We start from the raw sequence: 144,179 nt of genomic DNA, 5'->3' as shown, positions 1-144,179 counted from the left end.
GGGATTTCACCGTAAGGCCAATGGTGACATTAAAACAGTTACAGAATTTAATGGTTGTGATAGGAGAAAACTGAGGATGGGTCAACAACATTGTAGTTACTCCAGAATACTAACATAAATTACAGAGTGAAAAGAAGAAAGCAGGTACAGAATACAAATATTCCAAAACATGCATCATGTTTGCACAAGGCATTAAAGTACAACTGCAAAAAATGTGGCAAGCAATTCACTTTGTCCTGAATGCAACATTTTATATTTGGGGCAAATCCAACACAACACATCACTGAGTAAAACTCTTCATATTTTCAAGCATGGTGGTGGCTGCATTATGTTATGGGTATGCTTGTCATCAGCAAGGACTAGGGAGTTAAGCAGAGAGGATAGGGTGCTTGTTTCTGGTCCATTATGTAATATAACTGTTTCTCATGCTGACAAAGCATTGTGGCTATGGCCCATGGGGATGCATTGTGTAGCCAGACATGCTCCACGTGTGCGGTTCGAGCTTGTTTCCTGAAAGATTAAACAAATGAAGAAACTATTCATAGTTTACAGGAACATAATGATTTTTCACAACACTTTCTCACTTTATAATTAAGTATAATATCCTTCTTAGTTTCAGGCCATACAATGCATTACACACAAGCTCTCTGGAAATTGTATTTTTGATATGCTCAAATACATACAATATAGTTTTAAAAATGTATTGGAGAGGTCAGGGTAGTACATATTTCACTATGGCCAGGAACAATTTACATAATCCTTTGACACAAGACAATAAGTGTCACGATCGTGTGGCAGATTGACGGACCAAAACGCAGCATTTGGAAAATAAGCCATCTTCTTTTATTTTAAAGATGACGAAAAAACACGAAACACTTAATACAAACGATCGTGAAGCTAATAAACGTCGTGCACACACACAGGCTACAAACGTTCTGACAGACAACTACTCACCACCAATGAAAGCCTATGGCTACCCTAAATAAGGCTCCCAATCAGAGACAACCGAAATCAGCTGTCTCTAATTGGGAACTCATTCAGGTAACCATAGACTCCCCTAGACAACTAAACATACATAGACAACACTAGACACATGTACTCAACACAAACCCATATACTATACCCAACAACCCCTTTACCATAAAAACACCCAAAACCAACAAAACACAAACATTCCCCATGTCACACCCTGACCTAACTAAAATAATAAAGAAAACAAAGAATACTAAGGCCAGGGCGTGACATAACCCCCCCCTTAAGGTGCGAACTCCGGGCGCACCATTACACAGTCTAGGGGAGGGTCTGGGTGGGCTTCCATCCACGGTGGCGGCTCCGGCTCTGGTTGTGGTCCCCACGTCACCACAGTCCCTAACCACCTCCTAGGCTTCCTCCAAATGACCCCCCTCCACATTAACCCCATTGCATTAAGGGGCAGTTCCGGACTAAGGGGCAGCTCCGGACTAAGGGGCAGTACCAGGGTCAGGGGCAGTACCAGGGTAAGGGGCAGTACCAGGGTAAGGGGCAGTACCAGGGTAAGGGGCAGCACCAGGGTAAGGGGCAGCACCAGGGTAAGGGGCAGCTCCGGACTGAGGGACTGCAGCTCCGGACTGAGGGACTGCAGCTCCGGACTGAGGGACTGCAGCTCCGGACTGAGGGACTGCAGCTCCGGACTGAGGGACTGCAGCTCCGGACTGAGGGACTGCAGCTCCGGACTGAGGGACTGCAGCTCCGGACTGAGGGACTGCAGCTCCGGACTGAGGGATGGCCCATGGCTGGCTGACGGATCTGGCTGCTCATGGCTAGCTGACGGATCTGGCTGCTCATGGCTAGCTGACGGATCTGGCTGCTCATGGCTGGCTGACGGATCTGGCTGCTCATGGCTGGCTGACGGATCTGGCTGCTCATGGCTAGCTGACGGATCTGGCTGCTCATGGCTAGCTGACGGATCTGGCTGCTCATGGCTGGCTGACGGATCTGGCTGCTCATGGCTGGCTGACGGATCTGGCTGCTCATGGCTGGCTGACGGATCTGGCTGCTCATGGCTGGCTGACGGATCTGGCTGCTCATGGCTGGCTGACGGATCTGGCTGCTCATGGCTGGCTGACGGATCTGGCTGCTCATGGCTGGCTGACGGATCTGGCTGCTCATGGCTGGCTGACGGATCTGGCTGCTCATGGCTGGCTGACGGCTCTGGCTGCTCATGGCTGGCTGACGGCTCTGGCAGATCCTGTCTGGCTGGCGGCTCTGGCAGATCCTGTCTGGTTGGCGGCTCTGGCAGATCCTGTCTGGTTGGCGGCTCTGGCAGATCCTGTCTGGTTGGCGGCTCTGGCAGATCCTGTCTGGTTGGCGGCTCTGGCAGATCCTGTCTGGTTGGCGGCTCTGGCAGATCCTGTCTGGTTGGCGGCTTTGGCAGATCCTGTCTGGTTGGCGGCTCTGGCAGATCCTGTCTGGTTGGCGGCTCTGGCAGATCCTGTCTGACGGACGGCTCTGGCAGATCCTGTCTGACGGACGGCTCTAGCGGCTCCTGTCTGACGGACGGCTCTAGCGGCTCCTGTCTGACGGACGGCTCTAGCGGCTCCTGTCTGACGGACGGCTCTAGCGGCTCCTGTCTGACGGACGGCTCTAGCGGCTCCTGTCTGACGGACGGCTCTAGCGGCTCCTGTCTGACGGACGGCTCTAGCGGCTCCTGTCTGGCTGGCAGCTCAGTGGGCTCATGGCAGACGGGCGGCTTTGCAGGCTCATTGCAGACGGATGGCTCAGATGGCGCTGGGGAGACGGATGGCTCAGATGGCGCTGGGGAGACGGATGGCTCAGATGGCGCTAGGGAGACGGATGGCTCAGATGGCGCTAGGGAGACGGATGGCTCAGATGGCGCTAGGGAGACGGATGGCTCAGATGGCGCTAGGGAGACGGGCAGTTCAGTCATCGCTGTGCAGACGGCAGACTCCTGCCGGCTGAGGCGCACTGTAGGCCTGGTGCGTGGTGCCGGGACTGGTGGCACCGGGCTGGGGACACGCATCTCAGGGCTAGTGCGGGGAGCAGCAACAGGACGCACAGGACTCTGGGGACACACAGGAGGCTTGGTGCGTGGTTTAGACACTGGTGGTAAAGGGCTGGAGACACGCACCATATAGCTAGTGCGTGGAGGAGGCACTGGTGGTACTGGGTTGGGGCGGGGAGGTGGCGCCGGAAATACCGGACCGTGCAGGCGTACTGGCTCCCTTGAGCGCCGAGCCTGCCCAACCTTACCTGGTTGTATGCTCCCCGTCGCCTGACCAGTGCGGGGAGGTGGAATAACCCGCACCGGCCTATGTAGGCGAACCGGGGACACCATGCGTAAGGCTGGTGCCATGTACGCCGGCCCGAGGAGACGCACTGGTGACCAGATGCGTTGGGCCGGCTTCATGACATACGGCTCAACGCTCAGTCTAGCCCGGCCGATACGTGGAGCTGAAATGTACCGAACCGGGCTATGCACGCGTACAGGAGACACCGTGCGCTCTACTGCGTAACACGGTGTCTGCCCGTACTCTCGCTCTCCACGGTAAGTACAGGGAGTAGGCGCAGGTTTCCTACCTGACTTCGCCACACTCCCTTTAAGGCCCCCCCCAAGAAATTTTTGGGTTGTACTCACGGGCTTCCAGCCTTGTCTCCGTGCTGCCTCCTCATATCGCCTCCTCTCGGCTTTAGCTGCCTCCAGCTCTTCACGAGGAAGGCGATATTCTCCCGGTTGTGCCCACGGCCCCTTACCATCCAGTATCTCCTCCCATGTCCACGAATCCTGTGTAGGTGGGTCCTGTTGCCGCTTTCCATGCCGCTTGGTCCTGTAATGGTGAGTAGTTCTGTCACGATCGTGTGGCGGATTGACGGACCAAAACGCAGCATTTGGAAAATAAGCCATCTTCTTTTATTTTAAAGATGACGAAAAATAAACACGAAACACTTAATACAAACTAACAAAACAACAAACGATCGTGAAGCTAATAAACGTCGTGCGCACACACACAGGCTACAAACGTTCTGACATAGACAACTACTCACCACCAATGAAAGCCTATGGCTACCCTAAATAAGGCTCCCAATCAGAGACAACCGAAATCAGCTGTCTCTAATTGGGAACTCATTCAGGTAACCATAGACTCTCCTAGACAACTAAACATACATAGACAACACTAGACACATGTACTCAACACAAACCCATATACTATACCCAACAACCCCTTTACCATAAAAACACCCAAAACCAACAAAACACAAACATTCCCCATGTCACACCCTGACCTAACTAAAATAATAAAGAAAACAAAGAATACTAAGGCCAGGGCGTGACAATAAGGGGTTAACAAGTCTTGCATCATTAGTGGGCAGTCCTGTATTATTCTCGAGATTCAATCTCTTTTCCTTAATAACATGAAAACACATTACAACATGATCCAGCACCCAATCTAAACTACATACCTTTAATGGGATACTTCCGATTAACATTGTTTTTATTGTTGGGCAGGCCCCTATAGTTCCAGATCTAGAGCTCCGTGCCCTGGACTAACGGAATCATGATGGTGCCCATAGGCAATACGCTGAGACTAACAACTCTCAGTGGAATGGAAATGAATGAGTAAAAACAACCTGAAGGGAAATAGCGGCTGTATTTCTCTATTTTGAAAGTTATATATCTTGACATCTTGATGGTTGACATGCAAAACATTTTGGGACTATACCAACAATGGACTAATGAAACAAATACCAAAAGATAGTTTTGGAGTAAAAATAACCCGAAGGGAAATTGCATCCACGCATTGGCACACTAACAATGACTTTCATAAGTCGATTTCTACGTTCAGCAGTGCTCGGCTTGAACTCAAATATGTGCCGGTACTCACGTATTATATTTAGGAGCTCCACAATACTTTTGAGCTGATATTCTATTAGATGAACAGGAGCTCAAGCAGTAGAACATTTGAGGTGTCGGTACTCAGCTCCGGAAAGCTCCTACCCAAGTCAAGCACTGACGTTCAGTTATGGATATGTTTCGGCTTTGAAGTGTAGCCAGGTAAAATTGTTGGTTAAAGAATCGATTGACGTCAATATAATTAACATAATACAAAAATCCCCACCATAATCCCCAGTATTCATTTCCTGTTTTCAATGCTTCCTCTTCCTCCTCTAACTTCATTCTTGGGAACCGTCCTAGAGCTTCAATGTCCCAAAAAGTTTGTAAAGCTTTCTATACCCAACTTTAAACTCTATTATTGGGCATGTCAGCTGAGGTCACTGAGTATGGACTGCATCACAGTCCACCACATCCGCCTACGTCGGCCTTCCACATCTGCTGTGGGCTGTGGAAGACCTACAGTGCTGTTTGTCAGACCAGGAGACATCCTGAAAATCAGTCTTCTCACGAAAACATCTGTAGCGTCCTAACTGTTTGGGCTACAAACTAATATGACCCCACTATGGAAAGAGGAGACTCTCACAAAACAATTAATGTCTGAAGGTAACCCTCGTCTGGTAACCCTCGTCTGAAGGTAACCCTCGTCTGGTTAAAACAATTAATGGAAGGAATTATGGAAGTAGTTTTGTGCCGACAAAAAAAGGGGTTAAATCCTGAACTTTCTTCTAAACCTTATTCCTTATGATTTATTTTTTGACTGTTTCAACGTTTTTCTGTCAGCTATAGCATTAAAGGCCAAATGAAATATAGGGCTTATTAAGTGAGAATATAAATGTACTTTATATTCTATAATGCACAACTGATAATCCTGATGGATTCATAACTTCTTAAATGTATGACATCCATATGAATGAAACAGATGAACATTGAATTAAAATAAACAAGGTGGATGTCGTTTCCAAAAATAGTGATCCAAGATACCTTTAATTCTCCAAACATCACAAATAGTGATCCAAGATACCTTTAATTCTCCAAACATCACAAATAGTGATCCAAGATACCTTTAATTCTCCAAACATCACAAATAGTGATCCAATATACCTTTAATTCTCCAAACATCACAAATAGTGATCCAAGATACCTTTAATTCTCCAAACATCACAAATAGTGATCCAAGATACCTTTAATTCTCCAAACATCACAAATAGTGATCCAAGATACCTTTAATTCTCCAAACATCACAAATAGTGCAAATGTACATTAAAACAAACAAAACCTTCCCCAAAAGCTATTTCAGAAAACTGAAAGTAAAATCTCTCAAACTTACACAGTGGTAGCAACATTAACACAGTAACTAACAACAGTGGGGCAGAGGGGGAACAAGCTAGAACACAAATTCAAACACTTCTAAACGAATTTCACTCTCCAGTGTCACCCAAAATAACTCCAGACAGAATCATGTTTTTACTCTGTTAAGTAGTTCCTCCCACTGAAATAGAAACGCCTGCGCTCATGATAACGTAACATTACACAAAGTGTAGAGGAGCAGATGTCAAGCAAATATAAACCTCCGGTGCACTCCTGCCTGGCCAATAATATACATGTAGGATCTTAATTTGATCACTCTTTTGTTGCAGAGAATTTTCCTGCACAGCGGGAAACGCAAACTTGTAGTGTATTTGAGTTTTAAAAATGCATCTAAAGTTTGTAATTTCCACTTTGAAATTTCAGACTTGATTTGCCCTAATTATAAATGTATCAACCCCATACAAAAATGTCCATTAATTATAATCCACATAATAATTCACATTTCCTGTTGCTGCAAGATTATTTTCCTGCTGTAGCAACTGGCTCAAATTCAGATCCTACATCTGCAGTAATACTGCTGTAACGAAGTGCTGGAGTTTTAATACTAGAATATATTTTAGCTAAAGTAAAGTGTATTTTTTTATCATGTATGAGGGTTATTTGTTTAACGCATACACTTTTGCATATTACAGATTCGCTAATAAGCATGTGCATAAGACTATAGCAGTTGATAGTTGTAAGGTTAAGATGGAAACACTCAGAAACATGCATTTGCCTGCTGTTTTCCGTTTGAATATTCCTGTTCTCTAGCATTTTAGAGCATCTTGAAATTGATCATGTTCAGACTCCACCGCTTCCTTATTTAACTTTCAAAACAACAAAAAACAATCAATGGAAAACAAGGCATTACGAGACTAATGTCACAAACAGGAACTGAACTCACTGCATAAACATTTGTGAACTAGGAACACAAAGTTGAGTCCTACTTCTGGACATTTGTTTTTACTATGGATCTGGTTAAAGGCACATTTGACAGGCAGGATATGTAGGATTATCTGTCCAATACCTATTCAATAAATAAAAGCATCAAATATTTCCAACACGTTTAAACTGTTTTGTTGTTTCAGACACCAAATTGCAGTATACTGTACCTACAGTATAGACTTCTGTCCTTTTCCCCTTTCATCCACGATCTCCCACTCTGCTTGAGTGTTGGTGCACCCAAAGTAAACATTTAACATCTTCAATCACAAGACCTTGTCAACAATGTCCGTTCTGTTCTTTTCGTCGACATCCACATACATTCACCTCAATAAAGAATCAGACAACAGATGCTTGCTGTGTGCTGTCTGCACAGTCCAAGCCAACGTACTGCAATAAATGAGGAAGCTCGTTTTGGCATTCTTTGTTTGCACAAATTGACCACTTCACTTCCATCTTGCCATTGTAATTGTCAATAATCAGAATGCTTATTTAACAATAGGTGAAAAGGGGTGAATCAATCCACCTGCTGCATGGGTCTAATGTAGGTATTTGATGTAGCTAAGTACTGGAGCCCTGCCACTTCCCTAATATCCCATTCAGTAGAAAATACCTTTTTGAAGTAACCCATTGTATAATACACTACTGTAACAGATTATACAGTATCTTAGAAAGAAAGGTGCTATTTAGAACCTAAAACGGTTAATCGCCTATCCCCATAGGAGAACTCTTTGAATAACTATTTTTGGTTCCAGGTAGAACCCTTTTGATTCCATGTAGAACCCTTTTGTTTTCCATGTAAAACCCTTTCCAGAGAGGGTTCTACCTGGAACCAAAAAAGGTTCTACCTGGAACCAAAAATCCTATGGGGACAGTTGAAGAACCATTTTGGAAAGCTTTTTAAAAAAGCTGTAAGGCACTTATCTGGTGATTAGTTAGTTAGGGGTATGCCTTTGTGACCTGAAGTTAAAACACTAAATAACGGCATATAGTCATAGATTGTGTAACAAAGTGTAGTGACCTCTTTGGCACTCTCAATCACACACGCTAACAAACACACATCAAGGCACACACTCACACACACACACACACACACACACACACACACACACACACACACACACACACACACACACACACACACACACACACACACACACACACACACACAAACGACCCTTTGGAAAGAATTCAACTTGGTTAAGCTTCTCTAGTGTCCATGAGTTATTTACTCAAAATTAAAACCTAACAGTACACACACACTATGCACAAAAAAACACAACTTAAATCCAATCAAAACACAATCTGAAGAGCAGGGTGACTGTTGACAACCAGTCATAGGTTGCAATGAGGCTCTGTCATATCATAGAGAGGGGGTGAGTGAACATTGTTTTATGTCCTCCTAGTGCAGTCCCATAACACAGTTCTCAGTCTCTTCCATGCAGTGTTGATGTCATGATCCACACACATACAACTTTAGTCCCAATGTGCATCCAGGTGACCTTCCACTGGGCTGCCTGGTTCAGGTGTGACCTTCCACTGGGCTGCCTGGTTCAGGTGTGACCTTCCACTGGGCTGCCTGGTTCGGGTGTGACTTTCCACTGGGCTGCCTGGTTCGGGTGTGACTTTCCACTGGGCAGCCTGGTTCAGATGTGACCTTCGACTGGACTGCCTGGTTCAGGTGTGACTTTCCACTGGACTGCCTGGTTCGGGTGTGACTTTCCACTGGGCTGCCTAGTTCAGGTGTGATCTTCAATTGGACTGCCTGGTTCGGATGTGACCTTCGACTGGACTGCCTGGTTCAGGTGTGACTTTCCACTGGGCTGCCTGGTTCAGGTGTGAACTTCAATTGGGCTGCCTGGTTCAGGTGTGATCTTCAATTGGACTGCCTGGTTCAGGTGTGACCTTCGACTGGACTGCCTGGTTCGGGTGTGACCTTCTACTAGGCTGCCTGGTTCAGGTGTGACCTTCTACTAGGCTGCCTGGTTCAGGTGTGTCCAACGCCAGGCCTCACTGCAGTGCACACTTCTCCTGCTTGCTCTTCTTGCTGTACTTCCTGCGTCTCTGCTCCAGGCCTCTCTCCAGCCTCTCGTCCTCCTCCAGAGCCCTAGGCGCAGAGAACAGGTAGAGACCTGCTAGAACAGTAGTCCCATAGCAAACAGTCACTCTCTCAGACTTACGTTCAACTGTGTGGCAGAGGAAGACAAATGAAAACAACAAACAAAGACAGCGGACATCTCATTCACCCCATAGCATACCGTCCTCCCAGACGGTGTTTGTGTTTGCTGTGTTTGCTGTGTGTATTCAGCATGTGCGACTCAGCTGGGCCAATTCCCTATATCGTGCACTACTTTTTTTACCAGGGGCCAATTAGGCTTTAGTCAAAAGTAGTGCACTATATAGGGAATAGGGTACCATTTGGGATGCAGCCCTGGCTGTCTCACCCTTTCTCCTTGGCGTCCATGTTGTGGACCAGCTCGTCCCTCAGGTTGACCAGAGACACCAGCTCCTGCAGTAGCAGCTGCTCCCTGTGTTTATGGGCCACTGTCTCCTGCCACTCTGGAGGACAGGAAAAGGGAGAGGGAGAGAGTGAAAGAGGGAGACAGTGAGCGGAGGAGAGGGAGAGAGGGAGACAGTGAGCGGAGGAGAGGGAGAGCGTGAGAGGAGGAGAGGGAGAGAGTGAGAGAGGAAGAGAGGGAGAGCGTGAGAGAGGAAGAGAGGGAGAGCGTGAAAGAGGAAGAGAGGGAGACAGTGAGCGTAGGAGAGGAAGAGAGGGAGAGCGTGAGAGGAGGAGAGGAAGAGAGTGAAAGAGGAAGAGGGAGACAGTGAGCGTAGGAGAGGAAGAGAGGGAGACAGTGGTAAGAGATTGAGGGTGGTACAGAGTAGAGAAGACAGTTGTTGCTTTGTCAACGTTCAATTGAGTTCCATGACCAGCTTTTTATTGCAATATGTTTCTTCATTTTAAACTATACCCTCATGATTCAACTGGAAGTAAACAAAGGATTAAAATAAAGTGTGTGTCATTAAAGAAAGGATCACTTCCTCAAACCAGCAGGTGGACAGATACCACGGCATAGTTGGGAAGTCTGACTTTACGAAACAGACATATTAATTGTGAGTCAATCACGTCCAAAGTTTACTGCTGTTGGAGACTATCTGACGAGCCGTTTTTAATCTGTTTCTAATTCTAAATGAGCCTAGCGGTAGTAAACATGGGTTAGATGGAATGATCTATGAGCATTGTATTTGGGCAGAGGGAAAGAACTCTGAGTGCCAGAATGAGTCCATAAGGTTGAATAGGAGCCATGTGTCTGGGGTTGGAGCTGATAGATCATAAATTACAGTTCTTATATATCTTCACTGTTTTATACCATTATATACTCTTAGTATGAATATACAGTTTCTATATATTCTTAGAGATTGAAAGTAGTGTTAGGTTTAAACTCTTTGTGTACGAGAGGTGTAATTATCTAGTGGACGGCAGTAGACTGTGTGTCCTCCCAATAACTCAAAGCCTCTCCTGACTGATAAGAAGACCTGTGAAAGGCACCGAGGAGCACCAAGGTTCTGGACTCAGGCTGGGCTACGACAATAGCAATAGGTTGAACACTCAGAGACTGATTGTTTATCCTAGAAATACTCAGTCTAATCGGAAGGTAGAAATATACAGTAACAGTCAAAAGTTTGGACACACCTACTCATTCAAGGGTTTTTCTTTATTTTTAGTATTTTCTACATTGTATTATAATAGTGAAGACATCACAACTATGAAATAACACATATGGAATCATGTAGTAACCAAAAAAGTGTTAACCAAATCAAAATATATTTTATATTTGAGATTCTTGAAAGTAGCCACCCTTTGCCTTGATGACAGCTTTGCACACTCTTGGCATTCTCTCAACCAGCTTCATGAGGTAGTCACCTGGAATGCATTTCAATTAACAGGTGTGCCTTGTTCAAAGTTAATTTGTGGAATTTATTTCCTTCTTAATGCTTGTGAGTCAATCAGTTGTGTTGTGACAAGGTAGGGATGGTATACAGAAGATAGCCCTATTTGGTAAAAGACCAAGTCCATATTATGGCAAGAACAGCTCAAATAGGCAAAGAGAAACAACAGTCCATCATTACTTTAAGACATGAAGGTCAGTCAATCAGGAACATTTCAATAACATTTAAAGTATCTTCAAGTGCAGTCGCAAAAACCATCAGCCGCTACGATGAAACTGTCTCTCATGAGAACCGCCACAGGAAAGGAAGACCCAGAGTTACCTCTGCTGTTGAGGATAAGTTCATTAGAGTTAACTGCACCTCAGATTGCAGCCCCCAAAAATGCTTCACAGAGTTCAAGTAAGACACATCTCAACATCAACTGTTCAGAGGAGACTGTGTGAATCAGACCTTCATTGTCGAATTGCTGCAAAGAAACCACTACTAAAGGACACCAATAAGAATAAGACTTGCTTGGGCCAAGAAACACAAGCAATGTTCATTAAACCGGTGGAAATTTGTCCTTTGGTCTGACGAGTCCAAATTTGAGATATTTGGTTCCAACCGCTGTGTTTTTGTGAGACGCAGAGTAGGTGAACGGATGATCTCCGCATGTGTGGTTCCCACCGTGAATCACGGAGGAAAAGGTGTGATGGTGTGGGGGTGCTTTGCAGGGTACACTGTCAGTGTATGTTTGTGTGCTCTGCAGCTGCAACACACAGTGTGTTGCATAAATCTAGTTTGAGTGTTTTTCTGAGTCCGTCCATTGTACCAGAAATTAGAACCTAAGACTGCCATACGCAACACTATTCTCATTTCCTTTGCAGAGATATTTTTGTTATTTTATGGTTTGTAGTGTCACTTTGACCACAGTATTGAGCTGTATCACAGAATAGAGTGGCATCATGGATCTTGTAGTTCAGTATATTGGTACTGTAGTCTTACCTTCAATAGCCATCATGTCTCTCAGCTCTCGGTTCAGCATCTCAAACCTCATTTCCAGGTCCTGCTCTTCTTGCCTGTGGAGCAGAATGCCTTGTGGTTAGATCAATGTAATGTGTCTGTAATATGTCCGTGTTTAGGGCTCCCGAGCGGCGCTGTGGTCTAAGGCAATGCATCTCAGTGCTTGAGGCGTCACTACAAACACCCTGGTTCGATTCCAGGCTGTATCACAACCGGACATGATTGGGAGTCCCATAGGGCGGCACACAATTGGCCCAGCGTCGTCCGGGTTTGGCCGGTGTAGGCCGTCATTGTAAATAAGAATTTGTTCTTAACTGACTTGCCTAGTTAAATAAAGGTTGAATGTAAAAAAGAAAGTGTTGTTTAAAGCACTAGGTAACGGTGAACAACACAGTGGGGATGGTGGATCTTACAATAGCTGTAGTTGGTCTTGTCTCCTGATGAGGGCGTTCTTCTTGTTGACCAGAGTGAACCACTCCTGAATCAGCTTCTCCTCCTGCATCTTCTCACTACCTACATGTATGGAGACAGAGAGGGCATCATTATAAAGAGAATGAAAGCCTTTACTGAAAGCCTTTATTCAAGGGTATTTTTCTGTCTCCATCCCCCTCTCACCTGACTCCATCAGTTGCCGTAGTCTCCTTTCCACGATGTCTGCCCTGCTGTCAATGTGCTTCTGTTCAAACTCTAGGGCCTGCATCTCCCTCAGGACATACTGGCTGGTGTCCTGTATACACACACACACACACACACACACACACACACACACACACACACACACACACACACACACACACACACACACACACACACACACACACACACACACACACACACACACACACACACACACACACACACACAAAGAGAATGATACTTCTTTCTGATACAGAACATTGGTATTTCCAGTGTTTATGACAGTGGCAGACAGAGACTTGTGAAAGTGACAGACCTCCTCAGCTGATCGTCCTTCTTCACCAGCTGTCCTTCCTATATGAAACACACACACACACACAGCGTAACGAGATACACAGCAACATTATGCAGTAGCTCCAATTACTGGAAGAGCATCAAAGTGGCAAACTAGACTGTGATGACAAGGTAATTAACATAGTTTGATATGATTAGAGTCCTTAGCCTAACGACAGGAAGCCTTCAAAGTAATTAGAGTGAGTCAATGCTCAGGGGATGGATGAGCCAAGTACAACAGAGACAACTGTGATGACTTGTGTCTGTACTCCATCTCTCCTCTCCTCCATCTCTCCTCTCCTCCTCTCTCTCCTCGCCATCTCTCTCTCCTCGCCATCTCTCTCTCTCCTCCATCTCTCTCTCCTCTCCTCCTCATCTCTCCTCTCCTCTCCATCTCTCCTCTCCTCTCCTCTCCTCATGTCTCCTCTCCTCTCCTCATGTCTCCTCTCCATCTCTCCTCTCCACTGGTCCTCTGAGGGGTGGTTCACAATCATAAAGTACCTGAGAAACTGGGGACTCAGTAAGTGTGTGTGTGTGTGTGTGTGTGTGTGTGTGTGTGTGTGTGTGTGTGTGTGTGTGTGTGTGTGTGTGTGTGTGTGTGTGTGTGTGTGTGTGTGTGTGTGTGTGTGTGTGTGTGTGTGTTAGTGATTGTGTGAACTCAGAACACATCATACAAATCAATATACTGTATGTACCTGTTTCTGATTTTATTCTGTCAGCTCCACTCTCTTCCTGTGCTGTAGCAACCTGTAACTACAACAAAGCAATCACTCACAGAGAGATTAAGTGGCAGAAAGTGGAGAGAGAGATAGAGAGACAAAGAGGGGGGATGAGAGGGAGAGAAAGTGAAGAGAGAAACAGCGACAAAGAGGGGGATGAGAGGGAGAGAAAGTGAAGAGAGAGAGAGACAACGAGGGGGGATGAGAGGGAGAGAAAGTAAAGAGAGAAAGAGCGACAAAGAGGGGGATGAGAGGGAGAGAAAGTGAAGAGAGAAAGAGAGACAACGAGGGGGGATGAGAGGGAGAGAAAGTGAAGAGAGAGAGAGACAACGAGGGGGGATGAGAGGGAGAGAAAGTGAAGAGAGAGAGAGAGACAACGAGGGGGGATGATAGGGAGAGAAAGTGAAGAGAGAGAGAGATCGTAGGCCACTGACCTCGGTTGAGTCTGCCTCGACTATTGACCTGCGTTGTGACCGTCGTTTCTTAATCAGATCTGCATCCTTTAGGTGGGAGAACCCAGACTTGGCAGATAGAAAATGTGTCCTGGGGGGTACGACGGGGGCTTGGGCCCCTCCTGCTTCCCCTGCAGCCTGCAGGCGTTTGGTTCTAGGGGGTGGGACCACTTCCCTATTGGTGCCCTCCTTAGTGTCACTATCCGCCTTCTTCTCTGCAGCGCCCACATTGGTCTCCATTGTGAGGGCCTCATCTTGGATCCGTTGACAGTAGCGTGCGGCGGCCTCCGGGTCGGGGCCCACCCGGCTCTCCCCGACCATGCCGTAACTGGACTCACTGTTGTCCGCCTCGATGTGCAGCACACTCAGCTCCTGGCCCGTGAAGTAGGTGCGGATCTGGTTGAGGTAGGTCATGACGATGAGGCGGTCAGGCACGGCCAGGAGGACCATGTCTGAGGGCTCTATCAGCCGTGAGATGCCCAACTCTGCGAAACCGTCGAAGGCCTGGGGGAAAATGAGAGGAGATGGGTTGGGTGGGGGAAATATTCAGCAGTTAACCAGTTGCTGGTCCCATTTAAGGCCTGGCTGTTGATAGTGATTATGACATGATGAGATAAAGACAACAAATGACCTTGTTGTTGTTGCGCTTGATGTCATAAGGGTCCAGCATCTCAAAGTTTCTAAGCAGCGAAGAAATAGAGAATCAATACACACTACAAGAACAGGAAACAAGTTAACACAAAACTGATGATGTCATTTTTAAAGGTTAAACAAGCCATAACACAACGCCTGCTCATGTTTATGTCTAAACGCGTCACAGAGGGGGTACCTACATCCTGTCCGGGTGGAAGTGGTGTAGCAGGGCACAGAAGGCCAGGCCGTTCCTCCAGGATGTGCTGAAGTTGGTGATCTTGACCCCCTTATGTTCTTTGATGACTTCCTGACACCACTCCAGTAGGGACTGGCTGGAGGTAACAAGGCCAGGACTGGCCATGAGGTCCTAAGACAACAAATGACATCAGATATAATAGGTCAATTCAGAGTCAAATATAAGTGGCACTTCAGTTTATGGTGCAGAAATGACCAGGTATCACACAGTAATACCCTAAAAAAGTAGTTTTGGTCATTGACAAAATGGACAGTTATGAATCAGAACTTCCTTTCAAAGGTCACTGATGCAAAATGATGGTGGAGGATTGGTCAACTGATAGACTATAAATAACATACTTCTGGGGAAGCAGCACTGCCTAGACCCGTTTCCTGAGAGTTTACAGCTCCGCCTTTAGGCGTTGTTGGCTCCTCTGCTGCCCCCTGCTGCCTAAAAAGAGAAAGACAGGGATTTAATATGACCCGACTACACAGCATAATCTGGATGTAACAGTTTAGTAGCAACACATTTCAAATAATGGTAAAGGATTAAATATATGGCATTTTCTCAATCAGTTTCCTTTCAGAAAAGCATTCTAGTCACACAGAATTACTATATGTAAATGCACTCAGAAATGGCCACGCGTCAATCAACCACTGTATTGCACATGCGTGTCCAACTCAACATAACGTACCTCTCCTCATCTAAGCCACCAGTAGATATGTCTACTGACTCAAAGCCAAAGACCATCTCTTCAAGCCACATGTCTTTGCTCTCTACCTCCATCTGCTCTGTCTCTTTGGCTCCCTCAACATGTAACCAGTCGTCCTCAGCTGGCGTACCGGTGGTTGGAGAGGTCGTGTCAAGCGCTTCTGCCTCTGAACCTCTCTCAATATCCTTGATTACAGTGTCTTCAAAAAACTCAGTGACCATAGGGGTTTCTGTGAAGGCCTGAGTGACCACGGTAGTATCTGTAAAGGTCAAGCTTTCCATCCAGTCCCTTCTCAAAGACAGCCTCTGCCTCTGAACCCCTCTCAATGTCCTCTCTTACAGTGTCTATGAAGAACTCACTGACCATAGCAGTGTCTGTGAAGGCCTCAGTGACCATAGTGGTTTCTGTGAATGCCTCGGTGACCATAGTGGTTTCTGTGAAGGCCTCGGTGACCATAGTGGTTTCTGTGAAGATCCAGCTCTCCCCGCTCTCCTCCACTCCTCCAGTCCCTTCTCACAGAGTTGTACTTCTGGTGACATCTCCTCTGAGCGAGAAATTGTGACAAAGCTCCCTTCGGAGGCCATGTTTGAGGTTAATGATATTGAACCCTCTGTGGCTTCCTGACTGGTGTCTTGTTTGTCTTCCTGAGAGAGAGACAGCGAGCCCTCAAGGAAGTCTGTCTGGCTGGTGAATGAGGAGTCCATTGTAGAGTTCCTCTTTTTCTGTTGGAAATCAAGGCAATTTTAGAGCGGGAAACTGGAACAGGCATGCTCGATTGTTCTATGTTTAGTTTACTCCTCCTTTTACACAGAGGAGCAACCACCTCTTCCCCAGATGCTGCCAGCTGGCCACCAGGGGGTACGGAAGACTACTGCTCCTTTTGTTGCTTTGAGGTGGTTCCAGCCCAGAGGCTGCAGGTGACTGGGTGTTATCCCCAATAGAGGCATGCCAGGTCTTTGGTCCGGTAGCATCTGTTTGGACAGGTGGGGTTGGGTCTCGTTTCCCACGAGGCTTTGGGACTGGAAAGATCTCCTGCTTGCCTTCCATCTTTACTCCTGGTGCAATGTCCTCTGTTGAGGCCTTTTGAGCTGGCTCATCTTCAAGTGACTCAGTGGCTGTTTCTGTCACTTCTGGAGACTGCTTCTCTGCCTCAGACAACTTTGAAAAGGTTATCATAAGATCCTCTATCTGGGCTGGAGCTGTAGACCCCTGGTTGGCAGCATTCAGGGCCTCTAAAGCCACAGATTAATCTGCGCCATCCTCTGCTTTGCTTGATTCCACTGGGGGAGAATGAGTTTTCTTGCTGCGCCTGGGTGGGGCTATTTTTCTGATGATCGAGAGGGGGGCAGTCTCTCCCACACAAGTCGGGGTATGACTCTGTAGGTACATGATATGGAGTTAGGGGAACAATTGTGGCCTGACCAGTAACAGTCTGTAAATCCTCAGCTTTCTGTCGCAGTTCGGGAGAGAGAGACGCTTTCCTGGTGCGTTGAGGTGGAATCAGCTTAGCGACCGCCTGGGCAATCAGATTCTCTGGCTCATCAGCTTTATGAGATGGCTCTGGAGTGAAGCGGTCTTGTTTCTTCACAGGCCATGGTAGAATCAGTTCAGTGGCTACCTGGCCAGGTTTCTGTGAACGTTCTGCACTGGAAGCACTATAGGTTCCCCTTGTGCGTGGAGCTGGGATAACGCCGGTTGCCTGTGGTGTCTCTTTAGTGAGGCTTGTCTTAGTACGGCGAGGAGGGACCAGTTCAGTGGGCACCTGGACAGGGGCATCAGTTTTTTGTTGAGGCTCTGTTGATCTATTTTCCTAGCAGGATGTGATGGTACCATCTCAGCTGGTGCCTGGGCAGTGAAACCCTTCTGGCAATCATCTTTCTTTAGAGGTTCTGTTGAAAGACTACGGTCTCCTCTCACTTCAGTGGGCTTCTGTACAGATACATTCTCAGATTTCTGTTTGAGCTCTGAAGTGAGACAGTCTTTTCTCCGTGGAGGCCGTGAAGGGACTACCTTAAATACAATCCCTTGATCATCAGCTTCCTGTCGAGTTTCTGGAGGAAGACTACCGTCTCGTTTCTTTACATGATGAGGAGCGACCAGTTCAGTTGTTACCTGTGCAGGGACAGCCTGGCCGGCGACAACTGCGGCAACTTCTGATTGTGTTTCATCTGAGGTGAGTGTCTGATCATCAGAGGGTTTATCTGGGATGGGTACTATATGTTCTTGAGCCTTGTCCTCTAACAGCAACTTGTCTGTAGTAGATTGTGAGGTGGGGGCAGAGGCTTCCTCTGTGCTTGCATGTTGGGTGCTTAATAAGGTAAAAAAAAAAAAAAAAAAAAAGGGGAGAAAATATCATGGCTCAGATCTTGCTGTAGAATTCCATTCTATTAAATGACTATTGAAATGATAATATCAGTAAAGCAACCCCTCACATTCCACAAGCTGGCACACCTCACAGAAGAGATTACATATCCCATTCCACTGAGCAGACACTGGAGAAGCGTTCCAGAAGTAGAAAAACTCAACACATTGACTGATTATAACTAACAAAAAGCCACAGGTTTTTCTTTACAAGACAAACATGCATGACATAGGTAGCGGCATAAACAGTACACCGAGACACTGAAGACCTTAGTTTACATTAGAACACCTGGACCCACAAACAAGTGCCTTAAACATCAAGACGCAGCTTAAATTTGACACATACTGTAGACTTGTCCATCACAGTTCACTGAGTAGCAAGCATGGCTGAGTCAAACATTATGCGAACGAAAGACAATGTTATGACTTAATACCGCATTTGTATTTTCAAGCAGTGCAGCCAAATAGTTCAGACACCGGTTTGCTGCCAGGACACTCACCCCTTGTCCAGGTGTAATGAAGTTGATAATTCTGTCTCGATAGGTGACCCGGCTGAATAAATGTCAACATAACCTGTTATCTGTCCAGAGTCCTGTGCTTTTAATGTTGATTTCTCCCCTATTTGCGCCCACAAGTCAAGGTAAATCTCTTCTTCCCCAGTTACCACAAATTTTCCTCTGGAGATCTCAGTAAGGTCAGCCTCCGTCAATGACGGCCATTTTCTCATACTGCTTAGATCTTGGACTTTAACAAACCCATCCTCGGTGTCTTGTCTCATTGCCTCACTCATTGACTGTTTGTCTTCCAGATTCAACAAGCATGGCTCAGCGGTGGTTGGGAGTTCAATCGTTTTTTTGGTTTCACCCTCAAGGTGCGGTGCCTTTCCAGACACTGCTTCCTGGACGAGGGTAGATGTATCTGGGACAGGTTCAGAGGAGCGCTCTGATGGGACTGCACCTTCTGTTGGAGAGGAGCCAGACGGAGCCAGCATGGCTGCTACTGTTTCATAACTGTGAGAGAGGGATTACTTACTGTAATTGAGGGACTGAGCTTTAAAACAGGCACGGTAAACATTGGGAGCATTCGTAACCATATAAAAAGCCTCAACACATTTAAAAATCTGCGAGATGAAACACAGATCATTCAAACTTCAATACATTTATTTTATTAACTGTATGTGAGAGTTTGCTAAAAGTACTTGATTTGACCAAAATAGGATTTGTTTAATCAATGACGAAGATCAAAAATAGAAAATGCCATTATATGCAAACATTAATATAAATAAACTAGTGAACATGAGGGTGACACTGGTGAAAATTGGACTAAGAATCTACAGAACACACCACACACTTTGCCGTGCTACATAGGAGCCTACAATCTCCCACTTACCCTCTGGAGAAGACACCAACAATGGTTTGTACTAGGCCAGAGGCCTCCTGCTGCTTCTCTGCCACAGACCCCTCAGCCTCCAACACCTCCCATCCTAAGACTAGCTCTGGTTCTAACACTGCAGAGGACTTCTGGATCTCCTCAGATGGGATTTTCTCTATTTGTGGGCTGTCGAGGACACTAACACGAGAGGTGAACATTGAAAAGAACATCCCTACAGAATCCATACTACACACAGAAAAACACACAGAGTTATTGGCATGCACTAAAACAACTCATCCGTCACAAATTTAGTAAGAATATCACTCTATAATATATTATCTCCATGTAACAGGTTCACAGACCCAAAACACATCTCAGATGCAGAATATCACGCCATATAAAATTACCAAACACGCCATGTAGTCTTAAGAGGTTTGCCAGGGCTACAATATCTGGCTTTACAGTGGCCGTTGCAGACCAAACAAAAAACAGCAATGTTTCACTACCACTGCCACTGCAATCCATGCAGAGAGCCATGTGCTCAAACATTTACCCCTTATCTAGAGCATACTCTGCTGGTTCTCCAGTAACCTCTTTCTTCTCTGTCTGCATACTTGTCTCTTAGAAACCAAAAAACAAAGTATGTTGCTTTCCACTTGCAATGCGAGACACTGGAATAAAAGATATTGAATGCCTAACCACACACGTCTTACCATTTGCCTCTATAGACTCTAGACTGTGGGGAGGGGCAGACGGGAAACTAGGAAGCTTGCTGCCTCGGGGCAAGATGGTACCAGTGCAAGCATAGTTTTAGGTTTTCATCTCCAACTGCCTAGGTCAGGCTTGGAAAGCACCATATCCTCTGACCTATTATCCTTCAATGGTTTTTCCCACATTGGCTGCATAGAACTCACAGATTCGTCTCCCTGGGTTCGAGCTAATTCAGATGGCTGTCTAGAAGGTAATCCTGGTTCTCTAGATTCACTTGGACAAGCTCGCATTAGGGAAAACACGGTTTGTTCTTCTATTGCTTTTAGTTGTGTAAAGGATGGGAACCCAGAAGTGAGAGTCTCACACGGGCAAGATGGCGCCAGTGACACCCTATTTTCTCTGTCTTCTGGTGACCTATCTTTGATTATTACGGTCTTATCTTTCAGCTTCTTCTCAAACAAAGGCTTCTGTTCAACGTGCCAATCTCCTGTCTGGACTTGGGCCGTCGATGGGAAACCTGGGAGACTGGAGCTTTTGGGGCAAGATCGTGTGAGATCCACACTATTAAGTTCCCTCTTAGGTTGTGGTGCAGAGCGGAAGCTAGGAATCCTGGCTTCTTCTGGGCAACATGGCACCAAAGCAACCATTGCTTTTGTTTTGCTAATGCCTTTTGGGAGAATGTTTTCTTCCTCTTCCTTCTTCTTTTGCAAGTGCTCAAACATAGGTTTTGGGTCAACAAGCCACTCTAATGCTGTAGCCCCATCAGTGGATGCAAAACCAGGGAGACTGGACATTTTGGGGCAAGCGAGCACAAGACTCAACATACTTAGCTCTACCTCAGCTTTGGGATGTGGTGCAGAGGGGAAGCCAGGAATACTTGCTGCAGTAGGACATGATGGTACCAGAGCCACCATTCCTTTCATTCCTTGTTTGTCTTTTTCTGATATTTCCATCAATAACTTCTGCTTCTTTTTCAGTTGCTTCTCCCATAATGGCTGATGATCTCTGGGTGGATTTGTGTGCCAATATTTTCTGCCAGTTTGCTGACGGGATGGGAAACCTGCAATACTGGAGACTTTTTGGGCAAGATGGAAGAAGGTTGACTACAGTTTGCCCCAAGTAGACATCTTTGGGTTGTGGTACAGAGGGGAAGCGAGAGGGGAAGCCAGGAATGGTGGCTGCTTCTGGGCAACATGGCACCAAAGCAACTACTGGTTTCATTTGGTCAATGTCTTCTTTTGATTTGTCTTTTGGAAAAACATAATCTTCCTCCTTCTTCTTCAGCAAGTGCTCAAACACAGGCTTGGGGTCAACAAGCCACTCTAATGTTGTGGCCCCCTCACTGGAAGATTTAGAGCAAACAGGCAAAATAATCATCATATTGGGTTGTGTTACAGATGGGAAGCCAGGTATCCTTGCAGAGTGTGGACATGATAGACTCAAAGGAATATTGGTTTTCATTTCCTCTTGGTCTGCTTTAGAGCTGTCAATAATGACTTTCCTCTCCTTTAGTAGTCTCTTCAACAATGGCCTCTGGTCAACAACCCACCCTGCCCACCTATCCTTCTCAATGGATGGAAAACCAGGGAGACTAGAAACTTTAAGGCAGGAGGGAACAAGATTCACACTACTTGGCCCCACCTCAGCTTTTGGATGTGGTGCAGAGGGGAAGCCAGGAATCATGGATACGTCTGAGCCACATGACACCATAGCAACCATTGCTTTAATTTTCTCACTGTGTTCTTTCGATCTGTATTTTGGAAAGACTTTTTCTTCTTTATTCTCCTTATTTTTCTGCAAGTGCTCAAACATAGACTTTGGTTTAACAAGCCACTCTAATGTTGTAACCCCCTCAGTGGATGCAAAACCAGGGAGACTGGACACGTTAGGGCAAACTGGCACAAAACTCAACATACTTGGATCTACCTCAGCTTTGGGATGTGGTGCAGAGGGGAAGCCAGGAATACTTGTTGCAGTAGGGCATGATGGTACCAGAGCCACCATGTGTTTCATTAGCTCTTTGTCTTCGTTTAATCTGTCCAAATGTGGAGTGGACATAAAGGTCATCCTTACTTGATCAACACTACTAAACCAGCACCATGATGGTAGGTAAAGAGGTTGAGCGCTGTGGCCCTTATACACTTCCACCTGCCTAGCCAACAGTAACCTCTTCCTTCCCAGAATGCTCTATTCCGGAGCCTGACTCTATGACTTCCTCTTCCATTTCTTCCTTACATATCATCTCCAAGTCCTCTACAACTTGACACTTTGCCAGGGCCACAACCTCGCTAGTGGTCTGGCTGTGTGAAATTTATTTTGGCTCATTGTCAACAGTTGCTCCCATCCCATATCGCAATGTCTGCCCCCCTTGTTGGGAGACTGACACGGAGGGCTGAAAGAGAGTGACACGAAGAGAGATACTAAATAAAAGAGGGCGAGGAGTACCTCAAATAAATACACCGGGGCAAGCCCCGTAATCATCTGCACAATTCATGTGGCACGAAAGCCATAACAAAGTCTCAGGATTATAAGTTGGTGGTTGAAGTTATCCCTTCAGTGGTGCGGGGGCTGTGCTTTGGCAAAGTGGGTAGGGTTATATCCTTCCTATTTGGCCCTGTCCGGGGGTATCTTCGGATGGGGCCACAGTGTCTCCTGACCGCTCCTGTCTCAGCCTCCAGTATTTATGCTGCAGTAGTTTGTGTCGGGGGGCTAGGGTCAGTTGGTTATACCTGGAGTACTTCTCCTGTCTTATCCAGTGTCCTGTGTGAATTTAAGTATGCTTTCTCTAATTCTCTCTTTCTTTCTCTCTCTCTCTCTGAGAACCTGAGCCCTAGGACCATACGTCAGGACTACCGGGCATGACGACTCCCTGCTGCCCCCAGTCCGCCTGGCCTTGCTGCTATTCCAGTTTCAACTGTTCTGCCTGCGGTTACGGAACCCCTACCTGTCCCAGACCTGCTGTTTTCAACTCTTAATGATCGGCTATGAAAAGCCAACAGATTTATTCCTGATTATTATTTGACCATGCTTGTCATTTATGAACATTTTGAAAATCTTGGCTCTCTCTAATTTTCTCCTTCTCTCTTTCTTTCTCTCGGAGGACCTGAGCCCTGGGACCATACGTCGGGACTGCCGGGCGTGGTGGCTCCTTGCTGTCCCTAGTCCGCCTGGCCTTGCTGCTGTTCCGGTTTCAGCTGTTCTGCCTGCGGTTATGGAACCGCCACCTGTCCCAGACCTGTTGTTTTTCAACTCTTAATGATCGGCTATGAAAAGCCAACTGAAAATTATTCATGATTATTATTTGACCATGCTTGTCACTTATGAACATTTTTGAACATCTTGGCATAGTTCTGTTATAATCTCCACCCGGCACAGCCAGAAGAGGACTGGCCACCCCTCATAGCCTGGTTCCTCTCTAGGTTTCGTCCTAGGTTTTGGCCTTTCTAGGGAGTTTTTCCTAGCCACCGTGCTTCTACACCTGCATTCTAGCTGTTTGGGGTTTTAGGCTGGGTTTCTGTACAGCACTTCGAGATATTAGCTGATGTACGAAGGGCTATATAAAATAAACTTGATTGATTGATTGAACAACACAGCACAGGTACTCACACGCCCAAAGGACATTGTAACAATAATCGACAGCCCAATGGAAACCAATGGGCACATTTATACAATTAGAATCAGGGAAATGGGGACCAGGTGTGCGTAATGACACAGTTCCGGAGGGATCCGTGACAGCACACTTCAATGGGGCAGATGTTGGTGAGTTGTTGTGATTCTGGATGGCCAGATGGCAACAATAACAAGAAGCTGCCATGTGGGGAATCGTCAGAGGCTCGTTTCAGCTAGGTTCATCTTGTTCTTGATACCATGTCTTGTTTTGAGATGTTTCATTGCTAATATGGCTAAAATTCGCTAGCTAGCTAACCAACAACTGTAATTATGTATTTGAGAGACAACACGTGCTCATTGTGCAAATGTATTTATGTTTTCAATAAACATTGGAGATTAAATCTAGTTTACATGTTGTCAACATTCCAAGCCAACCCCGTCTGTTTTGCCCCATAGTTGCGCACAGGTCGGTTTTGTTGCTTAACAACCACAGGTTGATTTTGTTGCTAGACAACCACAGGTCGATTTTGTTACTAGACAACCACAGGTCGGTTTTGTTGCTAGACAACCACAGGTCGGTTTTGTTACTAGACAACCACAGGTTGGTTTTGTTGCTAAAGAACCACAGGTCGGTTTTGTTGCTAGACAACCACAGGTCGGTTTTGTTGCTAGACAACCACAGGTCGGTTTTGTTGCTAAAGAACCAACCAGTCTATATCTGTACAACCTTTGAATTTACTCACCCTGCCATTGCCTGGACAACCTCCACTCCAAACATTGAGAATGCCTCCTGCCTTCTCTCATGGACTCTTGTCCCAAAGGGCTTAGCCAATGGGTCAAGTGTGGATGTTGTTGGGTCTGGCCTCTGACTGGCAATACTGATTATTCCAGCAGTGTGGTCTAGAGGGGATAACAGTGGAGAACATCATGAAGCTGAAGTCAACCCTGATGATACACTAGCTATAGTTGAAGTCGGAAGTTTACATACACCTTAGCCAAATACATTTAAACTCAGTTTTTCACAATTCCTGACATTTAATCCTGGTAAGAATTCCCTGTCTTAGGTCAGTTAGGATCATCACTTTATTTTAAGAATGTGAAATGTCAGAATAATAGTAGAGAGAATGATTTTTCAGCTTTTATTTCTTTCATCACATTCCCAGTTTGTCAGTTTACATACACTCAATTAGTATTTGGTAGCATTGCCTTTAAATTGTTTAACTTGAAACAAACGTTTCGGGTAGCCTTCCACAAGCTTCCCACAATAAGCTGGGTGAATTTTGGCCCATTCCTCCTGACAGAGCTGGTGTAACGGAGTCAGATTTGTAGGCCTCCTTGCTCGCACACATGTTCTGCCCACAAATTTTCTATAGGGTTGAGGTCAGGGCTTTGTGATGGCCACTCCAATACTTTGACTTCATTGTCCTAAAGCCATTTTGCCACAACTTTGGTAGTATGCTTGGGGTCATTGTCCATTTGGACCAAGCTTTAACTTCCTGACTGATGTCTTGAGATGTTGCTTCAATATATCCACATAATTTTCCTGCCTCATGATGCCATCTATTTTGTGAAGTGCACCAATCCCTCTTGCAGCAAAGCACCCCCACAACATGATTCTGCCACCCACATGCTTCACGGTTGGGATAGTGTTTTTCGGCTTGCAAGCCTCCCCCATTTTCCTCCAAACATAACGATGGTCACTATGGCCAAACAGTTCTATTTTTGTTTCATCAGACCAGAGGACATTTCTCCAAAAAGTATGATATTTGTTCTCATGTGCAGTTGCAAAACGTAGTCTGGCTTTTTTATTGGCAGTTTTGGAGCAGTGGCTTCTTCCTTACTGAGCGGCCTTTCAGGTTATGTCGATATAGGACTCGTTTTACTGTGGATATAGATACTTTTGTACCCGTTTCCTCCAGCATATTCACAAGGTCCTTTGCTGTTGTTTTGGGATTGATTTTCACTTTTCGCACCAAAGTACGTTCATCTCCTGAGCGGTATGACGGCTGCGTGGTCCCATGGTCTTTATACTTGTGGACTATTGTTCGTAGAGATGAACGTGGTACCTTCAGGCGTTTGGAAATTGCTCCCAAGGATGAACCAGACTTGTGGAGGTCTACAATTTTTTTTCTGAGGTCTTGGCTGATTTCTTTTGATTTTCCCATGATGTCAAGTAGAGGCACTGAGTTTGAAGGTAGGCCTTGAAATACATCCACAGGTACACCTCCAATTGACTCAAATTATGTCAATTAGCCTATTAGAAGCTTCTCAAGCCATGAAACCATTTTCTGGAATTTTCCAAGCTGTTTAAAGGCACAGTCAACTTAGTGTATGTAAACTTCTGACCCACTGTAATTGTGAATTACGGTGAATTATAAGTGAAATAATTTGTCTGTAAACAATTGTTGGTAAAATTACTTGAGTCATGGACAAAGTAGATGTCCTAACTGACTTGCCAAAACTATAGTTTGTTAACAAGAAATTTGTGGAGTATTTGTAAAACGAGTTTTAATGACTCCAACATAAGTGTATGTAAACTTCCGACTTCAACTGTATGTTGCCATCAATGGTTGCTGCAACATTTTTCCATTGAAAATGAGCAACTTGTGGGCAACTTTTAGAAATCCTCCAATCAGAGCGCAGATATTGGTATAGAAGATGAGTAAATAAATGGGGAAATTAAGTTTTAAGTTGATCTACGTTTCATATGAAATCTATTATTCATGTCCATGTTGCTCATTGCTAACCATGTCCATGTTGCTCATTGCTAACCAGTGTCTCATACCCCTATCCGTTGCCAAGCAACATTGCCACAAAAAATTGCTAGTATATCATAGCCTTTTTAACACTGTGCCCTATAAATTTGAAGTTTTGAGGAAAGTTAAGTACACGGATCTCAAGTTAGGATTTGGCCCTGTTGGATAGATTTAGGGATGTTCCTAAAAGGCATTGTGTTTGCATTAGGTCTTACTCACTGGGAGTTGTGGCAGTGCTGTATTCCTCCTCTGTCAGAGTGCTCAACTGCCTCTGAAACTCTAGAAGGGAACAGACAGGACCTGGTTAGACATGATTATCTGAACGAGAGAGTTGGCTTGGCAACCGGCTTGACACCTGTGAAGTGACCAATGAATGAAGGAAACATATAATGCTAACATGCAATTCTCACATTCAACTAGAATTTGCAAGAGACTGTTACAACCAAAACAACTAGCCAGGTGCCAGGTGTTCTCATGTGAAGCTTGAGAAGGAAATTCAAAGGACAAGGGAGAAGGAAAGGAATGGACAAGGGAGAAAAGAGGGAGTAGATGTATAAATGTATCAACCGGTTGCGATCATAGTATAATTTTGTAGACTGGTTAGACAAGCATTTGTCCAATGTCAATGCTGGGGGCTGAGTCTATCTTTGAGATCTATACCTGAGTGGGGGACAGTGGCAGAAGCAGGATCTGCAGCACACGGAGAAGCACCAATACCATCAGGGGAGGGACCAGGAGCGGGGACACAACATGGGGTAACAGGTGAGGTGAGGTGAGATGAGAGGAGAGGGAGGTGAGGAGAGGGGAGAAGGAAGTGAGGGAAGGGGGGAGGGTGGTGAAGGGAGAGGGAGGAGAGGGGAGAAGGAAGTGAGGAGAGGTGAGATGAGAGGAGAGGGAGGTGAGGGAAGGGGATAGGGAAGTGAGGGGAGAGGAGAGGGAGGTGAGAAGAGAGGGAGAGGAGAGAGGAGACTGCGACATGGGAGAACGGGACACACCAAGGGAGAAGGACACGGAGGGACACAAAGCAGGATTACATGTTGCCATGCTCTCCTTTGTCTGCTCCAGGGGCACCAGCTCTACTGGCTCAGGGGGAGAGGGGTGCAGAAATCTGGCCCGGCTGGGCCAGAGGGGCCTGGGTTTTGGGCGGCCTCCATTCACTCTACCAAGGAACTGTGAGGGAGGGATGAGCAGGGGTAGAATGGAGGGAGGGATGAGAAGGGGAAGAATGGAGGGAGGGATGAGAAGGGGAAGAATTCGGGGAGGGACCGGTAACAAGGGATTAAAATAAGGCACAAGTTTGAGAAAAAGAGGGGCAGGAGAGAGGATGTGAGGGAGAAATAGAATGTGTGGGAGAAATAGAAGGATGTGAGGGAGAAATAGAAGGAGATGAGGGAGAAATAGAAGGATGTGATGGAGAAATAGAGGGATGTGAGGGAGAAATAGAAGGAGATGAGGGAGAAATAGAAGGATGTGAGGGAGAAATAGAGGGAGGTGAGGGAGAATAGAAGGATGTGAGGGAGAAATAGAAGGATGTGAGGGAGAAATAGAGGGAGAAGAGGGCGAAATAGAGGGATTGTATATGGGTGGTTAGAGAAGAAAAGGGTGTCAGGGTGTCACGTTTTCCTTGTTTTTGTATGTGTTTAGTTGGTCAGGGCGTAAGTTGGGGTGGGCATACTATGTTATCTGTTTCTATGTTGGGTTAAATGTGTTGCCTGATATGGTTCTCAATTAGAGGCAGGTGTTTGACGTTTCCTCTGATTGAGAACCATATTAAGGTAGGTTGTTCACACTGTTTGTTTGTGGGTGATTGTTCCTGTGTCTGTGTCTGTTGCACCACACGGGACTGTTTCGTTTGTTCGTTCGTTTGGCTAGTCTTTCCTGTTCGTGCGTTCTTTGTGTCTATATGTAAGTTCTCAAGTTCAGGTCTGTCTACGTCGTTTGTTGTTTTGTAGTTTGTGTAAGAGTTTTCGTGTTTCGTCTTTCTTTAATAAATTCCATTATGTCTGCATACAACGCTGCGTTTTGGTCCGACCCTTACTCCTCCTCCTCATCCGAGGAGGAGGCATTAGACAGCCGTTACACAGGGTCCAGAGTCGGGTCACTCTGGAAGCCAGGGGGCTTCCGGGCTACAGATATGGGCACTGAGAAAAAACGGTAGAGGAGAGAGTAAAATTGCAAGAGTTAATTCAACTTCTAGAGAGTCAAAGTGAACAATATTTTGGGGTTTATATGGTCCCACCCCTATTTTGTGTTAGAAGTACTCTGGTCATGGTGTTGATTTTTTTGGAGTTAAAACGACACTAAATGGAGTAAACATCCAACTCTCAGAGAGTTTCTTAAATTTAACTCCAATTGCCATGTTACTGTTTTCACTGTCGTTTTTAACCAACTCCCTTGCCATTTTACACTTTTCTGTGTTTTTCATTTAAAAAATCAACTACAGCAAAGTCCATTTCTGTTTCAGTTGACTTCCTTTGTGTTATAAGGGTGGTTTGCAATGTGATATCCAATCTCTGTTGGACAACCTCTGTTGGATATCCATCACTTTTCCATCACTCACAACTTGCATTTAAAATGCCGGAGAGTAGGTTAGAAAATATACTACATGAAGACTACCTCCACCAACAACTAACGGTTGCTATGAATCCAATAAAATCCATGAATCCATAAAAAACAATCAATGCTCATGCGAAAACACAGATATTGAAACAAACCTGCAACAGAGCATGCTGGGAAATATACCAATAAGGGCCCTCCCACATCTGTGGAGAACGTCATAGATTTAAGTCCCTGTCACTGGTTTTTCTTAATGGAGTTAAAAGTACTCCGACCAGTACAGAGAAAATACAGAAAATACTTTGTCATTAAGCTTGGCTAAATGTTCTCAAAAAAAGAACATGCTTTCTCTTCAAACTAGTCTAAATAAAGTAAAGTACTCAACAACTAAACGACTCCACATATAAATCCAGCAAAGAAGCATTCCTCTAGTGTGTCCAAAAATCTCCCTGAACAGCCCTATTAACTGCGACCTCACTTCCCTAGCAACAGTCATGACAGGAAGTAAATGGACCAATGCCAGAAACCATAAAATATGTCACCGCCTTGATGAACAAATTCACTGCGAGTTAGGACAGTTGCTATGGAAATGAGGCAATCGCCCCCGGCAACCTCAACAATAAACTTTCAACGGCTAGCATTTCGGTCAGTGGAGAAAATAAGTATTCCAGACCTGTGTATGTCTAAAGGTAATTCAGCACATTCAGGACATCATTCAGTTCATTCCTCCAGGAATCTGTCGACATGTTTTTCTCAATCTTGCTGTGGCTAAACTGTTTTAAACAGCAGGGGGGGCCTCAGACCATTACATTATATAACAAGTCTGAGGCCCCTTTAATGTCTTCCCATGAGTCAGAATTCCCAAACAACAAATGCCTCTCTCAATTTCTCAGAACTCTCTCTTCTCTTTAAAGCAATCAACCTCCAATCATTTATCAAATGTCAAACAAATATTCTACCTGATGTACTAGCTAACGCTATGCACAGAATGAATGTCAAACAAATATTCTACCTGATGTACTAGCTAACGCTATGCACAGAATGAATGTCAAACAAATATTCTACCTGATGTACTAGCTAACGCTATGCACAGAATGAAACCTGCGGGTATTCACTCCTTGAATAAAATCTGCAACTTGACTATTTACTTATTACAATAGGTGTGGTCTGTGATTCAAAACCACAGTGATAAGACCGTGAGTCAGTCAGTCTGTTTGCCAGTACCTGAGCCAGCGGCGGGCTGGAATGATTTCTGGCAGTGCAGGTGAGTGGGAGCAGACAAAGGCTGGCACTTGGTAGGGATAGGGGGAGGGTCGTGCCGGGTGAGTAGTGCCCTCGGGGTCGGTGTTGAGTCGGGAGTGGGCGGCAGGGGGGGGGAGGCGGGGCAGAGGGGGACGTGACAGGAGTGAGATGGTAGAGACAGTGCCAATAGAGCGACTCCAATCTATCTCACTGGCAGCTGGGTGAAAGAGATGAGGGCGGGGTGGGAGGAGAGATGATGGGCAGAAAGAGGAAGGTGGGGTGGGGTCAGAGATGAGGGCGGGGTGGGAGGAGAGATGATGGGCAGAAAGAGGAAGGCGAGGTGGGGTCAGAGATGAGGGCGGGGTGGGAGGAGAGATGATAGGCAGAAAGAGGGAGGCGGGGTGGGGTCAGAGATGAGGGCGGGGTGGGAGGAGAGATGATGGGCAGAAAGAGGGAGGCGGGGTGGGGTCAGCGATGAGGGCGGGGTGGGAGGAGAGATGATGGGCAGAAAGAGGGAGGCAGGGTGGGGTCAGAGATGAGGGCGGGGTGCGAGGAGAGATAATGGGCAGAAAGAGGGAGGCGGGGAGGTTGAGGTGATGGGCAGAAAAAAGAGGAAGAAAGAAAAGAGTTGGAGCAGCAGATAGAAAGGAGGACAGATGCAGGAGAGAACAGAAGAGAAAGTAGAGACAATAGAGATATACAGGTATCAAAAACATTAAAAGAGGTGAAATGCAGTTGAGGAAGAGGGTTCCAGAGAAAAGAGAGGAGGGAAAACGAGAACAGCAGGGAAGAGGAAGTGAGAAAAGGAAAGAGGGGAAGAATGAAAGTAGATAAGAAACGGATAGGGATAGTACTCAAATACTCATCCCAGACATTCAAACTGTACAGTTGCTCAAATAAATGTTTTCTCTCACTGTAACCCTTCATTATAAATGATTAAATCCTAGTCCCATCCCAACAAACCAGGGACCAGAATTCCTGGTCAGGCCCCAGTATTCAGTCCCACAGTTTAATTATAGTACTTTTTTTATAGATACTTGATAGGAATTTAAAAGGAAAAGGTGAGCTCTTATGGGTGTAGGATACCTTAGGAATCCATATTGTGTAACTATAAAGATTAACACGTAACAGATTCCATCACTTCAAACAGTTATTGAAACGACTACTAATTTGTTTACTTACACTATCGTTCAAAAGTTTGGGGTCATTTAGAAATGTCCTTGTTTTTGAAAGAAAATCATGTTTTTGTCTGTTAAAATAACATCAAATTGATAAGAAATACAGTGTAGACATTGTTCGTGTTGGAAATGACTATTGTAGCTGGAAACGGCTGATTTGTAGGTGTTTTTTAGATTTTACAAAGGTGTACAGAGGCCCATTATCAGCAACCATCACTCCTGTGTTCCAATGGCACGTTGTGTTAGCTAATCCAAGTTGATCATTTTAAAAGGCCAATTGATCATTAGAAAACCCTTTGGCCATTATGTTAGAACAGCTGACAACTGTTGTCCTGATTAAAGAAGCAATACAACTGGCCTTCTTTAGACTAGTTGAGTATCTGGAGCATCAGATTTGTTGGTTTGATTACAGGCTCAAAATGGCCAGAAACAAATAACTTTCTTCTTAAACTCGTCAGTCTATTCTTGTTCTGAGAAATGAAGGCTATTCCATGCGAGAAATTGCCAAGAAAATTAAGATCTCGTACAACGCTGTGTACTACTCCCTTCAAAGAACAGCGCAAACCATACAAATGATGTGAATAGTTTGATGATCAATATTTAGATAAACGCTTATAACACATAAATATTAACATTTGAAATGAGGGATGGGATGTTATATAGGAGGAGAGGGGATAGGACCAGAGCCAGGTAAAAGATCCAATCAGGATTCATAGGAGGCGGGAGCAGGGGCGGAAACAGGAAGTTACCTGGGGGCTTTGGGTCAATCACAGGCCTCCATGCCTGATCACGTATTCTTCTCGTGGGTGCTTTCAGAGTTGAAGGAAGGGAAGGAAGGAAGAGGAAAATATTAAAGAAAAGAAAACGAAGGAAAGGATATTGATTTATTACGGAAAGGGAAGCTTGGCGTGGAAAGAGATTTGGCGTGGAAAGAGATTTGCATCTCCTATGGCAGTGTTGTTTACCTGTGAGATGGAGTGGATAAGTGGGCTTGTGTTTTCCGGTGTGCATGCAAGGTTAGTACTGCACAAAGCTACTGTATTTATCAGTGTGGCAGAACTCAAGACCAGAGCATTTTGAGTGTCTCGGTCTCATACACATTCTTCTCTGTCTTGACTCGATCCTGGAAAGCGAGATCTGATGACTTGTCATATGTGTAGAGACCACTACCTGTGACAGGAGTGGCGGGGCCCATGCCGGCTCCGATGCTGACCCTCCTCTCGTCCTCCTCCTCGTCACTATCGTTGAAGTCGTCCAGGTTGCCGATGTCACTCTGCTTCAGGCTCATCAGACTGGCCAGACTCTGCATGTCCTCATCTCTGTTGGATTACAAAGGAAGAAGCCTTGTATCATAACTCATCCAGAAACAGTAATATTGTCTAATTGACTGTATATGACTAATCATTAAACACCATTAACTGACTATAATGTTACAGGTCAGTAATGTCCAACTCAAAAGGTTATACACCATCACAAAGCTTTGTTTTTTTAACGGTAAGCTTTGTTGAGAGACCGTGGACTCAAGGCTTTTTCTACTTCACATAATGTGGTAAACCATTTAGTATCTCAATCTCTGTCTACTTGACATATTACGGTAAACATTTTAGTAGCCAAGGGACTCGACATAATACGGTTAGCCTGTGATAAGCATGATTGATTAGATAAATGGCAACTCACGTGGCCTTTCCCTCTTTGAGGAAGACGCAGGTCAAGGTCAGTTTGAGTGTGGCTTCCACCACCTTCACAGACAGGGGCTTGAGCTTCAGTGTCAGGTCGTACTGGGCAGGCGTGGCGCTGGCAAACTTCTTCATGTTGACGTCCACCGACGCCAGCACCTTCCTGTGGCCCTTGTTAGTCTCCTGCGGGGAAAAGGTCAGGGGTTAACTCAGGCTTTCCTACTGATGCTGTTTAAATCCAATACTTTGGTATAGTCAAGAGGAAATGTTTTTCTTAAACTGTATTAAAAGGCTTAAACCCAGGAAATGTTTTTGTAGCATGCACTATGTCATTCGCAACAGCTCTGTCAAACTTTAAACACTCAATGTGTATGTATGTGTGTTTTGACTCAAAATTCTAATTAATAGAAACATCTATTAATGCCACCACATCAGACAAAAAGACTCACATTCTCAATGATGAATGTCCAGTCCTTGTCTTCAAATTCATCTGCAGTCGGGTCCTAAAAGAAGAGCGATTTTGAGAATAAGGAAACATGTTTTGTCCATCCAAACACAGATTCATCTCAATCATTTCCCAATCATTTGCACACATCTTTCCAGGGGTGAGATTCCATACCTTGAAGAGTGTGACGGTGATGTCCAGGTTTTCGGGCACCTGCCACACCACCGTGCCCCTGTAGGGGTTCTTGATGCCAGGCTGCCACCCATGCAGCTGAGGAAATGGGGTAAATATCAAGTCAGGGAAAGGATCTGATAATACGCTGACTGGGGGAACCCAGTCATACATATGAATTGTAGTGTATACTGAATAAGTCACGTGTGGCTTGTAGAGTGTTGAACGTGATAAATAATGAACACATTGTGACTATAAGCAACTAAGCTTAAAGCTGCACTATGTCACTTTTTGGGCGACCCGACCAAATTCACATAGAAATGGGAGTTATAGTTCTGTCATTCTCATTGAAAGCAAGTGTATGAAACTGTAGATCTATTCTATGTGCGATATTTCTATGCTTCCCGTTCTTAAGTTTGGTTTTTGCGTCTTTTACTTTTGTTTTTGTACACCAGCTTCAAACAGCTGGAAATAGAATATTTTTGGTTATGGAAAAGATATTTCACAGCGGTTAGATGGTACAATAATTCTCTACACTATACTTGCATATTTTGACACATAAACTTTTAGCAACCAGGAAATGGCGGAGTGATTTCTGCATAGTGCACCTTAAATGTGATGTGATTAATGAAGCAATTACTGTGATGAATAAAGCCAGAATGATTTATGTCTGAACTCAAAACATACCACACTTCTACGTATACATGGTTCCATTTCCTCAAACACCAGATAATCTGACCTTTCACCTTATAGGCTACACACAGTAGGGGCCTTATCACACTTTATCGTGATGACAAGTGCTAGACAAACAGGCCTACATATGTCACTAGTCTACTTGTTGAATGAAGTTCCTTCCCCATATTACCTTGGTGCAATTTCTCCGGTTTCTCCTGCTCCATACTACTCTCAGTTTGTCTGGCTGCCTGTAAGAAAAAAAATGAGGAAGTACACATAATAAGCATTGTGCATACATACACTGTATCAGCACACATACACACTGTATAAGCACACATACACACTGTATCAGCACACATACACACTGTATAAGCACACATTAACACTGTATAAGCACACATTAACACTGTATAAGCACACATAAGCATTGTATAAGCATACATTAAGAATGTTTAAGCAAGCCTCCCGGGTGGCGCAGTGGTCTAAGGCACTGCATCGCAGTGCTAGCTGTGCCACCAGAGATTCTGGGTTCGAGCTCTGTCTCAGCCGGCCGTGACCGGGAGGCCCACGGGGCGGCGCACAATTGGCCCAGCGTCGTCCGGGTTAGGGAGGGTTTGGCCAGCAGGGATATCCTTGTCTCATCGCGCACTAGCGACTCCTGTGGCGGGCCGGTCGCCAGGTGTACGGTGTTTCCTCCAACACATTGGTGCGGCTGGCTTCCGGGTTGGATGGGCATTGTGTCAAGAAGCAGTGCAGCTAGGTTGGATTGTGTTTATGGAGGACGCATGGCTCTTGACCTTGGCCTCTCCCGAGTCCATAGGGGAGTTGCAGCGATGAAACAAAACTGTAACTACTACCAATTGGATACCACGAAATTAGGGAGAAAAAAGGGGTAAAAAAAAACAATGTATAAGCATACATTAGCACTGTTAACGCTTAAGGCTGATTCCATGCCAGCATAGGCCGGAAATATTTTTGGTAACTCCGATTTTTCTGCCAATTCTCACTTAATTGTGAGAATTTCTCACCCCAATTTCGTATGTTTTTACATGAGCATCTTTCAGAAAATCATGAGGCCATTTTAGGCCCTTTTTAGACATATACTGTTGGCCTACAATACTCTACAAGTGCATCAAATGTCTAGAGTGGGCTCTCTGCTACATTTTATGACCACAACCAACACAGCTGAATGGGAAAATGGATTCAATGGGACCTCCCTCTGCTGGTGATTTGCTGAATGTGTAATCCTACAGGAGGGCTGTGATGTCAATTTCTAATGTAGAACTTCTTCAAAAAGTAGCAGAAAGCACACTCTGTATATTTGATGTGTTTGAAGAGTATTCCAAACAATATGTCTCAAATTAGCAACATCAAAAAAAAAGGGTACTTTTGAGATATTAATATTTGTAATGTTGAATAAATGAATGTGTATATTTATTTTCTCACAATATAGACATACTTCATATTTTAAAACCCACTATTATGAGTATAATGACAATGGTTTGTCTGTATCATGTACGGTTCACCGATCATTGGGTCTTACAGGAAGCAGGATTGTATAGGTCTGAAAAAGAGCCTAAGTTGGCCATGATTTTCCCAAAAATGGTTTGTGATACAAATGTAAAAACGATGTTAAACATCCTTCCTCCCAATTAAGTTCTTATGTGAGAATTACCAGAACAATCTGAGATACCCCCCAAAACAATTCTGGCCATGCTGGTGTGGGATCGCCCTAACATAAACTAGGATATCCCACTGGGCACACACACTGGTTGAATCAATGTTGTTTCAACCAGTGACGTTGAACCAATGTGGAATAAATGTTAATCTAACATCTGTGCCCTGAGGGATCAGTGTTTCCTTTGAAAATGCAGTATTTGATTATCTAACCCACTTCAGGTAATAATAGATATACATTTATTTTACCAAGCAAGTCAGTTAACAACAAATTCTTATTTTCAATGACGGCCTAGGAACAGTGGGTTAACTGCCTTGTTCAGGGGCAGAACAACAGATTTGTACCTTGTCAGCTCGGGGATTCAATCTTGCAACCTTTCAGTTACTAGTCCAACGCTCTGACCACAAGGCTACCTTGCATTCTTCATATATACCACAATACTGGGCTATTTGGAAAAAGCCACAGGATGATTTTTCAATACCGTCAATACCGTCAAAACTATTTATTTGAAGTTGTTCAATAAATGTGAATATTTACCTGCAGTCAACTTGTGCAATACGTTAGGAGATAAAGCAGATCGCGCTCTTCATTTCACCTGTCACATTATTTTACATTATGAAGCTTACCGTAGTTCCCCAGAACAGTTGAGCCAGTCACGTGTTTGTTTGTAAATAGCACAACGGGAGAAAGCGGGAGCTGCTGAGTTCATAAAGTTCTATATCTATCACAAAGAAGGGCACTTATTGGTAGATGGGTGAAAATTTAAAAAAGCAGACATTGAATATCCCTTTGAGCAGGGTGAAGTTATTAACTACACTGGATGGTGTATCAATACACCCAGTCACTACAAAGTTACAGGTGTCTTTCCTAACTCAGTTGCTGGAGAGGAAGGAAACCACTCAGGGATTTCACCATGAAGCCAATGTTGACTTTAAAATAATTACAGTTTAATGGTTGTGATAGGAGAAAACTGAGGATGGGTCCACAACATTGTAGTTACTCCACAATATTAAATTAATTGACAGAGTGAAAAAAAGGAAGGAATACAAATATTTCTAAATATGCATCCTGTTTGCAACAAGGCACTAAAGTAGTACTGCAAAAAATGTGGAAAAGCAATTCACTTTGGGGAAAATTCAATACAACACATTACTGAGTACCACTCTCCATATTTTGCAAGTATAGTGGTGGCTGCATCATCTTATGGTTATGCTTGTAATTGTTAAGGACTGGGGAGTTTTTCAGGATAAAACATTTCCAGAATGGCGCTAAGCACAGGCATAATCCTAAAGGAAAACCTGGTTCAGTCTGCTTCCACCAGACACTGGGAGATTAATTCACCTTTCAGCAGGACGATAACTTCAAACACAAGGCCAAATCTACACTGGAGTTGCTTACCAAGAAGACAGTGAGTGGCCGAGTTACAGTTTTGACTTAAATCTGCTTGAAAATGTATGGCAAGATTTGAAAATTGTTGTCTAGCAATGATCAACCACCAATTTGACAGAGCTTGAAAATAATAATTGGCAAAAATTGTACAAATCTAGGTGTTCAAAGCTCTTACCAAGAATGGCTCACAGCTGTAATTGCTGCCAAATGTGATTCTAACGTATATTGACTCAGGGGTGTGAATACTAATGTAAATTAGATATTTCTGTATTTAATTTTCAATACATTTGCAAACATTTTTAAAAACATGTTTTCACTTGGTCATTGTCGGGTATTGTGTGTAGATTTATTACCCATTTTGAATTCAGGCTGTCACACAACAAAACGTGGACTAAGTAAAGGGTTTATGAATCCCCCCCCCCCCCCCATAAAGTGTTTGGAATTAAGGGACACTAAGATAAAAGCTTAAGAAATGACCCGTTGGCCTTCTCTCAAATACAAACACACACACACACACACACACACACATCTGTCTGCTGCGTAAACACAAGAGAAGGAGGGGAAGCGTCAGCCATCTTGTGACTCTGTTCAGGGCTGTAACTCAGAGTTTCCCAAACTTGGTCCTGCCCCCGAGTGCACGTTTTGGTTTTTGCCCTGGCACTACACATCTGATTGAAATAATCAAAGCTCTAACTAACAGACTGAGGTATAGAATGAACTCCACAATGGGATCAACATCAACAAACTAACTACAGCCTGAGTGTCAGAGAGGATGCCTCCTCTGGTTGCCTCTGCTATGAGACACATGATGATTTTAGTGTTCAGCAGGTCCCACTGTAGCAAAAACTTTCTAAAACATCCTCATTGGACACGTTTGGGGTAGGTAGAACCTCCATGTTTCACTCCATGTTTCACACCTCCTTGCTCCCTACTGAACAAAACCCAGCTTGGACATGTTTTTTTTCTCACTTGTGTGATTACAGTCCTCAGGGCCCTATTACTGGAGGGTGTGGTCCCTAGCAACCGTCAGGCCACAATACTTCACCTTGTCTCCAGCAGCTGCGGCCAGCTACCTCCTCCTACCTGTACGTCACACAAAGATGGTTGTCTACCAACAGACCTATTCTAGACTGGATCAGCTATTATGTAATCCTAGAAGAGATTCGTTGTGTGGATGTGAAATAACCTAGTGCCATGTTGTTGACCTGCTTTCATCTCCCAATAACAAGAACCAATAGTGAGAGTCAGCAAGATAGTCAGTCCGGACGACTCCGACAGAAAACAAGCAACAGGCTATTGTGGAATGTGGAAATGTAACAGAATGTACTCTTAAGTCTTCTTAGTATGCTAGAATGAACATAGGTTCTTAAAAGTTGAACTGCCTGTGAGTAACTCACTACTTGTTTGCTGGCTGAGGATGAGAGAAGTAGGAAGGTAGAGAGTAAGGAGAGAGTAAACAGTATGACTGGACAGGATGGGCCTCTCTCATGTTGCAGGCCAGTTATTGAAGCTGGGAGGATCGGAGAGTAAGGGCAAGGTGGAGGAGGCTGGGGGAAAGGTGAGGTAGTGGGGGGAAAGGTGAGGTGGTGGGGGCAAGGTGGAGGAGGCTGGGGGAAAGGTGAGGTGGCGGGGGCAAGGTGGAGGAGGCTGGGGGAAAGGTGAGGTGAGGTGGTGGGGGGAAAGGTGAGGTGAGGTGGTGGGGGGAAAGGTGAGGTGGTGGGGGGAAAGGTGAGGTGGTGGGGGGGAAGTGGAGGAGGCTGGGAGAAAGGTGAGGTGGTGGGGGCAAAGTGGAGGAGGCTGGGGGAAAGGTGAGGTGGTGGGGGGAAAGGTGAGGTGGTGGGGGCAAAGTGGAGGAGGCTGGGGGAAAGGTGAGGTGGTGGGGGCAAGGTGGAGGAGGCTGGGGGAAAGGTGAGGTGGTGGGGGCAAGGTGGAGGAGGCTGGGGGAAAGGTGAGGTGGTGGGGGCAAAGTGGAGGAGGCTGGGGGAAAGGTGAGGTGGTGGGGGGAAGGTGAGGTGGTGGGGGGAAGGTGAGGTGGTGGGGGGAAAGGTGAGGTGGTGGGGGGGAAGGTGAGGTGGTGGGGGGGAAGGTGAGGTGGTGGGGGGGAAGGTGAGGTGGTGGGGGGAAAGTGGAGGAGGCTGGGGGAAAGGTGAGGTGGTGGGGGGAAAGGTGAGGTGGTGGGGGCAAAGTGGAGGAGGCTGGGGGAAAGTTGAGGTGGTGGGGGCAAGGTGGAGGAGGCTGGGGGAAAGGTGAGGTGGTGGGGGCAAGGTGGAGGAGGCTGGGGGAAAGGTGAGGTGGTGGGGGGGAAGGTGAGGTGGTGGGGGGAAAGGTGAGGTGGTGGGGGGAAAGGTGAGGTGGTGGGGGCAAAGTGGAGGAGGCTGGGGGAAAGGTGAGGTGGTGGGGGGAAAGGTGAGGTGGTGGGGGCAAAGTGGAGGTGGTGGGGGCAAAGTGGAGGAGGCTGGGGGAAAGTTGAGGTGGTGGGGGCAAGGTGGAGGAGGCTGGGGGAAAGGTGAGGTGGTGGGGGGAAAGGTGAGGTGGTGGGGGGAAAGGTGAGGTGGTGGGGGCAAAGTGGAGGAGGCTGGGGGAAAGGTGAGGTGGTGGGGGCAAAGTGGAGGAGGCTGGGGGAAAGGTGAGGTGGTGGGGGCAAAGTGGAGGAGGCTGGGGGAAAGGTGAGGTGGTGGGGGCAAAGTGGAGGAGGCTGGGGGAAAGGTGAGGTGGTGGGGGGCCACAGAAATAGACCTGTGGAATGGTGGGGCTTAACCATTAGGTTAACTGCTAACTCACCCACCTGCCAGGCAAATATCTGCCTGCCCCACACAACGCCAGCTAAATATCAGCCTGCCACATACACCTGCCAGCCCAATATCAGTCTGCCCCACACAACGCCAGCCAAATATCAGCCTGCCCCACACAACGCCAGGCCAATATCAGCCTGCCCCACACAACACCAGCCAAATATCAGCCTGCCCCACACAATGCCAGCTAAATATCAGCCTGCCACATACACCTGCCAGGCAAATATCTGCCTGCCCCACACAACGCCAGCTAAATATCAGCCTGCCCCACACAATGCCAGCTAAATATCAGCCTGCCACATACACCTGCCAGACCAATATCAGCCTGCCCCACACAACACCAGCCAAATATCAGCCTGCCCCACACAACACCAGCCAAATATCAGCCTGCCCCACACAATGCCAGCTAAATATCAGCCTGCCACATACACCTGCCAGGCAAATATCTGCCTGCCCCACACAACGCCAGCTAAATATCAGCCTGCCCCACACAATGCCAGCTAAATATCAGCCTGCCACATACACCTGCCAGGCAAATATCTGCCTGCCCCACACAACGCCAACCCAATATCAGCCTGCCCCACACAACGCCAGCCCAATATCAGCCTGCCCCACACAACACCAGCCAAATATCAGCCTGCCCCACACAATGCCAGCCCAATATCAGCCTGCCACATACACCTGCCAGACAAATATCAGCCTGCCCCACACAACGCCAGCCCAATATCAGCCTGCCCCACACAACGCCAGCCCAATATCAGCCTGCCACATATACCTGCCAGACAAATATCAGCCTGCCCCACACAACGCCAGCCCAATATCCGCCTGCCCCACACAATGCCAGCCCAATATCAGCCTGCCCCACACAACGCCAGCTAAATATCAGCCTGCCACATACACCTGCCAGCCCAATATCAGCCTGCCCCACACAATGCCAGCCCAATATCAGCCTGCCCCACACAACACCAGCTAAATATCAGCCTGCCACATACACCTGCCAGCCCAATATCAGCCTGCCCCACACAATGCCAGCTAAATATCAGCCTGCCACATACACCTACCAGCAACGCGCTCTAGAGTTGTTGCAAACCACAGTCTACCTTTGGAGATGTATTGTACGGTTTCTGTACTTTTCTAGAGACAATATTATATAAGAGGTGCCGGTACTCAAGCAGTAGAACATTTTAGGACCTGCCCAACTTAAGCACTGATGTGTTGCACAATGAAGGTACCTAATTGGGAAATACATGAGACGTAATGGTCGGTAAGTAACCCGAGTTTGTCACTGACTGACCTGTCACCTAATTGGGTCACTCAACATGCTGATGCCACTGAAACAAGTGTTTACAGAGGTAGTTATACCAAGTAGCCTAAGGGAAATAACCATAGTTGTGTGAATGGGACCACATCATCTTATAGGTCACGGTGTTATAAGAGATCATCTGTACGATTTTCATATTACATCCTGTCACATGAGTGTATGTTTTTGTTCCCACTCCCAGCATGCATTCCTGAGGAAAAACACTTGACAGACTAATGCTCTGTATTTGGAGAGAACGTGCAGAACGAACCAGGACATACGGTGTACTCGGAAAGTATTCAGACCCCTTGACTTTTTCCACATTTTGTTACGTTAAAGCCTTGTTCTAAAATTGATTCAATGGCTTTCTTCCTCATCAATCTACACACAATACCCCATAATGACAAAGTAAAAAAGGGTTTTTAGAAATTTATGCAAATGTATTAAATATAAAAACTGTAATATCCCATTTACATAAGTATTCAGACACTTTACCCAGTACTTTGTTAAAGCACCTTTGTCAGGGATTACAGCTTCGACTCTTCTTGGGTATGACGCTACAAGCTTGGCACACCTGTAATTGGGGAGTTTCTCTCATTCTTCTCTGCATATCCTCTAAAGCTCTGTCAGGTTGGATGGGGAACGTCACAGCACAGCTATTTTCAGGTCTCTCCTGAGATGTTTGATCGGGTTCAAGTCTGAGATCTGGCTGGGCCACTCAAGGACTTTCAGAGACTTGTCCCGAAGCCACTCTTGTGTTGTCTTGGATGTGTGCTCAGGGTCGTTGTCCTGTTGGAAGGTGAACCTTCGCCCCCAGTCTGAGGTCCTGAGAGCTCTAGAGCAGGTTTTCATCAAGGATCTCTCTGTGCTTTGCTCCATTTATCTTTGCCTCAATCCTGACTAGTCTGCCAGTCTGCCAAAGTGTTCAATCTTGGTTTCATCAGACCAGAGAATCGAACTGTCATGTGCCTTTTACTGAGGAGTGGCTTCCATCTGGCCTTCCGAAGGTTCTTCCATTTCCACAGAGGAACTCTGGAGGAAACCTGGCACCATCCCTACGGTGAAGCATGGTGGTAACAGCATCATGCTGTGGGGATGTTTTTCAGTGGCAGGGACTGGCAGACTATTCGATGCTAGTGCAACAGGATGTTTTTGTGCTGGTCAAGGGCAGTCAAGTCTGGAGTGAACCAAATGCTATATCTGTCTTAGTTCTACATTTTTTGAAAGGGGCATGCTTATTTAAGATGGAGAGGAAAGCACTTTTACAGAACAACCAGGCATCCTCTACTGACGGGATGAGGTCAATATCCTTCCAGGATACCCGGGCCAGGTTGATTAGAATGGCCTGCTAGCAGAAGTGTTTTAGGGAGCGTTTGACAGTGATGAGGGGTGGTCGTTTGACCGCGGACCCATAACGGATGCAGGCAATGATCACTGAGATCCTGGTTGAAGGCAGCAGAGGTGTATTTAGAGGGCAAGTTGGTCAGGATGATATCTATAAGGGTGCCCATGTTTACGGATTTGGGGTTGTACCTGGTAGGGTCCTTGATAATTTGTGTGAGATTGAGGGCATCTAGCTTAGATTGTAGGACGACCTGGGTGTTAAGCATATCTCAATTTAGGTCACCTAACAGTACGAACTCTGAAGATAGATGGAGAGCAATCAATTCACATATGGTGTCCAGGGCACAGCTGGGAGCTGAGGGGGGTCTATAACAAGCGGCAACAGTGAGAGACTTATTTCTGGAGAGATACATTTTTTAAATTAGAAGCTCAAACTGTTTGGGCATAGACCTGGATAGTATGACAGAACTCTGCAGGCTATCTTTGCAGTAGATTGCAACTCTGCCGCCTTTAGCAGTTCTATCTTGATGGAAAATGCTGTAGTTGGGGATGAAAATGAGACATTTAGTGGCCTTCCTAAGCCAGGATTCAGACATGGCTAGGACATCAGGGTTGGCGGAGTGTGCTAAAGCAAACTTTGGGAGGAGGCTTCTGATGTTAACATGCATGAACCCAAGGCTTTTACGATTACAGAAGTCAACAAATGAGAGCGCCTGGGGACACACAGGGCCTGGGTTAACCTCTACATCACCAGAGGAACAGAGGAGGAGTAGGATGAGGGTACGGCTATAAGGCTAACCCAGGCCTATAAGAACTGGTCGTCTAGTGCGTTAGGAACAGAGAATAAAAGGAGCAGATTTCTGGGCGTGGTAGGATAGATTCAGGGGATAATGTACAGTCAATGGTATGGTAGGGTGCGAGTAGAGTGGAGGTAAACCTAGGCATTGAGTGACGATGAGAGAGGTTGCATCTCTGGAGGCACCAGTTAAGCTAGGTGGGGTCTCTGCATGTGTGGGGTGGGACAAAGGAGCTATCTAAGGCATGTTGAGCGGAACTAGGGGCTCCGCAGTAAAATAAAACAATGAGAGCTACCCTAAACAACAGTATACAATGCATATTGACATTAGAGAGAGGCATAAAGCAATCACAGGTGTTGATTGGGAGAGCTAAGACAACAATGGGTAAACAGCTAAGACAACAACAACAGGTAAATGGCGATCCTCCATTTGCAGCAACTGCAGCCTTGCAGACCTTTGTCATTCTAGTTGTCAATTTCTTCAGGTAATCTGAAGAGATTTCACCCCATTCACCCGTCAAGCTGCTCCCACAACAGCTCAATAGGGTTTAGATCCGGTGACTGTGCTGGCCACTCCATTATAGACATTATACCAGCTGACTGCTTCTTCCCTAAATAGTTCTTGCATAGTTTGGAGCTGTGTCATTGTCCTGTTGTAGGAGGAAATTGGCTCCAATTAAGCGCCGTCTACAGGGTATGGCATGGCGTTGCAAAATGGAGTGATAGCCTTCCTTCTTCAAGATCCCTTTTACCCTGTACAAATCTCCCACTTTTTCACCACCAAAGCATCCCCAGACCATCACATTACCTCCACCATGCTTGACAGATGGCATCAAGCACTCCTCCAGCATCTTTTCATTTTTTCTGCATCTCACGAATGTTCTTCTTTGTGAACTGAACACCTCAAACTTAGATTTGTCTGTCCATAACACTTTTTTCCAACCTTCCTCTGTCCAGTGTCTGTGTTCATTTGCCCATCAAAATTTTTAATTTTCATTGGCCAGTCTGAGATATGGCTTTTTCTTTGCAACTCTGCCTAGAAGGCCAGCATCCCGGAGTCGCCTCTTCACTGTTGACGTTGAGACTGGTGTTTTGCGGATACTATTTAAGCCATTTGAGGACTTGTGAGGCATCTGTTTCTCAAACTAGACACTCTAATGTACTTGTCCTCTTGCTCAGTTGTGCACCGGGGTCTCCCACTCCTTTTTATATTCTGGTTAGCCAGTTTGCGCTGTTCTGTGAAGGGAGTAGTACACAGCGTTGTACGAGATCTTCAGTTTCTTAGCAATTTCTCGCATGGAATAGCCTTCATTTCTCAGAACAAGAATAGCCTGAGGAGTTTCAGAAGAAAGTTCTTTGTTTCTGGACATTTTGAGACTGTAATCGAACCCACAAATGCTGATGCTCCAGATACTCACCTAGTCTAAAGAAGGCCAGTTCTATTGCTTCTTTAATCAGGACAACAGTTGTCAGCTGTGCTAACATAATTGCAAAAGGGTTTTCTAATGATCAGTTAGCTAATCCAAGTTTATAATTTTAAATGGCTAACACAACTTGCCATTGGAACACAGAAGTGATTGTTGCTGATAATGGGCCTCTGTACGCCTATGTAGATATTCCATTAAAAATCAGCCATTTCCAGTTACAATATTCATTTCCAACATGAACAGTGTTTACACTGTATTTCTGATCCATTTGATGTTATTTTAATGGACAAAAAATGTGCTTTTCAAAAACAAGGAAATTTCTAAGTGACCCCAAACTTTTGAACGCTAGTGTTGTCATGATCGTCATAATAACTGGACCAAAGTGCAGCCTGATCTGGGTTCCACATCTTATTATTTCTAGGTGAAACTCACAGCAAAAACAAAAACAATAAATCTCAAAAAGAAACGTGAAGTTAACAATAGTGCTAACATGCAACTATCCATAGTCAAGATCGCACAAAGCACACAGGGGAAATGGCTGCTTAAATATGATCCCCAACATAGAAACATAATCCCCTAGATGACCCACCTCTAGTCACACCCGGACCTAACCAACATAGAGAATAAAAAGCTCTCTATGGTCAGGGCGTGACAAGTGTACATATACACACACATACAAATATCTTATTAAAATATATTTCCTTTATTAACCCGTCCACCCCTCCCCTAATTGGAGTAAACTAATGGACAACAACACTTTGGCTTTTACTACTAGCTTATAAACTCTATATACCTTTACGGACACAATTTATTTTACAATAGTTATATTTTGTTTGTTTTCAGTCCTGCATTCCACTACCCTCAACCTCTCCCCAACTATTTCTGATTTTCCATCCAGTTTGATTTCTATTTGCCATATATTTTTAACTGTGCTGTTTCACAAAAGTTCTGAACCTATATACATTTTACAGACACAGTATATTTTACATTTGTTATCTTGTTATTATTAGTCCCACCCTTCAGCTCCTTTCAAACCCCTCCCATCTATCTCTTGACATCATACATATTGGATTTCTATTTGCCATATATTTTTCAACTGTGCTGTGATGCTTCACAAAAGTACTGAACCTTTCTATTCTCATAGCTTCTACAGATTGTAAATTAAAGATAACATTTTTTACTAAAAGTGAGGCCTCCCAGCGCTAGCTGTGCCACCAGAGTCTCTGGATTCGCGCCCAGTCTCTGTCGCAGCCGGCCGCGACCGGGAGGTCTGTGGGGCGACGCACAATTGGCCTAGCGTCGTCCGGGTTAGGGAGGGTTTGGCCGGTAGGGATATCCTTGTCTCATCGCGCTCCAGCGACTCCTGTGGCGGGCTGGGCGCAGTGCGCGCTAACCAAGGGGGCCAGGTGCACGGTGTTTCCTCCGACACATTGGTGCGGCTGGCTTCCGGGTTGGAGGCGCGCTGTGTTAAAGAAGCAGTGCGGCTTGGTTGGGTTGTGCTTCGGAGGACGCATGGCTTTCGACCTTCGTCTCTCCCGAGCCCGTACGGGAGTTGTAGCGATGAGACAGTGTAACACTAATGAGTCACATGACACTGGGGAGGGAAAATGGCTAATTGGGCCCAATTTGGGCATTTTCACTTAGGGGTGTACTCACTTTTGTTGCCAGCGGTTTAGACATTAATGGCTGTGTGTTGAGTTATTTTGAGGGGACAGCAAATTTACACTGTTATACAAGCTGTACACTCACTACTTTACATTGTAGCAAAGTGTCATTTCTTCAGTGCTGTCACATGAAAAGATATACTCAAATATTTACAAAAATGTGAGGGGTGTACTCACTTTTGTGATATACTGTATATTTTTTTTATCACAATTTTCTTTACACAACTTTGGTCTTTAATGCAAGGCCGACTTACAAGATCCTTACCTTTCCCCCCTTCCGCTTTGCGGTAATGCTGCAATTAGTTGGTTGTAAGGGTCTGAATACTTTTGTAAATAAGTTATTTCAGTTATTTTATTTGTATAAATTTGCACAAATGTCTAAACACCTGTTTTCGCTTTGTCATTATGAGGTATTGTGTGTAGATTGATGAGGATTATTAAAAATATATATATTTTAGAATAAGTCTGTAATGTAACAAAATTATGGAAAAAGTCAAGGGGTCTGAATACTTTCCGAATGCACTGTACGCACACACACCTCTATTGTTGCAAACTGAAGAGTCACTTTACTAATCAGTTAAGCAGGACGACCTGTCTAGTTGATCCACATTTTTCACATTCTTCTTGCGAACTGGAAACGTACACCACGTCTGGTAACATTACTGCTATTCTCTGTAGAGTCGGACCAACATATCATTTCATCCATATTAACTGCCGATATTGGCCTTTTAATGCTGTCCTGCTGGGGCTTGTTGAGTGACTGATGTGATGTTGTGTGGTCTGTGATTTCACATGATATTACTGCTAAACAGTGAACAAGCAGAGGCCCATACAGAACCATAGTTTGCTGCCAAGAGTCAGATCACCAAAACATACTGACTCCATCACCAGCCGACAAAACACCACTTGTGTTAATCTCATACATCAAACAGTCATAAAAGCCATGCAATTGATGACTCGTTTTCAAACGGGTCAAGCTTGACTCTTATAACATTAAAATTAGACTGTACTGAATGATGTTATCATCAAGCTGAATATGCATACACTAGGTATAGGAGAATGGTTCGGTAGACAGCAATACCAAGAACATGCTGATACTAGTCAAGTTGGTGTATACTACAACAATGAGGGTAGAGAGATAGGGAGGTAGTCTGCTAGGGCTGGGCGGTTGGAGGAAGCACATTCCAGGTACAGTGTGAGTAATGCTAATGGAATTAATACAGACCCAGGGCCCAGACAGGAACCACAGCCACAGCACCACTGGCTGTACGCGCATTCCATGCATACATAAGAACTGACTTTAGTTAAAACCCAGCCGTGTGTGTGTTCAGCACCTGGCTGCTCAGCAGTCATATGCAGCAGTGCATCGGGTTGTCAGAGGGTCTGCATAGCACTCTGCCTCACCCGGGCCTGACGGTCTTTATTCCACATGAGCTATTGATTACATGATTATATTAGGTTAGGTTAGACTAAGAGATACAATATCAGCTTGGAATGCTGAAATAACATCCCACTGGGCAAGAACTGGTTGAATCAACGTTGTTTCCGCATCATTTCCACAACAAAAATGTTACGTGATGACGTTGAATCAACATGGATAACTGATTGGATTTGCAAAAAGTCATCAAGGTAAGGGAATTTCTTATTTTTTTCACCTAACTTTTAAGCTAAATCCTATGATAAGGTGAACATTCTTGGTTGATTTCACATTGAATTCACGTTAGTTGACAACTCAACCAAAAGTAAATCACACTAGACATTGGAGAAAACCTGGCACCATCCCTACGGTGAAGCATGGTGGTGGCAGCATCATGCTGTGGGGATGTTTTTCAGCGGCAGGGACTGGGAGACCAGTCAGGATCGAGGGAAAGATGAACGGAGCAAAGTACAGAGAGATCCTTGATGAAAACCTGCTTCATAGCACTCAGGACCTCAGACTGGGTCGAATGTTCACTTTCCAACAGGACAACGACACTAAGCACACAGCCAAGACAACGCAGGAGTAGCTTCGGGACAAGTTTCTGAATGTCCCTGAGTGGCCCAGCCAGAGCCCGGACTTGAACGCTCCCCATCCAACCTGACAGAGGTGTGAGAATCTGCAGCGAAGAATGGGAGAAACTCCCCAACTACAGGTGTGCCAAGCTTGTAGCGTCATACCCAAGAAGACTCGAGGCTGTAATCGCTGCCAAAGGTGCTTCAACAAAGTACTGAGTAAAGGGTCTGAATACTTATGTAAATGTGATATTTCAGTTTTACATTTGTAATACATTTGCAAACATTTCTAAAAAACAGTTTTTACTTTGTCATTATGGGGTATTGTGTATAGATTAATGAGGGGGAAAAAAACAATTTAATCAATTTTAGAAAAAGGCTTTAACGTAACAACATTTGGAAAATGTCAAGGGGTCTGAATACTTTCTGAATGCACTGTATGGTCGAAAAATAATAACGTCTGCTTGGAACAAGGGGGAATTATATGCACTACAGGTGATGATGATGACAACGATGATGAACCATGAATAAATGACATCATCATCATCATCATCATCATCGTACAGCATCACCCGTAGTTCATTCACCTGTTATAGACCTGTGACACTTCATAGTTTAGGCTTACACATTTTTATATTTGGACACATCTATTGCTTACCCTCCAAACAACCAGTTGTAATGCTTCCCCTCTGAATAACTGAATGTCAATTAGGATGCTTGTCGCATGACGATGATTAAAAAAGGAAAAGGGCAAATGCGGAAGTGTATTGGCTGTCAAAGGCGTACGCTCACCCAAAGCTGTACGGTACAGTATAATGCACGATGCACTGATGGTATAAACTTGTACAATCAACAACAAAAAGTAATGGTGAAGACAATGTGATAGCAGTACGCAACTGACAACATTAAACCATCATTTAGCCTATAACTGACAACATAGCTTTGCACCAACCAAATGTGAATCTAAAAGTATGACCTTAAAACATCACAGCGCGAGCTGGGGACAGAGTCAGTGACAAAGGTCCCACGAGGTTGCGTTTTATCGGTTCAGACATGACAATTTTATCAAGGCTAAAAAAAAGCATGTTTACTTACCATTTCTTCCTGCATTCCACTGTCAGTTCTTGAAAAGTCACCGCAAACTGGAACTTCGATGCTTTCTTGCCGACACGCTGAAGTCTCTTCCACACCGAAGTCATGTTTAGAGACCTTATAATGTTATTTCTCAAGAGACATTACTAAAATCGCCGTCACAGTACCCCTCTGTCCTCCTCGCGTTCTGCTAAGGAGTCTATTGATGCAGCACTTGCGTTTGCTGCGCAAGAAAGACAGTCGACGTTCACTCAATGTTCAACAGACTTACTGACGTGTTCACAACTTCACGTCTAGAATGTCACACACAGAACTGAGGCAAAACAAACGCACGCTGCGACAGGAACGAGCAGTGACACCCCAAACACAAAACTTAATAACTAATCTTAACACTTGTAATTAAAAATTATTAGAGTAAATGCATTATCCCTAGTAGCCTATGACTTTATTAAAAACAATTACAATTTTACATTTGACCAGTATGTTGTTTAAATCATATTTGACTGATATTTTTTTTTTTTTTTTAAGTCTGAAAAAACAGAAAGCATTGCCTGGTTTAGACCATTGTTTGAGATGAAGGTGAGAAAGCAATGTACCTTTTTAGAGTAAAGGGTTGGGAGGGGAATATGCAAATTATGTTGGTTAAATATGAAAATTATGTTTGTCAATTATTCAAAGTATGATGTCATCCCATGGTAATAAACACACTCACTAGGTTTCTTGTTTTTGCTTAGGTGTGGTAAGTGATATTCAACAGGTACCAATAGCCTACAAAAATAACTGGGGAACATGCGAGACCTGGAATTCTTGTGGGGTCAGGAAACATGTCAGGTCAATATGCTGGAGTTTAGCCCCTTCATACAGCAAACCATAGGCTACAGTACACTGTCCCCAATAACAGATCCTGTTAAATCTGGCGTTTATTTAGAAACAGTGGCGCAACGCCGACAGTCACAGGCAGCTGGGGATTTTCTTACTGGCCCTAAAAAGAAAAAAACGAGAAGCAATACAACCATATCTCTTCCCATAGCTGTCCGATACAATATATGATGTAACAGTTTATATAACATTATTCTATGATTGAATATGAATCAATAATATTCCGGTTTTTTTTTCTACGAATCTAAATCCTAATATGATGCTATAGGGTTACTTTATCTATTCATATCGGTGGAGCAATGCCATTGGTCAGTTCCTAGACTCTTTTTGTGAGGTCATGGATTTGGCCCCTGTACGGAGTAAATCTGTCGCGAAATGTAGGCTATGGTGTGAGTCCTTGACAGACGCTGAATGATAGATTCTGTTCCCAGCCCATTCCTATGAGCTGCTTCCATGTGTGCTTAACCTCGCCTGTCTGCACACACACATCCTCCTTCTCAGCAGGGTTTTAGTTGGGAAGCAGCTGGATTCGGGTTGGAAAAGTCCAGCCAGCTAAAGGCAGAAATAAGGAAGAAACGAGAGTGTTCAGCACACATGGGAATACTAGTCTTTTTCTAGTTGGTCCTTTGCCAAAGGTCCATTATGGTGAGGTTATGTTTATCTGATAAACTATTCTTGGAATTGTATTTCCTGGTCCCAAATAGCTATAATTACAGAGGTTTAAATTCTGGAAATGGACAACAGTTCATCAAACCCAAGCAGGGATATTACAGTAGTAGTGGTAGTGTTATAACTATTTAATACACTAGTGTAGACATTTAGGAACGGATTTTGTTAGTTTATTTGAAGCAACATTAGGACTCTGATACCTATACTAACTTGTTGAAATGTTCCCTGCAAAGCATCATCCCAGGACATCCCACAACGTAATACGTTACCTCTACTAACCAATACGTTAACTATATTCACCAATACGGTTACTATAACCAAAATGGTAACTAAAACCAATACATTAACTATAACCAAAATGTTAACTGTACCAACCAATACGTTACCTATAACCCTATGTTAACTGTAACCAATACAATAACCAAGTTAACCAATATATTAACTATATATTTAGAAATGTGAAGTACAAATATCTGCTCTGGGCTGTAAAACTGCCGGTCATCCCTGGACCTAATCCCATTCCAATATGTTAACAATATTTTTGGTGATGTGGGTCAGGGAGTTCATAGATTCTACTTATATGGTTCATGTACACTGAGCTGCATATATCAAATGAGGACAAATATGTACCTGTTGGCCAGTGGTGTTGGGTGCCTGGAAGGGTTAGGTAAGGTTTATGGTTAAGGTTAGGGTAAGAGTGAAGGTTAGGGTTTAGGGTAGGGACGTCCCAAGGAAATCCGAATAGCACTGAACAATTCACTTGACACATGCACATTCGCGCTGAGCTGAGCCACACAAATGAGGGTGGTGGTTGTATTCAATAAAAGTTTTTACTCAAAGTATGAATTTCAGCACCCCGCGAAAGGACCTTGGTTGTACAGGACAAACATACTGTAGGTACAGGTAAGTGTTTTCAGAATTTACATTTTTACAAGAATTTTTCTGGTGACCAGTGGCGTGTATTCATGGATGGCAAGGGCAAATATTTGACCAATAAAACAATTATATAAATTATGAAATCATTTATCTTTCGTCTCTGTCTGTGTTTTCATAATTTTTCTGTCAATTCACAAGTGGCTGAATCTCACCGGAGAAATCATTGGAGGTGGGGAAACCAAGCCCCTCTGTCTCAGTGTAGCCCGTGTATCGGATGCTGTCTGGACCAAAAGAGTATGACATGTTTTTACCATAGCATTTGTTTGATTGATTGATGCCAGCAAGCATTTAGTCTTCCTTGATCATTTTTTTTAATGAAAGGATTACCCAAATCAGCTTTGAGCTGACCTCAACAGTGGGTTGTGCTGGTGCAACAAAACGCCCTCCGAGGGAGGCCAGTTTAGATTTGGCTTCATACCAATCAAATCACTTCCTAAGTAAAATGTCATTTTCAGAAAAAGGTGTCTGTTTTTGGTCTGCTTGTGTTGATGTCGTGCAGTATCTAGCTTTCTAAATCAGTCCTTTCCTAAACCATGGATAGAGATGGGGATTTGGACTTGTGGTTTTTACTTAATTCTCTGTACAGGCCAATGATTATGATGACGATTATGATCTAAACATAGATTCATATGTTGTGCCACTAGATGTAGCCTAGCAGGCTCACGTTAACTAACTAACTAACTTAGCTAGTTCATTATTGCCAATGCAAGGAAGCTAGGCTAGCAAGCATTTTAGCTAGGTTGCCTATGACAACAAAAACTACAAGTGTACTGAATGACAGAGCCATAGAACATTTCGTCAACATGAAAGACAGCAGGATGGCATCCGCGTACAATTTTTTTTTTTTACTTGCACAAACATACAAACACACATAGAGACAGAAATCAATACCATGGACAGACGTGATATTTAGCTAAATTGATTGGACTAAATTGTTTTTGGTATCTTTAAGTTTGTTTTCAGTGTATTAAACTAAACATGTATAGCCTAGTTGATTTGATGATGTCTAAAAGGTTATGTTAAAATGGTGCTGAAATAGCGGAGGCAGTGCTCCTGTTGTCTTTGTGCTGACTTGCGGTAACTCTGTGGTTGTAAATCACTAGTTGTTTAGTGAACTGTCGAAAAACATTAACTTGCTTGACCATGCTGCAGGTGATATGAATGTTTGTTACATGGTATATTTGCTTTGTTGCTCTCCGGTTTTGTGATGAAACAAAAGTATGTGTAGTTAAATTTATTCTGCCACTGTGTGACTGTTGCCTTTTTGTTGTCACGGCCTTGTAAATTGTATATCACGGTGGCGAAATGGGTTATAGAGCAAACAACGCAATTATCACACCATAGGTTGTTAATATGGCCTTTTTACTGGCTTGGCTTTGCATCCTCAGGGATTTTACCCACGCACCGCTACTGATGGTGACACAATGTTGTTGCTAGCAAATCCCGCGACCAGTTACCAAACTCAACTCCACCTCAATATAAGAGAATAGAGTTGAGCTTTCCTCAGCTAGGAAAAAACGTAATACATATTGATCTGAGTGTAGTTACCCAGTTTGCAAAACAAATGGCCACTGGATTGATGCAAATAATCATATAATTCTGCCAGGTAGGCATAGGCTTCTTTGTAGCGAATTAACATTTAATAGAGAAGGTTTTTGTGAAGCCTTTCCATCTAACAGAAGACAGTTAGGCCTATCATTATCGTCTCTATATTTTTCCTGTTCCTTAATAGTTTGAAACTTGGACGTTTTACTTCATATTATGAGGCATGGCTTTCCTTGCTTCAAAGTAGTCTATAGCCAAAAGCCCAACATAGAAACATAGAGGCAATTCTTTTATAAAGACTTCCTCATATGTCTTCTCCTGTTCTCCTGGATTTCTTTCAACTTTCTTTCTTTGTCTAGCAGCCAAAGGCATTATCCTAGTCATATTAGCAACCCATGATAGTTGTTGCATCTTTAGATCTCCCCTCTTTCTACATTTCTAACGAATGTTTCCATCTCTGTTTCTAATTTGTTCTTAACTGGTTTGCCTAGTTAAATAAAGGTTAAATTAAAAAATAAAGTCCATAAATCATGCAATATGGACACATTCATAGAGTAATGTAGGTCAAGTCACCAAAATTGCAAACATTTAGTATGCATGGAAAGCATACACCTTGGTGGTCATTGTAAAGCAATGCATTTCTTTCTCTGTCCACATCCTCCACATGCGCCATTTAGCTAGGTCATCGCGGAAGCAAGCAGAGAGACAGGTTAGCACAGTTGTTCCTAAACTTGTACCAATCTTATCAAACAAGTTAGGAACTTAAAAAAATAAGATATTGAAACCTATATATCAATATATCCACATTGCCTATCTTCCCTAGAGGACGATATTAAAATGCTATCTAAATTCAAACAATACAGTTTCAAAATGTCATACTTTTTTGTTTTGTCACTGATGCTACGTGTCAGTGTGAATCATTTATCATATTTCACCACTTTCAGGGGTATAGCATTACCATTGTATAGCTAAATATAGCTGAACGTACCTACAGCAGCCAAGGTGGTAATGGAAAGGGTCCTTTTTGCTTGTTTTTGCTGTTCTCCAAATAGCATTTTCGTTATATATAAATGCAGTAAACAAGCTTCAACTTTCAAAGAATATCCTGGGGAGAATTCCCTCCTTCCGGACCTAACGACTCAAACCCTCGTTATGGTCCTGCCGTCCTGTACACATTGCTGCACCTAAAATGTGAATGAATAATATTTAAACATTTTCAGATAAACATTCTGATCTGTTCCAACCGCCTTATTAATTGATATGGCGTGTACCTCCACTACACCACTGCTGTTGTCTGACAAGCTTTTTATACAATGAACATTCACTTTGACCCAAGAATTGACTTGACTTACTTTCCCGAGCGCAAACTATCACACTCTCTGCCCCGGGAGATGAGAATAACTCCCTTATTAACTAATGTAGACAGGTTCTAGGGTGTTATTTAGAGGTAATATGTTTCCACATCAATATATTTCCTGTTGGTGGGCCACCCATTGGTCGTTCCACTTCCTGTTTTGCAGCTGCACTGTTATTCAGTGCCACCTGGGCCCACAAATGTGCTGGGGGAAATGGCACTTCAGAGCAACTGTATGCAAACAGCTGACTTCCAATGGAGGGTTTAGATACAAAATGGGGCACAACATGTCACGTCTCTAATGAGAGCACCGTTTGAGATAAGGATCCTGTCCATGTTTGTTTACATAATCGGTAGAGGATGAATGAGTGGGAAGTCTCAGCCACAGGAGGTCATCATAGCATCCATTAAGTCTGGGTTAATTAGGCTAGCGGCCAAGTTTATTTTCTGTCACAAACTTTTTCTGTGACACAAAGTTGAATCATCAGTTCACTTTGCAATTGAGGGGAATTCCAATAGTTGCCAACTAAATAGTTGACTGAGAAAAGGCCATAATGTCCCTCTCTTTCTCTCTTTCTAAGAGTGAAAAAATAACATGGTGTTAATGGAGAGAGATCAGAGCCACAGCAGCGTGTGCCATGAGGTCATCGCGGTCTGCGTGAGCTGTGTTGCCCGCGGGTTCATCGCGGTCTGCGTGAGCTGTGTTGCCCGCGGGTTCATCGCGGTCTGCGTGAGCTGTGTTGCCCGCGGGTTCATCGCGGTCTGCGTGAGCTGTGTTGCCCGCGGGTTCATCGCGGTCTGCGTGAGCTGTGTTGCCCGCGGGTTCATCGCGGTCTGCGTGAGCTGTGTTGCCCGCGGGTTCATCGCGGTCTGCGTGAGCTGTGTTGCCCGCGGGTTCATCGCGGTCTGCGTGAGCTGTGTTGCCCGCGGGTTCATCACGGTCTGCGTGAGCTGTGTTGCCCGCGGGTTCATCGTGGTCTGCGTGAGCTGTATTGCCTGATAACTTTGTACTAGCTAGCTATGTTAGCTGACATGAATAAAAACAAACATCGCTGGAGAGCTTCTTCGGAAGAGGTAAGGGAGATAAAAGGCCCAACAACGATGTCAATAATGCAGAGACAGCAGAGCAGGAGACGGCAAAAAAAAGCAAGCTTCATTCAATATAAAATATGATCAGTCCTACGTAAAATTTGCCTTTATTGCGACAGGTGACTCACATGCTCCAAGCCCCCTGTGTGTAGTATGTGGAGATAGGCTATCTAACGAGGCAATGAAGAACTCAAAACTGGTTCGGCACATAGAATCCAAGCACCCTACACTCAAAGACAAAACTGTTGAATTCTTTGAACGAAGAAAACGTGAACAAGACGGACAGAAGCAAGTCTTGAAAGCCACCGCATCAACAAACGTGGCTGCCCTGAGAGCTTCATACTTAGTGGCTAGCCGTATTGCTAAGGCCAAGAAGCCTTTTCACTATTGGCGAGGAGTTGATTCTACCTGCTGCTAAGGACATTTGCCGTGAACTCTTAGGAGAGGCTGCTGCTAAAAAGATAGCACAGGTTCCTCTTTCGGTTACCACCGTCACTAAGATAATTAATGAAGTAGCGGAGGACGTTGAGGCACAATTGTTAGAGCGGCTTAACGAGTCACCGTGGTATGCAATCCAGGTTGACGAATCTACCGATATCGACATCAAGACAATACTGCTTGTTTATGTGTGATATATATTTCAGGATGATGTGCACGAGGATATGTTGTGTGCGCTGTCCCTGCTGACAAACACTACGGCCGCAGAACTATTCAAGTCTTTGGATGATTACATGTGAGGAAAATTGGATTGGTCATTCTGCATTGGGGTATGCACGGATGGGGCTGCTGCCATGACTGGACGGCTGTCTGGTTTCACTACCCGGTTAAAGAGGTTGCGCCTGAATGTGAGTCTACGCACTGTCATTCACAGAGAAATGCTGGCTAGCCGAAAGATGTCACCTGAATTTAACGTCGTATTGAATGATGTTATTAAAGTTATGAATCGCATCACAGCACACTCCCTTAACTCACATCTGTTTGGGCAGCTTTGTGAGGAATGGATGCAGAGCACAAACACCTTCTCTTATACACAAAAGTCAGATGGCTATCCAGGGGGAGATTGCTTGCCAGAGTGTTTGAGTTACGAGAGCCGCTGCAGAGATTTCTTTCAGAAAAAAAGTCACCACTGAAGGCACATTTAATGACGAAGAATGGGTTGCAAAACTCACTTACCTGTGCGACATATTCAACCTGCTTAACGAACTCAATCTGTCACTTCAGGGGAGAATGACATCTGTTTTAAATTGGCAGATAAAGGGGTTGCATTCAAAGCCAAACTGGAACTGTGGGGACGGTGAGTGTACAGGGACATATTTGACATGTTCCAAACATTAGCGGAGATTTTGGCCGAGACTGAGACTGGGCCGTCTTTCTTCCAGCTGGTGCGCGATCAACTAGCTTCGCTGTCAACGAAGTTTGAGCATAACTACCCAAACGCCAAAGACCCACAAAATGCGAAGGAATAGATCTGTGACCCATTTGTGAATGTCCCAGGTGAACCGTCCATGTCCGTGCAGGAGGAAGATCAACTCCTTGAGGTAGCAAATGACGGTGGCCTTAAAAGGATGTTTGAGATAACTTAATCTCTGCCGACCTTCTAGATTAAAATCAAGGCTGAATATCCTGAGATAGCCACAAAAGCACTGAAAACGTTGCTTCCTTTTCCAACATCCTATTTCTGCGAAGCATGGTTTTCCGCAATGACGGCAAAAAAAATGAAATTACGGAGTAGACTGGACATAGGGAACATGGCACTGTCTCCCGTCACCCCTAGATGGGACCATCGTTTTGCCAGGAAACAAGCTCAGGGCTCCCACTGATTTAGCGACATGGTGAGTTGTAATGTTTTTATTATATGGTCATTAGAGAAAAATATGCACTTTATGTTTTTATAATATCATCACATTAGACCTACTTAAACTAAAATGTTATGAAAAAACGGCTATACTAAACTCATAGGCCTAATCGATATTCCGGTCGTGTCATCATCTTAAAACCTGTATATCATTCATATAGACAGTACTGAAATGACCGAACACAATCTCATACTCATGTTACAAATCTCAACAACAGTGAGATTACACCAAAAACATTTTCCTATATCCAATGATAACTAGGAAGATACCACCTCAATGCATACCCACATCCAGTTTAACACCCTCACAATGACCTAATTCACGAGAATGACCTAATAAGCACTGCTGTGTATGATGTGTTTACAGAGGCAATGTGGGTGCCTAGGAGGCTGGGTAGCTGGCTGGTGGGGTGCCAGGGCAGGGTTGCCAGTACTGGGCACAGGCTCTGAGTCATGGTCCACTGGCCCCCACTCTTTCACACAGAAACAGAGTCTAAGCAGGGCAGAACTACCACTAACTGGGCTGCTGTCAATGACAAAGCGTCATCAGAGAGCTCCTCTCACAAGATAAGGTACATTTCCCATTTGATTTGGTAAAAGAAAGGTACATTATGAAACTGCAAGAAAAACATGTACAGAGCCCAGAATAAACATAGGGTTCAATTATGGATAAGGAAAAATGATACCATAACTGTTTAGTGCATTCGTGATCATGACAGTCCTTAGCCATTGCATTCATTAGGGACTGACTGTATTGTCAGTCATTTAGATGACTGCCACTTGTAATAGCAAAGTGTAGGACTTCGATTCTAACCACAATTGTTTTTGGAGTACCTATAGGCATGCAATTATTGTTAGTTTTGAGTCATAGTATGGAGTGGGAGAAATGAAAATGCTTTGTTTCTCATGACACAAAGCATTCTTAGGAAACTATGCAGCATTTTTTTTTTTTACGTATTATTTCTTACACTGTTACCCCAGGAAATCTTAAGTCTTATTACATACAGCCGGGGGGAACTATTGGATATAAGAGCAATGTCAACTTACCAACATTACGACCAGGAATACGACTTTCCCGAAGCGGATCCTCTGTTTAGCCCACCACCCACGACAATGGATCGGATCCCAGTTGGCGACCCAAAACAACAGCGCCGCAGAAGGGGCAGATGGAGCGGTCTTCTGGTCAGGCTCCGTAGACGGGCACATCGCGCACCGCTCCCGAGTATACTACTCGCCAATGTCCAGTCTCTTGACAACAAGGTAGACGAAATCCGAGCAAGGGTTGCCTTCCAGAGAGACATCAGAGATTGTAACATTCTTTGTTTCACGGAAACATGGCTCACTCGGGATATGTTATCCGAGTCGATACCTAGAATTCCTTACAATCAAATGCCGACCGCATTATCTACCAAGAGAATTCTCTTCGATTATAATCACAGCCGTGTATATCCCCCCCAAGCAGACACCTCGGCGGCCCTGAAAGAACTTCATTGGACTCTATGTAAACTGGGAACCACATATCCTGAGGCTGCATTTATTGTAGCTGGGGAATTTAACAAGGCTAATCTGAAAACAAGGCTCCCTAAATTTTATCAGCATATCGAATGTGCGACCCGGGCTGGCAACACCCTGGATCATTGCTACTCTAATTTCCGCAATGCATACAAAGCCCTCCCTCGCCCTCCTTTCGGCAAATCTGACCACGACTCCATTTTGCTGCTCCCAGCCTATAGACAGAAATTTAAACAGGAACCGCTCTTGCTTAGGTCTGTTCAATGCTGGTCCGACCAATCTGATTCCACGCTTAAAGATTGCTTCAATCAACATGTTAACCCTCGCAAGGCTGCCGGACAAGACGGCATCCCTAGCCGCGTCCTCAGAGCATGCGCAGACCAGCTGGCTGGTGTGTTTACGGACATATTCAATCAATCCCTATCCCTGTCTGCTGTTCCCACATGCTTCAAGAGGGCCACCATTGTTCCTGTTCCCAAGAAAGCTAAGGTAACTGAGCTAAACGACTATCGCCCCGTAGCACTCACTTCCGTCATCATGAAGTGCTTTGAGAGACTAGTCAAGGATCATATCACCTCCACCCTACCTGACACCCTAGACCCACTCCAATTTGCTTACCGCCCCAATAGGTCCACAGACGATGCAATCGCAACCACACTGCACACTGCCCTAACCCATCTGGACAAGAGGAATACCTATGTAAGAATGCTGGTCATCGATTACAGCTCAGCATTTAACACCATAGTACCCTCCAAACTCGTCATTAAGCTCGAGACCCTGGGTCTTGACCCCGCCCTGTGCAACTGGGTCCTGGACTTCCTGACGGGCCGCCCCGAGGTGGTGAGGGTAGGAAACAACATCTCCACCCCGCTGATCCACTGGGGCCCCACAAGAGTGTGTTCTCAGCCCTCTCCTGTACTCCCTGTTCACCCATGACTGCGTGGCCTTGCACGCCTCCAACTCAATCATCAAGTTTGCAGACAACACTACAGTGGTAGGCTTGATTACCAACAACGACGAGATGGCCTACAGGGAGGAGGTGAGGGCCCTCGGAGTGTGGTGTTAGGAAAATAACCTCACACTCAACATCAACAAAACAAAGGAGATGATCGTGGACTTCAGGAAACAGCAGAGGGAGCACCCCCATATCCACATTGACGGGACAGTAGTGGAGAAGGTGGAAAGTTTTAAGTTGCTCGGCGTACACATCACAGACAAACTGAAATGGTCCACCCACACAGACAGCGTTGTGAAGAAGGCGCAACGGCGCCTCTTCAACCTCAGGAGGCTGAAGAAATTTGTCTTGTCACCAACAACACTCACAAAGTTTTACAGATGCACAATCGAGAGCATCCTGTCAGGCTGTATCACCGCCTGGTACGGCAACTGCTCCGCCCACAACTGTAAGGCTCTCCAGAGGGTAGTGAGGTCTGCACAACGCATCACCGGGGGCAAACTACCTGCCCTCCAGGACACCTACACCACCCGATGTCACAGGAAGGCCAAAAAGATCATCAAGGACAACAACCACCCGAGCCACTGCCCTGTTCACCCCGCTATCATCCAGAAGGCGAGGTCAGTACAGGTGCATCAAAGCTGGGACCGAGAGACTGAAAAACAGCTTCTATCTCAAGGCCATCAGACTGTTAAACAGCCATCACTAACATTGAGTGGCTTCTGCCAACATACAGACTCAATCTCTAGCCACTTTAATAATGAATAATTGGATGTAATAAAGGTATCACTAGTCACTTAAACAATGCCACTTTATATAATGTTTACATACCCTACATGACTCATCTCATATATATATACTCTACTCTATACCATCTACTGCATCTTGCCTATGCCGTTCGGCCATCGCTCATCCTCATTCCTTTACACTTGTGTGTATAAGTTATTGTTAAGACTGTCTGGCTTCTCAGATACTTCTATCTCTTATCTTTTTAAAACACACAGAGGGTGTAGAAAAACATGGTCACTAAACTGTATTGCACATTCAAACACAAGCAGAATACACAAACAGAAGCAGAATACACAAACACAAGCAGAATACACAAACAGAAGCAGAATACACAAACACAAGCAGAATACACAAACACAAGCAGAATACACAAACACACGCAGAATACACAAACACAAGCAGAATACACAAACAGAAGCAGAATACACAAACACAAGCAGAATACACAAACACAAGCAGAATACACAAACACAAGCAGAATACACAAACACAAGCAGAATACACAAACACAAGCAGAATACACAAACACAAGCAGAATACACAAACACAACCCTTCTACGGGTTTTACATTCATAAAAGAAACTCACCGCATCACATGATTTACATCATTCTACATAGTCCAAATAAATATTATCTCTTGAGTATGAATATATAATCTTTTAAACATATTTACAATCAAAATGACTTTAATGACCGTTAGCAGCCTACGTGTAGACTAGATTACCATCTGGTGGTCATATTCACGTATCTGTTAAAGTTGTTATAAACAAATAAATATGTGTATCCATCCCCAAGAGGAAGACTATTAGCTGTACTGAGGACCAAATCACCATATACTGTAAATTTCGATGTCTTTGAATGACTGAAATGTAATGCTAATGGTGAGAGTTGGGAACTGTGTTCTGGTTACCTCAGAATAGAGTAGATATGTAGGCTTGCTTGCCCCATCTATAGTTCTGAGGAGGTTGAAAGTCAGGCTCTTGCTTGTTGGAGTTTGTTATTGAGGATAGTGTAGAGTGGTGTACGCTATTCAAAGACGGCTTTAGGGCCTGTGTACACTCAACACAACATACAACAATTTAAAAGATTTTCAAAGAGTTACAGTTGATATAAAGAAATCAGTCAATTGAAATAAATTCATTAGGCCCTAATAGATGGATGTCACATGACTGGGAATACAGATATGCATCTATCAGTCACAGATACCTTTTTTTTCCAAAGGTAGGGGCGTGGATCAAAAAACCAGTCAGTATCTGGCATGACCACCATTTGCCATCTCCTTCGCATAGAGTTGCTCAGGCTGTTGATTGTCGCCTGTGGAATGTTGACCCACTCCTCTGTGTAAAGTTGCTGGATATTGGCGTGAACTGGAACACGCTGTCGTACACCTTGATCCCAGGGCATCCCAAACATGCTCAATGGGTGACATGTCTGGTGAGTATGCAGGCCAGGGAGATTTTCAGCTTCCTGGAGTTGTGTACAGATCTTTGCAACACAGTGCTGTGCATTATCATGCTGAAACATGAGGTAATGGCGGCGGATGAATGGCACGACAATGGGCCTCAGGATCTCGTTACGGTATCTCTGTGCGTTAAAAATGGCATCTATAAAATGCAATTGTGTTCGTTGTCCATAGCTTATGCTTGCCCATACCATAACCCCACCACCATCGGGCACTTTTCACAACGTTGACACCAGCAAACCACTCGCTCACACGACACCATCTGCCCGGTACAGTTGAAACCGGGATTCATCCGTGAAGAGCACACTTCTCCAGCGTGCCAGTGGCCATCGAAGGTGAGCATTTGCCCGCTGAAGTCGGTTACGACGCAGAACTGCAGTCAGGTCAAGACCCTGGTGAGGACAACGAGCACACGGAAGAGCTTCCTTGAGATGTTTTCTGACAGTTTTTACAGAAATTCCTTGGTTGTGCAAACCCAGTTTCATCAGCTGTCCGGGTAGCTGGTCTCAGACGATCCCACAGGTGAAGAAGCCGGATGTGGAGGTCCAGGGCTTCCGTGGTTACACGTGGTCTGCAGTCGTGAGGCTGGTTGGAGGTACTGTCAAATTCTCTAAAACGACGTTGGAGGTTATGGTAGAGAAATTAACATCCAATTATCTGGCAACAGCTCTAGTGGACATTCCCACAGTCAGCATGCCAGTTGCACGCTCCCTCAAAACTCTGTGGCATTGTGTTGTGTGACAAAACCGCACATTTTAGAGTGGCCTTTTACTGTCCCCAGCACAAGGTGCACCTGTGTGCAAGCTGCATAATTAGCTTTTTGATATGCTTGGCAAAGGAGAAAAAGTCACTAACAGGGATGTAAACACATTTTCTTTTGTTTCAGCACATGAAACATGGGACCAACACTTTACATGTTGCTGTTATAGATCACGTTATATATAATCGGATCCGTTTTATTTTCTTCAAAATCTTAAGCTAACAAGAGGTTGGCCTGTGCGTTTGGCCATTTTCTTTAATAAAAAGTAGGCCTATGGCATACCCTCTCCTACTTGCTGAATTCAAGTCGTGGTTTTAACTTAACAGCGCTTCACTGCCATAGTGATCGGTCGTTCGCGAAGGAACGGCTCTTTTTGAACGGATCTTTTTGGTGAACGCATCGAAGAAAAGAGCTGTTCGCTTTGCTCCCTGATTTGCATACTGATGCTACTGCTTGTTGAGCTCAAAACAACGTTTTTCTGTAGATACAAAATAATTATGAATCTTCACTGAAGAAACAAAAAAATTGTTGGGAGAGCGGTCAATCTGGTCCACGCTCATTTTTTCACTGTGTATAAAAATATTAAGACAGGTCAAAATGTATTTGAAAACGCATTTCACGATCTGACATAACAGTAGCCTACCTTTTGGGCTTTACATTTGCTATATCTAGGATTCTATGTAGACTTTTTTTTCTCTTCACGTTTTAAAGTATGACCCATGTGCAGACAGTGTTGAAGAAACAAAAGTTTATTCCTTAAACAGGGGCAGGCAGACGTCAAGACGAGGCAGGCAGGGGTCAATAATTCAGAGAGGGTGTAAGGTACATGACAGCAGGCGGGCTCAGTGTCGGGTCAGGCAGAACTGGGAAACTAGAAAACAGGTGCAAGGAACAGGGAAACAAAACGAACTGGCAACAGACAAACAGAGAACACAGGTATAAATACACAGGGGATAATGGGGAAGATGGGTGACACCTGGAGGGGGGTGGAGACAAGCACAAAGACAGGTGAAACAGATCAGGGCGTGTCACTTTTAAGCATTTTGAACGAAGAGCGGTTTGAAGCCAAATGAGTAGGCTCACCGAAAAGACTCGGAAAGCCCGTCACTTCATTGACACGGAGATAGGCTAACTGACACGGAGATAGGCTATTTAAAGAGTGCATTGTGGGTGCAGGAATTGACCGACAAATCTATGTATATAGCAGCCTACAGCCTACCTGTTATTTCTTAAATAGGAAGAAATAAACTCCAACACAATCAAATGTATTTATAAAGCCTTTTTACATCAGCAGATGTCACAAAGTGTTGTACAGAAACCCAGACCAAAACCCCAAACAGCAAGCAATGCAGAAACAGAAAACCTTCTTCTTAGTCAAGTCTAATTAAAATGAAGACGGTTGAAATTAATTATGCCTAATTTAATCTCCATGAGATGTCCATTTCAGATGCGGCTGCTGCTTCAAGTTTCAGCACCACAATGTAAGTTACTCGAATCTGGCTTATTGTGAGGTCAATAACTGATAAAAATAGGCCTACATCATGGGTAAGAAACATCTTGTTTTTAATCAATTCAATTATAGTAGTAGCAAGCTATCAAAGTTGACCTCCAGTCCTCCTTCTCAAACTGAACAGAACATAGGCTATAGGCTAGTCCAAGCAACAACAAACATTTGACTCTCCTCCTGAACTGCCACTGTAAGCCTACACAGCACAGCCATTGTTAGGCAGCACACAAAAAACGTTTTTCATCAGCAAGAGCAGAGCTGGCCGGGACTCAGGGTTGTAATATCCATCACAGTGTGTAATACAGCCTAGTTTTATTTACACCATCCCAGCAACTATCTTAGAAATATAACTTTGCTCTGTGCTTCTCTGAGCATGCACTTCGTAGCCTATAGGCTATGGATAATGTGATTGAGACCACACTAAATAGCCTATAGGCTCACCTGATATTGCGCAGCCAGCAGAGAATCAGAGATGAGGGGCGGCTTCGGGCATATCTATATATAGCCTAATAAGCAACTGAGAAATATTGACATTTCATAAATTACATGACCGTACCCTGGACTAGAATAAAAAAAAATGAAACCCCTTGACTGAAATGTTAAAAGCATGACCCTCCCACATTTTCCTTCAGGTACGCATTATGTAAATGTCGATCCATCCCTAAACAATAGAAGTTGCTTCTTTTCAGTTTGATTGTCCACCAATCCCAAGGACAATGTGTAAGATGATAGAAAGTAACTACCTGTTTGCACAGAGAAGTGCATTGTAAATTGTACAGTTATTGTATGCAACTTAATCAAATATTTATAAATAATATCAAATAGCGACAGCTGTGCCTTACAGGTGCAATTAGACTTAAGTGTCTTGCTCAAAGGCACACACAGAAAATTTCACCTCGTCGGCTCGAACCAATAACCTTTTGGTTACTAGCCCAACCCTCTTAACCACTAGGCCACCTGCCACCCCACCCACATTGTGTTCCCGGAGCAGTGGCAGCTAGGATGGGTGGAGAGGGCTCGGTGCAAGGACTCCCGTCCTGCCAGGGGTTGATTTTGAGGTTAGCGGTGAGCTGGGGCATCTTGTACGTGGTGTCTGGATTGGCGTATCAGGGGGCTGGGAAGGGGAAGGCAACCTCCCAAGTCGGGGTCCGTGCTGAAACGCACTGCCAAGTTGTTTTCCAAAGAAGGAGTAGAGCTCACAGTACATGGCGGGCAGGGGGATGGGGTCCAGTCATTCCAGGGGGTGCCAGCTCCCCCAGGTCCCTGCAGGTGACTGGCGATGCCCAGGGTGGCCTCGGAGAGAGGCTGAGCCCGGCGGAAATCACACTCCCGAAGCGTGGCTGGGTGCTCCTTCTGCTGGCAGAGACAGGGCTCTAATCTCTAGCAGGTCCTCCACTGCCACCTGCAGGACAGAGAGGGTGTTGGTATTTGGTGGTTGACAGGGAGTTGAACCAACATAAAATGCAAAGTGCTTTGAGATCAGGTGAAAGGTAATACATGAATGCAATTTGTAACAATTCATTATTGGGATTATCTTGTATTACTTTGGACAGCTCTGTTTGCATCAGAAAACATTTCAGATTCAGTGACTGGTCTACTGTACTCACCAGGATTGCTCCATAGACCTTGTGTCCGTCTGCTTTCACCTGGGCATTGGAGACAGAGTAGTCATCCAGGACAGATTGCAGGTAAGGACATATGACTCGCTCAACAGCCTACAAAGACAGACAACACACACAGTGATCAGCAAAGCCAATGATCTCTAAATGAAAGAAATTATATTTTCATACATAGATAATCAAGATGTGGAAGGTGGATACATTTCCTCTAAGTGCATGTAGCCCCCTACAGCTCCATAGTGAGAACACAGCGGGCGGACCGGGTCTGACAGAACCTTCTGCAGAGACAGCAGAATCTGGTGGTACAGACCACTGACCAGGGCTCCATGGGTCCTGGCAAAGACACGGGTTTAGAAGGGAAATAGATCAATGGTCGAAGCATGGCCATGTTTCTATTAGGAGGGAAATAGATCAATGGTGGAAGCATGACCATGTTTCTATTAGGATGGAATTAGATCAATGGTGGAAGCATGGCCATGTTTCTATTAGGATGGAATTAGATCAATGGTGGAAGCATGGCCATGTATCTATTAGGAGGGAATTAGATCAATGGTGGAAGCATGACCATGTTTCTATTAGGAGGGAATTAGATCAATGGTGGAAGCATGACCATGTTTCTATTAGGAGGGAATTAGATCAATGGTGGAAGCATGGCCATGTTTCTATTCCACCATCTTGTGTAGAGGAAATGACAAGACATTAACAGGATGGATCGGTGTGGTGTCTGACTTCCGTTTGGTGTCTAATGTCATGGTCACACAATAATATATATGTTATTTAGCAGACACTTTTATCCAAAGTGACTTAAGTCATGCGTGCATACATTTTTATGTATGGGTGGACCCAGCGGGAATTGAACCCTAACCCTGGCCGTTGCAAGCGCCATGCTCTACCGACAGAGCCACACAACACATGAAGATCAGGTTGGTATAAAGGGAGAGGAGGACGACACTGGGTACGTAACTTTCAGCGCCCCCATGTATTGAGAGCTGGACAACATACCAGAACATGTGGCTGACCCGCAGAGCTGCGTACTCCCTAAGGATCCGGTGGTCGTTAAGGGAGTTGGAGGCGACCAGCGGCTCCAGGATGCAGTACACGACGCTGGACACCGGGATGCGTACGTACGAGCAGAGGTACAGGTAAAGGTTCTGAACCAGGCTCTTCACCATGTGGAGGAGACAGTTAAGCTGCTCTAGATCATGAGTGGATGAGAGGAGAACAGACTTCACCTGGGGGGGCAGAATGGAGAGAGGGGTGGATGAGAGGAGAACAGACTTCCCCTGGGGGGGCAGAATGGAGAGAGGGGTGGATGAGAGGAGAACAGACTTCACCTGGGGGGGCAGAATGGAGAGAGGGGTGGATGAGAGGAGAACAGACTTCACCTGGGGGGGCAGAATGGAGAGAGGGGTGGATGAGAGGAGAACAGACTTCCCCTGGGGGGGCAGAATGGAGAGAGGGGTGGATGAGAGGAGAACAGACTTCACCTGGGGGGGGGGGGGGAAGAGTGGAGAGAGGGGTTGATGAGAGGAGAACAGACTTCACCTGGGGGGGCAGAATGGAGAGAGGGGTGGATGAGAGGAGAACAGACTTCACCTGGGGGGGCAGAATGGAGAGAGGGGTGGATGAGAGGAGAACAGACTTCACCTGGGGGGGGAAGAGTGGATGAGAGGAGAACAGACTTCACCTGGGGGGGGGGGGGGGCAGAGTGGAGAGAGGGGTGGATGAGAGGAGAACAGACCTCACCTGGGGGGGGGGGGGGTAGAGTGGAGAGAGGAGTGGATGAGAGGAGAACAGACCTCACCTGGGGGGGGGGGGGCAGAGTGGAGAGAGGAGTGGATGAGAGGAGAACAGACCTCACCTGGGGGGGGGGGGGGGTAGAGTGGAGAGAGGAGTGGATGAGAGGAGAACAGACCTCACCTGGGGGGGGGGGGGGCAGAGTGGAGAGAGGAGTGGATGAGAGGAGAACAGACCTCACCTGGGGGGGGGGGGGGGGGGGGGCAGAGTGGAGAGAGGAGTGGATGAGAGGAGAACAGACCTCACCTGGGGGGGGGCAGAATGGAGAGAGGAGTGGATGAGAGGAGAACAGACTTCACCTGGGGGGGGCAGAATGGAGAGAGGGGTGGATGAGAGGAGAACAGACTTCACCTGGGGGGGGGGGCAGAATGGAGAGAGGGGTGGATGAGAGGAGAACAGACTTCACCTGGGGGGGGAAGAATGGAGAGAGGGGTGGATGAGAGAAGAACAGACTTCACCTGGGGGGGGGGGCAGAATGGAGAGAGGGGTGGATGAGAGAAGAACAGACTTCACCTGGGGGGGCAGAATGGAGAGAGGTGTGGATGAGAGAAGAACAGACTTCACCTGGGGGGGGGCAGAATGGAGAGAGGGGTGGATGAGAGCAGAACAGACTTCACCTGTGGGGGGAAGAATGGAGAGAGGGGTTGATGAGAGGAGAACAGACTTCACCTGTGGGGGGAAGAATGGAGAGAGGGGTGGATGAGAGAAGAACAGACTTCACCTGGGGGGGGGGCCAGAATGGAGAGAGGGGTGGATGAGAGAAGAACAGACTTCACCTGGGGGGGGAAGAATGGAGAGAGGGGTTGATGAGAGGAGAACAGACTTCACCTGTGGGGGGGAAGAATGGAGAGAGGGGTTGATGAGAGGAGAACAGACTTCACCTGTGGGGGGAAGAATGGAGAGAGGGGTGGATGAGAGAAGAACAGACTTCACCTGGGGGGGGGGCAGAATGGAGAGAGGGGTGGATGAGAGAAGAACAGACTTCACCTGGGGGGGCAGAATGGAGAGAGGGGTTGATGAGAGGAGAACAGACTTCACCTGGGGGGGGGGGGCAGAATGGAGAGAGGAGTGGATGAGAGGAGAACAGACTTCACCTGGGGGGGGGGGGCAGAGTGGAGAGAGGAGTGGATGAGAGGAGGACAGACTTCACCTGGGGGGGCCAGAATGGAGAGAGGGGTGGATGAGAGAAGAACAGACTTCACCTGGGGGGGGGGGGGGCAGAATGGAGAGAGGGGTGGATGAGAGAAGAACAGACTTCACCTGGGGGGGGGGGGGGCAGAATGGAGAGAGGGGTGGACGAGAGGAGAACAGACGTCACCTGGGGGGGCCAGAATGGAGAGAGGGGTGGATGAGAGGAGAACAGACGTCACCTGGGGGGGGGGAAGAATGGAGAGAGGGGTGGATGAGAGGAGAACAGACCTCACCTGGGGGGACAGAATGGAAAGAGAGGTGGATGAGAGGAGAACAGACTTCACCTGGGGGGGGGGGGCAGAATGGAGAGAGGGGTGGATGAGAGAAGAACAGACTTCACCTGGGGGGGCAGAATGGAGAGAGGGGTGGATGAGAGAAGAACAGACTTCACCTGGGGGGGGGCCAGAATGGAGAGAGGCGTGGATGAGAGAAGAACAGACTTCACCTGGGGGGGGGGGGGGGGGGGGGGGCAGAGTGGAGAGAGGAGTGGATGAGAGGAGAACAGACTTCACCTGGGGGGGCCAGAATGGAGAGAGGGGTGGATGAGAGAAGAACAGACTTCACCTGGGGGGGGGGGGGGGCAGAATGGAGAGAGGGGTGGATGAGAGAAGAACAGACTTCACCTGGGGGGGGGCAGAATGGAGAGAGGGGTGGACGAGAGGAGAACAGACGTCACCTGGGGACGGCCAGAATGGAGAGAGGGGTGGATGAGAGGAGAACAGACCCCACCTGGGGGGGCAGAATGGAAAGAGAGGTGGATGAGAGGAGAACAGACTTCGCCTGGGGGGGGGGGGGGGGGGGGGCAGAATGGAGAGAGGGGTGGACGAGAGGAGAACAGACGTCACCTGGGGGGGGCCAGAATGGAGAGAGGGGTGGATGAGAGGAGAACAGACGTCACCTGGGGACGGCCAGAATGGAGAGAGGGGTTGATGAGAGAAGAACAGACTTCACCTGTGGGGGGAAGAATGGAGAGAGGGGTGGATGAGAGAAGAACAGACTTCACCTGGGGGGGGGGCAGAATGGAGAGAGGGGTGGATGAGAGAAGAACAGACTTCACCTGGGGGGGGGGGTGCAGAATGGAGAGAGGGGTGGATGAGAGAAGAACAGACTTCACCTGGGGGGGGGGGGGGGGGCAGAATGGAGAGAGGGGTGGATGAGGGGAGAACAGACGTCACCTGGGGGGGGGAAGAATGGAGAGAGGGGTGGATGAGAGGAGAACAGACCTCACCTGGGGGGACAGAATGGAAAGAGAGGTGGATGAGAGGAGAACAGACTTCACCTGGGGGGGGGGGGGGGGCAGAATGGAGAGAGGGGTGGATGAGAGGAGAACAGACGTCACCTGTGGGGGGAAGAATGGAGAGAGGGGTGGATGAGAGAAGAACAGACTTCACCTGGGGGGGGGCCAGAATGGAGAGAGGGGTGGATGAGAGAAGAACAGACTTCACCTGGGGGGGGGCAGAATGGAGAGAGGGGTGGATGAGAGAAGAACAGACTTCACCTGGGGGGGGGGGGCAGAATGGAGAGAGGGGTGGATGAGGGGAGAACAGACGTCACCTGGGGGGGGGAAGAATGGAGAGAGGGGTGGATGAGAGGAGAACAGACCTCACCTGGGGGGACAGAATGGAAAGAGAGGTGGATGAGAGGAGAACAGACTTCACCTGGGGGGGGGGGGGGGGGGGGGGGGGCAGAATGGAGAGAGGGGTGGATGAGAGGAGAACAGACGTCACCTGGGGGGGGCCAGAATGGAGAGAGGGGTGGATGAGAGGAGAACAGACTTCACCTGGGGGGGGGGGCAGAATGGAGAGAGGGGTGGATGAGAGGAGAACAGACCTCACCTGGGGGGGCAGAATGGAAAGAGAGGTGGATGAGAGGAGAACAGACTTCACCTGGGGGGGGGGGGGGGGGGGGGGGCAGAATGTAGAGAGGGGTGGACGAGAGGAGAACAGACGTCACCTGGGGGGGGCCAGAATGGAGAGAGGGGTGGACGAGAGGAGAACAGACGTCACCTGGGGGGGGCCAGAATGGAGAGAGGGGTGGACGAGAGGAGAACAGACGTCACCTGGGGGGGGCCAGAATGGAGAGAGGGGTGGATGAGAGGAGAACAGACCTCACCTGGGGGGGCAGAATGGAAAGAGAGGTGGATGAGAGGAGAACAGACTTCACCTGGGGGGGGGGGGGGGGGGCAGAATGGAGAGAGGGGTGGACGAGAGGAGAACAGACGTCACCTGGGGGGGGCCAGAATGGAGAGAGGGGTGGATGAGAGGAGAACAGACGTCACCTGGGGACGGCCAGAATGGAGAGAGGGGTTGATGAGAGAAGAACAGACTTCACCTGGGGGGGGGGGCAGAATGGAGAGAGGGGTGGATGAGAGAAGAACAGACTTCACCTGGGGGGGGGGGGGGGGCAGAATGGAGAGAGGGGTGGATGAGGGGAGAACAGACGTCACCTGGGGGGGGGAAGAATGGGGAGAGGGGTGGATGAGAGAAGAACAGACTTCACCTGGGGGGGGGCCAGAATGGAGAGAGGGGTGGATGAGAGAAGAACAGACTTCACCTGGGGGGGGGGGCAGAATGGAGAGAGGGGTGGATGAGAGAAGAACAGACTTCACCTGGGGGGGGGGGGGGGGGCAGAATGGAGAGAGGGGTGGATGAGGGGAGAACAGACGTCACCTGGGGGGGGGAAGAATGGGGAGAGGGGTGGATGAGAGGAGAACAGACCTCACCTGGGGGGACAGAATGGAAAGAGAGGTGGATGAGAGGAGAACAGACTTCACCTGGGGGGGGGGGGGGGGGGGGGGCAGAATGGAGAGAGGGGTGGATGAGAGGAGAACAGACGTCACCTGGGGGGGGCCAGAATGGAGAGAGGGGTGGATGAGAGGAGAACAGACTTCACCTGGGGGGGGGGCAGAATGGAGAGAGGGGTGGATGAGAGGAGAACAGACCTCACCTGGGGGGGCAGAATGGAAAGAGAGGTGGATGAGAGGAGAACAGACTTCACCTGGGGGGGGGGGGGGGGGGGCAGAATGGAGAGAGGGGTGGACGAGAGGAGAACAGACGTCACCTGGGGGGGGCCAGAATGGAGAGAGGGGTGGATGAGAGGAGAACAGACGTCACCTGGGGACGGCCAGAATGGAGAGAGGGGTTGATGAGAGAAGAACAGACTTCACCTGTGGGGGGAAGAATGGAGAGAGGGGTGGATGAGAGAAGAACAGACTTCACCTGGGGGGGGGGCAGAATGGAGAGAGGGGTGGATGAGAGAAGAACAGACTTCACCTGGGGGGGGGGGGTGCAGAATGGAGAGAGGGGTGGATGAGAGAAGAACAGACTTCACCTGGGGGGGGGGGGGGGGCAGAATGGAGAGAGGGGTGGATGAGGGGAGAACAGACGTCACCTGGGGGGGGGAAGAATGGAGAGAGGGGTGGATGAGAGGAGAACAGACCTCACCTGGGGGGACAGAATGGAAAGAGAGGTGGATGAGAGGAGAACAGACTTCACCTGGGGGGGGGGGGGGGGGGCAGAATGGAGAGAGGGGTGGATGAGAGGAGAACAGACGTCACCTGTGGGGGGAAGAATGGAGAGAGGGGTGGATGAGAGAAGAACAGACTTCACCTGGGGGGGGGCCAGAATGGAGAGAGGGGTGGATGAGAGAAGAACAGACTTCACCTGGGGGGGGGGCAGAATGTAGAGAGGGGTGGACGAGAGGAGAACAGACGTCACCTGGGGGGGGCCAGAATGGAGAGAGGGGTGGACGAGAGGAGAACAGACGTCACCTGGGGGGGGCCAGAATGGAGAGAGGGGTGGATGAGAGGAGAACAGACCTCACCTGGGGGTGCAGAATGGAAAGAGAGGTGGATGAGAGGAGAACAGACTTCACCTGGGGGGGGGGGGGGGGGGGGGCAGAATGGAGAGAGGGGTGGACGAGAGGAGAACAGACGTCACCTGGGGGGGGCCAGAATGGAGAGAGGGGTGGATGAGAGGAGAACAGACGTCACCTGGGGACGGCCAGAATGGAGAGAGGGGTTGATGAGAGAAGAACAGACTTCACCTGTGGGGGGAAGAATGGAGAGAGGGGTGGATGAGAGAAGAACAGACTTCACCTGGGGGGGGGCCAGAATGGAGAGAGGGGTGGATGAGAGAAGAACAGACTTCACCTGGGGGGGGGGGCAGAATGGAGAGAGGGGTGGATGAGAGAAGAACAGACTTCACCTGGGGGGGGGGGGGGGGGGGGCAGAATGGAGAGAGGGGTGGATGAGGGGAGAACAGACGTCACCTGGGGGGGGGGAGAATGGGGAGAGGGGTGGATGAGAGGAGAACAGACCTCACCTGGGGGGACAGAATGGAAAGAGAGGTGGATGAGAGGAGAACAGACTTCACCTGGGGGGGGGGGGGGGGGGGGGCAGAATGGAGAGAGGGGTGGATGAGAGGAGAACAGACGTCACCTGGGGGGGGCCAGAATGGAGAGAGGGGTGGATGAGAGGAGAACAGACTTCACCTGGGGGGGGGGCAGAATGGAGAGAGGGGTGGATGAGAGGAGAACAGACCTCACCTGGGGGGGCAGAATGGAAAGAGAGGTGGATGAGAGGAGAACAGACTTCACCTGGGGGGGGGGGGGGGGGGGGCAGAATGGAGAGAGGGGTGGACGAGAGGAGAACAGACGTCACCTGGGGGGGGCCAGAATGGAGAGAGGGGTGGATGAGAGGAGAACAGATTTCTCCTGGGGGGGCAGAATGGAGAGAGGGGTGGATGAGAGGAGAACAGACTTCTCCTGGGGGGGGGGGCAGAATGGAGAGAGGGGTGAATGAGAGGGGATATACGAAATACAGTACTAGCTACATTTAGTATAGAAAGGAAGTATAGATTAGTATAGAAAGGAAGCATAGATTTAGTATAGAAAGGGGGAAATATGCTACTCAATCAGTTATTATGGTGACTGCGGTCATTTGGCTGGCCAATTACTGCCATCCAAAATGATCAGCCCTGGTCAGGTCATGTGGTCAAGAGAAACTCTGTGCCCTATAGGCACTAAATGACTGAATGTATGATGTGACATTAATGAAGTTAGATTTTTTAAATGTTTCAAATAAGTATAACATACCCCACTGATGACATGTACAAAATATTGCAGGAGGGCAGCAATCTTACAGTTGGACTGGAGACCCAGCAAAGCCACCTGTAGAATAAATAGTTCATCCTCCATGGAGTACATGTTAGAGCGATTTCAACCGTTTCTCCATTCAATTGAGTTGTATTACATGGAGATCTCAGGGAAAAACTGTAGTGTGCCTTCATAAGGGGTGGGTCCTCTCCTAGTATGACCCAGGTGATCTGCTGATGGTACTTAAGTAGATGCTCAGAGAGAGTTTGTACAGCACCGGATAATGTGAACAAAGAGAGGGCTCAACAACTCTGCAAAAGCTATGGGAGTAAATCTCACTCAATGTTCACATTTACTCAGAGCCCTTAACTGTACCTTAAACTTCCCGGTTCCCTTTCCTGTCCAGATAAGACATGTTCACAAGTAGGATAACAAATCATAGTCACTATAAATGTTACTACATCTCATAAACACAGAATGTGCATTGATTTGACTTTAAAATGGTGGCTTTGTAAGTATGCTTGTGGTCATTGTCCATTTGGAAGACCCATTTGCGACCAAGCTTGAACTTCCTGACTGATGTCTGGAGATGTTGCTTCAATATATCCACATAATTTTCCTGCCTCATGATGACATCTATTTTGTGAAGTGCACCAGTCCCTCCTGCAGCAAAGCACCCCCACAACATGATGCTGCCACCCCCGTGCTTCACAGTTGAGATGGTGTTCTTCGGTTTGCAAGCCTCCCCTTTTTCCTCCAAACATAATAATGGTCATTATGGCCAAACAGTTCTATTTTTGTTTCATCAGACCAGAGGACATTTCTCCAAAAAGTACGATCTTTATCCCCATGTGCAGTTGCAAACTGTTGTCTGGCTTTTTTATGGCGGTTTTGAAGCAGTGGCTTCTTCCTTGCTGAGCGGCCTTTCAGGTTATGTTAATATAGGACTCGTTTTACTGTGGATATAGATACTTTTGTACCTGTTTCCTCCAGCATCTTCACAAGGTCCTTTTCTGTTGTTCTGGGATTGATTTGCATTTTTTGCACCAAAGTATGTTCATCTCTAGGAGACAGAACGCGTCTCCATCCTGAGCGGTATGACGGCTGTGTTCATGGTGTTTATACTTGCGTACTGTTGTTTGTACAGATGAACGTGGTACCTTCAGGAGTTTGGAAATTGCTCCCAAGGATGAACCAATTGTTTTCTGAGGTCTTGGCTGATTTCTTTTGATTTTCCCATGATATCATGCTTGAAGGTAGGCCTTGAAATACATCTACAGGTACACCTCCAATTGACCCAAATGATGCCAATTAGCCTATCAGAAGCTTCTAAAGCCATGACATCATTTTCTGGAATTTTCCAAGCTGTTTAAAGGCACAGTCAATTTAGTGTATGTAAACTTCTGACCCACTGGAATTGTGATACAGTGAATTATAAGTGAAAAAATATGTCTGTAAACAATGGTTGGAAAAATGACTTGTGTCATGGACAAAGTAGTTGTCCTAACCGACTTGCCAAAACTATAGTTTATTAACAAGAAATTTGTGGAGTGGTTGAAAAACGAGTTTAATGACTCCAACCTAAGTGTATGTAAACTTCTGACTTCATATGTATTTAAGGAGTGCATGGGACAGTATTGGAGGATTTGGCTATACCGACATCTATGGACAGCATAATAGTGTTTGTCAAACAGGTAGGTCTACCACGTTTTTGAATAGGACGAAATAGGCTCCAATTCTACATGTAATTATATGATTTGGCCCATAAAAATAGTTGGTGCGAGCGTGCACATATAGTAGGTCCCTTACCGGGCAAAAAATGAATTTTACTTTAACCCCTGCATCAGAGTTACAATGTTTCAATCACTATTCAGCCAGCTGCCTATAGTAGTAAACAGACTTTCTTACTAATAATATGACATCTGATATTACAATAAAAATGACACTTTTATTTAACATATCTAACATATCATTTAATATTCCTTTAGAACTGTAAAAAGAGTGAGATAATTTGAGCTTTGCAAACAAGTGCTTTCATAAATGCATGGCGGGCCTCGTTTTGCTGGAGCAGTGTAAAATACGCTTTCTGTCAATGACCCAGTCTTACCAAATTTGGTTTATTTACATACCTAATTTGATTGTCCAACATACATTTCAGCATTTCTTCAATTCGTGGCCCGCCTAGAGTGTTCTCTTCCCTCTGCTGTGATGCTGCATTGCAGTCAGCGATGTTTTCTCTCCGTAGCTGTCCATGGTCCTGAAATCAAATCAAAGAAATCCAGCATTTCAACAAACTTCAGAAAGTTCACATTATTTGGCTCGTTCAGCCTGGTCCTACGTAGCGCAATGTTTTGGGTGGCCATTACACATATCAGGGCTATGAGCCTCTGCAGCACATACGGCCAATAGAGAGTCTCTCTGTCAATACCCCGTTGGGCTTGGGCATCGATAGTTTGCCTGATCTCCAGCTCCTTCCACCTCTGGATACTATCTAGTGAGGTGGCACAGATTCTTCCAGTGCCTGGTTCCATCCATGACCAGCGCAGATTTGCCCTCATGTGAAAAACAGCAAAAACATTAGGCCGCATTGTTTTGCTTGGAATTAACGAGCCATGGTATCTCCACTCTCTACCCGTTCGCCATCATATTGTAGTGGGCCACCGAACATTTTCGTTGCCCCTCAACTCTTGGTAAATTCCCCACCTTATCCTGATATGGCCCAGCCTGCACTAACATATCCAGTAAAGATCCATTCACATAGCGACGAATCTGCGTCCGGGTCTCAGATAGGGTCTCTGCCAGCATTGTTTGGAGGTGAGGCCTGGTCCGACCACCTGTTCTTGTCCACCCAGAGAGCTGTCATCGGTGGAAGTGGATGGCTCGGACTCATCCGGTTCGCCCTCTTCGCTGCTAGAACCAGCGAACGGGGGCTCGTCCGTCTGCAGCGAATCTCTTTGGCTTAGAGATCGTGCCTCTTTTCTCGTTAGTTTAAAAATATATATTCGCTTCTGGCCACACTAACAATCTCCATTGATTTTGTAACTGCTTCATTGTGTACCTGTGTGGCTTCCCTAAACCGGTAGCAGACATCTTCAGCCAGCAAAGCAGCCACATCGTTACTAAACTCAACTCGCGCACTTTCGGTCATGACTCACGAGTTTGACAGACTCGCTGTGCGCTTCTGCTCCCTGTCCGCCATGCTTACAGCGCCGCTTCGTGGACATACCTGCAAAATAATCCAAGTGTAACTTGTGTTAACATGGTTTGTTACTTCGTAAACTAGCCACTATGCGTGCACCAATGCCAACCGAATGGTGCTAAGCGACACACACAATTCGACTTGCTCACTTACCGGATGAGGGATTGTCCATCACGCCTACAACCAAGCCCCCGCCCTTTAATTGAAAACAAAGACCCTGACGGTGGTGTAAATGCATTGAGCAGCAATGTTGCCACACAGCTGATGACCAAGCTTAGCTAAATGCTTCCGTTTGAATTGAGCTTAAGAGTGTATTGAGAGTTAAATGGGCCTTGTAAAATGAGCCAATCAGTGCAATCAGGCACGTTCAAGGAATAAAGTGATTACAAGTAGTCCGTTTAAAAGGCAAGTAGCAGTCAGGAAGAGAAAAAATATTATGCCCTTTTAGTGCAGTTTAAGTCAAATTTGGGGCTTGCATCCCAAATACACAGATAGAAAAGGCTCCATTAACAGCATAATTTAGGTAATTAAAGCCTACCCAGACAAGGTAAAAGTAGTTACCTATTGGTCAAAAATAGAACAGCTTACTAAAATGGAATGCATGATAGCAGTGAAAAGTTCTGGCTCGTTCAGTGAATGAAGGACAAGTTGTTAAAAATTGTGGTTTATTCAAGGCAGAAGTATCACAATAAATAAAAACTTAAGTTAACTCTTAAATAAACACGTATAACCTCATTAAAATGTACAGTTAAAAGGCCTAATCTACATATAAACAAAGATGAGTGGATCAGTCAGAACACCAATGAGGCCATTCAAATTGTTATGCAGGACAGTCTAATCAGTCTCTCCAAACTACTATTGAAGAATGACACATGGAACACCCCAAAATACACTTATACCACCCCCCTATTAAAATACATATGGCCTCCAAGATCATAGCAAACCATCACAATATACATCACATTAGTTACGATACCATTCTTGCCTAGTGACTAAAGCTTGTTCCCCCAGACACCCTGCATGTTGCAGGCAGCCTCCATGGCCTGGCTGTTCTCCAGTTGCTGGAGCCTGAGGGCCAGAGGCAGCAGCACATCATTCAACTGGCTGGAGAAGGCGAAGGCATTGTGGGCCACAGGGTTGTTCAGCGGGGTGGATGAATCATCAGGCCAGACCGGGGAGGGCAGTCCAGATGGGGGAGAGGAGGAAGAGGAGCAGGGAGAAGAGGAGAACCTGTCTGAAGCTAGGGACAGCAGATGGGTGCGGGCACCCCCCTGGATGTTGCTCGGCAGGCCATGTTGGAAGCAGCAGCGGGTGCCGTAGAGGCAGAAGCCAAAGGAGCTAAAAGTGCGGCACAGGGCCCCGCGGGGCTTCCAGTCCTGGGATTGTGCCTGGGGCCTGGCAATGGGGGCCTTCTCAGGAGCGCTGTCTGGGGACTCCAGGCCGCCATCACTGAGGCCGCCATTACCGTCACCCTCGATGTGCAGGAAGTTGCAGCGTGAGCCAAAAGGGCACACACCGAACGAGCGGTAGGTGCGGCAGGGGATGTTGCGGCGCCGGCGGTGGCGCTGCTCCTTGGCAGTGTGGGCGAACAGGCAGCGGGTGCCATAGACGCAGTAGCCTGCTGTGTGGAAGGTCCGGCACAGTTCCGTCTTGTACTTGGGGTGGCGGGACTGCACGTGGAGGTCGTGGAGGCCATGGGCAAACTGGCAGCGCTCCGCATACTTGCAGAAGCCCGTGTCGGCATAGCGGCTGCACAGCTCCGTCTTATAGCGGGTGGAGCACAACCAGGGGATCTGGGAGGGAGACTCCACTAGGGGCAGGAGGGCCTCAGCCATGGACATGCTTCCCCCACCTCCAGCTGAGCAGTGCTCCCTAGGGAACAGGTCATCTAGTCCCTCATGGTAGGGGAACATGGGCAGGTCATCACTGCTTCTCTGTGGAGTAGAGAAGCATTGTAAATGTCAAGTTTGAAAGGAATTATTTGGATGGTAATCCACTGAAACTAGGTCAGGAGACAGTGAAAATGCAACAGTACACTAGCAAGTAGTTCTGTGTACATACCACATTTAGTCAAAAAAAACAAGCCGACTTAACACTAATCTCATCACATGACAGAATATTGTCTAAAACATTGTTCCCCCTGGTCCTTTGAAGTAGAGAAGGTCTTAATGAGACTAACCTGGATAAAAAGGAGGTTGAATGAAAAAAAACAAGGCAAGCAACTGCCACGTCTAACTTAGAAAACAATTTATTTTACTATAGAAAATCCAATAAAAGCAGGGTAAGCTACTAAAGAAGCATCACAATGAAGTAGTATTTCTGAAACGCATAAAAGCAGCATTACTATACCTCAAACATTGTTACGAATTGAAGATATTGCCCAACGACTGTGCCTCCGACGCTCTCCACTTGTTGTTAGACTAACTTCAATGTCCAAGCCAAACTCTAAAGAACAGTTTTCCGTATGAAATCCGTAGAAATAAAAGAAACGTTAAAACCTATTCTAGCCTACAGACCGTTAACGAAGTGAACTACCGGCCACCCTACTTGCTTTGTTATGAAGTCGCACGTATCTTGCGCCTGTGTCCTCTGTATTTTAACTTGACCCAGTTCCCACTCCCGCCTTCCCTTTAAAACGAGGATCAGCTGTGCAACATTAAACGCCAGTAGGGCGTTCGAATCCACCAATCAGATGCAATGTAGCTGGTATTCGATTAGCAACGGCCAATGGCGTTGAGTCTCTGCGACAACGTTGCAGTTTTAGCGTCGGATGAAATGGTCCTTAGCACAGACGCAATAAACATATGCCAATTAATGCCCTGATTACTAACGTCAAGCCCATTGGGTACATAAACAATTATTCTGTTCTGTGCCAATTCACACCACAGTTGGAGGTCAACCTCACACCTGAGTAATTTGTTAATTAAATGCTGTCTGTTAGGGGGGAAATATAAACCTTTGTGTGACATATAGGCTGCTTACACAGGCAGCCTAATTCTGATATTTTTCCAGTAATTGGTCTTTTGACCAATCAGATAAGATCTTTTGCCTATAATTATGGGAAAAGATGAGAATTGGGCTGCCTGTGTGAATGCAGCCACTGTGTATTTATGATTGATCAAAGTATTATTCAGTTTAAAAGTTATACAATAAAATTTTCTTGTTTGGCGGAACTAGTCTAAGGTTACAACATTTATTTTCTACAGAATCCAACACCATCGTGTGATTCATAAGTATTCCTCAAAATGTTCAATTGATAAAGGATATCATTCAATTATTTAACCAGGCAAGTCAGTTATGAACAAACTCTTATTTACAATGACGAACTACACCGGCCAAACCCGTTCAATGCTGGGCCAACTGTGCGCCGCCCTATGGGCCTCCCAATCACGGCCGGTTGTTATACAGCCTGAAATCGAACCAGGGTGTCTGTGGTGACGCCTCAAGCGCTGAGATGCAGTGACTTAGACCACTGCGCCACTCGGGAGCCTGTTAATCATACGTGTTTATATTTGACACTGACATCTAAGCAACATTACATCATACACATCCAGAAAAAGCACACACCAGATAAATGTATAGGACCACAAAGAAAAAAAAAATCTTTATTTTCTTATCAAGATACATTAAAAGGATACAGACATTGGAATAAAAAACACTTGAGAAAACCCATTAATTGTAGCATAATTCTCTCTCCAACATACAAAATTCTAACCCCCTCTACATCCCTCCCACCTGCTCTGATTTGCCCCCCCCCCCTCCAAACCCACCCAATGGAGAGCAATGTTCACATGTACAGTATTTTAACCCTCTCCACAATATGGAGTAATTACAAGCCTTCTTCCCCAAAGATTTAATATAAAAAAACTACTTTTCAATAGGCCAAGTTTTTTTTTTCCTTCTTCAGATTAGTATTTTAACACTTCAAATTGTTTTAGAAACATTACAAAAGCCCACATTGGGACCAAACTTGCTTATAAATCAGTCATTTCTACCCCCATACTGGCTGCCATTGCACACAGAGCCCTGAGGGAGAAAGAGGAATTATAATATCCAATTAAGAATTAATTTAATCTAAACTCACCCTTTCTTCATAATAAACACAAAAAGGGAAAATTAAGATTCAAACCAAATCAACCCACAAGTAGAGACATCCCTGGAGATTCCACTCCCATCATCAACGACGTGACTCCAGCACCCAGGCCAATATATATTGCTGCTTTAGTAACAACATTATCTGACAACAACCAGCTCGTAACATCATTTGCCAGTTTCATTCAAACCCAAGATCCAAACAGTCCATTGTCATAATTGCTGTGGCCTAGTCTATGTTTGGGGGAGCTGAAGGCATATGATTTATTGGTACAGGTGACAAAATTAACAGGGGCTATCGAAGAATGGAGTTTTACACCTAGAATGTTTTATTTTTTTATGGCTCCATTCTGACTCCACTAAAACAAACCCATATTTCTCTCAATAAAGGACCTCAAAGACAACAGTATCTATTTTGCATGTCCCAAACAATCAGATCCACATCCAGTACCACCTTTGTTTGAATATCTTCCAAACCTACACAATATGAATCTCATCTACCTTGTTAACCTACACCACCCTTTCCTAAACCCTTACTTTTTCCTCTCGCCTACCATAGTATTGAAGACACAAGACCGCTGTACTCAAGCGGTTGCCTGACGATTCATCCTGAATTTAATTCCTCTGCTCTTTCGATCGCTACATTCATTCAGTCTAAAACTGCCATCCTAGACGTTGCTTGTTTGACTTCAAAATGAGGGGCGTTGAACAAAACAAATCCATCAGTGATTGGATCGTCTAACCAATCAGTGTATCAAAGTTGATAACGTCAGCATATAGGCAGGCTCTGGCCCAACCCATAGGTTTCTGGGACCAATCAGAACGGTCAGTATGTGTTTGCGTTCTAGAAATCATCGGGGGAGGCAGGCAAATCCAGACTCATCGTGGAGAAGGAACGTCAGTTAGTGGGAACAATGTGGCTGGGTAGCCAGGCAACTCAAGCGGTCTTCTCAGTCAAAACCAAAATGCACCCAAATGCATTACAGAGAAGGATCCCGACTGTCTCTCTCCAGATGGGTAAATAAACGGCTGTAAAAAGTGTGACAATCAAGTGATGGTAAACAAGACAGGACTCAAATTGATTGTGACGACAATCAACTAGAAAAACAGAGCTCAACACCTAGAGGTTATGAGAGGGAGTTGGGTGGAAAGCTGCTGATGTTAAAAAGACCCGGAGGGGGGGGGTCAACAGAATTGATTTCCTCACTATCAAACCCTCAAACGTAACTTCTGATAGGATTATGGAGAGATAGGGGGCAGGATCAGGTCAAATTTAGGTGTGGAGAGGGGGTAGGGCCTGATGTGATGGTGTAAGAGAAGACGGGGGTCTAAAGTAGAATCTGACAAGTATCCTTGAAGGATGGGTCACACAAAGCACTTTACTGCAACCTCCCAGACCTATGATGGAACAAGTGGGTGAAACCTTGATCAAAATAGACTTTCCAAAAAACATGCTAAAAAACTGCCCCACATAGCCCTCCCTATAGAATATGAATAACTAGAACGGACATTTAGTCAAATTGCTGTGGTTCTAGTATTTCTATTTCCATGGCCCTCCCACAACCACACCCCTACCAGTCCCCAAACAATTAGGTGTCAACCCCTCAAAATGCTGCTAATATTTACACAGATAAGAAAGGACCTGGAGGGAAAAAAATAAAGTGTGCTTAAATCACCATTATTTCAGGATGAGAAATATTTCTGATTTTAAATTACACAGTTCAAATTATTTGCCATTAAAAAAAGGGGAGCAAAAATAATTAAGCAAAAAGAGCCGGAATAAAATAGTAAAGCCCAAAGCCTAGTGCGTGTATGTGGGGGGGTGTTGTGTCTGTGTATACACTCAGTGTACAGAACATTAAAAACACCTGCTCTTTCCATGACATAGACCAGGGGAGGCAATCAGGCCCCGAGGACTGGAGTTGCCCACCCCTGACATAGACGGACCAGGTGAATGCTATGATCCCTTATTGACGTCACTTGTTAAATACACTTCAATCAGTGTAGATGAAGGGGAAGAGACAGGTTAAAGAAGGATTTCTAAGCCTTGAGACATGGATTGTGTGTCATTCAGAGGGTGAATGGGCAAGACAAAATATTTAAGTGCCTTTGAACAGGGTATGGTAGTAGGTGCCAGGTGCACTGGTTTGAGTGTGTCAAGAACTGCAACGCTGCTGGGTTTGAGGCGTTCCTGAGGGCAAAAGGGGGTGTTCCTAATGTTTTGTACACTCAGTGTATGCGTAGTGTGTGTGTAAAGAATTGATGCCATGTACTAGATGTAATGCATACATGTGGGTGTCACTCGTGTGTGTGTGTGTGTGTGTGTGTGTGTGTGTGTGTGTGTGTGTGTGTGTGTGTGTGTGTGTGTGTGTGTGTGTGTGTGTGTGTGGGGGGGAGCAGCACGTCAGCTTTTGGGAGGTAACAGAACAGAAGACGAGATTTAAAAAATACGACGAGATAAAACAACTACTGGTATGGGGTTGTGCTGCTACACTAGCAGGTCGGTGCGCGGTGGTGCGCCCTTCCTGTTTCGCAGTGGGGGGGTTAGTCTTCCAGGACGATGGGCTCGCTGGTGCTGGAGGGCAGGATGGCTAGAGCCAGGGGCCGGGGAGGCAGGGGCAGCTTGACCCTGACGGGGAGGTGTGGTTTCCTGGCTGCCCGCCGCATCTCAGACTGGGTCAGGTGTTTCCTCAGAGCCCTGGTGGGGACAGAAATACACACAGTGAATTATCTGTAGGACTCAGAACAACATTGGCACACCTAGGAGTCCAAGGCTTTGTTGACACAGGTCTCATTTTTTGCCCAATTATTGGCAAAAGATCTGTTCAGAATTTGGCTGCCTGTATAAAACACAGTCTAATGTCAAAGTGCACAGGTGCAAAGAAGAAAACCCTTCATCTCAGATTGAGAAATATACATAGTACTATATTGAACACCTGACAAAGGGATCAATCAGGTATATGGCAAAAAATTCAGTGGGAGAATTTGTTTGGACTAAGATTGATCCCTTTGTCAGGTGTTCAATATAGAACTGCGTAGATTTCTCAACCAAAAAGCACAGAAGGTGATTTGTATCGTCCTGCTGACTGCTACTAAAGAGAATAACAGACGCTCAGAGACCAGGACCTACCTGGTGTATTTAGTAGCAACAAAAACCACAGGGTTTGGCGCGTCTCCTTGGTTCACTTTCTGACGCTTGATCACTGACTGAGAGGTGGTCCTCATGCCTGATGTGAACGGCCTCCCATTGGTGGGGAACGGCAGTGCCAACGCCTGTGACCAATAAGAGAAGAACAGTGAGAGGTGTGTGTGTGTGTAGCCACTTGGCCCAAGCTGTGGTCATGCTGCTATGCTCAGCGGTGATGGAGAGAGACAGATGGTCAGTAGATCTCCCACTGTTACAGAGGAACCAGAACCAGTGCCAGTCTGTCCCTCTCTGCAGTCTGAGTAGACAGGGACATGAGACACTACCCAAGGTTACAGTAAATGAGGCCGTCTATACCAAACAACAACCGGTCAGTGTCACATGTATGGACTGACAGATAGAGGAAGTAAAAATGGCGGTTGTGGTTTGTGTGTTTGCATGCGTGTGCGAGGAGTACTCACGCTGCTGTCAAAGGGCCTCTTCCCGAGCAGGGCCGATCCCCCGCGGGGCTGGTTGGCCTGGTTGCGGTTGATGGGGGTGGGGGTGCCTCTGGGGGCCTTCAGCTTGAGTGGAGCCTGGATGGCTGGAGAGAGGAAAGGAGAACCCCAATCAAAAACGAAGCCACTTAAAATAAAAGTGCATACCGCTTCATGATACAGAACCAGTCAAACGTTTGGACACACATACTCATTCCAGGGTTTTTCTTTATTTTTACTATTTTCTACATTTTAGAAAAATAGTGAAGACATCAAAACTATGACATAACACATATGGAACGATGTAGTAACCAAAAAAAGGTGTTAAATCAAAATATATTTTAGATTTGAGATTCTTCAAAGTAGCCACCCTTTGCCTTGATTAGGTAGTCACCTGGAATACATTTCAATTAACAGGTGTGACTTGTTAAAAGTACATTTGTGGAATTTCTTTCCTTCTAATGCGTTTGAGCCAATCAGTTGTGTTGTGACAAGGTAGGGGTGGTATACAGAAGATAGCCCTATTTGGTAAAAGACCAAGTCCATATTACGTCAAGAACAGATCAAGTATTAACCCAACATTTTTGGGTTAATACATGATTCCATGTGTGTTATTTCGTAGTTATGATGTCTTCACTATTATTCTACAATGTAGAAAATAGTACAAACAAAGAAAAACCCTTGAATGAGTAGGTAGTTTTAACTGGTACTGTATTTCGACAGCAGGAGCATGAAAACGTAAACGCAATTAGGGAGAAAAACTACACACAAGTTATTTTAGTGTCCGTGCCAACCGTGGGTAAATACACACAGTGTCAGCAACGTAAGACATCTCAGGATCTCAATGATCTTCTGTGATTGGACTATTTTCTTACCCAGTTCCTTCACTATGGTGGCCAGTGGTGGTCGGGGGATTGAGCAGTTCTTTATAGGGGCCTTGGTCGCTTTAGGCAGCCTTATCATACCTGAGAAAAGAACACCATAAGCATTACAGAAAGTGTGTGTATATATATAATGTGTGTGTATGTTCATGCGTGTCCATTTACTCACACTCGGCCTTGACGGCATTGGCGTTGATGGAGGCGTAGGGGCGGCGTGCGGCGCTGCGGGGCTGCAGGATGTCGGTGCAGACGCGGCGGGCGATGCGCGTCAGCTTGGTGGTCTGCAGGATGAACGTCTGGCGGTTTTTGGCCAGCAGCTTGGCCCGCCCCCCACTAGTCGTGAACGGTGACAGGCCCTGCACTTCCTGGCGGGTCATGTGACCTCGGGGGGTTGACTCCTGAGGGGCCAAGAGTTAACATATCGAAATATCATGATTGAATATCTCAGTCTTCATTGGCTTCCTCTCCTCTGCTGCCGCTGTAATGATCTGATAACACCGGCTAGGCCACCAAGAATTCGGAAATTAAAATGATATTAACTCACTCTTCCCTGTCCTATGCAGATAAAGGAAAGCTAGGCTATTGAGGTGCACCCAGTATTTGAGTGGTTTAGGGCAGCAGGTTAATAAAAGCAGACATACTGAGCCAGATCTTGCGGCGCCCTCTAGCTGTGTGGGGGTCTTCAGGCCTCCGTACTTCTTCCAGTAGATCCAGCAGGATGCACACAGTCTGCACTGCATGTTGGGAGGACCCCACGCGTACCACTGTGCTGACTGGGCGGCTGCAACAGAGGGGAGATCTGTTAGATGTCCAGAAAAAGAAATACGTCAAAATCCCCTACACTACACACATGGGATTGTTCACTACAGTTAGACAGACAATAGACCAGACACAAAACACAAACTAAAGTTGTATGGCAGAATACTCACTACGGCAGCTCTCACAGCTCAGTCCTTTCTGGAAGCCAGCGGCCCCGTTCATGCCAGGCTTGTTACCAGGAGCCATGATCTGGTTGGGGTTGGGCTTGGTGCTGGAGGTAGAGAGAGAGAGAGAGTTGATGTGTTTAGTTACCGTGGTAATGATGGAGATTGTGCATTGGCTCTGCTGCAGTTCAGACGGTTACTCACTAGGTGGGGATGTAAACCTGCTTCAGCTTGCTGTCTGCTTCCGCTGCCTTGAGTCGTTTCTGAAACGAACATACAATTCAATTTGCAAAGTAACAACAAGTAGCTCTGCTTGTGAAGACAATTCTGCATTATATATATATCACTTAGTACTATGCATAGTACTATCGCATTGTTTCGTAGAGTGTGGCTCAATGGCAGAGTGGTGTATTTTACCTGTTGAATGTAGCGGTCGGTGGTTTTCCACATGTAGTAGAACTGAACCACGCTGGCTAGTGACTTCCACGGCAACTGGGGACAACAGAGTCAGAACATCCTTCAACACTGACCAGATGAAAGCACATAGGATACAGTTAATATAGAGTGGTGTTCCGGAGGTGCGTTTTGAAACGGAGGAGGTACTTCTCTTTCTAGATTCAAAATATTCGACCTTACTGTTCTTTCTGAACACAAGCCAGATATCTATTAGTGGAATACGGGAGGACACTTACAAAGTCCTGGCGGATGTCGTTGAAGTCCTTGCCATACTTCTCAAGGGCCTCCTCGAACAGCATGGCCTCCGAGGCGCTCCACTCCTCCATCTCGTCGCGGCAGAGCACGGGCCCGCCCTGCGGCACCAGCGTGGACATGGCCTTGGCGAGGTCATAGCCGTTCTTCTGCAGGGTATCCATCGCATGGAACTAGAGGGGGAGAGCGGGGACCATTAGATATATTGGTCATTTTAGACACAGGTTACCGTATTGAAATGTTTTAAAAATGTGAAATGACATTACATGGTAAACTAAGTGGCCAGTTTATTAGGTACACCCATCAAGTACTGTGTCGGACCCCCCTTTGCCTCCAGAACAGCCTGAAATATTTTTCATTTAACTAGGCAAGTTAGTTAATAACAACTTCTTATTTACAATGACGGCCTACACCGGCCAAACCCGGACGATGCTGGACCAATTGTGCGCCACCCTATGGGACACCCAATCACGGCCGGTTGTGATACAGCCTGGATTTGAACCAAGGTGTCTGTATTGACGCCTCTAGCACTGAGATTGCAGTGCCTTAGGTCCTGAGTGGCGCAGCGGTCTAACGTGTACCAGGAGAACATTCCCCAGTAGCCTGTAACGTTGACACCATGCAGGATGAGTCCATGGGATCATGCTGCTTGCGCCAAATCCTGACTCTGACATTAGCATGACGCAACAGTAACTGGGATTCTTCGGACCAGGCAATGTTTTTCCACTCTTCAAATTGTCCAGTGTTGGTGATCGCGTACCCACTGGAGCCACTTCTTCTTGTTTTTAGCTGATAGGAGTAGATCCCTGTGTGGTTGTTAACTGTTTGTGGCGCGCCTGTTAGCTTGCACAATTCTTGCCATTCTCCTTCGACCTCTCACCTATCAGCTGTTTTCGTCCACAGGACTGAGCTAACTGGTTGTTTTTAGTTTATTGCACCATTCTCAGTAAACCCTAGACACTGTCGTGCGTGAAAAGCCCAGGAGGGCGGCCGTCTCTGAGATACTGGAACTGGCGCGCCTGGCACCGATGATCATACCACGCTCAAAGTCGCTTAGGTTTTGCCCATTCTAACGTTCAGTTGAACAGTAATTTAATGCCTCGATGCCTGTCTGCATGCTTTCTATAGCAAGCCACGGCGGCGTGACATACCATCTGTAGGAACGAACCATTTTCATGAACGGGGTGGTGTACCTAATAAACTGCCCACTGAGTGTATAGTCCAATAGAATGAATAACATTACATGTACTAATTAGGACAAGGTAGATATCCATTGTTTTAAGGGTTATATGCAGAGCGCTTAGTGATTGTCCATGTCCCATGGTGACGAGACAAAGTGTATGTGTCTCACCAGCGTGATGTCTCGGGAGGCGGCCGCAGCACTCATATGCAGGCTGGGTTGACGGATAGAGCTGCTGCAGTCCAGGGCTCGGGCAAACGTCCCCACAGCACTGGAACACACAACCATCAAATATCATCATTAGAATCAAATGACAAACCCAGTACTGAAACAGACAAACTCCTAACTTATCAAGAAGTAGACAAAAAATACCCTATCAACTGCAGTTTTGTAAATCGGTGTGAATTTTCACCATATGGCCACTAGATGGTGCTGCAGCTTGAGGTCATTCCCTACATAATGTCGATTCCCTCCAAAAACAGACTTGGGCCCAAACATGCTGTATGTTGACTGGAGTCCTACTGCTACTACACCGCTTAGGCAAGACCATTCAAAGATGTCTTGAGAACATTGCAAAATCTCAATACACTAATATCAAGCTCAAAAAGGTGGACACTTTGCAACTCAAAGCCATCCAGTTTACATTACTTCAGAATGTGTTCCAAGCTCATGACAACAAGGGCCTGACAAGGACCTCCATAGCAACAGGGTGTAACCAGGGCAATGTGTGACAGATGGAGGGGGACAGGGCCAGGGGACACTCACCGAGCCACCACCAGAAACTGGTCGATCTGTGGGTCTTTGAGCTGGTTGTCGGGGTGCCACACCTTGACCTCCAGCTTCTCCTGAATACGGGTGTCTTCTTCACCTGGGAGAGATGACAGCAAGAGGACAACCATCAGACATGTTAACAAATGTTGCAGACAGAGACACTGGTTGTGGTTGCGTGACCCACTATTTGGGAAACGAGAGAGAAAGACTTGAGAGGAGAGGCAATGGTGAAATAAATGAATAGGAGAGAGATGAGTCAAAGAGAAATAGATGAATGAGAGCAGAAGGTGAAAACCACTAAATGGACAGGTGTGCATGTCGGTCTAACCAGACTGAACTAGTGTCACAAAGGCACAAACAACCTTCACAAAATGGCAACCTTCAACTTAACACTGGCTAGGCTACACAAGGGAAGAGAAAACAAGAGGGCAACATCTAACTACACTACTTGCTGTCAGAAGGGAAGTGACGTCGTGTTCAGTGGGCAGAAAATTGAGTTCTCCAACAGGAACCCAGATTCCCGTTTTCCATTCCAAAACATGACCGATTTCTCCCTACTCATGATTTACGATCCCATACAACTCAAATAATTTAGACACATGATAGATAGCAGACATTCTTCAAACCTAGCACTTTTAGAAATGGGGCCCAACTTAAATGTGTGTTAAGTCTGAGAGCACTATGATCACTATAATAGGCTGCAACCTGATAGGCCGGTGTAAAAGATCAGAGTTCAGCCACCCAAACGCCCCCCTTCTACACACAGACAGACACAGACCTTCGGCTAACTTGTCGGGGATCTCGGCCTGGTACTTGGAGCCCACCCGGATCTCTCCTTGGTCCGCCAGCAGGGTCTTCTGGACCGGGTCAAACACCAGCGAGTAGAAGAAACACTCCTGGAGCACAGAAAACAGATGGAAGGTTGGGGCTAGATAATTTACATCGGGGATGGGCAACTGGCAGCCAGCCCCCCTTCTGACCGAGTTCCACTCAGAAACTCAGTAATATAACTCTTAACTTACTGTTGAGAGTTAGAATAGCAAAACATTTGGTTGTGCGCATAAGCAGTTTCTCTTTTGTCAGACACTGACAGTTACTCAATTAGCCCGTGTCAGCTAACTTCAATAAAATAAAATATTGGTAAGTTACTCTAGCCAGGGTTCATATACATTTTGAAAGCTCCAATTTCATCACTTTTCCCATGACTTGTAACCAACATTTCATGATCAACAATAGCCGGCATCTCTATACATGTATAAAAAAAAGTTTGCATCATGTGGCATGGACACTGCTTTCTGATCCCATGTCCCATCTGATGGTGTTGTGCAAGGCACTGAACCCCCCCCGGAAGGTGAACACCTGTTAGGCAACTGTATAAAACACACGGTCAACCCTCAGTCTGGAGAGCTACTCTGCTCAAACACATCAGATGTTTTAAATGTGGTTTATTAGAGGCGGACTGTAAGAAAAGACCACTAGCTCTCTTGGAGGACGTTTGACCACCCTTGATGAAGTACAACATTGCAACCAAAATCGTTTTATGCCTTTTGAAATAACTTGCTCATTCAATATATCAAAAGATTAAATGGCTATGGAATAAATATTTTTATTAAGCTGAAGCAAGCCCACAAACGTTCTTCAGGAAATGTGCTTTCGAGTTTAGTCATATTTAGCCTATCTTAGCTACCTAACAAGTGTTACTTTGCATATTGGCTAACATCTATAGCAGGGGTCGACAACCTACGACGCGGGTGAGATAATAAACGTCAAGCCAAGGCTTGGCAATCAACCCCCCCAAAAAATAAAAAGTGTATTTTATTTTTTTGCGTGGCGTGCTAAGCCTTGGTTTGACGTTTATTATCTCACTTATTTTTGGCAATACGTTATTTGGTATAAACTGGAGAAAATAATTTAAATTGCAGGCATTGGTTTCAAAATTGCATTGCGATTCACTGCAATGTTGTAGTTCCCAAGGGGTGTCAATCCTGATTAGCCAATGGGCTTTCAAGATTTTGCAGGAGTTTCATATTATTAGTTCTGTGCAAGACGACCCACCACGCCTCTCCCGCCTAATTCAAAACCAAGGCAGCACTGAAGATGAGATTCGTTTTCACATGCCAAGCAGCTAGCAAGCCTTCCTTTGTTCTTTAAAAAAATTCAGGACACAAAATGTCAATGGAAAATAAGGCAGATGTCCAGTCATGTATTGCCTCTTGGACAAAGGAGTATGGATTCTTAAAACTGTCGTTTGTCGGACATCAAGTGTACGGCGTCATTTTAAAACGAGACATGAGAAAAACTTCAGTGGGAGGCGGACAATAATGAAGGAATCAAGAGGGCCGTGTCCAGGTATGAAAAGCAAAGCAGTGTGTTTACAAAATCTACATGCAGTCTAAAGTCAAGCTACAGAGTTGAGCAGGGCATTCCTAAACATGGAAAACCATTTGCTAAATGAGGAATATATCAAGGAGGCTTTCCTCAGTAGTTCGCAGGCTTTATTTGATGGATTGCCTGACAAAGACAATCATCTCAAAGATAAAAGAAACGCCTGTGTCTGCCAGAACTGTTGAAAAGGCGCATTACCGAGATGGTTGAAAATGTAAAGGAACAACAAACTGTAGCGTTAAAAGATGCACCTGTGTGGCTCTTGATGAGTGTGGATGTGAATGACATTCCATGATACTGTGACTCAGAGCAGGTACATGAGGAGCGTGGCCTAAAACCCATGCATTGTACTACTCAAGGGAAAGATGTGGCAAAAGCCATCGCAGGTCATTTTTAAAAGAGAGAGCTATTGGCTATTACAACTGACGATGGCCCCGCTATGGTGGGGAAACAAAGGATTCACAGAGCTGATTTTAGATCAGATTGTCACTATCACATTCACCAGGAGAATCTGTGTTCCAAGATCAAGCCTGTGGTGCTAATGGACAGCGCCTCTGTTTAGCGAGCGAATTCATCCGTTTGTGGGCAATTAGATGTTCAACATAGACAATTAGTTGTAGTGCACATATGCAAATCATTACTGGCACGCAGATCGTTAGAATTGGTAGAATAAATTGTAAAATTGACAATTTACACAAAAAAGGTTTCCGACCCCTGATCTATTGAGTTGCAAATGTCCCATCAAAGTTAGCCATCCCTGATTTACACCGTCACTCAATGCTTCAGTACCTACAGTACTACTTTCTCCTTCCTTCTCCTCCTTTAATTTCTCCTTGTGTTTTACAGTCCTTGCGCAAAAGAGTAATACAAATATATTTGGGGGAGATGCAAATATTTTGGAATAAATCCTTAGTGTCCAGTTTGCCTCATTGTAAAAAAAAAGTGAAGCTCACCTCTTTCTCCAAGTATCCGGCGAGGACGTCTGTTTCGTTGAGGAGTGTAACGTTACATTTCCCCCTGGGGAGAGAGAGAGGGGTGACCGGGGAAGAGCATTCAGAGGTCAATAAGGTACCATGCAATACACACTATTCATCTGAACTGACCTGCACCAATCCTCGATGCTGTAATATATCCCCAATAAGGCATTGGAAAACAAAATAAATGTCTGTGGAAATGCTGTAAATGAACAAGTTACAAATATTGAAGAAAATTAACACAATTCAAGTATTTCTACACTTATAACCCCTCAACTTATTTTGAGATCAAGAGCCTGAACTGTGATGGTTCATGTTACGAAGGGACATTTTGAACACATTACTGGCTTAATGGTTATGAATAGGCCATAGACAAGTTTAGGTGGGAAGGCCAAAAGACCAGAGGTGGCAGAACGGAGTACTCTGGTTGAGGTGTAGGGTTTGAGCATAGCTTAAAGGTAGGGAGGGGCATGGTAGTTGCTCCGTAGGCAAGTACCATGGTCTTGTAGTGGATACGAGCTTCGACTGGAAGCCAGTGGAGTGTGCGGAGGAGTGGGGTGACATAAGAGAACACCAGGCGGGTTGTGGTGTTCTGGACAAGTTGCAGGGGTTTGATGGCACGAGTGGCAAACCCAGCCAACAACAAATTGCACTAGTCCAGACGGGAGATAAGGACCTTAAGGACTCTTCCCTGGGAGGAAGAGCAGCTCATTCTTGTTGATGTTGAGCTTGAAGTAGTAGGCCGACATTCAAGCTGACTGGCGTGTTGCCACCTGGGTGTCAGAAGGGGGGGAGAAAAGTAGTTGAGTGTCATTCACATAGCAATGATAGGAGAGACCAGTGAAGATATGACAGAGCCGAGTGATTTGGTGTAGAGAGAGGAGAGGGCCTAGAACTGAGCCCTGGGGGACACCAGTAGTGAGAGTATGTGGTGCAGACACAGATCCTCTCCACGTCACCTGGTAGGAACGGCCTGAGAGGCTGGAGAGGAAGATCTGATGGTTCACGTGTCGAAGGCATCGGATAGAACTCGGTAGGATGGGAACATGAGTGAGAGAGAGTCAACTTTGGCAGTGCGGAGAGCCTCCGTGACACAGAGGAGAGCATTCTCAGTTGAGTGACCAGTTTTGAAGCCTGACTGCTTAGGGTCAAGAATATCATTCTGTGAGAGATAGCGACAGAGTTGGTCATAGACAGCATGCTCAAGTGTTTGAGAGAAAAGAAAGGAATACCAGTCTGTAGTTTATGACGTCAGAGGGGTCGAGTGTTGGTTTCTTGAGAAGGGGCGCAACTCTGGCCATTTTAAAGTCAGAGAGGACGCAGCCAGTGGTCATGGATGAGTTGATGAGGGAAGTCAGGAATGGACATATCAGTCCTGTCATATGACACTATATCCTGTCAGGGTTGAACTGGTTCAATGGCAGAACTCTTGTTTGCAGCTACTGCTATGTGGTGAGTCTACGCCTCAGGACACACACGCTCTCTCTCGATTACCTTATGTGAGTGGCTGGTAAAGACTCAAACTGCCGAGAGAGGAAGAGTTCTCTGTGTTTCAGCTGGTGTTTCTGCTGTTCAGACACTGTGGGCTGCTTGGACTCCTCCTCAAAGTCTCCTATGAAAAAACACACAAAAACAAAATGAGCAACAAAGCACACTTTCCAATTCTATGGGCTCTAATAATCTTGATCAGGGTATGATAAAAATTCATTCACATCAATACAACTGATTGATAATTGTGGCTGTGGGGATGAAGATCCCGCTTTACCTTTGTATATTTTGTATAATTTTTTTATATATATATATTTTTTTTAAAGTTTTATTGAGAAATAAACATTTGATGGATTACAGTAAAAAGGGATAAAGCTCAGAAAGTGAGTGCCGGAACACAGGATGGAACAGCTGCCTCCGGGGACATATGTTGACTCATCCTATACTCCTATTTTTGGCGAAGCATAAAAATGGTGGGGGGGGGGGGGGGGGGGGTGCACACTTCAAAAAACCCACCTCAAATTTGTATCTCAAGCAGACCATTAAAAAAAAAAAAAAAAAGATTGCCATTTCCTCATAGAGGATGATACTTTTAACAAACTTTATTACCATTTTTATGGAAGGAAAACTACTTCGCTTACATTTAATTAATTATAGGTCACATTTCATAGAAATCTGGAAATGCTGGAAAGTCTGTCTTTATATAGAGTGCAAATGGAAAGCATTCAGACCCCTTGACCCCCCACATTTGGTTACATTACAGCCTTATTCTAAAATTGATTCAATTAAAAAATAAACTTTAAATCTACACACAATAACCCATTAAGACAAAGCAAAAACAGGTTTTAGAAATGTTAGCTAACTTACTAATAATAGAAAAAACTGAAATATGACGTTTACATAAGTATTCAGACACATTACAGACCCTAGTACCTTGTCGAATAGCTTTTGGTAGCAATTACAGCCTTGAGTATGACGCTACAAGCATGGCACACCTGTATTTGGGGAGTTTTTCCTATTCTTCTCTGCAGATTCTCAAGCTCTGTCAGGTTGGATGGGGAGCGTCGCTGGACAGCTGTTTTCAGGTCTCTTCAGAGATGTTAGATTGGGTTCAAGTCCAGGCTCTGTCTGGGCCACTCAAGGACATTGAGATTTGCCACTCCTGCATTGTCTTGGCTGTGTGCTTAGGGTCATTGTCCTGTTGGAAGGTGAACCATCACCCCAGTCTGAGGTCTTGAGTGCTCTGGAGCAGGTTTTCATCAAGGATCTCTATGTACTTTGCTCCGTTTATCTTTGCCTCGATCCTGACTGGTCTCCCAGTCCCTGCCACTGAAAAACATCCTCACAGCATGATGCTGCCACCACCATGCTACACCATAGGGATAGTGCCAGGTTTCCTTCAGACGTGACACTTGACAACCAGGCCAAAGAGACCAGAGAATCTTGTTTCTCACTGGCAGAGTCCTTTAGGTTCCTTTTGGCAAAAATCTAAGCAGGCTGTCATGTGGCTTTTACTGAGGAGTGGCTTTTGTCTGGCCACCCAACCATAAAGGCCTGATTGGTGGAGTGCTGCAGAGATGGTTGTCCTTCTGGAAGGTTTTCCCATCTCCACAGAGGTATTCTGGAGCTCTGTCAGAGTAACCGTCGGGTTGTTGGTCACCTCCCTGAACAAGGCCCTTCTCCCCGAATTGATCAGTTTGGTCGGGCGGCCAGCTCTAGGAAGAGTCTTGGTGGTTCCAAACTTCTTTCAATTAAAAATGGAGGCCATTGTGTTCTTGGGGACCTTCAATGCTGAAGAAAAGTTTTGGTACCTTTCCTTCGACCTCATGGCTTGGTTTTTGCACTGACATGCACTGTCAACTGTGGGACCGTATATAGACAGGTGTGTGCCTTTCCAAATCCATGTCCAGTCAAGTTGTAGAAACATCTCAAGGATGATCAATGGAAACAGGATGCACCTGAGCTCAATTTCGAGTCTCATAGCAAAGGGTCTGAATACTTATGTAAATAAGGTGTGTTTTTTTTTTTACATTTGCAAAAAAAATCTTTAAAAAACCTGGTTTTTCGTTTTGTCATTATTGGGTATTTTGTGTAGACTGAGGACAAACATACATTTAATCAATTTTAGCATAAGGCTGTAACGTAACTAAATGTGGAAAAAGGGAAGGGGTCTGAATACTGAACGCACTGTATGCCCTGGTACTTTATCTTGTACCGGTCCTTACTACGTAAGTGTAACCAATACGACCATGAACATAATTTCCTGCTCGGAAGGACAAACTATTCCTGTCTATTCTAGGGACTGACCTAGTATGCCCTTACAATGTAAAAAAATGACTGCATATAGCCTTAATGATCTGGCAGGCTAAAATGAGTCCATGCTGATAAAGAAACATTCATTTTCCTCATTCGGAAGAGAGTTTTGTATTATACCTTGTGTTACACTACTAGATTGTACATTCCTAAATTTCAGGAGGGTGAGTGAGTAATGTGTGTGAGGTGGCGGGGGTGGTGAATTCAGCGGGGAGAGAGCACTGGGCAGGACTATCTCTCGATCTCCACGGACTCCGCCCCTGCACTCAGCCAAAGGAAACCCTGTCAGTGGTAGAGGGAGGGGACCTCAGACCACACCCCTTTCTGTTAACCCCTCCTGCCATCCCTCAACCCCCCTCCTCCACCATCACCCCCTCCCTTGTCCGGCGAGTCCCTGCCAGACTAAGTGGGAAACCCTGTGCACCAAACCTGAGGCGCCCATCCCCCCCATTATCTACCCCCACACACACACACACACACACACACACACACGTAAAAAAGAAACGCATACTGTACACACACACAGGAGGGACACACAAACGGGCAGACCAGCGCACGCGCTCTCTCTCTCCCTGCACACAGTCTCTCACATACACTCTTCCCTGACAAAGACACAAGGCAAGTCAGAGTTAACCCATTGGGTGCCGCAGCCCTGTGGGACACATCAAGGGCCTTTTGTTCTGAGCAGTGTGCCTGGACCGGAGGATAGGCAGAGAGGGAGGGGTGCAGGGGGCTGCACTCAGATGAGAGGGGGTGTTGGGGGGGCAGGAGGGGGTCTGGTGGGAGAGGAGAAAGAAGCCCTGGTCCTGTATAACAGGACAGTGCCAAAGCAGTGGCTTGTGCTGCCGAGTGGGAGGCTGGAGTACAGGCATTTTGTTTTGGGGCGCCAGAGCCAAAACGCAGGAGAGGGAGACCAAAGACATAGAGTAGCGTAACGGCCGACAGCGGGTGTATATACAAAATAATGCCAGAACGGAGCGGACCAAGCAAAAAGGCCAGACCAGTTCTCGAAGGTTGACTGGGGCTAGAGTGGACATGGTCAGTACGCCGGACCAGTTGTGGCCATTTATTTGGAACACAACCTCAGCCTCCTCCTCTCTCCCAGGCTCATAGACTGGTTCCAGACAGTTTGAGGGCCCTCTGTTTTCCCGCTGACCTCCAGGGGAGGGTAGATGGAATACCTCCACAGCACATAGGCCACAGGGCCAGTTAACGCCAACACACCGCGGTGACATAACCACACGGCTAGCAGAGCTCCAGGGCTGAGAGGCAGGATAGGAGATCACCCACCCACCTTGCTCCTCCTGGCCATGCCTGCCTCCTACTGGACTGACTATTGTCACTAAACAGCCACAGACAGGACCAATGTTTTTCTTCACAGCAGAAGCTCTAATCCAGAGTGATTTACAATAGCCTAAGTATCTTTAGTAAAACCAAACTGGAGATACTGTACACAGGTACCTCACATAATAAAAAATAAGAAATATCAACATTCTATCCAAATAGTCTGACAAATTCAGCTATGTTCATCAGCATTACATACAGTACTAAGTACTATAAAATTGCATTCCAGGTCGATAATGCATCCATTTTGAGGTGTGGATCGGAGTGTCTTTTGTCTGGAGCACTGAATGCAGCCCACCATGTTAGAGGTGTGTATGAGAGAATCCAAGGAGAACTCAGTCATCGGTGTGTCATTAGCATCACCTAACTACCTCGGCACCCGCTTCGCTCTCCCTCCACCTCTCCTCTCTCTCCCCCCTATATCTCTCTACCTCTTCATCGCTACCTCTCTGCACCAGGTCACTTCAGTGAGATACCCTTGACTGTGTGTGATTTAAACACTGACTCTCAAACCAATAGCCAGACACTATTAGTCCTACTACAACAAACAACAAGCACAGTATGATTCACGATAGAAACAAAAACTAATTTCCCCTTCTCCATAGAGAATGAATCCTATTTCAGTATCCACTTCTTACTAAAAGCTGCAGTGGGACAGCACTATGCACAGTCTCTCACACACAGTTGTGCTTCAGAAGGAGACTGATGTGTGTCCCAAATGGTACCCTATTCCATAGATGGGTCAAAAGTAGCGCACTAAGACCCATAAGGATCTGGTCAAAAGTAGTGCACTATATAGGGAATAGGGTACCGTTTGGGACGCACCCAGAGCATCCCTCTACTTAGAGAGAGAGCCAATTGCCTGCTGGTAGTGCAGAGGGAGATGCCAATCTGATTGGAACACAAAACAGTACTCATATCCTGGATGGAGATAATAAACTGGTTTATGAAAGAGGATGTTTCGTCTAGACTAATAATGCTCTTCAATAACTTTACAGAGAGCATAGACTACACAGCATTAGACTACACAGCATTAGTTTAGCATAGAGATAAGAACTAGCCCACTTTCAAGCAGAATTTATTAGAACGCAGTGTCGGAACAGAGTTCTGACAGACTAAGAGAGAGACTGAAGTAAACAGGTAGAAAGACGGTGGTACTCACTTGCGTTGCTGTCGGCCAGAGTGTTGAGGTTGCCCGAGATGTCCCTCCTCCGAAACAGACACACCACCTTGGCTTCCACGTTCCCATTGGCCGTCTGAGAGAGACGTGACAAGAGCGGTCAATTACTATTGGGCGGCACTTCCAAAGCATGCCTTTCTTGAATATTTGTCTTTCTTATTTCCATGACTGATCAAAACAAATCTCAAGCTCTCGTCTCTCTGCAGCAGACATATAACGTAGTGAGCAATACGTGTGGGAAAAAATTAAATCACGTCATCGAATCATAACACATATAGAATCGCAATACATATCGTATCAGCACCGAAGTATCATGATAACATCGTAATGTGAGGCCCTTGGCAATTCCCAGCCTGACATGAAATGGCAGCCTCAACGAAGCTCTGGACAAAAGTAGTGCACTAGATAGGGAACAGGATACCATTTGACGCATACTCAGTCACAATAATAGTAATGACATACATACATACATACATACATACATACATACATACATACATACATGCAGTACATGTCAAAAGTTTGGACACACCTACTCATTCAAGGGTTTTTCTTTATTTTTACTATTTTCTACATTGTAGAATAGAGAAGACGTCAAAACTTTGAAATAACACATATGGAATCATGTAGTATCCAAATAGGTGTTAAACAAATCAAAATATATCTTACATTTGAGATTATTCAAAGCAACCACCCTTTGCCTTGATGGCAGCTTTGCACACTTGGCATTCTCTCAACCAGCTTCATGAGGTAGTCATCTGAAATGCATTTCAATTAACCTCTTGACGCTAGGGGTCAGATAAAAAAAATAAAAAATAATAATAAATAAATAAATAACGTTCCCAAGGTAAACGGACTATTTCTCAGGTCCAGATCGTAGAATATGCATATAATTTACAGATTAGGATAGAAAACACTCCAAAGTTTCCAAAACTGTCAAAATATTGTCTGTGAGTATAACAAAACTGATTCTGCAGGCGAAAACCTGAGGAAATCTAACCCGGGAGTGATATTAATTAAATTATTTTTATTATCTGTGTTTCCTTACCCCTTTAAATGGAAGAAAGACGGGCATCAACCAGATTCCTTTTCCAATGGCTTCCTCAGGCTGTGACCAGGCTTTAGACATAGTTTCAGGCTTTTATTTTGAAAAATTAGCGAGATTTTTAAAAACTAGTCAGGTGTGCTTTGATTAGTTCCTGCGTGCGAGAGGGGTAGCTCTCCATTTTCTTTCTCTCTTTTATTGAATAGGTTACGGTCCGGTTGAAATATTATTGATTATGTTTGTTAAAAACAACCTGAGGATTGATTATAAAAAACATTTGACATGTTTCTACAAACATTACGGATACTTTTGGGAATTTTCGTCGAACGGAACGAAGCTTTGGTTTTCTGAACATAACGCTCAACCCAAATGGCGTTTCTTTGTTATAAAAGTAATATTTATCGAACAAAAATAACATTTATTGTGTAACTGGGAGTCTCATGAGTGCTTCACAGAGTTCAAGTAACAGAAACATCTCAACATCAACTGTTCAGAGGAGACTGCGTGAATCAGGCCTTCATGGTCAAACTGCTGCAAAGAAGTGACGGAGTGCTGCATCAGATGACCTGGCCTCCACAATCAACCAACCTCAACCCAATTGAGATGTTTTGGGATGAGTTGGACCGCAGAGTGAAGGAAGAGCAGCCAACAAGTGCTCAGCAGTGGAAACTCCTTCAAGACTGTTGGAAAATCATTCCAGGTGAAGCTGGTTGAGAGAATACCAAGAGTGTGCAACGCAGTCATCAAGGCAAAGAAAGGGTGGCTACTTGGAAAGATCTAAAATGAATATACTTTGATTTGTTTCAAAACTTGTTGGGTTACTACATGATTCCATGTGTTATTTCATAGTTTGTCTTCACTATTATTCTACATTGTAGAAAATATTCCACAAACACACACACAGACACACACAGTTGAAGTTGGAGTCATTAAAACTTGTTTTTCAACCACTCCACAAATTTCTTGTTTACAAACTATAGTTTTGGCAAGTCGGTTAGGACATCTACTTTGTGCATGACAAGGAATTTTTCCAACAATTGTTTACAGACAGATTATTTCACTGTATCACAATTCCAGTGGGTCAGAGGTTTACATACACTATGATGACTGTGCCTTAATCAGCTTGGAAAATTCCAGAAAATTATGTCATGGCTTTAGAAGCTTCTGACAGGCTAATTGATGTCATTTGAGTCAATTGGAGGTGTACCTGTGGATGTATTTCAAGGCCTACCTTCAAGCTCAGTACCTCTTTGCTTAACATCATGGGAAAATCAAAAGAAATCAGCCAAGACCTCAAAGAAATGTGTAGACCACAAGTCTGGTTCATCCTTGGGAGCAATGTTCAAATGCCTGAAGGTACCACGTTCATCTGTACAAACAATAGTACGCAAGTATAAACACCATGGGACCACGCAGCCGTCATACCGCTCAGGAAGGAGACGCGTTCTGTCTGCTAGAGATGAACGTACTTTGGTGCGAAAAGTGCAAATCAATCCCAGAACAACACCAAACGACCTTGTGAAGATGCTGGAGGAAACAGGTACAAAAGTATCTATATCTACAGTAAAATCAGTCCTATATCGACATAACCTGAAAGGCCGCTCAGCAAGGAAGAAGCCACTGCTCCAAAACCACCATAAAAAAGCCAGACTAAAGTTTGCAACTGCGCATTGGGGACAAAGATGGTATTTTTTTGAGAAATGTCCTCTGGTCTGACGAAACAAAAATAGAACCGTTTGGCCATATTGACAATCGTTATGTTTGGAGGAAAAAGGGGGAGGCTTGCAAGCCGAAGAACACCATCCCAACCGTGAAGCACAGGGTGGCAGCATCATGTTGTGGGGGTGCTTTGCTGCAGGAGGGACTGGTGCACTTCACAAAATAGATGGCATCATGAGGGAGGCAAATTATGTGGATATATTGAAGCAACATCTCCAGACATCAGTCAGGAAGTTAAAGTTTGGTCGCAAATGGGTCTTCCAAATGGACAATGACCCCAAGCATACTTCCAAAGTTGTGGCAAAATGGCTTAAGGACAACAAAGTAAAGGTATTGGAGTGGCCATCAAAGCCCTGACCTCAATCCCGTAGAACTGAAAAAGGGTGTGCGAGCAAGGAGGCCTACAAACCTGACTCAGTTACACCAGCTCTGTCAGGAGGAATGGGCCAAAATTCACCCAACCTATTGTGGGAAGCTTGTGGAAAGCTACCTGAAACCTTTGACCCAAGTGAAACAATTTAAAGGCAATGCTACCAAATACTAAATGAGTGTATGTAAACTTATGACCCACTGGGAATGTGATGAAAGAAATAAAAGCTGAAATAAATCACTCTCTACTATTATTCTGACATTTCACATTCTTAAAATAAAGTGGTGATCACGGAATTTTTACTAGGATTAAATGTCAGGAATTGTGAAAGACTGAGTTTAAACGTATTTGGCTAAGGTGTATGTAAACTTCAGACTTCAACTGTATATTATTCCCCTCCTTCTCTACTTCCATTAGATTGAGTTTTCATAGTGGTATTCGCCACAACCCCTTCAATTTAAGAGTGTTACATAAATGAGCTTAATCCTTTGACTGGGAAACAAGCATGTGCCATACGCCGCTACACTACTGCTACATCTAGCCACGTTATGTAATGGCTCTTGTACCAGCATCTTGTCACTACTGTCTGTGTGTGTGTGTGTTACCACCAGCATCATCCCAGGGTATGAATGGGTTACAGACAGACTGGCTATAAGGTCAGATATGATAACCTTTACAAAGGGGTTGTCAATGTCAGCTAGATTTTTTTTATGTAAACGCACCAAATCAGAGGTTAGATGTGAAGGACCGATTATTCCACCAACCTTGTTGAGCTCTTCTATTCTGCGGATCAGGTAAGGGTTGCTGGAGGAATTCTCAAAGTACACGTAATCTGAAAGGGAAAGAGGAAGTAGAAATCATACAAATTTGTATCATGTTAATTCAGTGTGTGGGACATTGAACTTGATCTCTTCGGTTACTGTAACATGTTCAAAGGAAAACCCTTGTTGTGTGAGGAGTTTGGAATGTGAGTCCTTGTACAGTCAATTACTAATATGACTAAGGTGAACCCACTACCCACCACAGTAATGACATCACGCAGGCAGGCTTTGGCCAGGCAAAATAAATCCAGCAAAAATGGCGACTGGTGCTGGGTAGGGAGAGCGAATAGCTTTGCACAACACGTCCTGTCCTGTCTGTGTGTCTTCCATTTCAAAAGACAAGTGAGGTAATATCCACTCGGACATCCCAGGCTACCTCATAACATGATTGGTGCTTGCGTGCGAGGTCTAGGAATTTATTTCCCTTCTCAGAATACAGCTACATTATGAAACATGCTGGTATGACTAAAAAAGTGACACAAAATGAGACTTCCATTCAATGAACTAAGCTCGAAGCCTTTACCTACAGAGACGGTGGGCCTCCATCTCTTTCACACAGCCCAATGATAGTTTATCCAGGGTCAACGGCACTGACCAGTGCCTGTACATAGCCTCGCTACTGTTATTATTCACTGTCTTTTTACTGTCATTTCCGTACTTATCTATTGTTCACCTAATACCTATTTTTTACTTAAAAATTGCACTGTTGGTAAGGGCCTGTAAGTAAGCATTTCAGGTGCACGTGACAAATAAACTTTGATTTGACGAACACTGAATATCCCATTCAAAAGACTTGCTGCAGTGTCAGAGGCCTGGCTAAATTCCTCAGCGGACACAAGCTAACTAAAGATTATAGCTACTACTAGGCCTTCACACTGGCTGGGATGGGTTTATTTTCAAATGGCACAGCCTAAATGCCACTTTAAATAATGTTTACATACCCTACATTACTCATCTCATATGTATATACTGTATTCCATACCATCTACTGCATCTTGCCTATGCCGTTCGGCCATCGCTCATCCATATATTTATATGTACATATTCATTCCTTTACACTTGTGTGTATACGGTAGTTGTTGTGAAATTGTTAGATTACTTGTTAGATATTACATCACGGTCGGAACTAGAAGCACAAGCATTTCGCTACACTCGCATTAACATCTGCTAACCATGTGTATGTGACCAATAAAATTTGATTTGATTTGATTTAAATACTAGGCTAACCAATGTTTGACCAAGGAGGAGTAGTTGGTTATTCCAGAGTTGCTGAAGTGATAATGAATTAACCATAGTAGGTAGGATGTTATTCATTTCCAATCACTTCCAAGACAACACAAAAATAGGTTTGATGTATGCCTGCACTATTATAGGCCTACAACTAAGGTCTAGGTTACAATATCAAACCTTAACCCACCATAATGGCTTCCTCGCCAGTTATATGGCATGATGCATTATATTTTGCCCCATTTGGCCAATATTTTGGTTTTAGCAGTGGAGTGGAAGGGAAACCTACCCGTGTGTTTTAGGGGTCATTTGCAGGTCACAGCGAAGACCACTGGGCCTGTGCTATATCTCTCAGCTAAATGACTGTGCTGACTAATCAAAAACTCTGTTCAACACATCTACAAAACACAAGCAAATATATGATAAGTGGTGATGACATACTAGGGTTGGGCGATGTCTGGAATGACACATCCTCCCTTCGACCTGTCCAAACATCGTTGATAGTTTTTTTTATTTTTTATCCATGGTTTGGGAAGCGCATCGTTACCGAGCAACGCAGTAAACAATCTGGCTATATCGAGAAAATGAATGGGGGGAAATATATATTTAATTTAAGGTTAGGCATAAGGTTAGAAATGTGGTTAGGGTGGAGGTTAGGGTTAGGTTTTAAAAGCATTTTTTTTTTAGAGCCTTTTAAAAGCATTTTAATTAGAGAAAAATTGAAGAAATAGGCGGGGTTTATGACTGTGGCAACTAGTGACGACCCTGTGTAATGCACAAACCACCCGATTCGAGTCTAATCATTAGAGTACAATGTGGAAATCATATTTTCTTGTGTGCAAATAAACAAATATAAACCAAATCATATGGTAATGTAGTACCCGACACCTTTGAATGGTGATTTGTAACCACACATCGTAGGCCTACTGTGTGATACGAAACCCTTTTAAATGGTGATTTCTGACAATTTCCACTGAGACCGAGTACGCATGCTCACCATAGAAGATATCCCTGGGCGGTCTACTTGGGAGAGCGAAGTAAACCTGTCACACAAGGCGCAACAGTGGGCCAGCGCAGAGCTCACTTCCTACAACATCCTACCTACTCGAAGATGTCATCGGAGGATCTGATGACCCACTCATGGTGGAGAGCGAAAGAGGGTCAACGTCGCCCGCAAATAGGTCTACCTCTGCATCTGTGCAATAAGTCTTCCGTCTTATTGTGTTTTCAGTACAGCAGGCAATAGGTTACTGATTGTTACCCCACAGTCTATTAAAGCCAGAAAGGTTAAACATGCTTGTGTTCCTTGCCAGAAACCTTTTAGGTAAGATATAATGAAAAGGAAAATAGGCCGAATAGTTCTTCATTGCAGTTATTTGTTGAACTTACAAAACCTATTCACAGATGCGTCTTATTTCGAAAGAAATGTAGCTCAGGCCTAGGCTAAAATATTCTGTTAAGTGTGCCTTGAAATACTTACTTGCACTCATTTATTTGGTTTACTTTATTTGGGCCCATTTTGTAATTTGTAGCATATCCAAATGTGGGTTATTGTTTTTATAGCCGTATTTTTTGGAATGCCTAAAGGCAACAACGCATATGTTCAATAGGCTGGTTTGGTTTTATATACGGTTCATTCGTTATTCAGGTGTTATGTTATAACAAAATGTGTTTACACACACACAGTACCTGTCAAAAGTTTGGACACGCCTACTCATTCCAGGGTTTCTTAATTTGTACTATTTTCTACATTGTAGAATTCTTGTGAAGACATCAAAACTATGACATAACACATATGGAATCATGTACTAACCAAAAAAAGTGTTAAACAAATCAAATATATTTTAGATTCTTCAAAGTAGCCACCCTTTGCCTTGATGACAGCTTTGCACACTTGGCTCTCTCAACCAGCTTCACCTGGAGTGCTTTTCAAACAGGCTGTTGAAAAACAAATGATAGTGGGACTAAGCACAAACCAGATGGGATGGCGTATCACTGCAGAAAGCTGTGGTAGCCATGCTGGTTAGGTGCGCATTGAATTCTAAATACATCACAGACAGTGTCACCAGGAATGCACCGCCACACCTCCTCCTCCATGCTTCACGGTGGGAACCACACATGCGGAGAAATAGTATGAATAAATTCATCAAAATAATGTTTTAAATAAAAATATATCAATCATTATTTGAATATGTTGGTAACCCGTTGTATAAAGGTCATAATGCCCTCGAAACCAGTGTTTGGAGGATATATTGGCAATGTGTGTAGGCCTAACAACACCTGTGCCAATATATCCTCCAAACACAGGCTTCTTGGGCATTATCACTTAAATGCATCATACCCATTCTATAAAAGGGGGGGGGTTGGTTGGAGTGGGAGCACATTTCTTGCACTACTACAGGGAGAAGTCCTATGCTGTCTGTCTCAACGCTGAAGAGAAAGAGGTCCCCTATTTTCTTTCAATTCAACAATTTATCCCTCTTTCTCCACACTCATCCATGTTCTAGGCTCTCAGTCTTGCCACGTGTCCTCCCTCTTTGTGCTATGGGGGCTCCTTGCCTGCCTGAATCAGTGAGAGACAGTAGGCTGAAGCGGTGCCTCGCAGATCAATGGCCCAGGGAGTTTTTTTTTTTTTAAGAGGAATAGGGAACACAGTCTGAGAAGACAACCTTAGCCCAGATACTTTGTCAGCACTAACCAGATGTCTATGATGTTCATTTTTTTGGATTTTATATAAAAATATCAGTATCACCAATAGTTATTTGAAGAATAAAAATATATATTTGTGTAGGGACCTAACAGCTGACTGAAGACGGGACAGCCGGGCATTCGTGCAGTTGGCAATGACTGGTAAACTCATGGGTACAGTCGCAATGGCTGCATGCTATGATGTATTGTTAACTGATGTGACTCACGCAATGGAATGTAGTTTCTGTAATGTCAGTTGAGTTTAATCAACAAATCACAGCACATATTGATGGGTACACTTCCTGCTTTTACTTCCTGCTTTGAGCCTCTGGGTACACTCTCAATGGCGTCCAGTCCACACATTATGCCATCATTGACTGGAATAGGGAAGCCTGTTTATTAATTATCTTTCTATGGCAGCAGATGCAGTCGGGAGAGAAGGTAAGGAGAAAATGCGTGTTTTAAAATAATTAGTGATGCACCGATATGACATTTTTGGCTGATAGCGATATCCGATATTGTCCTTGCCAACAAAAAAAAACCTGATACCGATAACCGATATTTAAAAATGTTGTGGCCTTTTAAGCATTCTGGTACAGTTAAATAGTTAACACACACACGGACGCAGCAGTCTAAAGCACTGCATCTCAGTGCAAGGGGTGTCACTACAGTCCCTGGTTTGAATCCAGGGTGTATCACATCCGTCGTGATTGAGAGTCCCATAGTGCGGCGCACAATTGGCCCAGCGTCGTCCGGGCCTTCACTTTAAATAAAAATGTGTTCTTAACCGACTTGCCTAGTTAAATAAAGGTGACGCACACACACACACACACACACACACACACACACACACCACTGACCAAAAAGTTATTTTGTTGGCATTTAAATATGTCCCCATTACCAGTAAAACATAATCAAAACCAATTTATTTCACTTACTTGCTGTGCTGTTTCGTTGTTCCTTTGTTCAGTCATTTCATTCTCAACCAGGATTTCTATGGAACACCGTTTGGGTCTTTGCGTGTCAAAAAATATAACACGATTTGACATGTCAAACAAGCTTGTTGACCAATCAGGACCTAAATATGACTGCACGTCAAATAATAATTTAAAGCATTCATACATTTTTTTACGTAGGTATTACACAATCACTCGTATTTCATATGTCACAACGATTCATCGATATGTATGCTATGATGCCGGTAAAGTTGTCTCGTGCACCTACAGTGCTGGTCATAAAGAAAATGGATGCAAACAATATAGTTCTTCCCCAAAAACATAGCAAAATGACAATCTGTTTGAGTAGCTGTAGCTATACAGTTAGCTATCTGTCATCTAAAATAAGAACTGTTTTAGAAATTAGGGTTATTTAATTAATGGTGGTCGGACCCATCTGCGTGAAGCTAGCCACAATAAGGATTAGCCACAAAAGCGGACGTTGGGTTAGCCTTCAAAATAAAAGTATGGCATAATTCTACTATTTGTATTCATTTGCATCACTGTTAATGACAATTTTATTTTAAAGGAAAACTGCAAATTCCACTATTGTGCCTAATTCTTATTGTGGCTAGCTTCACAACACATAACCCGGTCCGGTCTAGCATCATTAGCCAGATGAAGCTAGCTGGCTGCTTATAATGTTAGCTTTGGGCAACAGGGTTCAGTAGCTGGCTAGATATTTATTTTAATTTACTGAAGTTCAATTTTAATAGGCGAACAATAAGTGGCAACCTAGCTAATACTTACAAGGATTCCTAAATCATTGCTAAGAATAATGAAAATGACTGCAGTTTTTACTGGTCATTGTTTTCAGGCTGGTTGTATTGGTGCTAGCTAGGTACCAAGCTAAAGCTAGCTAGCCCAAAAGTTGCGGTCGAACAAATTATGCTTTATTACCAAAGCGGTATTGTAAACACATCGTTCGTGGCCGGTGTTTGCTGACATTTTTATACAGCTTTGACAGTACTACTGTATCTTTTTTGACACGCAAAGACCCAAACGGCATTCCATAGTATGTATGTTGTTAAGGTAATAGCAGTGACACTATTACTGTGTAACTTCGGTAGGGCAACATCTGAAAAATAGCACACTTGATAGTGTGTACCGGTGCTCGACCAGTCGGCGAAAACCAACATCACCCACGACAGAACGGTTGATTGTCAAGGGCAATGAATTCCATTATCTTGACTTTAATGGATTTCGTCTTCGAGTTGTCTCGCTGAAGTTTTGTTACTCTTCCAAATGACTGCTTGACTTGTTGCCTGCTCGATCCACACAGCAGGCATTGTGGGCTAGATTAGGAATGCTGTGTTGCACGTGTAGCGCCAAATTTTATGTGGCGTCATTACGTCATGTACCTACGTTATATTAGGTATGCACGGTAGCTTTGACATCGGTTTTTAACATCGCCGTTAAACTAGACACCGGGCCGATACCGATGTTGGCATTTTTAACTAATATCGTCAGATTCCGATATGTTAACCGATATATCGTGCATCCCTAAAAATGATAGTAATTTTTTTGTTATTCAAACAATTATGTGAACCACGGTCATTTGGCTGGCCGATTACCGCCATCCAAATTTCCATGACCATCCCAGTCCTACTAGTGAGTCTATTGCTACATACAAAACATCTGTGGCAAGCACTGCCCCATTGATTCATTCCATGCGCTTAATATCAACAGGACTTGTACCCAGCCTGTCGATAGGCTCCTCTGGATATAAAACAGGGCATAGCCCTAGACCAAGCCATTCAATTCAGCTAATGGAGGCAAGTAAAAGCTAGTCATGAGAAGAGTGACGCGTGGGTTTCTGTGAGGTAAATGACTGTTTTGAATACAGTAGTAGGCCTATATCCACTAGACTATACTCTTTCAGATGAGGTGCAGATAAACATTTAAAACGATGAAATGTGGGACCCTCGGGACTAACCGCCTCACTGAGCAAATACAACAGGCCGCCCTCATATCCCAATTAATCATTAGGGCTCAATTTAATTTCCACACGCATAATGTCAAGAGTGACACGTCAGAAGTAAAAGCTTCACCACGGAGAAGCAGCAACAGTTAGTAGCTGTGACAGCATTCAATGTGCTGTCACTACTGTTTGGGAAGATAACAGAACTCGCTTAACACAACACTTTGGTTTTACTTTGAAATTCACCATAAACAACAGGTTCTAGACACATACCAAACCAAGGCCCTTATTCAGAACACATCTCTAAGTAGGAGTGCTGTCAGAGCTGCCTAAATGGGTAGACATTCTGCTAGGCACTGGTCTTTGTGACCACCTTGACTGGAGCAAGAAAATGAGCATGAACATCACAACATTAGACTTAATGGTCGACTCTTGCTCGAGCTCTCGGGAAGATTCCCTCCAGTAGGTCGACGGTGCATAAGTATTTTGTCCGCTCTGAGGTGCTGGGAGGCAGTGTTGCGAAGTTACTGATGTGGGGGACTAAAAGCAGGCAGGCATTATCAACAGACAGGCCGGAAGACACTACCATCTGCAGAACAGTGCCATCTCAGGCACAGTCTCAAGGCCAAGATAACTAAGGTGAGGGGGTTTAAAAGGTTGAAATACCATACTGTAATTGCCATGTTCGTTGAGACTAAATAAATGCATAATGCTGCAACCGAAACAATGCCTTGCTGTCATGTGGCTTTCAGACAGTCAGGGGTTAAATCCATCTATACTGTTGCCTGTAAAAGAAGGCACTCATTATCATAATTCATGTACTGTAACACGTTATCTACTAGTAGTAATCATATCAATGATGTTTGGCCCAATGCTTTCTGTGGGGCTATTTTGCACAAGAGCTTGATTACATTGTATTATGCACAGAAACAAGGTAGCATCTCCTCTGACACTGCACCGTTTAATCACCGTGACCTAAAAACAGACGCTCGTGTGGGACCTTATACGATAAAATAGCAAGAATGTATCAGTGTGTATCAATATAACTACATATTTCACTGGTTCAGTCAGTGGCTGTGCATCCACCAAAACACGGACTCAAGCCAAGACATTAAGAACATCAACGTCGCAACAAGTCAAGACCGCTGATGTTGATAATCTTTCCCACCACCAATAATATAATCTCATAAAATTGCATGGTTGATGGTAAAATAAAGCTGTCGACCCTGTGGGTTGAAGAGGAATCCAGACGGTTTAGCTATGGCCAGCTTGCGACCTAGCTAACACACGTTTACCGGCGTTTAACATACAGACGTGAGTATTGTTAGCTTGCTAAATGCACCATTTTGTAACCTATGTAAACAATGTAGCTAAATGGTAACGATGAGTATAAATTGCGGAACAGATTGAAGTTTGGGATGATTTTCTGAACAATAAAGCTGCTTCCCACTTAGCTATAATCAATTGTCGTACTATGATTGGTAGCATACGCTAACTACCTACAGAGCCAGCAAGCTAACTTGCTAGCTAGCTGTAAATTGACGTTACGTTAGCGATCTAGCCATACCAATTGACAGATGGTACCTAACGCTTGCAGTCGAGTATGCTAACGTTACCTGGCTAAGTAAAACAAACATGTTTGAGTAACTTTATCATACTCAAGTTAACTTGTTGGTTTCAACTGGCGTTAAATGGCTAGTTATATAAACTTAACTATGCCAGCTAACGATACACTGCAAGTTGATTAAAGTCTTACAGCCAACTAAATCAAGCTACGTAAGCTAAACTAGTTCACGCTACCAATAGCCAAGGAACGCGTTCTAATTTGACATGTCCTGCTAACAAGTTAGCTAGGTAGCGTTAGCCTGTTAGTTAGCCAGCCTTCGCGGAAATAACTATCACTCGCTAGCTACCAAATGCAAATCAGCTAGCTAACTACCCTAGCATAGCTAGCTAACAATCACGCTGAGGTCTCAAAAAAAAAAAAAAAGACTTACCTCCCACTCGGTACATGTTGGCCGCCATTCTCTCGTTACCCCCAACAAACACTATCCAAGGGATTCCCCTCTTGCGTAATTTTTTTTCGATCTGGGGCTATTTTATCCCTGCATTTATTGTAAACCTCCCCTGCCTCGAAACAAAGCCGGGACCCGGCACAGTAGCCAAGCTCTTGCTGGTAAAAGTTTAAAGTTTCCGTTAATGTTTCGGGGTTCCAAAATGCGTCTTTGTTTCAGTCCGATAACCACCTCCCTCTTCCTCACTCACGCATTCACACTTGCAGGCATGCATACACAGCCCTTGATAGCTAGCCTGTCGCTTATTCCACTCTTCCTCCCATCCTCCGTTCCCAGCTTCATCCTCCTCTTCTTCACCTCTGCTCAGTACACACAGACACACAGACACACACACACACAGTCCGCCCCTCCCGTTCGAAAACGTCAGCTTCGGAAAATAACGTCGTTTAGAATCGGAAAACTCCGGAAACACACACAATTCATAACAGTTGCTCCAACTATCACCATTACAAACACTAAGAACCACTGATTAAGTTTTTAATAAAAGAGCAAAAATGTAACCAACATTGTTGTTTATCACCCAATAGCTATAACTAAAGTAATACTGAAGACAGATCATCTGGTTGACATGTTGGGCATTCAGAGTATGCAGATGAACACATTGACGAGACACGTATACAGCCTTCCACCACTTCCAGAGGCTAGACTCAGATATAGTACTTGGTACAGTAGTTGTAGCAGAATGACAACCCAACATGGCCCTTATTTGAACAACACTGCCCTCTAGCGAGAATTTCGATAGCATGCTGTTTTTAGAACTTACAGTACAATCAATGATGTAAAAATAATTTGAGTACAAGTACAATCCACTGAAAATGCTTGAATACTTTTAGAAAGATGCTATGAATTCATAAGCATAGTTTTTTGTAATTGTTTATTGATAGAAATATCTAGACATAGGAAACAATGACACATTCAAAAGTACTTTTAAATAAACACAGAAGATATCAAATACAAAAGTGTACTACAATAAGGTACACATTAATTTGTCTAATACAGGAGATATTGCAATTGAAACTAATGAGTAAATGCACTTGAAAGATTGTCACCGTCTAGCAAAATGCAAACGTTTGAAGCACAAAAGAGGTCAATATTCCTAGAGATAGCAATAAAGCAAAATATATATGATATTACTTTTCGGACAAGAGAATAACCATAAAACACCACTACGGTACGCTTGTATGGTAAACAAAATGGAATATTTTGGAATGTTCTCAACAATTGATCCCTTTGTCGTCAGTTGATGATGGCAGTCAAACAGGCAGTTGATTCGAAAGCTTGACCTTTTTCAAATGTCAGACTAGGAATGTAACTGAAATTGAGAAGTAGATTGTGCCCAGATGTAGTAACGTTTCCATTTCATCATGTGGGTCTAATATCTGTAAAAACAAAACTTCATCATGCTTGAAAAGAGAATCCTATGGAATCCAAAGCCTTCTGTACTGTAAGAATCCGATGAAACAATACACCACAGGTCCTTGGCTGACCTTACAACTTTTGTACTGATGATATACAAGGGCCAGCCAGTTCCCTCTCTGTCTACGTTACTCCCCACTCTGTAAAAATGTCTCTCCCTTCTGCTTCTCTATCACTCTCTGTCTTTACCCCTACCTACATGTGCAAATTACTTTGACTAAGCTGTACCCCCACACATTGACTTGGTACCATGTATATAGCCTCGTTATTGTTATTTTATTGTGTTGCTTTTTAATGTTTTACTTTAGTTTATTTAGTCAATATTTTCTTAACTCTATTTAGGTAGAACTGGTTAAGGACTTGTATGTAAGCATTTTACTGTAAGGTCTTCTTCACCTGTTGTATTTGGCGCATGTGACCAATAAAATGTGATTTGATTTTCTCTTAATGTCTCTTTCCCTCCTTTAAGGTTCTTGGGAACTGGCGAAGGATGCAGAGTGTAGGCGGTCTCCACCATCCCCTGTTCCTGCTCTCTTGACCTCCCACTGGAGGATACAGGTGTCCTTGCCACCCATAGAGAGCAAGTGACTGTCACAGTGGGTGAAGCGCACATTGGTCACGTGACTGCCGTGGCCTTCATAACTGTGGTTTGGGGCCTGATGGATAAAAGAAGACAGTTGATATGCGGTATACGTTTTGGTAAAAGGAGTAGAAATAATGGAAATCAATTGTAAATGTGGAGCTGTGTTATCCCTGACCTTGGGTTTTGGGCAGGGATACTGGAAGAGGTGGACTTTACAGAAGTCATCAGCCACCGCTACCACCCTCTCACTGTGGGAGCGACAGAGGGCGTTGATGTCTGTACCGTCTGAACCTTCCAACCACACACCTATGGGACGGACAGAAAATAACACACAATACAGGTTGAATACTCAGTCACTGCTAAGGGGTTGTGTGATACTGAGAGCTTTGAAATACAGATGTAGGATCTTAATTTGAGCCAGTTTGCTACAGCAGGAAAATAATCCTGCAGCAACAAGAAATATGAATTATTATGTGGATTATAATTAATGGACATTTTTCTAGGTGTTGATACATTTTTCGTAAGGGAAAATAAATTCTGACATGTCTAAGTGTAAATTAAAAACTTCAGAAAACTTTTTAAACCTCAAATACACTACACGTTTTAAAATGTCCTGCATTGCAGGAAGGTTCTCCTGCAACAGGGTGATCGCTTTGTCACTCTCACCCATGACGTGGAAGCCCAGTACGCAGGTGTAGGACGCCCATTCTCGGTCTTTGCTCTCATAGCGGTTCCTCAACAGTTTACAACCTCCAGCAACGTCCCCTGTTTGAGAAGACCAATAGTCATTAGGAAAATAGGACATATTATACTGTTCAAATGAGACATGGAAATGTAGACATTTTCAGTCACTCACAGTAAAGGATTTCGTAGTCGCCCGAATTGGACATAATGTACTTCCCATCTTTGGACCAATCAAGGTGAGTGATGAAGCTGGAGTGACCCTAAAAATAAGACATAAAAAATTGACACGACACCTAAATGTAACGGATGTGTTAGCGGGTAGGCGCTAATAGCGTTTCAATCGGTTAAGTCACTTGCTCTGAGACTTGAAGTAGGGTTTCCCCTTGCTCTGCAAGGGCTGCGGCTTTTGTGGAGCGATGGGTAACGACGCTTCGTGGGTGACTGTTGTTGATGTGTGCAGAGGGTTCCTGGTTCCCGCCCGTGTCGGGGCGAGGGGACGGTCTAAAGTTATACCGTTACATAAACACCATGACAAATGTGTCCTGAGCTCTACTGTACCCAACAATGAACCACTCATTCATGACATAAATAATCCACAACCATCCCCAACACCCCAGAATGTACTGCAACTTACATTGCACTTTCCGTAGCGGGAGTAGCGCCGTCCACTCTCGGTGACGTTGTAGACGTAGATGAAGTTGTCATGGGAACCCACGGCCAAAAAGCTACCGTCTGAAAGGGGAAATGAAAACAAAGGCATGTTCCAAATAAAGGCAATAAAATGTTTAATAAATAATAGAGATCCATCATAGTGCCAAGTGAGTACATATTACCGAATCATGGTTGAAATTTAATCCATTCTGAGACACTGAGGAAAGGAGCTTAACCTCTGACCTGGTGAATATCTCATGACGGACAGCTGTTCATTCCCGTCGGTGTAGTCTGAGATCACCTCTTTGGTCTGCAGGTCAAGAACCAGCCATCTGTTACAGGGGTATTTGGAGGTGGTAGGGGTTTGGGCAGAGAGGCAGACAACCAGTGTGAAGGTTTGAACCACTAAACAAATATTTATTTTTTTATCATCTTGGGGTTGTGTATAATTTGTATGGTTTCATGTCACAAAGGCATGGTAAGTAACATGCAAGTATTTATATTGATTGACGCTTATTGATTGATTGAGTTGATACTGCTTGGTATGAGAGAGAACGTCGCGACCCTGCCCACCTGTGGGGAAAACAACGTTTGTTTACCTAAACATAGGCTCACAGCAAAATCTTTTTCTAACTAAATGTTCTTTTTAATTTTTTAACATTTAACTAGGCAAGTCAGTTAAGAACAAATTCTTATTTAGTCACGGCCTAGGAACAGTGGGTTAACTGCCTTGTTTAGGGGCAGAACGACAGATTTTTACCTTGTCAGCTCGGGGATTAACGGTTAGACCTAGCAACGTTTCGGTTACTGGCCCAACGCTCTAACCACTAGGCTACCTGCTGCTCTAATTGTTTTAGTCAATTACAAAACTACATTTAAGAAAAGTACATGATTAAAGATGACTTTTCAACATTACTTGCTCCATATTGTTCTCACTACTTTATATTGTAGGGCTCCCCTCATGCCCCTTTTCATAACGATGCTAGCAGCCACTTGACTGAGTGTTAGCTACCGACCGGAACATTAAGCTAGCCAAGACCAACAATACAAAAACAGACTATACAGCTCCAAGTAGTGAGTGGAGTTACAAATGGCCCGTACTAAACAAGTTAATTGTCTTACCTGTGATGAAATGTTTTGCACACGCATAGCTACTCGTAACCTACTTGGACACCGCTTACCCACATTGAATATCGTAAAACCACAGGGCTCTTATCGCTGCCTCTATTTCTCTATGGGAGCATTGTGAAATGTAGGTTGAACAACACAGCAACCTTTTGGCGTGTTTTGTTATTTCTGTATATATTTTTTTATTGAAATGGGGGTCAATAGGAAACCATGTCAGTTTTCCCCAATTTGTGGGCGTAGTCGAGGCGAATTCCTTATTATTACGTGAATACCAACTGGGACTATTTCCTGCTCTACTCTCTGGCCAGAGAGACGTGTCTCCTGAAAGGAGTTTGATGCTGTGGTATTATCTCACCTGCCTGTGCTGAGCCCAACAGTCACCACGGCCCCATTAGGACAGAAGTCTGCACACAGCCCATACTCCTGAAAAATACAGTATGAATATCAGTATTTGTGTAGGGGTGTGTATGTGTTTATATGTGCATGTATGTTTGTGTATTGTCCACTCCCGCCCACCTCCAGCGTGGTGCACCAGTCCAGTTTGTGCTCCTCTGTGTTCCACACGCACACCTGTCTGTCATGTCCACAGGTGAGGAAGATATCCTGAGAGGGGTGAGTAGCCAAACCCCACATCTCATCCACATGACCCTGCACAGGGGAGAGCAACACACACACACACACACTGGTTTTAGGTTTCTATTCTCTATGCTTCTCCCTGTAGTGTGTACTTGTTCACTGCCATTGTGGATTTAAAATGAATGTATATGGTGTAAGACACGGTGGAAACTCCCTCTAACCCATGTGTCATGAATCTAGTCACGTCACGACACATGCATACAACAATATAATACTTAGAAATCCACGAGGGGGAGGGAGAATGTGTGCACTTTGGGAAGAACGGAGAAGTGTAGGAGATCGGAGCGTAGAACATGTGCAGACCAGGTGTTTAACCACAAACCACTTCACATACCACCCAGTACATACTCCATCATGCCAATGTTAACATACCTGCACTATGGCCACGAAGCCGTCAGAGAAAGTGCCCCTCAAGATGGCATTTCGGGTGGTACCAACCAACACCTCTTCCCCGTTTACATCTGTGATGCAACGGACCGCACCAAACTTTTCTGGAATCTATAATAAATTCATATACTTTATTCTGAAATTACACACAAATACATACAAAACGGTCTTAAATGTTGAAACACGCTCGGTTTTGTTATTAAGAGGGACAATGCAAACACACGCACACACACACGCGTCTTTCACCTCACACTCTCTTTCGGGCGCCAGGTCTGTGCTCCAGCGGATTATCTTGCGGTCTTTGCCCCCGCCGCTGAGGAGAGCGCCCCCCTGCAGCATACACAGCGTAAACACACTGCCGTCATGGGCCCGTGTCTGACGCATGATCTGGAACGTCTCTTCAACAGAAGGGAGAGAGGTGAAGAAGATTACTTTGTTGTCTTTTGTCACAGGTCTCTCACATTCGGGGAGCAAGCGGAAAAGATAGCCACATATATCTGGTACATTATTGGCTAAGGAGGTACTAAATCAGATGATATTGTATTATTAGTTTATATACACTGTATTTCACATGGAGAGCCTAGTCCATATTTGGAGCCCATTTGGAACAGACCGTTCGTTACCTTTGGCTCCTTTCCCCAGTGTCTTGACGTCGCCGGGTGATTTGCCCCATGTCAGGATGTTCCCCTCGGAGTCCCCGGTCAGCACATCTCCCGTCAGGCTAAACAGGAAGCACTGGATGAACTTGGGTTTCTTGTATTTCTGACAGAGGAAAGAAGAGCAACATTACAAACCGATAATACGTTTGAATGACGATATGTAGCGGAGGTGGTTTAGTGAGAAGTAGCCTTGCGTGAGACCCGCAGACTCGTTTTCGCCTCCAGAGTTGGTCTAGGCTTTAGCTCAATGGGCTAGAATAGTCTTTCTTGAGTCATACAGATAAGCCGGGTTTGATATACCCATTGGTCACATATCTTTTGTCTATGTGAAAAATACTTTTCAGATGAAGAGTAGTTAAGGGACTTCCCTCACCCCGAAGATGCCCTGTTTCTTGGTGAGTGAGCCTGCACTCAGGGTCCAGAAATAGATGTGAGACTTTCCACAAGTGATAATGTTGGTGCTGTCGCTGGGGTTGAACTCCACTGCAAACACTGCCTCGTTGGTGCTCTGGATTAACACACACAAGGAGAACATTTACAAATCAAAGAATTCACTCAAATGCAAAATCACTGTGAACTCCAATGTTAACCTCAAACCTGCATTTCTACGAATTTTCCAACCTTGGAATTCACTTGAGGACAGTTCAGATTGTATGATGGGGCATAACACTTCTGCAACTTAGTTTCTATTTGCAGATGCATTACAGTCCAGCGGGGGATGGGTAAATGTTACATACGTTGAACCATCTCATATATTTATGTGGGCTGAACCTTTTCCCTTGCCACTCCTTGGGACCACTCCCAAATTTCACTGGAGATTCAAAAATGGGCTCTCGAATCTAGGGCACTCGTGACAAATGATGCTTATGCTAAATCAATTTGGCGAAAATACGAGAAGTTCTGCATGTGTGCTACAAGAAACTTGAGACCAAGAGAGAAAATGATGTCATATAAACACCCACCTAATATCCAAACCCCCCTAACACACACACACACACACACACACACACACACATATATGCATATAGAGCACACACCGCCGGACAAATTCAGTCTAAAATATTTACACAGTTGCCGTGGCAACACCGCTGAAATGACTCTCAGGGAAGTAGAAACATTTGGGACAAAAGCCTGTGACAGAACTAGGTGATGTGGAAGAATTTATTTTTGCTTAATCTATGCAAATAGGCCTCCTTTTCAGGGATCTGAAGATTCTCACTAATGTAATGCCGTCTAACAGCCTACGCATGCAAATTACAGGCTTGGCTACCTGCAAAGATAGGGGTAGATTTTTGTTGTTATAACACAAGGAAGCTATATCAAGATGTATACTGTAAATGGTATTGATTAATTGCATTTTACTGCATTAAACCTACAGTGCAATATGAATAGGAATCTGTGTGTGTGTGTCTTTGTACGTGCCTGTGGGCTTGCATGAAAACGTGCATGTGCGTGTCTTGGTGCATTGCTTTACCTTAACCTCTGTGTGCTTGGTTCCTTTGGCACAGTCCCACACAGACAGCATGTGTTCATTGGAGTCATCAATCACACAGAGGAAGGCTCCAGCATCCTGCAAGCAGAGGAGAAGTAAGAAGGAGAGAGGGGGAAAGGAGAGAAATAACCAGTGAGAGGGCATATGACAGATGGAGAGATGATGCAGCCCAGTCACAAATCAGGACTAATGTATTAAAGCCTGTATTGGTTTTGTTTGAGAGTCCTGTATGGAGATTAGGTGTCAGGGGTTCTTCAATAGCCTTAGTGAGATGAGAAATACTGTACTAAATATAGGCCATAAACTCAGTAGCATCTAGTGTGTGTGTGTGGGAGGGTTGTTTTGTAGTGGGAATAAACACTTACTGCAAAGGAGAAAGCCACAGACCCTACACCTCTCTCAAAGGTGCCCAGTCCTATCTGTTGTAGGGTGATCAGTGTGGAGGAATCCCAGATATGGACATAAGGCTGCAGGGGCTAAGACATAAATTAGACAAGGATTGTTAATTAGTATCATGTGTGTTATTATATGTATACAATACTTTTTTCTGTGTATTTGATAGTATGATTTTTTTTGTTTTAAGTCTCAGAGGGACACCAGCAAGAATGGAAACATTTTCGTTTTAAATAGTGACAGATGATGTTCCTTAAGGTCCAATAGAGCCATTTCTGGTTAACATTTAAGTACCTTACAGTGATTGTTTTCAATTAAAATGGTCAAAAAGAAACAAAAATTGCTAGGACTGTCTGGGAGTGGTCTAAGTGGGGAGGGGAAAACTAGCTGTTATTGGCAGAGAGGTTTGGCACTCTTATTGGTCTATTAACTCATTTACCACCTGGTGATGTCACTAGGCAGGTCAAAACTCCACCTGACCAAAACAGGCTGACATTTAAGGTGGTCTTTTCAAACAGCTCTTACACTAAAAGGACATTATCATTTTCACAATTTCACAGTGTGTAAATCTATATAAAACACAGAAAATCACATTTCTGACTGCACTGGTCCTTTAAATAGCCCAAACGCCCCTCACCTTTCCATCCTTGTCCACCCCCGCTGTCTGTCCTGATGCCACCCGTACCTTGTCTGGATGGATGGTCAGACTGAAATAAAGACAAATTGGGATATCATAAAGCGTCAACTTCACAATCAATTCTCACAATTGGTTTTAGTTGATTTTGTACAGTTATGTAATGATACGAGAGGTCGAGGTTGGGTCTGAGCCACTCACCAGCGGACACAGTCGGTGTGTTTGCGGTAGTGGCGCTGTGTCCGGTTGTTGATGTGGTACAACACCACCACACAGGCGATGAAGTACACCGCCTCACCCGACGACAGCAGGTACAGGTTGGCCCGGCAGTCCCGTCCTCGGTAACCGTAGCTATGCGGCTCCAGTCAAGGTGACATCACTGAAGCGTCTCATTGGTTCATCAGTCTAAATCATTAATTGAGCCTAAAGCAATTTCACCCACAGCTACACCCATAATACGTGATTTATGGATGACAACTTCCATTCACCTGAGGAGAGCATGACTTGGCTCAAGGACATTCGATAACTTAAATATATGTTTCTCTGACTGATTGGCAATATGGACTTCATGGCTTTCATCCAAGAAACTTAGAACTATAGAATATCAAGCATTCTAATCAACCATGAATGGAATTTAAAAACTAAAATGCTGCTTTATCAACGCCCCACTGGTCGTGACTTGTGGGAGTGACTCAGGAAGGATACACCCAATCGAGTTCCAGTTTCTCTACAGGTGGCTCCATCCTCAGGTCCTCGTAGTTCTGGATGTTGGAGGGGACATACATGGTGATTGGTCGACCACGGATGAACATCTTGATTGATTGACCTGTCAGCCAATGAGAGAGGGAGAAAAATAAAGTAAGACAAGACAATGGATACATATTAATCTCCAATCACTACCATGGGTCAATATGAACTTTCTCAATCTTATCCTCAAATGTTTTGCTCTTTCAACAGCCTGTCTAAACTACCAAAGCTCTGGTGATGCTACAATATCTACCAATAATTCACTCCATAACAATAAGTCAACAGTCTCTACCATTCGCCTGTATGAATCCCAAGCACCTACATTTAGTTGAATGACATAACAGTTAACACATGACGTCTCATACCTTGGGTTCCTCGTCTGGACCCGGGAGATCCTACGAGAAGAGAGAAAGAGAGGGAGAGAGACAAATAAACAAGGAACCTAGGAACACTAAATCACAGCTGATTCCAGCAGAGCAGATCATGCTTTGACATTACGGACCCTTCGGGACCAGATTCAGAGCCGGTCGAATGAGGTCTATGAGCAAACCAGAGGGGTGGTTTTCCAACACCAAGCCTGTCATCTAGATGACTGTTACTTCAATTTAAAAGGTTGGGGGAGAGGAGAATGGGTTTTACATGTTGATGGTTCTGGTTTGGGATGTTTCTGGTGGGAATCTGTCTGTCTTGCTTTGAAAAGGTTGTAAAACAAAAATGCAGGGCTCTCTTCACAAGGGAGGGAAAGTCTGCAGTTTAACTATATAGTAATGACCTGATTTTTTTATTAGTCATTGTTGACACTATTTGGAATTTCCCCATGGGTCTACTTCATACCGCTCGTGGACCCTGTTGAAACACATCAATGACTGCTTTTGATTGATTTAAAATGGAGTGGCATTTTCACACGTTTGCCACTTCCAAGTATTGACATTCAGTTAGGATGTAGTGAGTAGGATATAGTTCAATTCAGTTATTGCTTATCTAAATGACCTGGTTACACTTTACAGCCCTCTCATGATGCAGGAGAGGCAGTTAAGAGACAACCTAACTCGTGCTGAATACAGGCAGACCTGTCTCAGGCCAACTCAGAGAGACAGAGAAAAAGTTAATAAGTCTAGTCCTGGACAGCTCACAGAAAGAGAGAAAGAGACCAAAAAAACAACAAAAAAATATATTAATATTTTTGGCGTCCTTCCTTCTCCGGTAAAACATCCATCCATCATCCCGTCAGGAGTCTGGGAGTGGTGCGGCAGCACGGCTTACCACAATGGATGGCTTTCCAGGGAGCATTGGAGCACTAAACAGACTCTCCCGTGTTTAACGTCAGAAACGGCTGCCGCTCTGCCTCGTGAAAACGTGACTGTAAAAATAAACACTGGTTTTCCTGTGATCCCAGTATGATGAGAGGTATTTTCTGACCAGGTTTTTTTTTCTGTATGTGGCGGGCGGAGAAATGGACAGTGATGAACTTTAAATGACCTTTAGCCCCATAGACGACTAGATGATGCAATGTCCAGTGGTCAGTCACTTGTTGTTGTAGTAGTAGTCTCCGATACAGACTTAAGCTCTTTTGAAGGCTCACTTCATGCACACTTTGTCTAGTAGAAACTCCTTGTCTTGTGGATCATTGATCACATTTACAGACTATTATGGGCGTATGAAACTGACTTTACGCAAACTGAATCCCCATTAGGTTCAACTGGTAAATACTTAGAGACAATATTAAATACAATAGAAGAGGGACTGTGCTCTAACTCTCTCTGGTTTTGGAACGAGTCCCATTATAAAGCTAAATCACACTCAAAGCCAACGCTCATTAAAAGCTAGTTAACTAAGTTAAATAAGCATGAGTATTGCGCTGTCTGAATACTATCTTTGACATTTTGTATGCAGTTTAGTGTCCCAAACTAAAGAAGGGGAATGAAAAGTCCAGATCTGGCCTGCAGTCAGTCAGTCAGTCAGTCAGTCATTTAAGACTACATAGAGTTTGAATAATGCATTATAGAACGTCTGAAGTAAGGGTTCCAAATTCCAGGAACTTTCAATAAATTCCCTTGTTTTCCAGAAGTCCTGGTTGCAACCCGAGTCTGGGGAGAGAGTAGTGTTGTTGGATATGTATTACCTGCTCTGGCGATAAGATCCTTGGTCCGGCTGTGAGAAAAGAAACAACTGTTAGACAGACACATTATATCCAAGAGACCGTTTCAACCACTGGGACCAAACGTTATATTATACGGTCTTTGGGCCCAGCTCACACAATTGGGAGATGAAGACTTTTCCTGGGAAAGTCATTTTATTATAGTAGAAGAAAGGGAACTCCAATGAGTGACTACTTGGTGAAATACGTCATGTTTATGCAGCCGTAGGAAAATGTGATGTGAGAATGAGTTTGAAAGACAATCTTGCTGATGGATGGGACTTCTCTCACCTCTCCAGACTGGGGGATCTGTTAAGTAGGTTGGCCGAGGATGCCGCCTTTTTGTCCAGCAGCTTCTTTGTCTTTTCCTGGGGCTCCTTCACCAGTTTCTCACTGTTCCTGCGAGCTCTGGACAATGAGTGGATAGGCAGCATAAGAGGATTTATATGCAGGGTTCCACAAACACACACACACACACACACTGATGAACGTTGAATGTGTGTTTCAACGTGTATTCTATGATGGGGCATATTTTTGCTGGAACACACACACAGATTTTCCTGATAATGACTTGCCCAATAACTAGAGGAAATGGCCCTTGTCATGTGACCAATGATGTTCCAACACAATACATAATAGGAAGTGAAACAGAGATGACCTCCTCCCCACCGGATACAGCCGTCAGTTCAACGTCTAGTTTTGATTTATATTTGGTTGAGTTGTCAACGATAGTGAATTCAGTGCGAAATCAATAACAAAAAATTCACCTGTCATTGGATTTAGGTTAAAAGTTGGGTGGGGAAAAAAATCTAAAAACACCCTTACGTTGATGACTTTTTGCAAATCCAATTAGTTTTCCATGTTGATTCAACATCATTACATTGTTTTTGGGGGTTGAAATGGTGTGGAAACAATGTTGAGTCAACCAGTTTTTGCCCAGTGGGACTCCACTGTGGCTCCTAATGATAACACACATGCATATAGTACGTAGTAGATCAGTTTGGAACTGAATAGCCCAGTTCATATCCTTGTACATAACTTAGACACCACTGTCTTAGTACCTCTTAGTTTCCATGGTGTGGCAGGGTTGAGCTGATGGACTTCTTCATGGACAGAAACATATGCTATCAATTGGCAACAGACCTCTTGCAAGTAATAATTAGCAAACAAAACAACAAACACACAACCACATATGTGCATGCATACACACACACACACACACAGAGGAAGCTGGAAAATGTTTTGTGTGATTATAGAGCAGCATGCAGCGAAAAAATCTCCCAAAAGAATGTCAGATGAAAAGCCCCATTGAAATATCCACATGTAGGAAATCATGCTGAATCAATCCATGCTTGAATTAAAGGATGAGGCTCAGATTTGATTATCAGGTTAGTGTACACACATTTAGCTCCTCTCAAACAAATGGAAAATAACACAGCAGCCGGATCCAGCGGGAGACACGTAAGGTATGCTCCTTGGTACTGAAGGCTTTCCATAACGCAACCTAATAGAATCAGAAAACTGGCTACCGCAAACTGATTCTTAGATTAGGGATTTGACACTGGCGCTTTGTAGTAATAAAAGCATAGAGAATAGGAGACAGTGTCAAAACGAGGTGATTTCCCCCAAAAACCATGCAATCAGGTAGGAATGGAGAAGAGAAGGAGAGGTGGCGACAACGCACAGGGGTTTCTTCTCGCCCTCCAGGATGGTGGAGAGAGGTCCGCTCCGGGGGCTGACGGACAGGTCCTTAGGGGGGGCTGGGGACCCTGAGATTGGGGTCTGGGAGGCTGAGCTCAAGCTCTCCGTGGAGCCATTTGGGTTCTGGAGGTCATCTCTCTGGAGGTTCCTGATGGCGGTGGGGTGGATGGCCTCCTCTACGGAAGACGCCCAACTCAGGTCCTTCTCCTCCCCTTCCTCATCCTTCTCCTGCTCCTCCAGTTCTAGTCCCTGGATGTGGTGGAACTTGGCCCGAGCCTCCTCTGTCAGAGACATCCCCTCGGGGAGGGCATCCTCCAGGGAGAGACTCTGGACGGGCCTGGTGAGAGCAAGGGGGACCCTGTCTAGCTCCTGCATCAGAGGAGTGAGGTCTGTCTGGGTAGCCCGATCATACGTTGGGATCTTATGTATGAGGCCCGGGGATGTAGAGTTAGAGCCATTCTCACCATTAGAGCCATTCTCACCTTCAGTGCTGTTTAGTACTTGGCTAAATACACACACAGTATGGAGTTGAGATTAATAGAGAGAGAATACAAACAAACATCATACAGAATACTATTAATTTACTCAACTCTAATAACAAGACTTTCCTAAACAAGTTAAATGCTGTGAGTGAGTGAGAGGACTCACTGGACAGTTTATTAAGTACACCACACTGTTCACGAAAATGAATCGCTCCTACAGACAGTGAGTCCCGTGGTCGTGGATTGCTATATAACGCAGGCAGACCGCCGCCGACGCATTCAGGTCCTGTTCGACAGGTTCTGTTCGGCAAAACGAGTGACCGAAGCGACTTTGAGCGTTGTATGATCGTCGGTGCCAGGCACGCCGGATCCAGTATCTCAGAAATGACTGGGCTTTTCATGCACAACAGTGTCTAGAGTTTACCGAGAATGGTGCAAAAAACTAAAAACATCCAGTCAGCGGCAGTCCTGTGGGCGAAGGCATCTTGTTCACGAGAGAGGTCAAATGAGAATGGCAAGAATAGTGCAAGCTAACAGGTGGGCCAGACACAGACATAACAGTGCAGTCCAACAGTGTTGTGCAGAAAGGCACCTCAGAACACATAACTGGTTGGTCCTTCTCACGGATGGGCTATTGCAGCAGACGACCACACCGGGTTCCACTCCTATCAGCTAAAATCAAGAAGAACTGGCTCCAGTGGGCACACAATCACCAAAACTGGACAATTGAGGAGTGGAAAAACATTGCCTGGTCCAACCAATCCCGATTCCTGTTGCGTCATGCTGATGACAGAGTCAGGATTTGGCTTAAGTAGCATGAGTCTATGGAACCATCCTGCATGGTGTCAACGGTACAGGTTGGCGGTGTACTGGTGTGGGGAATTTTCTCCTGGCACACGTTTGGTCCCTTGATACCATTTGAGCAACAAATGTTTCCGACATCTTGTTGAATCCATGCCACAAAGAATTCAGGCTGTTCTGGAGGCAACTAGATGGATGAACCTAATAAACTGGCCAGTGTGTATATACAGAATAAAGCTACATTAAATTTGTATAGCGCTTTTCATTATACAGTTATATCTCAAAGCTCTACAGAGGATTTTTTTTAATGATATACAATAAAAACAACGTACATTTTGAATCAAGGCAGGTAAAATATCAAGTGGGCTAGGTGCTAAATACATTTTAGATTGGGACTAGGAAAAAGAGTCTATGAATGTTACACATAAATATACACACCTACCTACCTACCTACCTACCTACCTACCTACAGTTGAAGTCGGAAATGTACATACACTTAGGTTGGAGTCATTAAACATCATTTTTCAACCACTCCACAAATTTCTTGTTAACAAACTATAGTTTTGGCAAGGCGGTTAAGACATCTATTTTGTGCATGACGCAAGTCATTTTTCCAACAATTGTTTACAGACAAATTATTTCACTGTATCACAATTCCAGTTGGTCAAAAGTTTACATACACTAAGTTGACCGTGCCTTTAAACAGCTTGGAAAATTCCAGAAAATGATGTCATGGCTTTAGAAGCTTCTGATAGGTTAACTGACGTCATTTGAGTCAATTGGAGGTGTACCTGTGGATGTATTTCAAGGCCTACTCAGTGCCTCTTTGCTTGACATCATGGGAAAATCAAAAGAAATCAGCCAAGACCTCAGAAAAAAAAATTGTAGAGCTCCACAAGTCTGGTTCATCCTTGGGAGCAATTTCCAAACGCCTGAAGGTACCATGTTCATCTGTACAAACAATAGTATGCAAGTATAAACACCATGGGCCCACGCAGCCATTATAACGTTCAGGAAGGAGACGCGTTTTGTCTCCTAGAGACGAACGTATGTTGGTGCGAAAAGTGCAAATCAAATCACAGAACAGCAAAGGACCTTGTGAAAATGCTGGAGGAAATAGGTACAGAAGTATCTATATCCACAGTAAACCGAGCCCTATATCGACATAACCTGAAAGGCCGCTCAGCAAGGAAGAAGCCACTGCTCCAAAATCGCCATAAAAAACGCCAGACTACGGTTTGCAACTGCACATGGGGACAAAGACCGTACTTTTTGGAGAAATGTCCAAAAATATAACTGTTTGGCCATAATGACCATCGTTATGTTTGGAGGAAAAAGGGGGAGGCTTGCAAACCGAAGAACACCATCCCAACCGTGAAGCACGGGGGTGCCAGCATCATGTTGTGGGGGTGCTTTGCTGCAGGAGTGACTGGTGCACATCACAAAATAGATGGCTTCAGGTATGTGGATATATTGAAGCAACATCTCAAGACATCAGTCAGGAAGTTAAAGCTTGGTCACAAATGGGTCTTCCAAATGGACAATGACCCCAAGCATACTTCCAAAGTTGTGGCAAAATGGCTTAAGGACAACAAAGCCAAGGTATTGGAGTGGCCATCACAAAGCCCTGACCTCAATCCTATGGAGAATTTGTGGGTAGAACTGAAAAAGCGTGTGTGAGCAAGGAGGCCTACAAACCTGACTCAGTTACACCAGCTCTGTCAGGAGGAATGGGCCAAAATTCACCCAACTTATTGTGGGAAGCTTGTGGAAGGTTACCCGAAACGTTTGACCCAAGTTAAACAATTTAAAGGCAATGCTACCAAATATTAATTGAGTGGATGTAAACTTCTGACCCACTGGGAATGTGATGAAAGAAATAAAAGCTGAAATAAATCATTCTCTCTACTATTGTTCTGACATTTCACATTCTTAAAATAAAGTTGTGATCCTAACAAATTTTTACTTGGATTAAATGTCAGGAATTGTGAAAAACTGAGTTTAAATGTATTTGGCTAAGGTGTATGTAAACTTCCGACTTCAACTGTAACATTCTGGTCATGAAGTCCAAAGACTGTCAAACTATGCCTTATTTCCACACATTGATCATGTTTGAGCCATATCTCCATATATGGCTCTGGACAAACATGCCAGCCAACCCATTCCATGCCCACAGTCCCTCTGCACTGGCCTGGCACAGTACCTGGTGGCAGGGTGGCGGGGGCTGTCCAGGGCTGAGCTGGAGGACAGTTTACGGGAGCTGGAGAAACCGTCAGAGCAGTAAACCTGGTTCAGGACACGGGAGGCTGCAGGGTTTACTGAGGACACACACACACACAAAAAATGGACACAATCACACACATTTAGTGCAAGGATGGAATTTTCATAGAAGCACAAGACACGGGAAGGATAATGTATCGGTTACAGCTTATTGCTTGTGTACTGTAGTTAATCATCTACAACCCTTTCCACACTACTGAGCCGAGCTGCACTTTACAGGCCTGGTTAAACATTCAAGATATTTGCTGGAACCGTGCGGTGAAGAAAATATCCAAGCCAGCACCGTACGAGTCGGGCACAATAATGTTAAAAGAGTACAACTGTGGTCTGATGGTTGGCCATCCACCTGCGATGATCTGCTGTTTAAGCAGGGGGATCAACTGGTCGTGGAGGCGGAGCCTGCGTAGCGCGTCGGCCAGTGATGACTTCAGTAGCGTGATCTCATCTTCCTGCGACTGCAGACGCCCCTCCATCATGGACACACGGTCTGGGTACTCAGCGCTGCTGCCGGACACGTCATCTGTGCAGACGGACCATGACAACAAATCAGGAGACAGTATGGAACCACATGCTGTCAGATAATTTGTGGATATTGGGGAAAATAAGGACAACCAATGGTAGTCTATATCCAACTCAATGCTGTCACTCCATTGGCAGATAGGATTGTCCTCTAGACAAATTAAATATAGAAGTGAAGTACTACTATCAATACCAATGCATAGGTTGGATACAACTATAAAATGCAAGATGGGAAAACTTAAAAAGATGCAAGCAGTAAAACATGACCCTGGTGTTGTAAATACTGCTAACAGCCCATTCCTCAAAAGAGACAGGAATCCTTCCATTCTGCATGAAGATGAGCCTCCTGCAACGACTGACTATAAAGCCAACATTAATGGACTCATCCAGCACTGTCTACAACTTAAAGGATGGGATGACACTTCATGAGTTGAGAGAAACATATTTACTTACTCTACTTGAACATCATGGTACTCTGACACTGCTCATTTACTCAAGTCCTTTTCCATCACAAAAAGAAGGCAGGAGACTGTTACCACCATTAGTAAAAGAAGGCAGGAGACTGTTACCACCATTAGTAAAAGAAGGCAGGAGACTTTTACCACCATTAGTAAAAGAAGGCAGGAGACTGTTACCACCATTTGTAAAAGAAGGCAGGGGACTTTTACCACCATTAGTAAAAGAAGGCAGGAGACTGTTACCACCATTAGTAAAAGAAGGCAGGAGACTTTTACCACCATTAGTAAAAGAAGGCAGGAGACTGTTACCACCATTAGTAAAAGAAAGCAGGAGTGTAACGGTTTTCCTCTTCCTCTTCATCAGAAGAGGAGGAGCAGGGATTGAACCAAAATGCAGCGGAGTTTGAAGACATATTTATTAAAGAAAACACGAACTCGACTATACACTAACAAAACAACAAACGACGTAGACGCACCTGAACATAAGAACTTACATATAACGAAGAACGCATGAAACAGGAACAGACTACATAAACCGAAAAAACAAACAAACCGAAAACAGTCCCGTGTGGCGCAACGACATACACAGACACAGGAGACAACCACCCACAACGAACACTGTGAAAACACCTACCTAAATATGACTCTTAATTAGAGGAACGCCAAACACCTGCCTCTAATTAAGAGCCATACCAGGCAACCCATAAACCAACATAGAAACAGAAAACATAGAATGCCCACCCAAACTCACATCCTGACCAACTAACACATATAACAAACTAACAGAAATAGGTCAGGAACGTGACATAACCCACCCCATAAGGTGCGAACTCCGGGCGCACCAGCACAAAGTCTAGGGGAGGGTCTGGGTGGGCATCTGACCATGGTGGTGGCTCAAGCTCCGGGCGAGGTCCCCACCCCACCATAGTCAATCCCAGCTTCCATTTCCCCCTATGAATGTCCACCCTCATCTTACCCCCACTAAATCCTTTTGGTAACATCGACAACAGGGGCAGCACCGGGACAGAGGGATAGCTCAGGACAGAGGGATAGCTCAAGACAGAGGGATAGCTCAAGACAGAGGGATAGATCAGGATAGAGAGGTAGCTCAGGATAGAGAGGTAGCTCAGGATAGAGGGGCAACTCCGGACTGAAAGGCAGCTCCGGACAGAGAGACAGCTCTGGACTGAGGGGCAGTTCTGGGTAAATAGCCGCTCTGGGCTAAGGGACAGCTCATGACTGGCTGACGGCTCTGGACACTCATGGCTGGCTGACGGCTCTCGACGCTCATGGCTGGCTGACGGCTCTCGACGCTCATGGCTGGCTGACGGCTCTCGACGCTCATGGCTGGCTGACGGCTCTGGCCGCTCATGGCTCGCTGACGGCTCTGGCCGCTCATGGCTCGCTGACGGCTCTGGCCGCTCATGGCTCGCTGACGGCTCTGGCCGCTCATGGCTCGCTGACGGCTCTGGACGCTCATGGCTCGCTGACGGCTCTGGACGCTCATGGCTCGCTGACGGCTCTGGACGCTCATGGCTCGCTGACGGCTCTGGACGCTCATGGCTCGCTGACGGCTCTGGACGCTCATGGCTCGCTGACGGCTCTGGACGCTCATGGCTCGCTGACGGCTCTGGACGCTCATGGCTCGCTGACGGCTCTGGACGCTCATGGCTCGCTGACGGCTCTGGACGCTCATGGCTCGCTGACGGCTCTGGACGCTCATGGCTCGCTGACGGCTCTGGACGCTCATGGCTCGCTGACGGCTCTGGACGCTCATGGCTCGCTGACGGCTCTGGACGCTCATGGCTGGCTGACGGCTCTGGACGCTCATGGCTGGCTGACGGCTCTGGACGCTCATGGCTGGCTGACGGCTCTGGACGCTCATGGCTCGCTGACGGCTCTGGCAGATCCTGTCTGGTTGGCGGCTCTGGCAGATCCTGTCTGGTTGGCGGCTCTGGCAGATCCTGTCTGGTTGGCGGCTCTGGCAGATCCTGTCTGGTTGGCGGCTCTGGCAGATCCTGTCTGGTTGGCGGCTCTGGCAGATCCTGTCTGGTTGGCGGCTCTGGCAGATCCTGTCTGGTTGGCGGCTCTGGCAGATCCTGTCTGGTTGGCGGCTCTGGCAGATCCTGTCTGGTTGGCGGCTCTGGCAGATCCTGTCTGGTTGGCGGCTCTGGCAGATCCTGTCTGGTTGGCGGCTCTGGCAGATCCTGTCTGGTTGGCGGCTCTGGCAGATCCTGTCTGGTTGGCGGCTCTGGCAGATCCTGTCTGGTTGGCGGCTCTGGCAGATCCTGTCTGGTTGGCGGCTCTGGCAGATCCTGACTGACTATCGGCTCTGACGGCTCGGAACAGACGGGCGGCTCTAATGGCTCGGGACAGACGGATGGCTCAGACGGCGCTGGGGAGACGGATGGCTCAGACGGCGCTGGGGAGACGGATGGCTCAGACGGCGCTGGGGAGACGGATGGCTCAGACGGCGCTGGGGAGACGGATGGCTCAGACGGCGCTGAGGAGACGGATGGCTCAGACGGCGCTGGGGAGACGGATGGCTCAGATGGCACTGCGGAGACGGATGGCTCAGATGGCACTGCGGAGACGGATGGCTCAGACTGCTCCTGTCTGGCGGAAGGCTCTGTAGGCTCATGGCAGACGGGCAGCTTTGCAGGCTCATGGCAGACAGGCAGTTCATGCGCCGTTGGGCAGACGGCAGACTCTGGCCGGCTGAGACGCACTGTAGGCTTGGTGCGTGGTGCCGGAACTGGAGGCACCTGACTGAGGACACGCACTTCAAGCCTAGTGCGGGGAGCAGGGACAGGACACACTGACCTCTCGAAGCGCACTATATGCCTGGTGCGTGGTACCGGACTGAGGGCACGCACCTCAGGACGAGTGCGGGGAGAAACAACAGTGTGCACAGGACTTAGGAGACGCACAGGTGGCTTAGTGCGCGGTGCCGGAACTGGAGGCACCGGGCTGGAGACACGCACCATAGAGAGAGTGCGTGGAGGAGGAACAGGGCTCTGGAAACGCACTGGAAGCCTGGTGCGTAGTGTAGGCACTGGGGTTACTGGGCTGGGGCGGGGAGGTAGTGCCGGAAATACCGGACCGTGAAGGCGTACTGGCTCCCTTGAGCACCGAGCCTGCCCAACCTTACCTGGTTGAATGCTCCCCGTCGCCCGACCAGTGCGGGGAGGTGGAATAACCCGCACCGGGCTATGTAGGCGAACCGGGGACACCATGCGTAAGGCTGGTGCCATGTAAGCCGGCCCGAGGAGACGCACTGGAGACCAGACGTGTTGAGCCGGCCTCATGACACCTGGCTCAATGCCCAATCTAGCCCTACCAGTGCGGGGAGGTGGAATAACCCGCACTGGGCTATGCACTCGTACAGGAGACACCGTGCGCTCTACTGCGTAACACGGCGCCTGCCCGTACTCCCGCTCTCCACGGTAAGCCTGGGAAGTGGGCGCAGGTCTCCTACCTGCCCTCGGCCCACTACCTCTTAGCCCCCCCCAAGAAATTTTTGGGGTCTCCTCTCGGACTTCCAGCCACGTCTCCTTGCTGCCTCCTCATACCACCGCTCTTGGGCTCTCGCTGCCTCCATCTCCTCACGAGCGCGGCGATATTCCCCAATGTGAGCCCAGTGTCCTTTACCTTCCAATACTTCCTCCCAAGTCCATGATTCCTGTGTAGTATCCTGCTCGACTTCGCGCCGCTTGGTTCTGGATCGGTGGGTGGTTCTGTAACGGTTTTCCTCTTCCTCTTCATCAGAAGAGGAGGAGCAGGGATTGAACCAAAATGCAGCGGAGTTTGAAGACATATTTATTAAAGAAAACACGAACTCGACTATACACTAACAAAACAACAAACAACGTAGACGCACCTGAACATAAGAACTTACATATAACGAAGAACGCATGAAACAGGAACAGACTACATAAACCGAAAAAACAAACAAACCGAAAACAGTCCCGTGTGGCGCAACGACATACACAGACACAGGAGACAACCACCCACAACGAACACTGTGAAAACACCTACCTAAATATGACTCTTAATTAGAGGAACGCCAAACACCTGCCTCTAATTAAGAGCCATACCAGGCAACCCATAAACCAACATAGAAACAGAAAACATAGAATGCCCACCCAAACTCACGTCCTGACCAACTAACACATATAACAAACTAACAGAAATAGGTCAGGAACGTGACAAGGAGACTGTTACCACCATTAGTAAAAGAAGGCAGGAGACTTTTACCACCATTAGTAAAAGAAGGCAGGAGACTTTACCACCATTAGTAAAAGAAGGCAGGAGACTGTTACCACCATTAGGAGGAAAGAAGTTAAAGCATATGTTTCTGGTTTTCTCAACCTTTTCCAATTTCCAGCAGCTTCGCAAAAAAAGGAGTGGAATGTTCTAATTGTTTATCATCAGGTTGTGTTTAGGGAACAGGGTTTAGCTAAAATGATTGTTAAGTGTCCGCAGACCTACTTTCTCTAAAGTGTTGGGACTGCCTATTCCATGATGATTCTGGACATGTCTACGTTTCCTGCTAATTTCCTGAGACATTGCAGTCGGAAGACTTGTTAATAATTAGGTGGTGTTTAACAAAAGGATTTGAGTCTGTTAGGATATTAATAAGTCGCCACAGACTTACATTTTATCTATATGTGTGTACGTTTTGGGATTGGGTCTATTCGATCATGTGTGTTTACATTTCCAACAAAATCCCTCAGATTTGAAAGCGAAGACAGCATTCCTGTATGTCGCAATGTCATGTGAACAATGATCAGACCCTGAGCCAACTGCAGCTTGTTTATAGTGCGGCCTACACTACGTTCAGCGTTGTTTGACCACATTTGCTATATTTTAGTGTGTTTAAAGTTTCAGGTTTTATTAGTCTTATGCATGGGGTACGCAACAAAATGCTTCCTTCCTTCTCGACAATGCAACAACAAAAATGAAGAATAAAAATGAAGAATACTAACAAAGTAAATGGCTCAGTAGAATATAATAAGTAAGGGATAATTAACGAGAGGCTGTGTGTTCTCTGGAAAATAACAAACGACGTGGATGGTGGGTTCCACGACGCGCTATTCCACGTCGTTCGTTATTTTCCAGACAACGCATAGAGCCCCGAGTTGATTATCCATTTACACCATGATTTAGAACATTTACCACTGGAAATGTTTTCATTTGCAGGTAGAAATGTGTTAAACATCCACTGAGGTAGCGCGCAAATTTACTAGAGACGGGACAGTAGTTGTCTTGAAAACCAAACAAACAGACTTGCTAGTTTAGATAACCATCAGTCCTAGCTTGCTATTGTTAACATCTAATTCCATTCTTACATATTCTATTACCATTGAATTATACCGTGCGTTATAGGGAAATAATGCACGCTCTAGAATAACCTTCAAGCCAATCAGAAACTAGACATTTGCGGCCTGCTGGAGGTCATTTTGCAGGGCTCTGGCAGTGCTACTCCTTGCACAAAGGCGGAGGTAGCGGTCCTGCTGCTGGGTTGTTGCCCTCCTACGGCCTCCTCCACGTCTCCTGATGTACTGGCCTGTCTCCTGGTAGCGCCTCCATGCTCTGGACACTACGCTGACAGACACAGCAAACCTTCTTGCCACAGCTCGCATTGATGTGCCATCCTGGATGAGCTGCACTACCTGAGCCACTTGTGTGGGTTGTAGACTCCGTCTCATGTTACCACTAGAGTGAGAGCACCGCCAGCATTCAAGAGTGACCAAAACATCAGCCAGGAAGCATAGGAACTGAGAAGTGGTCTGTGGTCACCACCTGCAGAATCACTCCTTTATTGGGGGTGTCTTGCTAATTGCCTATAATTTCCACCTTTTGTCTATTCCATTTGCACAACAGCATGTGAAATTTATTGTCAATCAGTGTTGCTTCCTAAGTGGACAGTTTGATTTCACAGAAGTGTGATTGACTTGGAGTTACATTGTGTTGTTAAAGTGTTCCCTTTATTTTTTTGAGCAGTGTATGTTTGTGCACATAGAAATCAGTGATGTACAGTGCCTTCGGAAATTATTTAGACCCCTTGACTTTTTCCACATTTTGTTACGTTACAGCCTTATACTAAAATGGATTAAATACAAATCCTCAGCAATCTACACACAATACCCCATAATGACAAAGCAAAAACAGGTTTTGGGAAATTTTATCTAATGTATTAAAAATATATAACATAAATACCTTATTTACATAAGTATTCAGAACCTTTGCCATGAGACTCGAAATTGAGCTGAGGTGCATCCTGTTTCCATTAATCATCCTTGAGATGTTTCTACAACTTGGAGTCCATCTGTGGTAAATTCAATTGATTGCACATGATTTGGAACGGCACACACCTGTCTATATAAAGGTCCCACAGTTGACAGTGAATGTCAGAACAAAAAGCAAGCCATGAGGTTGAAGGAATTGTCCGTAGAGCTTCGAGACAGTATTGTGTTGAGGCACAGCTCTGGGGAAGGGTACCAAAACATTTCCACAACATTGAATGTCCCCAAGAACACAGTGGCCTCCATCATTCTTAAATAGAAGAAATTTGGAACCACCAAGGCTCTTCCTAGAGCTGGCTGCCCTGCCAAACTGAGCAATCGGGGGAGAAAGGCCTTGGTCAGCGAGGAGACCAAGAACCCGATGGTCACTCTGACAAAGCTCCAGAGTTCCTCTGTGGAAATGGGAGAAACTTCCATAACGACAATTATCTCTGCAGCACTCCACCAACCTGGCCATAATGGTAGAGTGGCCAGACGGAAGTCACTCCTCACTAAAAGGCACATGACAGCACGCTTGGAGTTTGCCAAAAGGCACCAAAAGACTCTCAGACCATGAGAAACAACATTTTCTGGTCTGATGAAACCAAGATTGAACTCTTTGGCCTGAATGCCAAGCATCACGTCTGGAGGAAACCCGGCACCATCCCTACGGTGAAGCATGGTGGTGGGAGCATCATGCTGTGGGAAAGTTTTTCAGCAGCAGGGACTGGTAGACTAGTCAGGAGCGAGGCAAAGATGAAACTGTTTTCTGCCCCTCACAAAATTTTTAATTTGTAGATAATTGGCACTCTTTCTGGGACTCACCCACAAACAGGACCAAGCCTGGCCTGCTGAAGAGTGATGGACTCCATCCTAGCTGAATGGGTGCTCTCTTCTTATCTGCGAACATAGACAGGGCTCAAATTCACCTAGCTCCACAATAAGATAGGGTGCAGGCAGCAGGCTGTTAGCCAGCCTGCCAGCTTAGTGGAGTCTGCCACTAGCACAGTCAGTGTAGTCAGCTCAGCTATCCCCATTGAGACTGTGTCTGTGCCTTGATCTAGGATGGGCAACACTAAACATGGCACTGTTCGCCTTAGCAATCTCACTGGAATAAAGACCTCCTCCATTCCTGTCATTATTGAAAGAGATTGTGATATCTCACATCTCAAAATAGAGCTACTTAATGTTAGATTCCTCACTTACAAGGCAGTTGTAAAAAAAAAAGAACTAATCACTGATCACTATCTTGATGTGATTGGCCTAACTGAAACATGGCTTAAGCCTGATGATTTTACTGTGTTAAACGAGGCCTCTCCTCCTGGTTACACTAGTGACCATATCCCCTGCACATCCCGCAAAGGTGGAGGTGTTGCTAACATTTACGAAAGCACATTTAAATTCACAAAAACAACTGTTTTCAGTTGAGCTTCTTGTCATGAAATCTATGCAGCCTACTCAATCACTTTTTATAGCTACTGTTTACAGGCCTCCTGGGCTGTATACAGCGTTCCTCCATGAATTCTTATAGGATCTTGTAGTCATGGCAGAAAATATTCAAATTTTTGGTGACTTTAATATTCACTTGGAAAAGTCCACAGACCCACTCAAAAAGGTTTTCGGAGCCATCATTGGGTTTTGTCCAACATGTCTCCGGACCTACTCACTGCCACAGTCATAGTCTGTGGCAGTGTCCCGTGGAATAAATGTTGTGGATCTTAATGTTTTTCCTCATAATCCTGGACTATCGGCCCACCATTTCATTACGTTTGCAATCACAACAACTAATCTGCTCAGACCCCAACCAAGGATCATCAGAAGCCGTGCTATAAATTCTCAGACAACCCAAAGATTCCTAGATGCCCTTCCAGACTCCCTCCACCTACCCAAGGACATCAGAGTACAAAAATAAGCTAACCACCTAACTGAGAAACTCAATTTATCCTTGCGTAATACCTAGATGCAGTCGCACCCCTAAAAACAAGAAACATTTGTCATAAGAAACTATCATCCTGGTATACAGAAAATACCCGAGCCCTGAAGCAAGCTTCCAGAAAATTGGAACGGAAATAGCGCTACACCAACTGGAAGTCTTCTGATTGGCTTGGAAAGACAGAACCGTGCATTATCGAAGAGCCCTCACTGCTGCTCGATCATCCAATTTTTTCAACCTAATTGAGGAGAATAAGAACAATCCAAAATGTATTTTTGATACAGTTGCAAACCTAACTAAAAAGCAGCATTCCCCAAGAGAGGATGGCTTTCACTTCAGCAGTGATAAATTCATGAACTTCGACGAAAAGATCATGATCATTAGAAAGCAAATTACAGACTCCTCTTTAAATCCGTGTATTTCTCCAAAACTCAGTTGTCCTGAGTCTGCACAACACTGCCAGGACCTAGGATCAAGGGAGACACTCAAGTGTTTACGTACTATATCTCTTGACACAATGATGAAAATAGTCATGGCCTCTAAACCTTCAAACTGCATACTTGATCCTATTCCAACTAAACTACTGAAAGAGCTGCTTCCTGTGCTTGGCCCTCCTATGTTGAACATAATAAACAGCTCTCTATCCACCGGATGTGTACAAAACTCACTAAAAGTGGCAGTAATAAAGCCTCTTTTGAAAAAGCCAAACCGTGATCCAGAAAATATAAAAAAAATAATAATAATAAATAAATCAAACTAATCGGCCTATATCGAATCGCCCATTCCTCAAAAAAAAATATGAAAAAGCTGTTGCACAGCAACTCACTGCCTTCCTGAAGACAAACAATGTATACGAAATGCTTCAGTCTGGTTTTAGACCCCATCATAGCACTGAGACTGAACTTGTGAAGGTGGAAAATGAGCTTTTAATGGCATCAGACCGAGGCTCTGCATCTGTCCTCGTGCTCCTAAACCTTAGTGCTGCTTTTGATACCATCGATCACCACATTCTTTTGGAGAGATTGGAAACCCATATTGGTCAACATGGACAAGTTCTGGCCTGGTTTACATCTTATCTGTCAGAAAGATATGTTTGTCTCTGTAAATGGTTTGTCCTCTGACAAATCAACTGTACATTTCGGTGTTACTCAAGACTCTGTCCACAATTGTTTTCACTATATATTTTACCTCTTGGGGATGTCATTCAGAAACACAATGTCAACTTTCACTGCTATGCGGATGACACACAACTGTACATTTCGATGAAACATGGTGAATCCCCAAAACTGCCCTCCCTGGAAACCTGCGTTTCAGACATAAGGAAGTGGATGGCAGCAAACGTTCTACTTTTAAACTCGGACAAAACAGAGATGCTTGTTCTAGGTCCCAAGAAACAAAGAGATCTTCTGTTGAATCTGACAATTAATCTTGATGGTTGTAAAGTCGTCTAAAAAAAACTGTGAAGGACCTCAGCGTTACTCTGGACCCTGATCTCTCTTTTGACGAACTTATCAAGACTGTGGTCAAGGACAGCTTTTTTCCATCTACGTAACATTGCAAAAATCAGGAACTTTCTGTCCAAAAATGATGCTTTTGTCACTTCTAGATTAGACTACTGCACTGCTCTACAGTCGTGGCCAAAAGTTGAGAATGACACAAATATAAATTTTCACAAAGTCTGCTGCCTCAGTTTGTATGATGGATATTTTGCATATACTCCAGAATGTTATGAAGAGTGATCAGATGAATTGAAATTAATTGCAAAGTCCCTCTTTGCCATGCAAATGAACTGAATCCCCCAAAAATATTTCCACTGCATTTCAGCCCTGCCACAAAAGGACCAGCTGACATCATGTCAGTGATTCTCTCGTTAACACAGGTGTGAGTGTTGATGTGGACAAGGCTGGAGATCACTCTGTCATGCTGATTGAGTTCGAATAACAGACTGGAAGCTTCAAAAGGAAGGCGGTGCTTGGAATCATTGTTCTTCCTCTGTCAACCATGGTTACCTAAAAAGGAAACACGTGTCGCAATCATTGCTTTGCACAAAAAGGGCTTCACAGGCAAGGATATTGCAGCCAGTAAGATTGCACCTAAATCAACCATTTATCGGATCATCAAGAACTTCAAGGAGAGCGGTTTAATTGCTGTGAAGAAGGCTTCAGGGCTCCCAAGAAAGTCCAGCAAGCGTCAGGACCCTCTCCTAAAGTTGATTCAGCTGCGGGATCGGGGCACCACCAGTAGAGCTTGCTCAGGAATGGCAGCAGGCAGGTGTGAGTGCATCTGCACCCACAGTGAGGCGAAGGCTTTGAGGATGGCCTGGAGTCAAGAAGGGCAGCAAAGAAGCCACTTCTCTCCATGAAAAACATCAGGGACAGACTGATATTCTGCAAAAGGTACAGGGATTGGACTGCTGAGGACTGGGGTAAAGTCATTTTCTCTGATGAATCCCCTATCCGATTGTTTGGGGCATCCGGAAAAAAGCTTGTCCGGAGAAGACAAGGTGAGCACTACCATCAGTCCTGTGTCATGCCAACAGTAAAGCATCCCGAGACCATTCATGTGTGGGGTTGCTTCTCAGCCAAGGGAGTGGGCTCACTCACAATTTTGCCTAAGAACACAGCCATGAATAAAGAATAGTACCAACACATCCTCTGAGAGCAACTTCTCCCAACCATCCAGGAACAGTTTGTTGATGAACAATGCCTTTTCCAGCATGATGGAGCACCTTGCCATAAGGAAAAAGTGATAACTAAGTGGCTCGGGGAACAAAACATTGATATTTTGGGTCCATGGCCAGGAAACTCCCCAGACCTTAATCCCATTGAGAACTTGTGGTCAATCCTGAAGATGCGGGTGGACAAACAAAAATCCACAAATTCTGACAAACTCCAAGCATTGATTATGCAAGAATGAGCTGCCATCAGTCAGGATGTGGCCCAGAAGTTAATTGACAGCATGCCAGGGCGGATTGCAGAGGTCTTGTAAAAGAAGGGTCAACACTGCAAATATTGACTCTTTGCATCAACTTAATGTAATTGTCAATAAAAGCCTTTGACACGTATGAAATGCTTGTAATTATACTTCAGTATTCCATAGTAATATCTGACAAAAATATTTAAAGACACTGAAGCAGCAAGTTTTGTGGAAATTAATATTTGTGTTATTCCTAAAACTTTTGGCCATGACTGTACTTTCTGGCTACCCAGATAAAGCACTAAATAAACTTCAGTTAGTGCTAAACACGGCTACTAGAATCTTGACGAGAACCAAAATATTTGATCACATTACTCCAGTGCTAGCCTCTCTACACTGGCTTCCTCTTAAGGCTAGGGCTGATTTCAAGGTTTTACTGCTAACCTACAAAGCTTTACATGGGCTTGCTCCTACCTATCTTTCCGATTTGGTCATGCTGTACATACCTACACGTACGCTACGGTCACAAGACGCAGGCCTCCTTACTGTCCCTAGAATTTCTAAGCAAACAGCTGGAGGCAGGGCTTTCTCCTATAAAGATCCATTTTTATGGAATGGTCTGCCTATCCATGTGAGACGCAGACTCGGTCTTGACCTTTAAGTCTTTATTGAAGACTCATCTCTTCAGTAGATCCTATGATTGAGTGTAGTCTGGCCCAGGAGTGTGAAGGTGAATGGAAAAGCACGGGAGCAACAAACCACCCTTGCTGTCTCTGCCTGACCGGTTCCCCTCTCTCCACTGGGATTCTCTGCCTCAAACGGTATTACGCACTGGTGCTCTTCCATGCCGTCCCTAGGTGGGGTGCGTCACTAGAGTGGGTTGAGTCACTGACGTGGTCTTCCTGTCCGGGTTGGCGCCCCCCCCCCCCGGGAGATCTTTGTGGGCTATACTTGCCCTTGTCTCAGGATAGTAAGTTGGTGGTTGAAGATATCCCTTTAGTGGTGTGGGGACTGTGCTTTGGCATAGTGGGTGGGGTTATATTCTGCCTGTTTGGCCCTGCCCGGGGGTATCGTCGGACGGGGCAACAGTGTCTCCCGACCCCACCCGTCTCAGCCTCCAGTATTTATGCTGTAATAATTTGTCGAGGGCTATGGTCAGTCTGTTATATCTGGAGAATTTCTCCTGTCTTATCCGGTGTCCTGTGTGAATTTAAGTATGCTCTCTCTCTTTCGCTCCCTCTCTCTTTCTCTCGGAGGACCTGAGCCCTAGGACAATGCCTCAGGACTACCTGGCCTGATGACTCTTTGCTGTCCCCAGTCCACCTGGTCGTGCTGCTGTTCCAGTTTCAACTGTTCTGCCTGCGGCTATGGAACCCTAACCTGTTCACCGGACGTGCTACCTTGTCCCAGACCTGCTGTTTTCAACTCTCTAGAGACAGCAGGTGCGGTAGAGATACTCTGAATGATCGGCAATGAAAAGCAAACTGACATTTACTCCTGAGGTGCTGACCTGTTGCACCCTCTAGAACCACTGTGATTATTATTATCTGACCCTGCTGGTCATCTATGAACATCTTGGCCATGTTCTGTTATGATCTCTACCCGGCACAGTCTGAAGAGGACTGGCCACCCCTCATAGCCTGGTTCCTCTCTAGGTTTCTTCCGAGGTTTCGGCTTTTCTAGGGAGTTTTTCCTAGCCACCGTGCTTCTACACCTGCATTGCTTGCTGTTTGGGGTTTTAGGCTGGGTTTCTGTACAGCCCTTTGTGAACTCAGCTGATGTAAGAAGGGCTTTATAAATACATTTGATTGATTGAACAGAGCAAAGTACAGACAGATTCTTGATGAAAACCTGCTCCAGAGCACTCACAACCTCAGACTGGGACGAAGGTTCACGTTCCAATAGGACAACGTCTTTGCTGTGTGCTTAGGGTCAACACAGAAGGTGCATCGGGGAACAAGTCTCTGAATGTCCTTGAGTGGCCCAGCCAGAGCCCGGACTTGAACCCGATCTAACATCTCTGAAGAGACCTGAAAATAACTGTGCAGCAATGCTCCCCATCCAACCTGATAAGAGCTTGAAATTATCTGCAGAGAAGAATGGGAGAAACTCCCCAAATACAGGTGTGCCAAGCTTGTAGCGTCATACTCAAGAAGACACAGGGCTGTAATCCTTGCCAAAGGTGCTTCAACAAAGTACTGAGTAAAGGGTCTGAAAACTTATGTAAATGTGATATATTTCTTT

The 144,179-nt window shown here is 45.3% G+C and overlaps 5 protein-coding genes across 14 annotated transcripts in view; all 5 read right to left on the bottom strand.

The window, feature by feature from the left end:
- Window positions 1-50,370, bottom strand: part of ehbp1l1a (EH domain binding protein 1-like 1a) — a 50,741-nt gene extending 371 nt beyond the window's left edge. The window contains exons 1-21 of one of the 6 annotated variants that reach the window (XR_008761418.1): window positions 50,082-50,370; window positions 34,795-34,852; window positions 33,933-34,028; window positions 33,763-33,816; window positions 33,315-33,496; window positions 32,808-32,956; window positions 32,387-32,446; window positions 26,881-26,940; window positions 24,649-24,805; window positions 15,501-15,591; window positions 15,107-15,273; window positions 14,905-14,953; window positions 14,256-14,777; window positions 13,798-13,855; window positions 13,086-13,123; window positions 12,749-12,860; window positions 12,547-12,646; window positions 12,116-12,189; window positions 9,625-9,739; window positions 7,355-9,287; window positions 1-510 (exon numbers count right to left, since the gene is read on the bottom strand). The exon at window positions 1-510 is cut by the window's left edge and continues 371 nt beyond it. Coding sequence is in view for 5 of the 6 variants with exons in the window: in XM_055938915.1 (XP_055794890.1) it covers window positions 9,191-9,287; window positions 9,625-9,739; window positions 12,116-12,189; window positions 12,547-12,646; window positions 12,749-12,860; window positions 13,086-13,123; window positions 13,798-13,855; window positions 14,256-14,777; window positions 14,905-14,953; window positions 15,107-15,273; window positions 15,501-15,591; window positions 24,649-24,805; window positions 26,881-26,940; window positions 32,387-32,446; window positions 32,808-32,956; window positions 33,315-33,496; window positions 33,763-33,816; window positions 33,933-34,028; window positions 34,795-34,852; window positions 50,082-50,185 (2,343 nt within the window). In the remaining variant the exon portion in view is untranslated. Of the gene's footprint in view, window positions 511-5,896; window positions 9,288-9,624; window positions 9,740-12,115; window positions 12,190-12,546; window positions 12,647-12,748; window positions 12,861-13,085; window positions 13,575-13,797; window positions 13,856-14,255; window positions 14,778-14,904; window positions 14,954-15,106; window positions 15,274-15,500; window positions 15,592-24,648; window positions 24,806-26,880; window positions 26,941-32,386; window positions 32,447-32,807; window positions 32,957-33,314; window positions 33,497-33,762; window positions 33,817-33,932; window positions 34,029-34,794; window positions 34,853-50,081 lie in introns of those variants that run through there. The other 5 variants (XM_055938915.1, XM_055938916.1, XM_055938917.1 and 2 more) reach the window with 5 other exon arrangements.
- Window positions 50,371-64,616: 14,246 nt separating this feature from the next.
- On the bottom strand, window positions 64,617-78,411 carry taf6l (TAF6-like RNA polymerase II, p300/CBP-associated factor (PCAF)-associated factor). Its single transcript, XM_055938914.1, is given in 9 exon segments — window positions 64,617-66,492; window positions 66,495-66,611; window positions 66,614-66,714; window positions 66,716-66,792; window positions 66,998-67,105; window positions 67,211-67,236; window positions 67,239-67,342; window positions 68,012-68,241; window positions 75,092-78,411. Coding segments are annotated over 9 exon segments (1,035 nt in total). The 5' UTR covers window positions 75,203-78,411; the 3' UTR covers window positions 64,617-66,331.
- A 527-nt stretch (window positions 78,412-78,938) lies between these two features.
- cth1 (cysteine three histidine 1) lies at window positions 78,939-80,915 on the bottom strand. Its single transcript, XM_055937132.1, has 2 exons — window positions 80,640-80,915; window positions 78,939-80,224 (listed from the first exon to the last, which is right to left on the bottom strand). The coding sequence occupies exons 1-2, from the start codon at window positions 80,646-80,648 to the stop codon at window positions 79,283-79,285; spliced, it is 951 nt and encodes a 316-aa protein (XP_055793107.1). The 5' UTR covers window positions 80,649-80,915; the 3' UTR covers window positions 78,939-79,282.
- A 952-nt stretch (window positions 80,916-81,867) lies between these two features.
- mta2 (metastasis associated 1 family, member 2) lies at window positions 81,868-113,341 on the bottom strand. 2 transcript variants are annotated; one of them, XM_055938912.1, is made up of 18 exons: window positions 112,934-113,341; window positions 104,049-104,116; window positions 100,133-100,226; window positions 95,320-95,437; window positions 93,805-93,868; window positions 91,245-91,362; window positions 90,461-90,563; window positions 89,867-89,966; window positions 88,500-88,688; window positions 88,225-88,299; window positions 88,012-88,070; window positions 87,814-87,914; window positions 87,526-87,683; window positions 87,054-87,282; window positions 86,879-86,968; window positions 85,989-86,110; window positions 85,513-85,655; window positions 81,868-85,080 (listed from the first exon to the last, which is right to left on the bottom strand). In XM_055938912.1, exons 1-18 carry the CDS (start codon window positions 112,959-112,961, stop codon window positions 84,927-84,929), a joined length of 2,013 nt encoding a protein of 670 aa, XP_055794887.1. In that variant the 5' UTR covers window positions 112,962-113,341; the 3' UTR covers window positions 81,868-84,926. The 2 variants fall into 2 exon arrangements, with proteins under 2 accessions (XP_055794887.1, XP_055794888.1); XM_055938913.1 differs by having other exon boundaries at window positions 87,526-87,665.
- Window positions 113,342-113,868: 527 nt separating this feature from the next.
- On the bottom strand, window positions 113,869-131,558 carry eml3 (EMAP like 3). 4 transcript variants are annotated; one of them, XM_055938907.1, is made up of 24 exons: window positions 130,169-131,558; window positions 129,746-129,860; window positions 126,243-126,764; window positions 125,620-125,661; window positions 124,850-124,966; window positions 124,544-124,572; window positions 122,787-122,816; window positions 122,380-122,500; window positions 121,876-122,025; window positions 121,678-121,747; window positions 121,013-121,123; window positions 120,630-120,725; window positions 119,529-119,663; window positions 119,120-119,258; window positions 118,743-118,894; window positions 118,482-118,607; window positions 117,990-118,121; window positions 117,829-117,896; window positions 116,589-116,677; window positions 116,329-116,426; window positions 115,867-115,954; window positions 115,677-115,775; window positions 115,186-115,316; window positions 113,869-115,083 (listed from the first exon to the last, which is right to left on the bottom strand). In XM_055938907.1, the coding sequence occupies exons 1-24, from the start codon at window positions 130,665-130,667 to the stop codon at window positions 114,892-114,894; spliced, it is 3,351 nt and encodes a 1,116-aa protein (XP_055794882.1). In that variant the 5' UTR covers window positions 130,668-131,558; the 3' UTR covers window positions 113,869-114,891. The 4 variants fall into 4 exon arrangements, with proteins under 4 accessions (XP_055794882.1, XP_055794883.1, XP_055794884.1 ...); XM_055938908.1 differs by lacking the exon at window positions 125,620-125,661; XM_055938909.1 differs by lacking the exon at window positions 126,243-126,764 and having other exon boundaries at window positions 130,169-131,149.
- Between the last annotated feature and the right edge of the window lie 12,621 nt (window positions 131,559-144,179).

This window comes from Salvelinus fontinalis, chromosome 11 (genome assembly GCF_029448725.1).
Source record: "Salvelinus fontinalis isolate EN_2023a chromosome 11, ASM2944872v1, whole genome shotgun sequence".
NCBI classification, from domain to species: domain Eukaryota; kingdom Metazoa; phylum Chordata; class Actinopteri; order Salmoniformes; family Salmonidae; genus Salvelinus; species Salvelinus fontinalis.
Note: the sequence above shows the minus strand (reverse complement) of the source record. Positions and strands in the feature narration are given on the sequence as shown.

What these genes read in the sequence shown, in the direction of transcription:
- mta2 (XM_055938912.1), bottom strand. Translation starts at nt 112,961, where the DNA reads ATGGCGGCCAACATGTACCGAGTGGGAG. An exon ending in CCGGATACTTGGAGAAAGAG is followed by an intron (nt 91,363 to 93,804) that starts GTGAGCTTCACT and finishes TCTGTGCTCCAG; the next exon opens with GAGTGTTTCTTCTACTCGCT. An exon ending in ACGACATCCGCCAGGACTTT is followed by an intron (nt 88,300 to 88,499) that starts GTAAGTGTCCTC and finishes TGTTGTCCCCAG; the next exon opens with TTGCCGTGGAAGTCACTAGC.
- eml3 (XM_055938907.1), bottom strand. Translation starts at nt 130,667, where the DNA reads ATGGAAGGATTCCTGTCTCTTTTGAGGAATGGGCTGTTAGCAGTATTT. An exon ending in GGGTGGACAAGGATGGAAAG is followed by an intron (nt 121,124 to 121,677) that starts GTGAGGGGCGTT and finishes TTTATGTCTTAG; the next exon opens with CCCCTGCAGCCTTATGTCCA. An exon ending in CGTCATGAGATATTCACCAG is followed by an intron (nt 116,427 to 116,588) that starts GTCAGAGGTTAA and finishes TTCCCCTTTCAG; the next exon opens with ACGGTAGCTTTTTGGCCGTG.